This window comes from Nelumbo nucifera, chromosome 5 (genome assembly GCF_055504915.1).
Source record: "Nelumbo nucifera cultivar China Antique chromosome 5, China Antique-T2T, whole genome shotgun sequence".
NCBI classification, from domain to species: Eukaryota; Viridiplantae; Streptophyta; class Magnoliopsida; order Proteales; family Nelumbonaceae; genus Nelumbo; species Nelumbo nucifera.
In genome coordinates, this window is record NC_142653.1 from 24602774 (window position 1) to 24744141 (window position 141368).

The window sequence follows — 141368 nt, forward strand, 5'->3', positions numbered from 1 at the left end:
TGCTCAAATGATCATACAGATCCAATGATCCAGAATTTATGATCTTAGCGTGGCGTGGGGATATATGTTGAGTCCCAATATGTCCAACCGCTCTCTCTACTCTACTAGATTCCCTCTTGTTCGAGTCTGAAAGTCATCATCTCCATGGTGACATCTGATAATTTGAGGGTGCATTTCATGTCTGTGTGACCTGGACTGAAATGGAAAAGTAGTTGTCAGTTCTAAGTTCTACCTCACTTGTACAAATGTTAGAGATCTAAGGCATCAGAATATTGGGAATCCTTTTTGTTTCAATTTTTACATTATTTGAAAAAAATTATGTACAATGAAGACCACCACAAGGTGGCAATGGACGTAATCTCTTTCCCTACTCTGCAAGCCAGTCCAGAGTAAAGCATTCTTGTGCCACCTGAACCCGAAGATCTGGTAATGTTTTGACACCTTTCCACAACCAAGCAATCTCTTCATCACAGATGACACGTCGTAGAGACCGCAGTGACCCAATAGACCCGGGTAGATTTATGATCTGCGCGCACTCCCACATGTCAATCTTCTCCAACCTAATTAACCTACCAATCCTTTCAGGGAGGCTCCCCAGGTTTACACACTGAGAGATGTCAAGATAACTCAACCTTTCCAGCTCACATATCCCTGGAGGAAGCTTCATTAAGCTTGGACAAGCATATATCCTCAAAACCCGCAGAGATTTCAGCCCTCCCAGCCCAAGTGGAAGCTCTTGCAGGCTGTGGCAATTGGTGATACTCAGACTCTTGAGTGAATAGACATTACATAGGCTTGATGGCAATTCAATTAGATCGATACAATGGTCCATGGTGAGCTCAGAGAGCCGAGGGAATACTGAAGGAAGATCTACCCCATCAAGACCTTCATTAACCTTGCAGAGGACCAGGGAGATTTTGTGCAAGTTACGCAGAGGGTAGGCTATTTTGTTTAGTTGAGGGACAGTAACCTTTTCTAACCAGAGGCTTTGTAAATTTTCCAGAGAGGATAATATGGATGAATTATGAAGGACAGCATTTACAGTATCATAGTTTATTAACACTAAAGCTCGGAGCTCTGGCATCCTCTCAATAAAGGGAGGCAAGAAATACTCCTTCGCAGAGAAGTTCAGAATGAGAACCTCAGCCTTTGGGAAGTCCATATGGAACCAGTCCAGCTCTTTCATTTCACCTATATTAACACAGAAAATTCTAATCAAACTAAGCATAGAAAACTGATTATAAATACTAAGTACATTGGTAAAAATTGACCACCCTTCTGGTTGTCTGTGTGTTGCTCAATTAGGCTGCATTTGTTTTTGGTGTAAACTGTCATACATCGATGGAGTTCAATGCCAATGGGTTTAAAATGAGTGAACCATTGGAAATTTCTTAAGTGTGATAATCGATGTAAAAGTAGACTGATGTAGTATTTACATCGATTACCGATGTAAAACTCAACTGTGCATGAGGTTTACACCAATTTTCAATGTAAAACTTACACTCCAACCAAATGCATGAAAATACAGACAGGGAATGGAGTTTTACACCGGTCCGTCTTTACACTGAAAACAAAAGTAGCCTAAGGCTTTTTCAAGAAAGGGCTTTTCTGCATAGAATTTCATCAAAGAAAACAGCCATACCTGTATGGATTGAGACAATCTGGGCATCAAACGGCTGATCCACACCCCTTCTCCATTCCTTTGGAAGCCTGTCTTCTCTCCTTGGCATAATCAGTCGCTTCCTTTTGTTTAAGCTCTCAAGCACCCCCTTTTTGCTCAAGTGAAGTGCCAAGTCTCTCAACACATCATGCTGAGTAATAGATATCTCACAGGAACTACTAATGTCTCCAGTCCTAATCCAGAACAGAAACAACACAGATAACCCATTTAACTCACTTCTTATCATTATTTGCCAGCATATAGGTAAAATAGATAGTTCTAGTTTGAAGTGTTAGAGCGAACAGAGTCATATTTACATACCTTGCATCTTTCACCAGAGTCAGGAGATTTTTATTTGAAAGCTCAGTAAGTATGGCAAATGCTTCTTCCTCATCAAGGTCATGTATCTCGACCCAAATATTAATAAGAATGTCAAGAGGAATTTTTTTGTCCTCAGGAAAGCAACCCAAGTCTAGGAAGCACTCCCTAACCTTTCCTGGAAGGTACTCTATGCTAATTGCCATTCGTTCAAGTAATTTCATCTCATAAGATTCACAGATGGATTCACTTCGAGATAGCCTGTTCTTCACACTTTTCCAATACATTTCCGGTTGATCCCTTAGTGAAGCCCCAATCACTTTTAGAGCCAATGGAAGCCCTTTACACTCCTTCACAATCTGTTAAATTCAGATTCAAACATCTATAAATAGAGTTTCCAGAAAGCCAAATTTTAAAATAAACAAATGTAATTGAGCACCTACTGAAAAAATGAAATGGAATTATGTAAATAAAATATGAGACTTTTTTCAATTATACCTGCTCTACCAATTTCTCATTAACAGCAAATGGGATGCCCTTTTGTCCAAAAGCAGAATAACAGAACAGGGACATGGCTTCATCTTCTTTAAGCAGTTCAAGTTCATAAATCCTATCAATCCCTGATGTAAATTTGAACCTTGAAACCACAAGGATTTTGCATCCAGGAATTCTAGAAACTAGATGTACTAGCTGTTCGAGTACATGAGGACACCAAACATCATCCAGAACCACGAGGCTTCTTCCAGTAACTATCCAGTTATATTGAGCTTTCACTTGTGGAATCGGAACGTCGGGAACACCAGAACCAAACGTGTGGTTTCCTGTAATACCTTTCCAAAGTTTCTGCTTCAACTGCTCCAAATTTGGGGACTGCGAGACTGTTAAGAATATCATATTGTTGAAGTGACCTGAGAAGGCAACCAACAGACTTTGAGTCTGGTTCTCTGAAGCACTAATTCCAATTTCAAACATGAAAATACTCATGTTGCATTTCGTCTTTTCAAGTATGCAATTCAACTGGACATATCCTGGTCACTTAGTGGATACAGAATGAAAACTTCTCTAAAGAATGCTTCCAGAAGAAAATAGGCATATCAACTAGCAATAAAAGTAATAAAAATGAGAAAAGATGTTCAACATATTCAGGTTTCAACAGTTCAATTCACAATGACGATTACAGAGAACGATTAGAAATAATAAAAAAGGAGTTCGGTCTCCTCATGAAATAAATAGATGTTTGCTCTCTGCAATTGCGTGTACGCTTCCCAAAGCCAAGCATACCCAATCTTCAACTAAACAATTAATCTAGAAACCAAAAATACAACAGAATTATTGAGTATCCGAAAGGGCTATATAGAAGAGGGAAAAATGAAAACCCAGAACAGATGAATTCTCTAAAATCGTTTTAGAAAGAAAAGAACGGAACTAGAAAAACTTACTTCGAACTTGTTCATCATTGCAAATCTCTCTCGCCAAAGTCGTCTTACCACTCCCTCCCATCCCCCAAATCTCAACAACCCTCAAATCATCCCTTCCGATAATCATATCCTTCACCTTTTTCTTCCCCAAAACCATCGCAGCTCCAAAATTCACCGAACCATCCACATCCATCTCATCCTCTTCGACCCTCTTCACAGCTTCCTCCAACCACCGGTCGTCGCTCACCCCTATCTTTATGGCGGCGAGCCGACCTTCAAGGCGATCGAACCTCTCAGCCGACTCGAACCTCAAATGGTGGACATCGGCTAATATATGTGCCTGCATAGGACCCTTAATGAAGTTCTCCACCTTCTTCTGGAACTTCTCCATTTTCCTAGCCAGCTGCAAGTTCTTGTAGACGTGCCATCGACTGGAAGCCAATACCTTCCTACAGAGTTCCGACCCCTCATTAAGAATTTCGGAGATGCGGTCGAGTTGTGATTGCCGCACCTGGGGCAATTCGATGCCGGAGTACTTGATCTCCTGAATTACGGGCAGCAATTCCTCTACGTATGTCATCAGCTGCTCTGCATTGGTTTTGCAAAGAGTAGACCGCTTGCATATTGCTATGAGTTGTTTTATTAGCTCTGTAGCGATTTCCCCTGCAAAGAAATCGGTCACCGCCATGGACGGCGATCAAGCATCTCAGAAGCTATCCAGCGAGCGGTGGTGTATTTTGTCCGATTTCTTGGAAGGAGAACTCTCTTATGTAGTAGTGTATGCAGTCTGCAACTACGAAGGAAAACGAACTGGAGGACGTTATTTGCGAATTCGGATGAGCTGAACGCTTTCGTTGTTCAGGGGGCTGTGGAACCAATAATGAGATGCCACGTCAGTAAAAAATTCATAACTTTATTGACAAATTGTTAAAGGTGCGGGTTCGATGTATTTTATTACTGGCGTGAAACCTTATTATTGATTTTCACAATCGATTAAACAGCTAAATTTTACTCGTTATTTGCTTAATAGTTTAAGTAAATTCCAACTGCCCCTTATAATTTATGGTAGTCGGCAATTTAACCCCTTTTTTCTTTGTTATCTTTTTATCAATCCCTCTTACTTTCATATAAGTAAGCGACCAAAAAATTCTACAAGTGCTGATCAAATCTTGATACATCATTTTGTTTCAGATGGCTTAAATTAATTTTGGACCCTGAAGTAAAAAAAAAAAAAGTAAATAGATGATATGATTTTTTTTGGACTATTTTAGTAGTTGAGATGGGAAAGATAAGTAAATCAAATATTGAAATAGTAAGTTAAGAATATAGAAATGAGTGGTTTGGTTGTAATAGAGAAAATGGTGAATGAGGTAGAACTAAATGTAAAGAGGTAGTGGGGGTTGAAATATATATAGGTGCTGGAATCGATTCCAACTGGTTGATTGATCTTAATTAGAAAAAAAGGTCATTTTGATGATGGCATGGTGAAGGCAATGAATAATGAATTGATGGAATGGGAGTAATGAGCAAGTTATTGGTGGAATTGTGGAAGTAACCACCGAGAGAGAAGTAAAGATAGTAGGATGTATGGTTTAAAGTATCAGCATACTATTCATTATTTTTTTGGGATTTTTAGCTTGCACTCCACCTCAGAATTCAGATTTGAACAATAAATCTACAACAATTTAAATTTATGAATAGTTTCACCTATAATACTCATATCCGTCTATGAATTGGCATTAATTCCGAACTGGTACTTACCCCCCAACTGTACGGTAGAGCTAGGATTTCAGAGGTGGACTGAATGGTAAAAATCCCTAATTTTTATGTATTGTGAGTGGTAAAGCCTGAATACTTTCACCACTTTTTAATTTCACCTTTTAATTTATTTAAAGAGGGTATAGAACCTTTTTTTATCACATAATAATAATAATACCTCATGTTTCATGCATGTATGACCAATACATATATCAATATTTTGAAACATTTAGTAGTGATGCTTAATATTGATTAATGGAAAAGTTCATATGTTTTACCAATGTGAAAATTCTAGCACAACACTAGAATGGCCATTAATTCAATTAGAAGGGTGTACGATGGATGGTTTTGTTTTCTAAAAATGAAAACAACTAGGCCGTCAATGGGTTGGTTCTGCCCTGCCCTGAGTCGTTTTTTCATATTTTATGTTTGAAATGATAAATTTGATAAATAATATTAATTTAAAATATTTAATTTTATTCATATATAAATAATTTAATATGTTTATTATCATTTTTATTAAAATTATATTATCAAATTTTAAATTTTAAAATAAATATAATAAGTCATTGGACATATTAATTGGGATGGATGGTTATAGGTCTGTTAACCTAAATCTGATAGACCCGATTATTAACTGAGATGATTTTGGGTATGTGTGATTTTATTCTGATTTATAATCTATTCGGAATTGGGACCACCCTGTCTGGACTTAGGCCCAACCCGTTGATAATTCTAAAATAACTGTCACCAGCAAATAAATGTATTGTTTTTATTAACAAGACGATAGTTTTTTTTTTTTTTTTTTGGTTTTATAACCATTTACAATGTTTTTTCTTTGTACTCATCATTTACAGTGTTCGGCACCCCTTATTGTGACCACATTGGTGAATCATTGATGCACTTGTTTGGTATGTCTCATCAATGGCCACGATCATTTAAAATCTTGGATCACTTGGATGGATGGTTGGGATCAATATATTGACGTAAAAGCCATTATACAGTCTCCATTGAAAGTGACCACTCAAAATTTTATAGTAGAGACACGGAATTGAGGTAATTCGCCTTATCCCATTACGCGGGGCGGGTGAGACTGAAAATGTGGTACAAGGATTTCAAAATAGAAGCGTAAAAATCCTTTGAAGTCAATCGCAGGAGTACCTATTAAGTGGACCCCACCAAAAATCCAAATCAAGTGGTGCACTCTCACTTCTCGCGCTTGATCCCATTCTATTATGTTGTCGTCAGATTCATTGGATAAAGAGAGAGGTGGATATGCTGCTCTAACGCGTACACGCGCCTACGCGGCATGGGAGGGTGGGAAGTCAATTGAAGGATTACAATTTACAAAACGCCAAGGACGTGACGTGGCAATGTGAGTGTGAACGCACCATTAAAATAGTGCACGGTCAAAAGTCAAAATGGTTCAACACCTTCAACTTCAACCAAGGGTAAACGATGACGCCTGATGATGGTACGACGTACAAGTGTCCACTGTGTACTGAATGTCTGGTTGACTGACGAATTTACGGTAATGTCCTCTTAGGGATGGCAATTTTTCGAGATCGGCCTCAGTCACTGCAAGGCCCGAACAGCCTTGCATCGGGAACATCTCCGTACTTCAAGAGGGTTGTTCGAACGGGTCTTGCACTGACTGAATCCCATTTCCAATTTTTCCCATTCCGATGGAGACCCGTTTTTCCGATCCAATGGGTGAGGGAAGGAATTGTTGTGACGGAACAGGAACGGGGATGGGGTTTAATAGGAATTTTCGATTGGGGTTAGGGTCAGGGATGGGGACTGAGGTATTTGTCCTGTCTTGAAGTTTAAAATTTTTATTTATTTAAAAAAAAAATTATTATCTAAAATAATTTCAGGGAGTCGGGTCCTCACGAGGGACCCATCCCCGTCAGGGATCAGGAATGGAGGACAAAATTTATCCCCAGTGGGAATCGGGGATGGAAATGGGGTAAATTTTAGAATCGAGGGTGGGGATAGGGAATATGGTCCCCAACCCGAACCTACCATGTTGTCATTCCAAGTCCTCTCTTGAGCTACATGTAACCAATGATTTCTCCTTTTGTTTATGTGGAGAAACCCAAGTGGAAGGTAAGACTATTAAGCCCCGTTTGGTGTGTCTTTTCATGTGGGTTGTCGGTTTTTTAGAAATTCAATAGTCTACATTTTAGTCTTTCTCCATTTGGTTGGAAAATATTTAGCTAATGAAACTTGTAGCCTTGAAAAGATGTAGGAATCTTGATTTTAGCTATTTTCAAGAGGTTCTAAATAGAGTTTTTTGCTTTTTTTTTCAACTTGTTTTCATGTGGAAATACATGACTTAAACAAAGGACTTCAAACTGTTAAGATCTTGATGCAAAATCTCACATCATCTTTTGATTGTTAGAACTTCTAGAAGATATTTCAAAACAAACTTGTCAAACGACTCTAAAAAATCAACCAACCCAACTTAATTTGACTTGAGTTAGTCGATTTTCTAGTATTTTGGTCCATTTCAGTTCAAACATTATGCAAGTCAGTTTTAATTTAGCCAATCAATTAAAATGGACCTGATCCAACCATAGATATATAGTAATATTTTATATTTAAAATTTAAAATTTTTATATGAAAAAATGAAAAACTTTTATATTTCTTAATTTAAAATATTTTATAGTATAAATTTAAAATTTTTTAATTTTATTTTTCTATAATACTATTACAATTTTTAAATTTAAATCTTTTAAACCAATCAACTCCATACGTACAATCCAAACTAGCTAAAATTCATCTGAGGTGACCAATTCTAATCAGATTCATTGGATTAGTCAAACAACTTAAAATCGAACTTTAAGTAGAACCTAGTGGAAGGTCCAGAAATCCATGTAACCAGTTGACGGTCATAATTAGATGGGAATTATAATTATAGTTATTGTAGAGTAGTGGTTGAGAGTTGAGAGACAGTGAGAATCTTGGACTGTCGCTGTGGCTTGTGGAAGGAGGGAAAAAGGGGATCCGGGACTGGTAAAGGTCAAAAAGGAGAGTGACGGGACGGATATAATGCCATCATAAACCACAATCGGGGTGAAGACTTTCAAAGTCGATGCTTCTCTTCTTTATTCATTTTGTGTTTCTTTTTGTCTCCCACAATTTACAAACAATCCAACTACATCCCAAGTCAAAGTGCAAATAAATCAGTGGATTTTGCTCCAACAATTAATGCCAATATGGAACGAGTCTATGCAATTCTTTGATATTTTGCTCCATAGATAATACATATGCCAGGTGAAAGTAAAAAGAGAAAGAGAGAAAGAGAGAGAGGTTTCTCAACTTTACCATGCAAACTGGTAGACATAGGCTTACTTTACATTCATCATGATTCATGACCAAGCGTTTCAATTTTAATTCGTAATTTTGCATTGCAAAATTTCTTTTTACTGCTTCTCAGGAGGAGAGTACGGAGGTGGGAGACTTTGCCATGATAGAAGACCTTTGAGGCGGCTAGAAGCCCAGAGAGAAACGTGTCTATCCTTAGTCAAATAATAGGACAGGGGTTTTACAAGAGTCCCGATCTACTGTCCGCTGTCCTTTTCAATGAGAAATAAACACGTATCTTCCAAACGTATCATCATTTTCTTCCTTATCAACATTAGGAGAGACCTCCCTCAACTATGAATTGAGATCTGCTCCTCACAGAGGGCGGTTCACAACAATTTCATACGCACATCCCACCATGTATTAAGACTATCTTCCCTAAATAATAATATAAGTATGAGAGATATTCTCTATGCATGATGAGTCGGTGTGAGCAACAGATTCAGTCTCCACAAATGTGCACACACAAGCATGATCTATGTCCGAACATCTTATCATGAGACTGAAACAAATATCATGGTGGAATGTGAACATATCCAGACTCCACTCTCCCATTCATCACTTTCGCTTAACCCCCAATATTAGCGGTGTGAATGGATCCAAAAATCCAATTCAACATGATTGAATCTAATTCTGAAATCATATATTCATATAAGCAAGTATATCATCAATGCAGAATCAAAGTGAATTTGCATATGAATTTTAGGCTACATTTGTTAAGAGTGTAATTCCACCAATATATGACATGGATGATGAATTAATTCAACATATTCACGAGGAGGTCTCAAGGTGCATGTTGTTTGATAATAAGATTTTAATTAATGAAACTAAAGAATGGTTAAATGCAATGTTAAATTTTTGGACAAATACCCTAAAATAATAAATAGGACTAAAACATAATATATTATATGTAATTTTAATAATAGTAGAAGTGCAAATGAGGATACATCGGAGATCAAAGATAATACAGTGTGACCATTTTTCCATATTTTTAACATTGAGGGGGATGTTGCCCATAGAATTAGAATGGGATGGACAAAATGGAGGGGTGCAAATGGAGTCTTATGCAAATACCATAGGCCTCATTTGTTTTTCGATGGGTAAGTTGGTGGGTCCCATAGATAAGAAGTAAACTTGTGTTCATATCTTAGTATTAGTGGGCCCCACACAAAAAAGAATGCTTCCCGAGTAGCTCATTTACCAAGGCAAGTAATACCTTTCTAAGACTTGGATAAATCACTTACGCATTTGTGCATAAATTTACTAATACATGATGGGATAATATTTTGAGAGAATGACTATTCAACCCACCGTCAGAATTCTTAACCCCACCATACAGTTAGGGTGCGTGCCAACTTGGAATTGATGCCAATACACGGCTGGGTATTGGTGTTTAGGGTGGGGGTGTTTGACATTTTGAATTGTTGTAGGTCTATAGTGGAATTCCAAATTCTGCAATAGGATGCAGTGTACTTTTTTCATAATATTTTTCCTTAAAAAATGTCACTTTTTTGGAGAAAATGGTCATTTTACAACTTTACCTAAGAATAAAGGAACACTACTACTAGGGGTGCAAATGGATCGAATCATGATCCAATCCGATCTAAGATCTAATCCTATTTGGTCAAATTTGGATAACCCTAGTTCAAATCTTCGGATCAGATCGAAAAATAGGATTTGATCATAAATCAGATTGGATTCGAATCACCCCTATCCGATTCGACATATATGCTATATATTTATTTATATAAATATATAAAATACATATATATTCTTTATTTATAAATATGTTATTTATATTGTATTTTTGTAAATTTATTATATTATTTATTTTTTATAAAAACATGTATATGTATGATGAAAATAATTAAAAAGATACTTGTATTTTTTGTTTTTCTTTATTTAAATTGGCATATTTTATTGTTCTTTAAATAATTTATTAATTTTTAAAGAAACACAAATCGGATCAGATTAGATCCGAATATCTAACTTCCCAATCGGATTCGAATTCAAATCCATGTCTATCATATCCGATCGGATCTACAATTAACAGTGTCAAATCAGATTTAGATGTACCCTAATTCGAATATGATTCGACCCATTTGCATTCCTAACCAGTAAGTGCACTTATCCAAGTAAGCATTTCCTAAGAAACACTTACTCGGATAAATGCATTTACCAAGACAAATGACTTATTGAGATGTGAATGAGGCCTTAGATTGAAAGGAAATTTTCATAAAATAATTGCAAGGCCAACTATATATATATATATTGGTTTGAAGGAAAAGATAGGGAAAGGTAGGGAAACCCATACAAGGTTTGTAAAGGTTTCCCTACCTTTCCTTCCCTTACTTTTTCCTTCAAACCAATCATAACCTAAAGTTCCTAACCATTGTTGAAAGCTCCCTTGAACTTTCTAACATGGTTACAACTTGCAAGTAGACCCCCTTTGTTAGAATCCTCTAAAAGGTGGCATGAAAATATCCAAAATACCCCATGTAGTTATTGTTGACCAAAATGTTTGCTTTTTCTTTTTAAATTTTCTCTTCAAATGAATTGCTAGGTTAAACCCCTCCAATTGCTTTTCTCAAATTATTTTTTTTGCAAATGTGTCTTCATATCAATTTCTCAAAGGTAAAGTTGCAACTTTAAATTCTCTACTTTTTTGGTTGTTTATAAAGTTTGTATTGTTTTTTCTTGTAGAAACCAGCCTCAATAGAAATTGCATGGGTATTTTAGACATTTTCATGCCTCTTGTTAGAGGATTCTAACAAAGGAGGTCTAATTGCTTAGAAAGTTCAGGAGAGGTAATTGCAATTACCAAACTTCAAGGGAGGTTTGAGCTACAGTCATAAGCTTTATGGGAGCCTTCAACAATTTACCCTTTAATAAATGGATATGGCATTAAACAGAATGGAATGACCAAACAAGATTCATGTTGTTGACCCCATGCAGTTGGAATAAGGCTTAGATGATGAAGATGAAGATGATTTGGCAAGAGTGCAAATGTAAAACTAAAGCAAATTTACACCATGGTTCAATTTTGTAAGCATATAGTAAAAACAAAATTTTGCATTGAAAAAGAAAGAAACTTCTGATAGTTTAGCACTCAAAGTTGATCAATGTAAAATAGGTTGGTACCAGCCTTGAGATTTGTGTTTGCACACGTCACAAACAAACAAGACATTGTAAACCAAGGCTGCATTTGGTTGCAATGCAAACACAAATATGTACACTACATATTTACCTTCTTTTTGGTTCATGAATGCAAACACAATTCAGATTTTAAACCGTTTTTGCACTCATCTTGTTTGTTTGAAATCGGTGCTAAGTGTGGGCCCCATCATTAAATGCTTCAATGCCATAGGTATAAAAATGCTCTCTTTTCAGAGTACAAAAATGTCAGAAAAATATATTTTTGATATGATAATCATTACTTTTTTACATGTCAAACAAACGCTCACAAAGGCAAACTGCAGTACGTAAATATCCCAGTTCAACATTTGTATTACAAACAAACGAAGCCTAAACTACATTTGCATCCTTCCATTTAAACAAATTTGGGTTCACATCAATACATTCACTTTTTGCACTCTTATAGTTTGTTACCGAATGCAACCTAAACAAAGAAAAAGTTAATCACTTTTAGCACGTGTAAAATAAATTTATATAAATATAAAACACTAAATTTATTAATTATAATTTATATATATATTATATATATTACAAATTTTAATGAGATAGATTACAAATTTTAACCTATCCAGTCTTTTATTTTGGAAAAAAGAAATTATGATACGGGAAAGGCTTTAACATCACAACCTCCCATGAAAGGCCACCTGAGATATTACTTTTATAGTGCCGGATGATTGATTGTAGATTTTTTTTTAGTATCATGTGTTTTTAACATCACAATCGAACCCTTTATTTTGATTAAAAACTTTAAATTAACACGCTGGAAAGGTCACTCGTGCGGTATTATAGGTGTTGTGTTTTTCCCATAAAGGGGAGAAGACCAACACAGTGGAATGGGAGAGGATCATGTCTTGCTGCCGGGCTGCCAGTATGACTGGAGAATTGGTTATATTTGCATATCAGTTATTGCAATATGTTAGCGAAAGGAATGCCAATTATTGTAGTTATTTGTTTAGTCTAATGGGTTAATTGATCCTAGCTTCACCTCTATAGACTTTCAATGGAACGAATTACAGCAACGGATCCGTGGCGCAATGGTAGCGCGTCTGACTCCAGATCAGAAGGTTGCGTCTTCGTTTCACGTCGGGTTCAATTCCGATTTTTAAAGTTTTTAAATCGTATTGAGAACTTAACCAAATGAAGAAAATCCGGTTTGGAGGAAAAAGGGAACCGGTTCCCGGTTTTCCGGTCCGACTGTTCGGTCCGATTCGATTTTAAAAACCATGATTAGGGAGAGCGACGATTCAACCCAGGGTCAGAATTTTTAGGCCCAAAGTACAATTGAGTGTGTGTCAACTTAGAATTGATGCCAATTTACGAGCAAGCATTGGTGTGTAGAGTGGGAGTTTTTAACATTTTGAATGTTTATAACTCTGCAGTGAAAATCCAAAATCTGAATTGGGCCTGCCCAGAGAGAGAGAAAGATGGTTGTTGTTGCAAGCCTTGAGTCATGTTGCACCGGTCACCAATGCAAGCCTTGAATCATTGCTGCAAGACTCGTTATTCTATTGAGTTGTAGGGGTGAGCAAGAAAAACCAAAAAATCAAACCGAAATCAAACCAAAAATCTGATTAGTCGAACCAATCAGTTCAGTTTTGATTTAGTATTTAAAAAAAAAAAACCGAAAGTACTGATTTAGTTTTGGTTAATCAATATAGAAAATCGATGATTAACTGAACCAATTGGTATACATGTATTTCTATGTATTATATGTATATTTATGTGATATATTTTTTTATATATTATAAATTAATAAATATGCATTATATATAAATATATATTTATAATATATAATATATTGTCTATTATTTAAAATAAAACATTTTATATATTTCTAATTTTTTATTATATCTTTATATATTTTTATAAAATATATTGTAAATATAAAAAATCGAAAATCTAATAAACTGAACCAATGATTAACCAAACTGATCAACCGATTAATCAATCGGCTTTAGTTCAATTTTAATTACCATTTTTCCAATAATACTGGTTCGGTTCCAAACATAAGCCAACAATTCGATTAACCAAATCGTAAGCACCCCTACTGAGTTATCGCTGCTACAAGCATAAACCCAGAAACCCTCCCCTTGACCATCGCTATAAGTGGTGATTGTAAATGGCCTACATAAAAAAAGGAGCTCCAATCGACTTGAGAGTTGAGGGATGGTGTGATTGGTGTCCCATGGTAATGACATCATAGCATTGGGTAGGTTGCTTTGGTGAATTGTTTTTGAAACTGAAACGGTAAAAACCTGTAACCGAGATTGAACCAAAGTCGATTGGTTACCAGCTGACGTATTTGATTAATCTTCAGTTCGGTTTGTCAGTTTTTTAATTTTTTTATAGTTATAATATATATTATAAATATGTATTTATATATAATGCATATTTATTAATTTATAATATACAAAAAATATATAATATATAGAAATATATATATATATATATAATATAGAAATATGTATACCAATTGGTTCGATTAATCATCAGCTTTCTATATTGGTTAACCGAAATTGAATCGATCGATTCAATTAAGCGTATTTTTTAGTTCGATTTGATTCAGTTTTTCTTGCTCACCCCTAGCATTGGGACTCAATCCTTGAGACTTGAGTCTTTACTTGCTAAAGTTTAAAAAATGTAAAGTTTACACTTTAAAAAGTAGGCCCAGTTGAGATGGAATAAAGTAAAAGGAAAATTCCCGATAGGTACCCTGTACTTTAGGTTGAGTGCCAATTTAGTACCCGTACTTTAAATCGTAACAATCTAGTACCCGGACTTTCAATTTGGGACAATTTGGTACCTGACGTTAGATTTCCGTCAATTAGAGGATAAAAAGTCTTAAATACCCCCAATGCTATTTCGACTGAATAAAATAATTAAAATAACCCATCGAGCAATGCAAGTAGGAACCACTGTTCATACTTGCATTTATAGAGACGTCGAGAACCAGCTCCCTCACGCCAGTGGTGTCAGGCGAATGCACCGCCGGGAAACGGCCTAAAGTACATGATTTAAAGTACGGGTATTAGTTTCTTTATCAAGAAACTAATTGAATCTCAATAAACTGATACATCTCTTCCTGTTGTTCTTCTTCTTCCTCTACAAAAATAACTGCTTTGAATTGGAGTTCGATTAATTTTATGTTTTAATTATCTGGTCTACTTGTTTCCCCTGTAGGAGGAGCTTTGTAAACAAAGAAGAAGAGAGCATGGTGTTTTCCAATATTTTCTTTATCCTAATTATCATTTGCTTCAGTGTCGCTATCGCCGTTTCTAGCCAACATGGACTTAAGTCCAATGGTTCTTCTATTCTTGCTGGTATTGAACTCCTCGATCATCTAAGCTTCAATTCAGTCACAGCTTCGGAAAATACAAGGTGTTGTCTCACAAAAACGGAGACTTCTTCGCATAAACCAACAGAAGCAACCATTCCAGAGGAAGAAGATGGTGATGACGACAGAGATAAGATAGTAGGAGCTCCATCCAGTAAACCAACGGTGAAGCTCCACCTCAAACATGGATTGATGACTCATGGAGATGAAGCTGAGAAAAAGGAATCAGTACGTCAATCCACCCACAGAGACTTGACCAGAATCCAAACCCTTTTTAGAAGGATTACAGAGAGGATGAACTAGAACACGGTTTCAAGGTTAACAGAGAAGAAGCTGGCAGGGCTGAAGCATGTGGTTGCACCGGCAGCGGCATCGGAATCTGACACAAGTGGGTCAGCCGGAAGACTTGTGGCAACTCTAGAATCCGGTGTCAGTCTCGAGTCAAGCGAGTACTTCATGGACGTTTTTGTGGGTACTCCTCCCAAGCATTTCTTTCTGATTCTTGATACTGGTAGTGGTCTCAACTGGATACAATGTCTTCTCTTCCATGACTGCTTCGAGCAGAATGGCCCCCCATACAATTCGCAAGAATCGCCGTCCTTCCAGAATGTCACCTACTCTCCTCCCTTGATCCCCCACAACCTTGCAAGGCCGATAATCAATCCTACTGCCCCTACTTCTACTGGTACAGTGATTAGTCGAACATGACCGAAGATTTTGCCCTAGTGACCTCCATAGTGAGCTTGACATCACCAACCGGAAAATCAGAATTTCGGAAAGTTGAGAAAGTCATGTTCAGATGTGGACACTGGAACAGAGGCCTCTTCCATGGGGCTTCCGGATTGCTGGGACTGGGGAGGGGCCCCCTTTGTCGTTTCTTCAAACTTTCTTCTCTTCGTCGGCCTCTTTGTCATTCCTCCAACCTTTCTTCGCCGGCCTCTATTGTTTCTCCAACCGATTTTGAAGAGAAGGGTGGAATGGAAGTGCTAGGAATGAAGAGGAAGGTCGGCTCTCTTTTCCTCTTTCGTTCATTCAACCCAAAATGAAGACAATAGGGGATTAGGTAAAGGGAATAAAAGGGGTTTTTCATAACGGGTATTTTTGGTATTTTTGAAATTTTTAACCCGCATATGAGTTTCTAACTGACAGAAATCTAACGCCGGGTACCAAATTGTCCCAAATTGAAAGTTTGGGTACTAGATTGCCACGATTTAAAGTACAAGTACTAAATTGGCACTCGGCCTAAAGTACAAGGTACCTATCGGGAATTTACCACTCCTTAGTGAATTTTTTACCTTTTCTTTGAATTTAAAGGTGACCTACAAACTGTTGACTAGGTCAAACGGTTCAACTGTCTGGATCAACGATTTTCTAACTTTTCAACATTTTTTTTGACAAATAGCAGTTCAACACATAACTAAAGGTCCAATCCGATTTTCAAAACAGTAATCCTTGATACTGCTTAAGGATGATCCATATTTGATCCCTTTATAATTTGATCGAATATGATATAGGCCATGTGGCCCCCATTCGATTCATATATTCCAATTCCATTCACGTGTGTTCAAATCAGCCCTCCACAAAAGTGCCCCCCACAACGTCCCACAGCACATCCCCACCGTGTATTGGGAACATCTCCCGATGATGATATCATCATTTCTGCGATTATCATCGAGAGATGTTCCCAATACATGGGGGGCTGATTTGGTCTCCATTCACGTGGGGTCGAATTTTTTTTTCCAAAGTTTTTTAATCATATTCCACATACAGATAAAATGTAAAAGACAAAAGTAACTTTAACTATTTATTAAATGTTTTAAAACATGCTATTTTTTTTCTTCTCTCTCTTCCTCTTTTAGTAATTCGCCATGTCACATTAGTTTTCTTTTTCTTCTCTCTCTTCCTCTTCTAATAGGTCGCCATGTCACATTGTTTTTTAATCATATTCAATAAATTTTATCTAGTACCTACCGTTAATTAACTGTTAACCAGCCGTTAAATGGCATTTGAAAAAGAGACATTAGATTTGAGAATTTTCTCAAATCTAAAACATTTTTAATTTCAGTTAAATTTTTCCAAACGGCCTACCTAATTTGGATGCATTAATTTGGTGAACCCAGTAACATTTTTAGTTTAAGTTGAATAGGTAGTATGTTAGTGCTCCAAATAGGGGATTATGTCTTTTACTCAGAAATCCATCTTTGTCCATGGATGGCAACCGTGATAAAGAGTGTTTTAAGCAAATTTCTGGAGAATGCACAACACTTTTGGACCTTCGATGTAAAACTTTCTTATCTAAGTTCTCTGAATTACTTTCTATTGCAAAAACTATGTTGGTGAAAGGTTCCCCCAAGTTTCTTCTCTTGACGTTGATTTAAACAACCAAATATGAAATCTAGGCAACACCCAGAAACAAGAAGATAAACAGACCCTACAAACTCGTCAAGAAGACCAAGCACATTAGAGTAACAGAGAGTGTAGATATTGATGTCCCTCAAACTCGTCAGGTCTAAACATGGAGGAACATAACCTCTCTGTTTATAGTTTGTGGGGTTTTGGTTTTTCTAATAGAAGTTGGGGCAATATTGATATTATGAGATAATTTGTAGTAAGGTATTAACACTTCTTAACGTTTTACCAAAAAACAATTCTTAACGGGTGGAGTAAGTGCAGTCTACTTATCCCTAAATAATGGCGTGGCGCGAAGGTCCCTTGACTCTGTTTCATGAATATTTTGAAGAAGTAAGGAATCTTTGACTTGGATTCGTAGCAGCTGAAGAGGAAAAGCGAAAGGAAGGAAGACAAAACATTTAAAGGAAAAAAAAAAGGTAAAGCAGTGTTTCGATCTTGTTTCCTATTATTAGTTAAATAATTACTCTTTCTGTCTTTCATAAAGTAAACGCCTATATCAATCAAATTTAATCTTTGATGCAGAGAACAGCAATTTTAAGTTTTAACAGATCGATCAAAGTTTTTCTGGCATAGGGAGTGTGGTTTTCAGGGTTTGATGGCTGACTTGGTAGGGGGAAGCTTGTTAGGGGCTGTAGCGGGAGAGCTGTTAAAAGCGGTTATAGATGTGGCGAAGAAGGCCGTCCAATTCAAGGAGCAATTAGAACGTCTAAAATCTACACTCGAAAACATACTTCCTCGCATCGAAGAAGTACAACGGTTACATGGACAGATTACAGATTTGAAGACGGATACGGACATCGAAAGGATGATTCAGGAGTTAAAGGAAGGGCAAGTGCGAGTTCGGAAGTGCGAGAAGATCTCCAGCTGGAACTACTACAAGAAGTACCGCTACTCGAAGATGTTTATCAAATTGGATGAATCTTTGTGTAGGTTCTTTCAGTTGAATGTGCAGGCGGATGCCTGGCTCGATAACAAAAAGCTTTTGGTTGAATTCAAGGAAATGAGTAGGAAATTCGAAGCAGTGAGCTTTGGCGACACAGGCCCTACTTGGGGTTTCATTTCTGCGGGATCCGAGAGCATTGGATCACAGGAATTGAATTTGTGTGCGGTCCCTGAACTCCCGAGTCTGACTGTTGGACTCGATGTGCCACTGAAAGAATTGAAGATGATGTTGTTGAGGAAAGATGTGAAGGTGCTGGTACTATGTGCTCCCGGCGGATGTGGCAAGACAACATTGGCCACCATGCTTTGCCAAGACGAGCAAGTGAAAGGTATGTATGGATACCAAATACCAAGTTTTTTCTGTGTTTGGTTTTCTTCACTTTCTTTCTGTGGCAAGTGAGTGATTACTTATCCAGCTTGCGTCCCATCTAATTGCGTTTTGCACTTACTGTATCTAAAAGACGATATTCAAAAGTCAAAACACGGCATAATGAGTAACAATTAGGGATGCTCTTTTTTGTAACCGAACCGGTACTACCGGTTTTCCATTTTTTATTTTTAAAATATATATATAATAAAATATTATATTTTAAATAATAAATAATATAGCATATATTATAAATATATATAATGCATATTTATTAATTTATAATATATAATATACATAAAATATATAGAAATATATATATACCGGTCAGTTCGGTTAACCACCGGTTTTCTATATTGATTAACTGAAACAGAACCGGTACCTTTGGTTTTTTTAAAACACTGAACCGAAACCAAACCAACCAGTTCGGTTAACTGATTTTTCAGTTCAGTTTCAGTCAGTTTTTCGGTTTTTTTTTTTTTTTTTGCTCACCCCCAAGTAACAATGAACATAGAGTTGGCCAAGGACTGGAGGATACAAATGAAATTGGGACCAAAGTTATTCTGGAATGCATGGAAATCCAATGCAGGTTGATGCATAAGAAAGGGAGGGACCAAATAACCTCTTTCCAGATTCATGTAATTTTGCCTGTGAGTTCTGAATGCGCCAACTTGTCTTAACATACTGTGTTTAAATTCCACTCTCTTGGTTTCCCCCCCTTACCATTCTTAACTGGGGATTATCCTACAGGATTCCCACTTCCTAAACAAAGAGGTTATTCAAATGACATTATTAGACATTACAGACTTCTCAGTGAAGTTGTCAATGCAATTAAAGAATTTTAACAGTGCTCTCCCTTTAAAATTTTCAGGGGTACAAAATTTCTTTAAAGATAAACAAATATAAATTAATAATGATTTTGGTTAGCAATAATAGTTAAATAAAACACTCATCAATTTAGTACTCCACCTAACATGTTCAAACCACACATCGGGCCTATGGAAGTTTATCATCAGAAAAATGTGCCCCTACAGATTCCAGCCCACCTAATAGTTGTTGTGAAAATCTTGCGGTCTAAGTTTGCAGAATCATATTATAATTCTCTGAAACACGTATGGTTTCCTGTTTACATTCCTATCTTTTTCTGTTGCTCATGAACCATTTCCAGAACAAAAACATTTGATTATTTCATTTTAGGTAACTCATTTGATTCACTAAGAATTATATATTTCAACCCAAAACTGGGTCACAATTTTCTGTAAATCCCAGTGCCCAGAAATTCAATTTCATGCTTCTCTTTGCTCTTTTAAGCTCTCTTTTAAGTAACCATCATGAAGTTGTCACATGGTGCACTATTCACTTGAAGATTAATCATGTTCCCTTCCCTTCCAGTATTGCTTCCTCTATGGAAGGATGAAATATTTTCACTTCCTCTGGTGGGGAAACTAAAGCAAAGTTATGTCAGTTTGTACATGTCACTCTAGTATCCTATCCATCTGTTCCATATGTTTTTGTCAGCTTGCAAGTGGTTGATTAACAGCGTTTTTTTGTTGTTTATCAAATGATTGTGTTGTACTTTTGCTTTCTTTTCCCATGTGGCTTTTTTTGGTCCCCTTCTTTTGCATACATCAGTAGGAACATTGTGTCAGTGGCAAATGTCTTGTACTTTTCTTGTGCAGGTTTATTCAAGGAAAACATCTTCTTTTTAACTGTTTCAAGCTCCCCCAACTTGAAGGTGCTCATACAGAGATTATTTGAACAGATTAGTGGACGTTCACCACCCGAGTTCCAAAATGATGAAGATGCAATTAAGCAGCTAGGAGACTTGTTCAAGAAGAGAAAACAAGATGACATATTGTTGGTTCTAGATGATGTTTGGTCTGTATCAGTTATTGAGAAACTTGACTTCAAAAAAGAGGGATTTAAAATGCTGGTCACATCTAGAACTGAATTTAACGCATTTAGGACCACATATTTTTTGAAGATGTTGAATGACAGAGATGCCATGACTCTCTTTTGTCATGAAGCGTTCCCACAAGATGAGAATGCGAACAGTGAGAGGCCAGAAGAAGAACTTATAGAAAAGGTGCTTTATCTGTCTGCCACCTATGTGGATCATATGCACTAGCATATAACTTTTGCACTTGTCTCCCAAATACATGAATATATATGTATGTACACTCCTTTTTCCATCTATACAAGCACAGTACACAAATACATTTTCTTTTGAATTCTTACTGGATGATATTTGAAGCTAAAATTTGGGTTTCAAAACCATTACAAGAAGATCAATTCAGATTACTGATCAAGAAAAATAGGAAGACCAATTTCAGAATATACAGTTTCTGGAAAGAAGAGTAACTCTATTTACTGCATTTCTCCATTTATTTCATTTTCATGACATGGGACATAAATGCAATTAGTGGGTATTTCACTTTACACAAGACAGGGAGGTAGATTTATCTGCACCTTTACAAATCAAACAGTTTCAAGAGTCTTAAGACTTACAACTGAGGGGATCAGTGTCATGAAAACATACACACTTTTTCCTGAGAAATTTGATGAATTATTTTTGTACCCATTGTGACATTAGGGATGCAAGTTGGGTTGCCCTATTTGGAAAATTTCAACTACATTGGGTTCAGGTTTGGTTATATTGAAATTTTATCAGATTCCCAATCCAACCTGACCCAAGTTGAAGCCCTCCGTGGCATGTTGTCAACTGTTGGCCATATACGTAGGAGTATTTGTTTATAATTCAAAATGCAGGCATACAAGATCCTTGTTGAACTACATGTTTGAAATAAATAGGAGGATTTTTTTTGGTAATAAAATAAATAGGAGGAAAAGGAATTACTTTTACTCCTCCATCCCACTCCCCAAACAGGTTTAAATGCTAGATATTTCTACATTCAAATAGGACCACAAAGTAAGCTTTTTACAATATATATTGTCTTTCTTCTTAAGTTTCCCCTGAACTATAATTATTTATGCTTAATGGCATTGGATTGCAGATAGTAAGAGCATGCAAGGGATATCCCCTGACTCTTAAGGTGATTGGCCACTCATTGCGCTGGCAGAATCCAAGGAAATGGCGGCAGACAGAGAAGATACTATCAACAAGTTGCTCCATATTTAAGGATCACAGTGAAGATCTTCTGGATCGCCTCTCAACCAGCTTGTCTTTCCTGAAAGATACTGCTCGAGAATGTTTCTTGGATTTTGGTTCATTTCCTGAAGACCAAAGGATCCCTGCCTCTGCTCTTATAGATATTTGGATTGAGCTCCACAAGCTAGATGGTGAAGATGATGTATATGCTAACCTCCTTGAACTTTCCCAGAGGAATCTCATTAATCTGATTGAATGTCCAAGGTGTGTTGGATTTATTTTTATGCCTGCAGGGTGTGGTTAAAGTTCATTGCATATGTAGGCCTTTTAATTGGTATGCATGTATTTATTGTTTTTCTTTTTCACATCGTATTTTATTGATAGTGACAGCAGTTTTTTTTTCCAATTCTCATTATTAATCACAGTTATGTGCTCATTTATGTGTTCATTTATTGATATGACAGGTTTTCTTATTCAAAAATACTAATCTTAGGTTAGGCTGGTCTTGACCATAGTTGTCAAGGTGTCTAGGCGATTCTGAGCAACATTGGGGCACCTAGTTTCCTAGGCAATAAGAATTTTATAAAATAAAGAAATAACTTTTGCCTAGTTCCCTAATTTTATATACCATTCAGCATGCATATCAATAAAAAAAGCAAACTAAATAAGGCTATTAGCTTTATAATGATAAAAAGTTCAAGATGGAAAGCAAAATGGGAAAAAAATAATGATGGAGTTGTGGTTTTATTTTAATAGAGAGAGAGAGAGAGTAGAAAAAAAACAAAAAAAAAAGAAAGAAAAAGAAACCCCTCTATACTTCTTTCTTAAACCCTTTTATCTTTTAAATTTCAATAGTAAAGCATTAAAACAAAGTATATATGCAGTATATAATAGAATGCATAAAACACATCAATAAGATATTAGTAATTTAAATGATATTATGATAAGGCGCTCACCTTGTCATTTTTGTTGCCTAGGCGACACCTTGACAACTATGGTCTTCACTATTTCTGGCGTAGTCCTGGTTTAGATAAGGACCTTCACATCCTATTAATATTGGCTCCTTGTTCGGTGTGTTGGCATAGGCAGAGTCCCCTGCAATGTTTGAATTGATATATTTATAATTTGTTTAGTGCAAGCTTTTTAAGTATGAATTTGTATAGCTAGCTAATATTTAGATTGAAAAATAAATACATTTCGTGTTAAAGCTTGTGTGTTGAAATCAATAAATGGCATTTGACTGGTGTCAACTGTTACCATAATCATTTGCAATTTTCGCCTAGGAATGATGCAGGGGATCTTGATGGAACCTTCAACGGGCTATATGTTTTCCAGCATGATTTGCTCAGGGACTTGGCCATCTACCAGAGCCAGCAGCATCAGCAAGACATAAAACATAGGAAGAGACTATTAATGGAGAGGAGAGATGATGACCTTCCCAGAAGCTGGTGGGAACAAGAGCATCAGCACATCAATGCCTGCCTTGTTTCTATCCTTACAGGTTTTGTCATATTCATGTTGTATGTCATACTGCTTCTTTTCTATCAGGTCTTGTTTTGCATCATGACTTACAATTACATGGTATGTCCTACAGGTGAAATGTGTTCCTCAAGTTGGCATCATATGCAACTTCCTGAGTCTGTGGTTCTAATTCTGGATTTCTTGGGTATGAACTACTCCTTACCCCCATTCATGGAGAGTATGGGCAAGTTGAAGGTTCTCATTGTTACAAACCATGGGCACAGACATGCTAAACTTGGTAACTTGTCGGCTCTTGGTTATCTAGCTGAACTAAAGAGGATCAGGTTAGAGAAAATTTCACTTCCTTCCCTCGATAGCATCATAATGTCCTTAAAGAATTTGCATAAGATATCATTGGTTATGTGTGATGTTGGCGAAGCCTCGAGGAATTGCACTGTCAAGATCCAAAATATGTTGCCAAATCTCACTGAAATTGACATTGACTACTGCAATGATCTGGTCGAGTTGCCTCCAGGGATCTGCAGCATCCACTTGCAAAAGCTCAGCATCACCAACTGTCATAATTTATCTACAATACCTGACAATATTGGATTTATGACAGGCTTAGAGGTGCTAAGGCTGCATGCATGTACAGGAATTTTAGAATTACCGGATTCAATCAGAAGACTCCAGAAGTTAAGATTTCTTGATATATCTGATTGTTCAAACATAGAGAGGTTACCTGAAGGGATGAGTGAGCTATGCAGTTTGAAAACAGTAGACATGAGGAGGTGCTTAAGAGTAAGGGTATTGCCAAGTTCAGTATTGAACCTTCAGAATCTGAAGGATGTGATTTGTGATGAAGAGACAGCTAGCCTATGGGAACCTCTCAGGATTCATCTCACCAAACTCAAAATAAAAGTACCTGAAGACCACATCAGCTTGGATTGGCTGGGGATTGATCTCAGAAGCCACAATTTTTATTGACAGCATGCTTTTCTTTTTTTTTTTTCACTCAGAAGCAGTGCTTGTCACCTTCATGTATTTTATAACACTCCAGAAGGAGGTGAACATTCTAAACTCTTAAGGCTGTGTTTGGAATCAGTGTAAATCAAGAATGGCGTAAAAGTTTACACTGGTTTGATTTTGCCCGCGTTTGAAAAGAGAATGTAATCATGATCAACATAAAACTCCACTCCGGTTCAGTTTTGCGTATGCTTGGATGGAGTAGAGTTTTACGTCGATAATCGATGTAAAACCTATCAAACGTAAAGTTTTACATTGATTATCAATGTAAATACTACATCAATTTTATCGATATAAAACTTTACACTCTTCACCCATCACGTTTTTCAAAAAGCAACGATCACTTTCACGGTTCAGTGTAAAACGTCATCGGTGTAAAAGTACACCGATGACGTTTTACACTTGTTCCTAACGCAGCCTAAGATTTTGTTTTCATCAAAAACATAAAAAAATAAAATTGTTCTTAACATTTTGTGTTCTTCATTGCATACATTTCAATATTGGCAAGTAGAAATAAGTGTTTTTTAAGTACTAAGATACTTCTTCTGTACTAATAGTACTTCTTTAAAAAGCTAGTTTTGAACAATTTTAGTGGCCTCCTGGATTCTTCAATGGGTTTTAAAAATTTGAAATGTGGAAAGCCCTAGCCCTGGAAAAGAGTTGGGTGTAGCAGGACAATTATGTAAAAGGGAATATCCAATATTCCAATTTATGATATTAAATGTAGTTGGTGTACCCAGTAAACAGGTTTCTATTTTCTACCAGAGAGATTGTTTAGGAAGAATCTATGCAACCTATGGTATTACATGTGGTTGGTCTACTACTCAGTAAAGAGATATCTGTTGTCTGTTAGGCCAATTGCTTAGGAGAGATGCATTAAACTCATCTATGCCATTTTAGGACATGGTACACTAGTCCAGAAAGGCAGAAATCCTTTTCCTCTGAGAAAAGAAAAACTGGAGCTTTCTGTGATTCATACAACCTAATTAAATGATAAAACCAACAAGTGCCATTTAGGGGGCTTTCTTGGATTTTGAGAGGGGGGAAAGTTGGTCAATGGGATTTTGGTTCTCATTGACCAAGAATCCCATGTTGTTTTTTCATATTTATGTGAGGACCAGAGAAAGTTTATTTTCCTGTGTATACATCTCCCAGGTGGATAAATAACTTTCCCACCTAGGGGAAAAGTTGTCAACACTTGAATGGGACAAAAATGCCCTTTTTAATAATGGATTTTTATAGCTAAAATAGTCATTGCCTTATTTACATGAGAAATAAAAGAATATGGGTAAATGCACTTACCGAGTAGGAAACACTTACCTAAGTAACTGCATTTACCCAAATAAATAATTTACCGAAAAGCAAACGAGGCCTTATAGATGTATGGTTGATGTGTACCATATGGACCTGGGTTCGGCCATTTATTGTTCGCATACATGACTCATTTCCGCAAGTAGCTAAAATAGGATAGATGATCTAGAGAAGGATGCTATTGTTCGCATTTTCAGCGGTTTGGCCATTTATTGAACAATATGGACCTGGGTTTAGTTTTTTCCCCCTCTTTTGAGAAAGCCCTTAAGCAGTTTCATTCAATCAACTCAACTCATAATTAATGTCCCATACAACTGAAAAGCATAAGAAATCAGGTATAATAGATCACATTTGTTAGGCCTAATGGGTCTTGATAGGACACGTATTGCTTAACTATAACCACCGAAGAGGCGAAGAGCACCATGTTCTGCATGGAAACATAACTTATATTAAAAAATACATTAATATAAATTAAACCAGGGTTTTAGGCCAAATCAGTAATGGGAACAGAAACCTAGAATTGTGATGTACAATGTTTAGAATGATTAGGAAGAAAAATGAGAATTTTATGGATGGATTTGGTCTCTCTTTGACTTATGAGGTTAATTTGAGAAATGGATAGAAGACCTAAAGAAAGGGTAAATTTGAAATCACTTGTATGGAATAATGCAAACCCAACTAAATGACAAAAAAATAGATTAAGAATAGAAAGAGGTACAGGTGGAGTTTGCATAAAAGAAATTCCTATAACTCTGTTGTTTGATTTAGTGCAAATGCATGAGAGCATAAATTGGGAAAGTACAAATTTTGGTTCACTTTAGTTTCAAGTTTTACTATACTTGGTTTGTCTGACATGCAAATAGGGAGTGCAAATGCATGGGTGTGCAAATGACTCACCTTATATGGAAGAAAATGAAGGTGATTCAAATTTTACATTAGTTTTTAGTATGCAAAAAAAAAAAAAAAAAAATGCAGCACCAGTAAGTGCAAAGTAAGAAAGTAAAAAATTTTGTATGAAGTCGGGGTACTAACTCTACAATGAGTCCATGCAAATCTTAACCGGGTGAAAATTTTGCACCCGATTTGGATTTGCACCACTAACACACACTTTGAATGCATACAAAACAAAAAGTAGGCAGGTAAAGGGAAGAAGTCAAATCAAGAATTATTCTGGGGTTCTGATACGGATTAAAAAAAAAATGATCAGCCATTGTTTGACAAATCTTTCCCCTAAGACTCAAGTGACGACTGCTAGATGGGATTTCTGCAAAGCAACCGTGTGGACTGGAAGAAATCTGTAAACTGCTCCAAAGCAAAGCAACCGTGTGGACTTATAAGTCATGCGTGTTCAACATGCTGAGATTGGGTTTCGGCGTCTTGGGGGAGATCGGCTTCAATCAGTGCAAGACTGTTCAACATGCGTGTTCAACATGCTGAGATTGGGTTTCGGCGTTTTGGGCGGGAGATCGGTTTCAATCAGTGCAATACCCGTTCAAATACTGTTCGAACAGTTTTTACGACCTTGCCTCGGGAATATCTCCGCATTTTTATACTTTATTTTTATTTCCTGAGAGATATTCCCAATGTAAAGCTATGATGATTGTTTGAATGGATTTTGCACTGATTGAATCCCATTTCCTTGGGCGATAGGAGTAGGAGCACCCACATCACATCAGTTTGTCTGGATTTGTGAAATTGCAAATTACAGAGGCCGCCCTTTCCCCAGCCAAGCTTAACTTGAACGACTCCACGCCGAACTAGAACCAGGGATTGATCATTTGGGGTTCACCATCCCATACTAAGTGACAGAAGACTGAAGTCTATTAGAGTGTGTGAGAATTGAAAAATCGAACTGAACCGATGAAATCAAACTGAAAAATTAGGTTAACCAAATCAATCAACCAGTATATATATATATATATATATATATAACCAAAAAACCAAAAGAATCAAACAGATCAATTGATTTTCCGGTTTTCAAAAAACCAGTGGTACGGTTCCATTTGAAAAAAAAAGATAAATTACAGATAGATACCCTGTGTTCTTGGGGAATTGATAGATAGGTACACTAAACTTTCAAAAATAAACACTTGAATCTATCTACTAGTATTCTGTTGGTTAAACATTATATAATGTCAAAATACCTTTTTCATGTATTTTTTAGGTCATTCTACAAAGTAAAATCATCACCAAAGAATGCCGTCGTCAAAAAATTGAATATATGATCGTGGTGAAAAGTTTGATTAACTGAAATGATGTCAGAAATACATGAAAATAATACTTTTGACATTATGTAATATTTAACTGACGGAACAAAAAGACTTAAGTATCTATTTTTCAGAGTTTAGGGTACTCAATTGTTGTAATTAAATGTTTAAGATACTTATCTGTCACTACCTACCCCAAAGTAGAGGATACCTATTTGTAAATTTATCAGTTGACCTGTATTGTGAACATTATTATATCGAGGATGATTGCAGGAAATGATCCACAGACCACATTGTTTATTGGTGATTGATGATTGATGATTGCTTAATAAAAGTTAAAACATTACAAATGTCAATGCAGGTATATTCGTAAGCTCTTTCTTTATTGTAATTTGAAGTCTGAAGTCTGAACAGAATTAAGCCGCTTTACTTTATCCTTCAATTGTTCCAAGAGTGACAAGGAAGTAATACGGATTTACTCACAGCGAAGGTTCCCTCCTAGTTGCCGATCAATGTAGTTGGGAATGGAACAGGCAAAGCAATGGGGAGGATAAATTCCTAAAACTAAGATAATAGGCATCTCTCTGTAACTCTCGAGAAATCAGCATCAACAGAGATTGGTTGAGAAATATTGATCTGGAACAGAGCAAAGTCTCTTACTTCGAAATTAGGTGCTCTCAGGCTTCCGTTGAGCACGAAGTAAAAACTCACAGATGGCAAGTTTGGTAGGAGGGGCTGCGTTAGGAGCTTCGTTTGGGGTGGCAGCTCAACTTTTGTCGGACGCGATCAAGGAAGCCGTGAAGAGCGTCAAAAACTTCAAAAAAGATCTTCGGAGGCTCGATTCCACACTTGATAGGGTGAAACCTCGGATTGAAGAGGTGAAACTGTTGGATGAGAAGTTAAAAGATAGCTCCAAGGCCAATATAGCTTCATTGACTCAAGAGTTAAAGGAAGGGGAACAACTGGTTCGAAAGTGCGGAAAAATTGGGAAGTTGAATTGCTACAGGAAGCTACGGTACTCGTCGAAGTTGCTAAAATTGGAACAATCTCTGAATCGCTTCTTTCAGTTGAATGTGGAGTTGGAAATTTGGCGCAACAGCATACAGATTGAAGTTTATTTAGAGCAGATGGATGGTAGACTCGACAGAATGGACGGTAATTTGGACATGGTGGCGAGCAAACTGAATGGCGCACAGAGCAAACTAGACGTGGTGGGGAACAATGTCATTGTAGTGGGGAATCGGTTGGGTGTTAAACTGGAGGAAATGGGGAGTGAATTGAAGGACAAATTGGATTATGTAGCGAATGGAATCAACAGTAAATTGAATCAATTCAGAACGGATGGAGCCGAGGTTTGTGCGATTCCTGAGCCCCCAAGTCACATTGTTGGATTCGATGTGCCGCTGAGAGAACTGAAGAGGGAGTTGTTTCGGGAAGATGTGAAAGTGCTTGGACTGTGTGCTCTTGGTGGGTGCGGCAAGACAACGTTGGCAGCCAAGCTTTGCAAAGACGACGATGTAATAGGTATTGGATGTCATTCACCAAAATCCTACTTTCCTTCTTTCGGTTTTGTTTATTGTATCTAAAGAATGATCGAAGCCTCGAAGGGATGGATTATTGGCATGCAAGCCAGCAACACTAAATCTGTGTTGAAATGTCTAAATCCCCTAATACCCTAGAATAGAGATGATGCAAACAGCTGATACAAAATCTGATGATCCTCATCACCACCTCGTCTTTGAAGGGAAAACAGAGACAAGAAAAACTGCTTACAAAGTTTTGGCGTTCTTCAACTTCTAAGACTAATTAAAATTCCTTTTTCTTTAGGAAGCTTAATTTTTAATTTTTTTGGCTCCTTTTGGTAAGACTAGTTAGAGATTATTATTATTATAATGCCATAATCCTTTTTCTTTCTGGTTATTGCTTTGTTTACAAGTAGCAGTTACAACATTCTGCGAGTGGATTTGTCTGACATTGTAGTGACAGGCTTTTTCAACACAAACATCTTATTTTTGACTATTTCAAGCTCGCCCAAGTTCGAGTTGATCATACACAGATTATTCAAAAAGATATGCGGATCAGCACCCGGGTTCGTAAATGATGAAGATGCAATGAATCATCTGAGAGAACTGAAACAGTTCAAGGAGCAACTAGACCCTATGCTGTTGGTCCTGGATGATGTTTGGCCAGAGTCTGAGGTGTTCCTTGAGCGACTTAGACATGTCTTTAACACAGGAGGATGTAAAATGGTGGTCACATCAAGAAGTGCGTTACAATCCTTTGATTCCACATATACATTGAAAATGTTGAGCGACGAAAATTCCATGGTTCTCTTTAGTCACCATGCTAACCTGCAAGACAAGAATGGAAATAGCAGGAAGCCAGAGAAGGTGCTTTATCCATCTACCACTTACATGAATACATGCATACATACACTCTAGAATACAATTATAGCCTGTTTCACTTATGTCAAGCATTCATGGCTCCATGCATGGCACCACTGCCTTGAAAGAGCACTTTCGTGTAAAGCAGGTTTTCTGCACTAAATTGAGGCAAATGCTAGCATCACATAACCCTTCAAAATCACAAAAGAACAAGTAATTACACCAACCCCATCAGTCTGTAGTCTATACCCCCCCTCCCCTCCCCTTCTTCTTTGCATAAAAACCCTTGGTTTAAGGTCTTCATGGCCAACAAGACCCATGCTGGATCCTGGATGCTTAACTCATGAATTAATTAGTTTTTAACGGTATTTATGTAGGAGTTGTCTAGCTCCTCTGGACTAAGATTGTCTTTGCTCAATGGCATGGAGTTGCAGATGGTGAGAAGTATAGTGAGAGGTTGCAAAGGATCCCCCCTGGTTCTTGAGGTTATTGGCCGCTCACTGCGAGAGCAACCTCTGATGATATGGCAAGACACAGAGAGGATATTATCGTCAGAAAGTAGTTCAATTTTTGAGTCCCATGATCAGATTCTAAAATGTCTAGCACGCAGCTTAGATGTCCTAAATTACACCGCCAGACAATGTTTTCTGGACTTGGGTGCCTTTCCTGAGGATCATAGGATTCCTGCCTCAGCTCTTATTGATATTTGGATTGAACTCCATAAGCTACATGATGAAAATGGGGCATTCAGAAACCTCCATCAACTTTCCACCCATAGTCTTGTTAATCTAATTGAAGGCACAAGGTATGTTTGTTCCTTCTTTAACCCAATTAATTTCCATCCAATCGGGGAAGAATTATGAATCCTCCAAGAATAAGTGTATCTACCGTGAAAGCTCATTTGCTATTTTTTACAGGAAAGATGCAGGGGAACTTCATTGTAACTTAAACAAGCTGTTTGTAGTTCAGCATGATCTGCTCAGAGACTTGGCTATCTACAAGAGCCAGCCGCAGAACCAAGACATAACACAGAGAGAGAGACTTGTAATGGAAAGAAGAGAAAATGATCTTCCAGAAATCTGGAAGGACCAAAAGGATCAACGCCTCAGTGCCCGCCTCATCTCAATTCTTACAGGTTTATTACAATCATGACACCCCAAATGTTGCTTTGTGGTATTATCTTTCCTCTGTATCGTGGCTGACAGGCCATGGCTTGCAGGTGAAAGGTCTCCCTCAAACTGGTGTGATATGCAACTTCCAGAGGCTGTGGTTTTAATTCTGGATTTCTTGGCAATGGAATACTCAGTACCCCCCTTCTTAGAGAAAATGGGAAAGCTCAAGGTGCTGATCATGACAAGTCATGGACAAAAACCTGCCAAACTCAAAGGAGGCTTGCAGGCACTAGGTAATGTAGCCCAACTGAAGAGAATCAGGTTAGAGAAGATTTCAATTCCTTCGCTTACAGTGCCACTGAAGAATTTGCGAAAGATATCATTGGTTATGTGTGAGGTTGGCCAAGCCTTCTCTAACTGTACCATGGAGATCTCCAGCATGCTACCAAATCTCATCGAGCTGAACATTGACTACTGCAATGATCTGGTGGAATTGCCACCAGGGATCTGCCATGTCTTCCACCTGCAAAAGCTGAGCATCACCAACTGTCATAATTTATCCAAACTTCCTGAAGAGCTCGGATATATGACTAATTTAGAGGCGCTAAGGCTACATGCATGTACAGGACTGTTACAGTTGCCGGAATCGATCCGGAATCTACACGAGTTAAGGTTTCTTGATATCTCTGAATGTGTGAGCATGGAAAGCCTATCCCAAGGGTTGGGTGAGTTAAACAGTTTGGAAAAGCTCGACATGAGCAGTTGCTCAAGAGTAAAGGAATTGCCAAGCTCAGCCAGCAACCTTCGGAATCTAAAAGTGATTTATTGTGATGATGAGACAACCAGTCTGTGGAAACGCCTCCAACTTCCCGAGCTTAGCATAGAGGAGCCTGAAGAGGATATCAATTTGAGTTGGCTTGGGATTTGAGCCAAATAAGAAACCACAATCTTCTTTTGTGGAGGGCTTTGTTAGGATTAACTGATTAAGACAGAAGCAGTGAGCAGACCCCACCTTCCATCCATATGTAATGGCATTTGTATGTACCAACAAATAAATTAATACTACCTTTATATCTAGATCATGCATGTTTTCGGCAATTGTACTTGGACCCTGATTCATGCTGGATCTAGCTAGATGGTAAGGGCAGAAATTTATGGTCCAGAATTGGCCTCAGCAATTACGCCATATTTGGTTCAACTCTTATCCTTGTTTATTCTTTTCAATGATAAAATTTTAGAACAGACAAAAATAAATGTTGTTTTTTCCCTAAACAATGAATTTTTTTTGTGACAAAAATGAAAATAAATTTTGAATATATTTGGCTATAAATTTAATTTTTACAATTTTTCATCAACCAAAATAATAATATATGTATATTGTAATATACAAACAATGCCCATTAAAAGGTATATAGTGAAAAAATGTAAGACCACCCAACTGTTAGACAGTTTTATATGCCCTTAGCTTCAATCCGATTTGATGTACTTTTGACATTTAGTGTAAATAAATAAAGAGCATGTTTGATTCATGTTGTTTGATATAATTCTATGTAAGACCCTAAAACTGGACACTTGATGAGACACGTGTTAGTTTTAAATGTTCACAGCCATTGGATAAGTCTGGGGAGATTTATCTTGCCAAGGCTGATACTGGTGTGCCGCCAAGTGTTGGGATGGCCTGTCTCGGCCACCAGGGTAAGACCCAAGGCACATGCAGTATGGGATTACTCGAACCCTTGAACCGGACCAGATTTCCAGTATTGCCCTAGACCTTAGAGACAGATGGGCAAAACTAGAAAGTTACACCTGACCCCTAGACTCGATTATGATACTTCACTAGGTGTCGGATCGGGCTGTCTTTGATATGCCAATCAGTGAGATCCTTAGCGGGGGTCAAAATCTGGGCATGTTGGAGTAGTTTGAGAATTCATCTGAGTGGGTGATCATAGTGACAGGATCAGCCCCTTTGTCGAACAAAGGTAGTGATCGGGAATGCACTCTCTCTGATGGAAACCAAACTGCCGGCAGTTGATTTCAATTGTTGGAATTTTGTTTTGCAATATACGGTTTCAAAGTGTTTGCAAATGGTTTTAATTCCCGGGATCCATGTGAGTAGAGAGTGCGGCACTATTCCTTGCAGCTGAGGGAGAGGTCCTCTCTTGTCGGGCAATGCTTGATCATTAAGGGCTGAGAGGTTAAGTGTAAGACCATTTAGGATAGTACCTGATGGGCTAATCTTGCACCTGCCCACAGTCCCTGGGTTTTTATAAGATGGCTTGGCCCAGGAACCACTTAATGTAAGTGTTGGGCCCATAGGGTCCATGTGATGGGCTCAGGGGTTCACTGAGCTCTTTCAGTGAATTCGGCTGGGCCTTGTAATAAAGGCTGGGCCGAACCCATGTGGCTGGTGTGTAGATCAATGCTTGGGTCCCACGCCATACAAAGAAGTCCAACTAGGCAGCAAATTGGAAACTAGTTAAGCACTGAACACTTAATGGGCCAAAAGCCCATTTCGAGCTGAGCTGATATGATCACCCATCTATGGGGCGGATCTGAGATTAATGTTAGTAAAAAGGATTTGGCCTTTAACCTTAACCACTCTGGGAGACCAAATTCAAATCAGATTTGAATCTGGTAATCTCCTGATAAGATCAGGAGTAAGCTAACTTAATTTGCAGATAGGATTAAGATAATCCCCTATCCAAATACTGATTTGGATTGAGATAACTCCTAATTAGAAGGTTTCTTAATCAAGAAGAAAAGAGGATAAACCCTAAGTGATAGAAAGAGATTTTGAACCTAAGGGTTTTGGGAAGAAAAAAAAGCATCCTGCGAATTGAGATTAGATCTCATACAGACTCCAGAGAGAAGAGAAGCTATTCAGCCATTTTCGTCCCAGGAGTTCTCCTCCAACTGCCGCCATCCTTTCTTACGAGATTCGATCTTTGAAGAAGAAAGAAATCAAGAAACTGTTTCTTGACATCAGCTTTGCAGAAAAGACTGAAAAAGATTTGGTGCTTAGAGTTTCCAGAGGATTATTGAGAAGGATCCAGTGTGTAGGACGCACTCTGCTGGTTCCGTTCCACATACAGCTGTGTCATCTTCAGCAGGAGTGGATCTTGGTGTCCTCTTTGGGCGTGAACACCAACTTTGGGAGATACTACTTCTCTGGATCAGGTATAATTCCTCCATTTCCCTTTTGATTCAGATCTGGTTCGATTATGGTTTAAGTAGGATCCTTGAATATTGTATTCTGAATTTAGGGAATATGATTCCCAGTTGGAAAAAGGTAGGAAAATTTTTGAAATTCGCCCACCCATTCTGCAAACTTTTTGGCGTCCATTAGATGGATCCTACCATTCTTTCACCAACAAAATACAAATCAACTATGCAGGCCCCACATCAATTACACAAAATATATAAACTAAAAAAGGCAAGGAATTTGGTTGTATAGAGAGACTGTGCCAAATGGGCCCTAGTACTTGTTTATGTTTTAAGTAGCATCATGTTTACTTTTTAAGTGTTAATGGGCCTTTTTCATTATGGGCCCGTTAATTTGTTTTGTGTTTCTTTCCGCCCACTTATGGGCAAAGATGTAATTAGTCATAGTTAAGTAAGTTTAATAAAAGATTAAGAGAGAGAGAGAGAGAAGAGAAAACTATCGACATCTCTTTTCTCCTTTCTCTTCTTCTTCCTTCTTTTCAATTGGCCTTTTCGGCTTTATCCCAACAGTTGCAAAGTGTTCTGAAGGTGGTCCTTATAACTGTATTTTCCACCTACTTTTTTCATTGCTTACTACAGAGTATGTTTGAGCAAGGGTGACTTCATCCTTGGCCAAAATATTCTGCCTAATAATGTCGAACTCATGGTTGAGTCCTATAAGAAACTCAAACACCTTGTTTCACTCTACCAATTTTCTAAATGTCTCTGCATCCTTCTTGCTCTCCCATACAATTGTCTCCATAACATAAATCTCTTGCCACAATGATTTTAACATGGAGAAGTAAATTGCTACACTCTTCTCCCCCTATATCAGATTGTTCACATCACTCTTCAACTTATAGGCTCTCATAAACATTCAACTTTTGTGAATATGTTTCAGCGACACTGTCCCAAATCTCCTTGGTAGAAGTCATCTAGAGGTAATGTTAGCTTATGTGGGGCTACATAGAGTTGACTAACCACCCAATTATAATGTAGTTCTCATGCATCCATTTTTTATACGTAAGGTTCATCTTTGCAGGTTTCTCCTTATTGCCTGTGAGATACCCCAATTTACCTCTACTAGTTTAATTGTAGTCACTCCACTAGAAAAGAAATCTATTGGACCAACCCCGGATATCAGAATCTGCTTCATTTCACTTTTACATTGTTTCATTAATCAAACGAAAATAAAAAACTAGTTTTTCACTCTTTATGGACCTAATTGATGCCAACTCAATACCAAAAAGTTCAAAAACTAGGGTTTCACTACACTCAGCTCAATGGGAGAAAGAGAAAAGGAGGCCGCTCCTATCAGAGTTTCCCAACCTTCTTCAAACCTTAGCCACCCCCTTCTAGGGATTAAAAGAGACCTCCCAAGCCCTAAGTGCCACACCAAATCCTTCTCCTTATCCTGTAACTTGAAATCTCTCTAGTCGGCTAGGGTTTTGGGTAGAAAAATAACAGCTCCATTTCTTAACACTATTCGACCAAAATTTAACTCTCCAAACCCTCTACCAGCTAGGCAAACAGTCCTCTGAATGATCAGAAGCTTATCTCTCTATACACCCACTCTTCTAATCGAAGGGTATATGGGAAAAGAAAAGAAAAAAATGGAAGAGGAAAAAACTGCTCTAATACCAAGATGTAAAATTGTCCTTCAAATCTGATAATTAAACCTGATTACAACAATAAAAGAAAAAGAAAAAGAGGTTATTACAGCATAGAGAAGAAGAAGAGAAAGGAGAAGAGAGAGTTCAATAGCTTTCTCCTTCCTGTTGCATAGAGAAAAAAAAAATTGAAGGATGCAATTAGCTAGCACCTATTTAAAACTAATTAAAAGGAAATTAGTTCACTGAATTGAGTAAACAGTTGTGCAAATGAAAAGCTTGAAGCTTCCAAAATGGAATTTAAAAATTACAAGATTAAAACTAAAATTAATAACATGAAAAAATACAAAATGTATAACAACTTCCTCAAACTGATAATAGTATATTCAATAAAGATAATATATTAATAAAATTATAAAATATCATATAATCATGTCTCAAATTGTCTATTTTCATTTTTCAAAGGAGCTTTGTGTTTAAGGGTCACGAACTGCTTATTTAGGTCTCAAAAACCATCAGCATCAGTATAGATGTTTACTAGCGTATGGCCAATTGTTAATGTTTGTTAGCATAGCTTTTCACCTCAATGGTAGCCGACGGACACTTGACTACCGGTAAAAATCTATGCCGTTAGCATAGAGCTTTTTGGATGAATGAAAATGAGAAACATGGAGTTCGATTTTTTTTTTTTTTTTTTGTGCAAATTGCCTCAATTTTTGTGCCAAGAGATCCATGGTAACAATTTTATAACCAAATGCGCTTATATAATATATTTTTGCCTATTCTAATAATAAGAATTGAACATGGCACTAAACCAAACATAACCTAAAGTGTCACCTCAGATTTTTACTGGCTGAGATCGTCTTTGCTCATCAATCGCATTGAATTGAAGGTGGTGTCTAATTGAACTCCATAACCTAAAGTGTCACCTCGAACTCCATAATCTACATGATGGAAATGAAGCATTCACAAACCTTCGCCAACTTTCCACCCGAAGTCTTATTAATCTAATTGAAGGCACAAGGTATGTCTTTTCCTTCTTTAACCCAATCAATTCTAACCAATTGAGAAAGAATTCTGAATCCTCAAAGAGTAAGTACGTCTCCAGTGAAAGGCTGAAAGATCATTTGCTATTTTTACAGGAAAGATGCAGAGGAACTTGATAGTAACATGAACAAGTTGTTCGTAGTCCAGCATGATCTGCTCAGAGACTTGGCTATCTACATGAGTAAGCCGCAGAACGAAGACATAACAGAAAGACGGAGACTTATAATGGAAAGAAGAGGAGATGATCTTCCAGAAAGCTGGAGGGAAGAAATGGATCAAAGCTTCAGTGCCCGCCTAGTCTCTATCCTTACAGGTTATTATAATCAATCATGATACCCCAAATGTTGCCTTGTCATGTTATCTTTTCTCTGTATTGTGGCTCACGGGCAATGGCTTGCAGATGAAACGTACCCCTCGAACTGGAGTGATATGCAACTTCCAAAGGCTGAGGTTTTAATTCTGGATTTCTTGGCAACCGAATACTCTTTACCCCCCTTCATGGAGAAAATGGGAAAGCTCAAGGTGCAGATCATGACAAGTCATGGACAAAAACATGCCAAACTCAAAGGCGGCTTGCAGGCACTAGGTAATGTAGCCCAACTGAAGAAAATCAGGTTAGAGAAGATTTCAATTCCTCCGCTTATAGTGCCACTGAAGAATTTGCGAAAGATATCATTGGTTATGTGTGAGGTTGGCCAAGCCTTCACTAACTGCACCATGGAGATCTCCGACATGCTACCAAAACTCATCGAGATGGACATTGACTACTGTAACGATCTGATAGAACTACCACCAGGGTTATGCCATGTCTCCCACCTGCAAAAGCTGAGTATCACCAACTGTCATAATTTATCCAAACTGCTTGAAGAGCTCGGAGATATGACTAATTTAGTGGTGCTAAGGCTGCACGCATGTACAGAACTGTCACAGTTGCCAGACTCAATCCGAAATCTCCACAAGTTAAGATTTCTAGATATCTCTGAATGTGTGAGAATGGAAAGCCTACCCCAAGGGTTGGGTGAGTTAAACAGTTTGGAAAAGATCGACATGAGCAAGTGCTCGAGAGTAAAGTAATTGCCAATCTCAGCTATAAACCTTCGGAATCTAAAAGTGATTTATTGCGATGGTGAGACAACCAGTCTGTGGAAACGTCTCCAACTTCCCGAGCTTAGCATAGAGGAGCGTAAAGAAGATATCAATTTGAGTTGGCTTGGGATTTGATCCAAAAAAGAAACCACAGTCTTCTTTTGATGAGGAGGGATTTGTTACTTGTTAGGATTTAGAAGGAACCAGTGAATAATTAAAGAGTGTCTTTAATTTGCATGTATGAGTAGATCAACAAAAAAAAAAAAAAAAAAACTCCCTTTATAATAATTCATAATTTCATATACATGTTTTGGACAATTGGATTTAAACCCTGATTCATATTCTGGGTCATAAATCGTAACAATGACTATCAACATCACCTCACGACGGAGAAGAGCTTTTCAAGTGATGGCAAAGACTTTGAGGCCGAGAATCGGCGTCAGCAATTAATTGTGTGGCCTCAAGAATTGTCTAAAAAGATTAACTCAGCCCTGAAGGAAAGGAATCAAATCATCCGAGCCAAGGAACAACCGTTCAGAAATCAGAATTGTCTAAAATATTACCTCAGCCCGTGACTGCAGGGTCACCGGTGAAGAATGAAAGGTGAGCCCCATCTCTACTCCTTAACGTGCGTAGCTCTTATTTCACACCTTAATTATTATCCCAGTTTGTCTTCTTTGACCCTTGTCTCCGCTACAACCAGCAGGAGACTTTACCAGTCTAGCCAACTGGCAGCTTAGATGCTTTGTCTCGAAGTACATAATTTTCTCATTTGATCATCCATTGATCAAATTTCCTTTCATGATTCATCTGAAACGGGTAGCACCTTTTATAACTCTTTTAAGATACATCTAAACAACCCTTGCTCCAACATGAGCCGTCGAGGATAGATAGTCGAAATCAACTACTCAACCATGTAACATAGTTTATATCAGCGGTAATGTTTAGGCTAATAGGCTCATTTGGTTTTGGTTTGTGGGAGTGATGCAAATGGATCGGATCGGATTATAATCGAGATATATTTGAATCCAATCTGATAATGCAAATCTTAGATTGATTCTAAGATCTGTCAGATTTTACAAACAGTGGTTTAAATCTAAATCTATTAAGGATGTCAAATATCCGAATATGATCGAATTAGATTCAACTTTTTAAATTTTTAATAAATTATTAAAAGAAAAAAGCATACCGGTTTATATAAAAAAAAACAAAAAAAAATACAATTATTTTCATCATATATACATAATATATGTCTTTTATAAAAAGTAAATAATATAAAAAATTTACAAAAATGCAATATAAAACATATTTATAAATATATGTATATATTGGACAAGGGGTGATCCAAATACGACCCAATATTTAATCTAATCCTATTATCTGATCTGATCTAATCAAAAAATCCTCAAAATCCAACAAAATAGGATCATATTCGAATTTGGATCAGATTATGATCCAATCCATTTGCACCCGTCTGGGATGGGAAGGGCTTTTTTTATAAAGTGAATATTCTTCACTTCTCATGACATTTTACAAATCAAACATGAGAAGTGAAATGAAGTGAATACTCATGTTTGGTTTGTGAAATGTCATGGGATGGGATAAAAAAAATTGGGATTATAAATCTCAATTTTGGGGATATAGAATCCCAGCATTTTAGTGGGAAAGTAGGAAAGGGAGGGAAAACTTGTTTAACATAAAAAATAAAATAACACCTTCCTCATAGTATTTTTAAGAGTTAATGTTAAACCCATGACCCATTAATAAATTATTAATTATTTAATAAGATATTTATAAAATAATTAAATTAAAATTAGTTAATAAATAAACTAAAAGAAATAATTTATATATAATTATTAATTATTTATTACTAATAAAACATAAACTTATGAAATTAAAATATTAACTTATGTTAACAACTATTAATGTTAACTAATTAATAATTAATAAGAATGTACTAAATAATAAAAATATGATTAATTAACTAAAGAGCAATTAAATAATTATTTTAATATTAACTTAATAAATAATTAATTAAATGTAATTAATTAAGAATAGTTAACAATACAAAATAAAAATATTAATAATTAATAATAAAATATAAAACAATAATGTATTACTGATTACCTAATTAATAATTGTTATTGAGATTGATTTTGCCATTATTTTTCTTTTTGCAACCAAATAATGAAACATGAAAATTTTGCTCACCCCATCCCATCCCATCTTTTCTCATCCAACCAAAATCTTCCCTCAAATCAAACACAATCTTAGATTTTTTATTTGAAATATGAGTTCCACTAAATAGCTTGCTAGTTGCTACCAAATGTTTTTATGGGTGCAAGCAATGTTTTAAAATCCAACCCATTGGTATGGGTGCAAGCAATAGAATATAAGGATCCAGAAATTGATTGTCATGGCCAAAGCCTTTCTGGCTATCCTTTTAGAACCCATTGGTCGCGATTTGTAAAGCAGAACTTATGAAGGCCTGAATTCAAGGCTGTCACTTGTCAGAAATCAGAAACGAAAAAGAAGCAAATGAGAACACAAGTCGTCACTCGTCACATTTGCAGTAACTGGTTTTAACTGTGTAATTTAAGAGTACAAAAATATCACTTTTGAGGTGGCCCAAAAAACAAAAAACGAGGGCATATCGCTAAAATACATAAATAAATAAACAGGCAGCACCCAGTGGCAAGGGTTGGTTCCCATCCGACCTTTGAATTTTCAGAACCTGAAACCTACCCTCGCAAGCATTAAACGTAAATTCTTTTCAGACCTACAGACAGGATCAAGCTGCGTATTATGAACAAGTCATTCTGGTAGGCAGAGGGACTCTGCTAGTAAGTCAAATCAAGTTTTGACTCACTCTCCAGACCGCCCACTAGCTATATAATAGTCAACCTCCCCATCTCCCTCAAACCTTCGCATGCCATAAGACCCAGAAGAGTGTACTCAACTTGTGTGATTGTGTCATGGTCATGGAAGCAATCCATGCCACACCCAAGACAGACTGCCCAATTACATAGCATAAACTATTTCCCCGCTGCTATCAACATCAAGGTCGGGATCAGTCTCCAGGTCTTCCATGTCATCATCAAGGTCCAAGCTGCCAGTTAAATACTGGTTCAGACCACCGGTCCCAGCTGCAGGTATGGTTGCTTCAGTAATGATCTGCATGATTTCATCAATACTTTGCATGGGCTGATCAGGCTCTTCAAACTGGTTCATCGTATTCTCATCCATGAGATCTGCAGGGAGGTTCTTCAGAAACCATTCATGGTTCCTTATCTCAGGAATGGTTATTCTCTGTTGCCGATATTCAAAAACATGAGGATGGTAACAATAAAAACAATAAAACCAGTGTAGAATTATTCATGCATAAATGTAGTGTTTAAACCAGAAAAGAAACCAGAGAACCGGCCACTTCACCATGCTCTGGAATAACCATAAAGAAGAAAAATTAATCAAAGAAAAACAGACAAAGCAATAATAATGGCATTAATTGCAAGGGCATTTGTTTGATCCCACTTAATTGCAAAAGTTGGCAACTATCTACCCAAATCCTGTTCTTCTATCTACAGGGGGATATTGTTGGAACAGTCCTTAAGATCCTTTGATCTGAATTTGGTAATTTGAGGTTCAGAAGAAATCCAAAGTTTTATATATTAACAGCAAAGCCCTCAAAGACAGGATGACTTCTTCAAACATGTGGCACTAGTGGTAATTAATTAATATGTGAAAATAAGAAGAAAAAAAGGGGGGGAGCTTATGGGTTGGGGGATGGGCTACCCCTCCCTTCAAAAAAAAAAACAGAAATATATATATATATATATATATATATATATATATATATGTGTGTGTGTGTGTGTGTGTGTGTGGCTAAGCCTCTCTTAGAAAAAAGGATTAAATAACGGGGTCCCTTGATAGATCTAAAAGCGTGTTGTTTCCTAATTCAAACTTTAATTACAAATCAAATCTAATTTAGTTTTCTAGGCCAAAAATAGGGGGGAAACTGCCTAAATGGCTTCAAGACTTGCTAAATGGATGTTAGGTCCCCAAATTTAATTTCCAAGTGAAATAAAAAATGTAAAAAAAAAAAAAACAGCCGAAGGCTTAAACTTAATTTAGTTTTCCAAGTCAATTAAAGAATCTAGACCTGAGGCTTCTGACGACACTTGTGACATAGATAGTGGGTCCTAAACAAAATACATGTTTTAGATTTCCAAGTCAAATTAAAAAACCCAGTCCTAAACTAATTTAATTTCCCAAGTCAATTAAAAAAACCCAGCCCTGAGGCTCCCAATAAATAAATAAAATATTTTTCCTTTTCTTTTCAAATTGACAAATACCAACAAACACCTTTTGATTGATCAACCTGTGTGGTTCAAACCCGATAGGGTTAAAAATACCTTGGCCAACTCGAGCCAATTCAAATCTAATACATCATCACCACCGGAAATCTCTTGCCTGAGAAGGTTTCAGGCTAAATATCATCGATGTTTGCCAGTTTGGTCGATCAAACCTTTTTTTAATTTTAAAATAGGAATATGGGGTTTAATGTATCTATTTAGAAGTTGTTCGCACAATGCACATCTATTGGTTGAAAGTACAGAACCTTTTTTTCCTGTTGTTCGCACATGGCATATGCACTCTAAACTTTAATAAACTTGGCTAACGGGTTGGGATTAGCCAAGCTCCTCGCCCATCAACAACTCAAATATACACTTGACGGGAAAACATTGGCAGTTTGCACAGCCCAGGCTGTTTTATTTCTTCTACATATGGCACGTAACTTTTCTCAAACGTTCAACTAACCTTGAGCTTAAAAGCTCCATTTGATTTTTCATTTGTCAATAAAAAATAAAAGTAAAAACAATACAGATCCTATATAGAGTGATTTGGCTCCCATACGAATTTAGAAATCATAATAAAAAAACATTGTTATTAGAAGGTAGCTCATATCCTTTAATCATAAAGTAAGTCTAATTTAGTTTCCAAGTCAAAATAAACAAACCAAAAGGCATTTTAGACTAATCCATGTCAATACTAGGTCTCATAATTTAGTTTCAAGTCAAAGCAATAAGGGATCTGAGATTTGCCATGTAGATAGTGGGTCTCAAATTAAAAATTATTAAAAAAAACAACACATGTATGGTTGCCCTATCATGAGGAAAGGGCCATTTGCTAGTTAATCCCGTGATTTAAAAGGCATGCCTATGCGCACAAGCGAGGCACATTTCACCTAGGCCCAGGGATGCACCTTTTTTATGAGTTTTTTGTGTTTTCTTTAAGCATGGTGGCTGGACCAGGGACTCTGAGAACCCCCTTTTTTTCTAATATTGTTCATTCCTTCTTCTTTAATATAGGACAATTTTAAGAGGTAGGGAATTTTAATTAAAACTATAAAACCATTTTTATGTACAGGCTAATAATTTTTAAGACCTTAACATGGGCTTGCCTCAAGGGGCTTCAATACAAAGAGGCTTGTAGAACTAGACTAATGCAATTAGGAAAGAAATAAGGAGATAGGAAGCTTCACATGCATACATTGTCGAGTGCTTGAATTTGTTACATGTTATGTTTACCTTTATTTTTACATTTTTATTGTGAATACATTTTATATGTTATATTTATGTATTTTATTCTGAGCTAATATGTTTTTTAAATCATTTATTTTTAAATTTAAGTATGCATTTTAATTACTATTGTTTTTAATATTTTTTTGCAAATTTTCTGATTTTTATTTTTTGCATTTTGTACAATTTTTTGAAAATTGTGCACTTCACTTAAAAAGGCATGTGCCTTGAGTGCAAAAAGGCCCTTGCGCTTTTAAAACAGTTAATCCATAAATTCCAGGGAGAAAAAAAATGATTTCATTCCAAGGGTCACCATTTAGGGTAAGTCCCAGTTGTAGGTCTCTGATCTACTTGATAGTTATCTAAACATGACTTGATAACAATTCCCAGATTAAAAAATAAAAAACAGAAATCCTTGAATATTGAAATGTGAATAGTCTGGGTTTGAATATTTAACACTCACCGTTCCTGGGTTGGCAACAAAAATCCTTGAGATCAGGTGGCGACACTCGGGAGAAATGTGAACATAGTCTGGGATTGAATATTGAACACTCAAAATTCGCTGCACAAAACAGAAACATGACCCAATTAATTTGTTTTACAAGCCATCAGCTCTAACAAGTAGGTACAAACAAGTACCTGTATTGTCTTTCGGAAGTTCTTGGGGTCCTCAGGGTCTTCAAAAGGGTATGCACCCACAAGCATGACATAAAGTGTGACTCCACATGACCACACATCTGCAATCTGGAAATTGTAGCAGAATGTTTCAGCAGCAAGGTTTCTGAATGCAAAATTGGTTATATTTACATCTGTGTGTGAACCTAGATGGCATTCCCTAACAGTCTCCTTGTACATGAGCATATCTAACCAGCCCAAGTGCTTTATTTTGACCAAGGAAGTTTTTTTTTTTCTTTCCTTCTTTATTTGGGAGGGGGCGGGGGCAGTTGACAAGTTACAAGTTCAAACATCACAATATTAAATTAATCATTCAAAAGATGAGAGCATATATGTATGCACAGAAACATGCACATCAAATACACATGTAAGAAAGTGGACGTGCAGGAGTGTCATATATGATTATTCATGTTAAAAAGCCCCCAGGAATCACTACTACAAATAGAATATGACTATATCATGTAGTGTTTGTTTGGATTAATGAAATAGGCTTACTTTCTTGTTATTATAAAAATTCACAGGTGAATTCCAGGCCACCTTAGGTACAAACAAAAAATGACAATTGACAATCGGCTTACACCAGTAAAGTGGTTCTCAACACAAATAGCAACAAAATACAAGGTCCACCCAATTCATATGGATGAAATTGAATACAATCAATAATGATGATGCAACAAATACAGAAGTTCACGCTAAAATGAAAAGAGGAGCATGTTTCACAAAATATAATTCAAGAGGCACCTGGAAATAATGGAAAAAACATATCAGCACCTATGCTTCTCTGAGAAGTAGCATGGTAGCCACCCCCCCCCCCCCCCCCCGCCAAAAAAAAAAAGAAAAAAAAGACTTTGGAATTAGCACCTAATATCTCCTTGAAGGACTGAATACTATCAAGAAAATCTGACATCAACACCAAAACAAACAAAAAGTCAAAAAATAAAAGTTGTATTTCAAATGCTGTAACTCTCTTTTACAATAATTTAAGGCCATTACCTAATGATGGTCTTGGCTATCCAGGGTCTTGGTAGGTGTGGGTTGCATTCAGACCAAACCTTTGGCATTTTAGCACAAAGTGGCTACTCTTGTAGTACATCAGTACATGATAAAATGATTCTTCAAAAATACACTTTTGACTCGTTACAAGTTTGACATGACACTCCTTTGAATTCCTCTCTATTTAAATCCAACAAACCACTCTTATCACAATAAAGTCAATTGGAATATTGACTTCCAGATAACATTTTTCCAAAGATTCTTGCATTTCCCTTATTCACCGAAAAAGAAAAAAAAAGGCCCATGGCCCTCATCCAACAAAATAAGGTGACTAATGTCTATACAAAAAACAGTAAAACACCTCAAAAGAGTTTTTGTACATTTGAGGTCATGCTGGCTTTTTGTACAGCTTCTCATTGTACAAAGGACCTTTTCATTAATATAATTATACTTTACCTTTTGCTCAAAAAAAGTTTGTGTACATTTATGTCTGTGTGTGCATGCACGTGCATGTGTGCCAATGCACACAAAACCCAGAACCAGGCCCTAGCACATTGTTTGTATTTACTCCAAGACAAGTGAGGCAACTAAAGCATTCCATGTAAAAGTGGCAAGTCTAAAAAGACCATTCTTGCACATCCTGGAAAGAATCATTTTTTCAATTATTTTCTATTTATTTTGAAGAGAAAGGGCAATAGTTGGAAGTGAACACAATTCAACATGGTTGAAGGTGGAACATGCAAAGATAAATGAAGATATAGCATTTCTGTTAGCATGCATGTATAATATGAATTTGATATGGTTTCATACCAGAAAACTGACCACCAGAAGGCATCAAAAACAACTAGCATTGGTCTAGAAAACACCCAGAAAAATACATGCTACTATGGTAGAAGTATTGAGGTAGCAGCCTCACTTAACTGGTTCACATTCTAGAACCACTGCAATCAACATAAGAGAATTGTGTCCAAGAAACTAGTTAACAGGTATCATTTACCATGAATTGAAACACAAAAATAAATTGCAATACATTGTTTTCTACATAAAATAACCAGCGATATGTTTGTACATCCATGATAGTTAAGTCATCAGGTAGCAATCATTTCTTGAATATTACCTTCTTATATACCAAAACAAACATTAAATTACTTATACCTTGGCATATCATTTTAATATCCCCCAGAATTTTTTCACATGGATAAAGAGAAAACACTAGTAGGAAAAAAGCATTTTTTAAATGGAAAGGACAAGTTTTATATTATCAGACAAAAGCAGGCAAGCATGTATAAGTACAAGAAAACGTACAGACAGGCATGTAAAAGTCATAGTGGAAAAAACATGTTTCTTGGTATTAAAAACATGTATTGTTACTAAAATTTAGACCTATAAGGCAAATAGAATAAATCGCATGAGTAAAAATGATCTTACCTTGCCATCATACTCTTTCTTAAGTAATACTTCAGGAGCAATATATGCCGGTGTTCCAACAGTTGATTTTGGTTGTGAATGAAGAACTGATGACTGAGCAAAGGAGCTATAGTTAGAAAATGTACAGATATGGCATTATCTTGGCTAACCTTAATAAGTGAGCAAATGGTATAGTATAATATAAATGAATGATAGTGCATATGTCCTTAAGCTTAATAATGCCTTTTCTTGAATAAGGATAGGCAATATACCATAGAAAAAACAGGAATCTTTTTGGCATCCATCAATCATCTGGGTTGGACCCTCAGCCCCATCCACAGCCTTTTTTATAGGAAACAGGAACTTTCATTGATGAAGTTAAGAGTACAATTGTCACCACACAAAGGACGGTTGGTGAAACCAAAAACAATAGGTCTTACATACAAGCCCAAAACAAAGCCTCCCTATTGACTCCTTGCTTAGCTAAATCGTCAGCCATTCCATTTGCTGACCTTCTTGCCCTTGAAAAGTTGCAAAGCTTTCAGCCAATGTATAATCTTGATGGTAATGCCCTCAACAAGTGCTTCCTTGGATTCTTCTTGCCCTTGGAAAATCTTATATTTTCTCTCTTCATAAATTGACCATAGGATGGCTACTCTTGTTTTTCTCCATGTCACCCTACCTTTGTTTTGGTTGTTGGGAGAAACTAGAGTCAAAAAGGTTCAGCACACATGAGGGGGGATTCCACCTGCGACCAAAGAGAGAATAGAACCAATCCCATGAGTAATAAGTATAGGAGATTAATAGATAAGTCATTGTCTCGCCACTCCTCAAGCAAAGGCTACAAGCATGTGGGGAGAGGCACCGATCTGGCCTTTTTCTTAGAAGCAAATCCATTATTATTGATCTTTTGGAAAACCACTTCCCAACAAAAAGCTCTAAACTTTGGTGGAATAATAGTACACCACACTTCCTTAGCAGGAAAGGAGACAGGAACAACAGTAGGCTGAATTAAGGTATTTTAAAAGGAAGAGCAAGAGAAGAACCCTAAGGAGAACTTTGTTATGGGCCCGGGCATAGGATCTCGTCACGGGTCGGTCCACAGGGAAAAGCTCCTGTTTTCCCTTGTTCCTCCCCTTCCTAGCTGAACCTATCTTGGCGTCCTAGAGGGTGATTTGTCCAAGAGATCACCGAACTCTCCTTTTACTCTCTTTCTTGACTGGAAATTTGATATATCCTCATTCAATAATGGGGTTTCCTTAAATAGGAGATTACAAGAGTCCTAATCAAAGGGAGTCTCCTTGCTGAATAGGGAGACTTCCAGTTCTATCTTGCTAAGGATAAGATAAGCTAATCCTAACCTGATAAGCTACTAACAAGATAAGATAAGAGCAATAGAATAAGATAAGAACAAGCAAGATGATCTAATCTAATCTAGATAAGGCTGTTGTTGCCGAACTGGGTAGGATGAGAATCATTGAATCACTGTTGCTGTTGGCGGTGGGTCAGGTGCCTGTTGCTGCCGGTGGCGACGGTACGTCTTCCCGAGGAATGCGTCCATAACATTACTCCCCTCCTGGACTACGAGCTTGTCCTCAAGCTCGAACTCTGGATATGTGGCGTGGAACTCTGCCAATGGGAGCCATGTGGCTTCAGCCGATGGTAAATTACACCATTCTACCAAGACTTCAACAGCAGCACCAACAAAGAGCTTAGCTGACTGATGGGGAAGCTCAGTACCAGTATCATCAGGAAACAAGTTGCATAAGATGTTGTTCTGAGGTCCTTCTTGAGAGCCATCAATCCCAACACATACAACATTCAACTTCAATAAGTATTCAAACCTCAGAGTAACCAGTTTTGCAGGCTTGGTATTTGAAACCTCATCCTCATGTATATGAAGGATGATTTTAAGAGGATGAGATCGATAGATTCCTAATTGGTCAAGGTTCTCTTTTCCAGTAACCTTCTTTGGCCGCTTTCTCCTTCTTTGACCCTCCTCTTCCTCATCAGGCGCATCATCCTCCAACTTATTCATTTCTGTATTTGTAGAAACACCATTGTCCTTAATTGCTTGCTGGTGAGCAAAGGCTTGTGCATCCTTCATGCTTCCTATAATTTCCAATTCAATACTCTCCCCAAATGCCTCCTTCTGAGCCAGCAATTGTGAGTAAATCACATAGAGTGGAGGTGGCAGTAATTCTGCTAAATTATGCTGCTTTAATTTCTTTGTATGCAGAACCCCTAGTTGGTGTTGGACATGCAAGGATGCTTTCTTCAGAGATTTCGGGAGACTTGAAAGGAACTTCTTTCGGTGTGCAATGGTCTCCATAAGGCTTTTCTTGTGTTGCTCCAGTTTCTCATGAAGTTTGCAGAGTTATTTTCGCCGGAAAAGCTCAAAATTAAGTCGCCTTAGCATCAAGTCATGTGCACTGTCTTTTGATAGTACAGATCCTTTAATATCTTGAGGGGCTGAACTGAAAAACTCCTCCTCAGACACAAGTTCAATATCCGAATACTTTGACTTGAAATCTTTGCACACCTTTATGGCTTTCACAAAATGAATTTTCTCATACATCAAATCGTGGAGCTGAAATGTAGTGAAATCTACTGGTGCCTTAGCACGTTCTGTTTCTGCTTTAACACGATCCTCTTCTAGCAATATAGAACAATTTACCTTATCCCGGTCATTTGTCCGTTGATTCCGAAAAAACTGCTTGCAGCGATACAGCCAGCCTAAGGGGTCTCCGTTGCCGTTGTACGACGGGGATTCCAGCCTGCTGTACTTGGGGATGGCTACGGCTATCGGGGCGACGTCCTGTTGTTCGCCGGATGACTCCGTCAAGTCTGGTCGGCGGCTGTTTGTGGTTACGACCCCTTCTGGATTCCTCTCCTTGTTAGAGAAATACGATTCTAGCAAGCGTCGCAGCTCCCGGACATCGTCTTTGACCTCACGAACCTCCACACTGGTTTCCACGAGCCTATGCTCCAGTTCGTGAACCTTGGATGATAGCTGCTCCAGATCTCTCATGACGGTTGGCTCTGATACCAAGTTGTTATGGGCCCGGGCGTAGGATCTCGTCATGGGTCGGTCCACAGGGAAAAGCTCCTGTTTTCCCTTGTTCCTCCCCTTCCTAGCTGAACCTATCTTGGCGTCCTAGAGGGTGATTTGTCCAAGAGATCAACGAACTCTCCCTTTACTCTCTTTCTTGACTGGAAATTTGATATATCCCCATTCAATAATAGGGTCTCCTTAAATAGGAGATTACAAGAGTCCTAATCAAAGGGAGTCTCCTTGCTGAATAGGGAGACTTCCAGTTCTATCTTGCTAAGGATAAGATAAGCTAATCGTAATCTGATAAGCTACTAACAAGATAAGATAAGAGCAATAGAATAAGATAAGAACAAGCAAGATGATCTAATCTAATCTAGATAAGGTTGTTGTTGTCGAACTGGGTAGGATGAGAATCATTGAATCACTGCTGCTACTGGCGGTGGGTCAGGTGCCTGTTGCTGCGGGTGGCGACGGTATGTTTTCCCGAGGAATGCGTCCATAACAAACTTTGTCCAGATTCTATTGTCCGGGCAAGTGAGATCTAGGAAACTAAACTCAATAAAGCAAACAATTCGTCTGCACAAGCCATTTCTGAATCCTTCAACCCTCTACTCATGCCCAAATCCCAAGAACCCCTATACACATAGAAAGAGGAAATAGCCTTGAATTTATTCAAGGAAAGAAAATACATTATTGGGAATCTATCCTTATGGGGAGTGTTCCTAATCCAAATATCCTCCCAAAACAGAATTTTGTTACCAAAGCACACATCAAATCTGATGAAAAGCCGAAAGGTGGGCAAGACTCCAACAATGGCTTTCCATGGGGAGAAGTGAGAAGCCTTAGGATCGACACCAGCATTTCATTCGTTTGTTGCCATCCCATGAATACTTTCCACCACAAAGTGCCACTAACTTTCCTAGGAACTACTTCCCACTTTATTAGATGGTCACTTTTTTGAGTCTCCCGGTTCCCAAAGAAAATATTTCATAAGCTTTTCTATTTGATTCGCAACCTTGATCTGTAATTTGAAGGTAAACACGAAATACACCAAGAGGTTGGCCAAGGTGGATTTGATTAAAGTGATTCTACCCCTAGTGAAATGTAATTTCTCTTCCACCCTGCTAGCCTCTTAATGGATCTTCCCAACACCAAGTACTATAAGTTTTCCAATTTAAGATTTCCCCACAAAGGCAAGCCCAAATAAACCAAGGGCCAACCACTTACCTCACAAACCTAATGGTCCAACCACAGAGAGCACCTCTTCTTCCTGTCTATTTACTCCTGCTACACAACTCTTATTCCAATTGACTTTCAAATTGGAGACTCTCCCAAAGTGTGTCACTAACAATCTCAAGTTATCCATCTCTCTAGTTCCCCTTCACAAAAAAGTATGATACCATCTGCAAACTGTAAGTGAGTGACAATCACTTTTGCCTCCCAACTCTTCAACCTTTCATTAAATTCCTTGAGTCAACCCTGGAAATCAAGACACTCAACACATCCACTACTAAGGAGAAGAGGAAAGGTGACAAAGGGTCTCCTTGTCTAAGGCCCCTCTTAGCAGGAAAGAAATCCCTAGCTACTCCATTTACCAAGATTAAAAAGTGACAAGAAGTAACACAGTCCTTATCTCCCTCCAAAACCTATGTTCCTCAACACTTCTAGCAAGACCCAAACCACCAAATCATTTTTTTATTGGAAACGGTAACTTCATCTATACAACTTAAGCATAACTTTCCAAAGTTAATTAAGTACAGCTATCAACCCCTAAACAGGTGTTGAGCCCCCAGTAATCTTTCTTACAAAACTGCCCAAAACATTCTTTCCCTCATAGTCCCTTGTTTAGTCAATGTGTTAGCTAAACCATTAGCTGATCTCCTTGTCCATTTAAAGCACACAACAATCTCCCTTGTTGTGTTGAGGATTTCCCTTATGGGTTGTCTATAAATCCAGGCTCCCAACTTACCAGATTGTAGCCACTCAATCCAGTCCACCAAATCATATGCCTTTTCTAGATCAAATTTATAAATCAAACCCTTCTCTCCTTTTCTTTTCCTGTAATCCACACACTAATTGAACATTAAAATTTGATCAATGATTTGTCTCCCTAGCACAAAAGCCCCTTCATTCGAAGAAATTAAGGAGGGGAGGACTTTTTTGATCTCAGGGCAAGAACTTTAGAGATGATCTTATACATGCTCCCAATCAAGTTAAAAGACCTAAAGTCCTTGGGTTGACTTCCATGCACCTTCTTGGGGATCAAGGCTATAAAAGTAGCATTTGCACCCAAATTGATTTTTCCTCTTTCAAAGAACTCCAAGAATACCTCCACCAAGGCATCACCTAACATGTCCCAGGAATCTTGGTAAAATGCCATAGTGAAAGTGTGAAACCATCTAGCATGGGGCTTTTGATCTTTCTATAGAGAATAATGCATCCTTTATTTCTTGAACCTCAAAAGGCCTCTCCAAGGGGTCCAACAATTCCCTCTCTCTAACTTGCCACTCAAAATCAATTAGAGTCTCTCTCTCAATTCCCTCTTTCTATCATAAATGGATTTAAAGTGCTCCACAAAAGGCTCTTGCAATATCTTCCTCTCTTGAACATCTTGATTTTCATCTCTAGCTTATCTTTTATTTTCTAAGGATTTCCTCCAAGTCCTGTTTCAACTTCCATCTCTCTTCCTTTTCTTCTACCCTCAATCTTCTCACTGCTCAAACAACATCAGGTTCTTGAATCCTTTTAACAAAAGACTCCATTTCTTCAACTCTAGTACTCCACCAAACTCTTCTTTATTCCAAGCTTTTATCTTGGCTTTCGACTTTTGTAGCTTCTTGTAGAATATATAACCTTTCCATCTAAACACCACTTGGTCCTCTTCCCACCACTCTCACTTTCTTTCTAAAATCCAGGTGTAGCAGCCACATGTTTCAATCCTAAAAGGGCAAGGTCCTCCTAGTCTTTGCTATGACAGTCTAATTGGGCAATGATCAAAAGTAAGTGTAGGTAGGGCCCTCACCACCACACCTCTCCAAGCTTCCTCCCAGTCCAAAGAGAATAAAAACCTGTCTAACCTACAACAAAGGAGCTCTTCCTGGAAGTTAAACCAACTGACCAAGTATACTCAGTTTGAAACATCAGCAACTCCCTCAATTCAAAGGAATCCACAAAAAGGTTGAACTTCCTCATACTTGACATGACCCTATGGTTGGGGTTATTTGTTTCACTAACAAACCTAATGACATTAAAATCACCTCCCAAGCACCATGAACCCTCTCACAAAGCCCCTTATAGCTACTTATTCCTTCCATAAACATTTGTTAAAGACCATTCCAGTCCATTCTCTCTTCTCCTTAATTTAATAGTAACTATAAAGTTACCAATTAATTTTTTATACAGTCCAATTCCTTGTTTTTCCAGATTGTAAGAATTCACCCTAAGGCCCCCCAAGACTGTGCAAAAGCCCAACTTAGTCCTCTAGCTGACCAAAACACTTCTCATCCTCAACTTCTTCACCTCACTTAATTTCTTCATTCTCCTTTTAGGTGTCTCTCCTTCAAGCTTATTCTTAATTTTCTCTCAATCTATAACTCTTCCTCTGACTCTTCTTCCTACTCTTCCTCTTTGATTTTTTGGCACCTGTATCTGCCCCTTCGTCCTCCCATCCCCTTTCCCAGGTAAAAGGAATTGAAGTATTACCCTTCTCTTCCTTATCAAAATTAGCCCTTAGTTCCCCCTCTACCAAAAGTCTAAAGGTCTGCATTATTAATCCCCAAATCCTTTCCCCTTCCTCCACAGATCTATCCAAGGCAGCAAGGCATCCACATCACCTAGCATTTTTGTTACTTCCAATGATTCACTAGGATAGGCATCTTTTGGAGGAGACATGGCATCCAATGTTTTAAAATCCGACCCGGAGGTCAAGCCATTTTTGCCTTTAGGTTGCGGGTCACTGGTTCAATCGCCTGGATCAAACAGGTCAAATTGTGCCATGTCAACAATACATAAATTTATACGTGTGTGTGTAATCATGTTCTACATATACATGTATATATGTGTATAGGTACGTATAAGCATGTATCTTATCAATAAATAATGTATAATCATGTTCTACATGTAATATATGTGTAAAAAATATTAAAAATTGCAATGAGGCCAAAAGGGGGTTTTTTGTGAAAATAGCAGGCCAAGGTTATGGCCTCCGGAAGTTATGGCCTCCAGAGTGCAAAGTTATGGCCTCCAGAAGTTTGCATGCACATTTAGTGTGCAACTTGTGACCCAACAATACATAAATGTATACATATATATGTATATACATGCATATGCGTGTGTGTAGGTACATATAAACATGTATCTTATCAATAAATAATGTATAATCATGTTCTACATGTAGTATATGTGTAAAAAATATTAAAAATTGCAATTTGAGGCCCAAAAAGGGGTTTTGGCGAAAATAGCATGTCAAGGTGCCTAGGGCTCCTTAGGATGCATAGATCTCAAAAGTTACCCAAAATCCAAAAAAAATATCACCTCGATCAGACATCAGAGTGCAAAGTTAATGGCCTACCAAAGTTTGCATACACATTTAGTGTGCAACATGTGACCTAGTCAATGGGTTCAATGGGTTGAACGGGTCAACGTCCAACCATCCGGGTCAAATGGTTTTTGACCATTCTCCATCTTTTACTAAAACCGAACCCGAAATGTTGATCAAGTGACGGTTCAAACTGTTCAACTAGCCATGTCAACAGTGGGTTAAAAACACTTATGGCATCATTTGCAAGTTAAAATGGAGCAACAACTAAGGAAAGGGGTATTAGCACAAAAAAAAAAAAACTTGAGGAAATAAAGGAAAATGGCACACCATACCAAAATCACCAAGACCCAACGTATCTCCAATCCCTCCAAGTTGTGATGGAGTTGGCTAGGGGTAAACTCCTTCAAACCAATTTGTGTCACACTAACAATGGTACAAGGAAGGTTTGTTTCTTTGCCATCTGAGTTGGAAGAAGTTGTACTCGATCTACGAACACCCTAACCTTGTTCTAGACTCAAGACAGGTTCTCTTCTATCTTTGGCCAAGACGTTCACCCATAAGTACCACCTCCCATTCCCAATATCTTCCAAGGTTTTGAAGACTTCTCAATCTTAGGCAATGATTCTTCTCCAAAAAGTAGTTTTATTCCAAGTTTTGCCTTCGTGAAAGAGAATCTCTTTGAGCATCTACTTTTCACACAACCCATATTGGACTCCTCGAGAAAAACTTCATCTTCCACCTTCTCTTCTTCATAGCACTTTGAGTTGAATCCATCTTCATCTCCCTTCTGTCAACTAAACTTCGGATTTGTACGCTCCAGGGTCATGGAATAAGAAATTAGCCTCGGTTTCCAATTGAAGTTCTTCCTCATTGTTGTGTTTGAGCATCCTTCTTTGATACAGATCTCGATTTGGAAGATGATAGACCTGAATGATGGACCATTGCCTTCATCCCTCCCTTGGTCACATGACCACTTAAAAACTAGTGGGGTCTCTCACGTTCCTTCAACCCACCTTGATTTAAATAAACCCCAACCTTAGTCCCTAAATTCTCAGAGGCCCATTTAAACCCCAACCCACTTAAAAACTATTGGCCCATTCTCAAAGGCCTTAACTTGTCTGGTTCTACCGCCACGTGTTTTCTCAAAGGGTCCCCATCCCCACATAACAAACCTGGTTCAACCCTCACTAGCTTAACTGGCTCAACACTTGGCCTAACTCTATTCTAACATTCCACCACTCCACCTGTTTTTTGAATGGTTGGCTCTTTAAATGCTCCATTTGTAAAAGCTTGGGCATAGGTCCTACTTCGGCCTACATCTTTACCTTGTCTTGCACACTCAAGGCTTTCCCCTGTAACCATACCTTCGGTAATCTTCTTTTCCAGACTTTCCAAAACCGTGCATGTCTCAACCAATCCTTGATTTCCAAGCCAAGTTGAGCAAAAACAACTATTGGTAAAGACTTCAATCTTCCTTGGGACTTCTTCTGGCTCAACTCCACTCAATCTTATGGCTGCTGACCTAAGATCCATCTAACAAGAACACACCATCAAGTCGTTCCTTACGAAATGAAGAGATGGACTCAAAGACCTCTCTCTTCCACAAACGAAAAGACAAACCAGCAACCCTAATCATGACTCTACCCACCACCTCCAGGTCCTTTGAATTTGAAACAACAGAACACTTCATAACTGTAACAGTTTCCTCAGCTGAATGCATGTTCATTGCATTGACTTCTACTTCATCGTGTAACAAGTTGATCAAGGCTTTACAAAACGGAGTGATTAAGACAGGAACCTTCAACTTCAAGTTTTAATTAAATCAGCAGCTATTTTCCCCCAATCCCCAGGTTTCTTCTTCACTGCCACTACTAACTTCTTTCCCCAATCTTCCTTGTCATCTCCATAGGCTATTTTACCAACACCCAAGGCCACAGCCATTTCCTAGACCAAATTGCAAGTTTATCCTGAAATGTGATGGTAGTTGCAGAGCTATTCCTGACCATCAGGAACAGGGTAGGTGGCATTATCTTTAATTCTTTTGGTATTGTTTTGTGGGCTTACAGTGGACTCATTGATGCTGTTGATGCTAGTGAAGCTGAAGTCAGAGCTCACTCGATGGGGTTAAAGGTGGCTAAGACCATCCAAACAACCCCTATTGTTGTGGAGAATGACTCTAGAAAAATAACTGGGTGGGCCTCAAACCAGGTGGGACCTTGGAGATTAGCACATCTGCTTAATGAAATCCAAGATCTTTCAGCTTGCCTTTCTTGCTACTTCAAATGGGTTCCAAGGGAGTTGCATGTTATGGCTGATTCTTTAGCTGAAGCAGGGGTGGATAGGGCTTTCTGTTTTTGCATCCTCTTGGCTCTTTTGAACATCCTCTCACGTATACCCCCCCCCTTCTTAATGAAATTTATCTTTTCTCAAAAAGGATAAGCATTAAGCCATGGAAACTGGCCTATCTGAATGAGGTTAGAGAAAGTGAGAAACGTTGTGCATGTACCAATCCAAATTAGATGCCTTACTAGGAACTTGAACTCTTTTGCCAATGGCTTAGCAAAGATCTGTTGTGTGGAAAAAGACTGACTAGAAGTGTGAAGGATTTTTCAGAGTTCATTGCTAGGCATAATCTCTGAGATCTTCCTCTCCAAAATGGGAAATTCACATGGTCTAACTTGCAAGAAAGAGCCATTTGCAGCAGATTAGACAGATTTCTGATAACCAATGAATGGGAAGAACATATCCCAGACATAATTCAGGCTATAAACTCTCGATGCACTTCAAATCATTGGCTGGTCGTATTGCAAAATGAGGTTTTGAAAAGAGGGAAAACCCCTTTCGGAATGGAGGTGTGGATTTATCACAAGGACTTTATTCAAAAAGTGACTTCTTGGTGAGAGGAATGCAGGGTGGAAGGTTGGGCTGGATTTCACTTCTTGCAGAAATTGAAATATCTGAAGAGGAAATTGAAAATTTGGGGAAGAGAGGAATTTAAAAAGATGACAGGAGATAAAAACAAGTTAATTATGGCTTTCAATGATCTAGACTTAAAGGAGCAGAATGGGACTCTTGACATTGAAGATTTCAGGAGAAGAGAGGCACTGAAGATTGATTGGGAAAAGATAATCAAGAGAGAAGAAATTTTCTGGAGACAAAGATCCAGAATTAAATGGTTGAAGGGGACAACAACTCAAAATTTTTCCACAGCTATGCCTCAGAGAGACGCAGGAAAAATCACATCTCCAATTGAAAGGATGGACAGAGAGATGTTGAGGATCAAGAGGAGATTGCAGAGAACTTTTTGAAGCACTTTAAAGAAGTTTTTTCTAAGGTTTCTCCAAGAAATCACTTCTTGAATTCTTTGAATGGCCACACCCTATCAGAGGAGAAGAAAACCTAGTTAGAGAAGAATTTCGAGGAACAGGAGATAAAGGCGGATATTGACAGTACAGATGGGGATCGTGCTCCTGGGCTGGATGGCTTCCCCATGTTTTTCTTTCAAACTACCTGGGACATAATCAAACTGGACTTAATGGAGGTGTTTAACAATTTCCACCATTCAGCTATCATAAACAAGGGAAACAACTCAGCTTTTACAGCCTTAATTCCAAAAAAAAAGAAGGCATCTTGGAAGTAAAAGAGTTCTGTCCCAGAAGTTTGGTTTGAAGCATATACAAAATTGTGGCCAAGGTTTTGGCAAATAGGTTGAAAGAAGTCCTGGGGGATCTAATTTCCAAAAATCAATTTGCATTTGTGAAGGGGAGACAAATAATAGACAGAATTCTAGTGGCCAATGAATGCTTACAAGAAAGAAGACAAAAAATATATCCCAGGAGTTGTAGTGAAAATCGACTTAGAAAAAAGCATACGACTAAGTCGATTGGAATTGCCTCCTAGAGATTCTGCAGTTAAAAGGCTTTGGCTCTAGATGGGTACGGTGGATAAAGGTTGTATTTGTTCTGCCTGGTTTTCGGTATTGGTGAACAAAGAGCCTAAAGGCTATTTTAAGGTTAATCGGGGCCTTAGACAAGGATGTCCACTCTCTCCCCTTATTATTCACCCTGGTTGTTGGTGTATTAAGTTGTTTCTTCGAGAAGACAAAAAGTTTAAATTTGCTGAAAGGCTTTGAAGTGGGTAGAGAAGCAATTCAGGTATCCCATCTACTCTTTGTTGATGATATTCTCCTTTTCTTGGATGCTGATTTGGAGACAATAAAAAATCTGAAGCGGATTCTAACATGCTTTGAAATGGTGTCAGGACTTAAAGTGAATTTCTCAAAAAGTAGTTTAGTGGGAATAAACATAAGTGAGTCTTTGTTGGAAAACTTCAAGGAAGCTCTAGGGTGCAAAGTTGAAAATTGGCCCATTCGCTATTTGGGGATGCCCTTGGGTGGGAACCCTAGAAGTGAAAACTTCTGGGATCCGGTGATAGAAAAGTGTGAAAAAAGGCTGGCCACATGGAAGAAGAATTACCTATCAAAGGGTGGTAGGTTGACTTTAATCAAGGCTTCTTTGGCTAATCTGCCCATCTATTATCTTTCAGTGTTCTTAGTCCCAGCAAAAATTAGAAACAAAACTGAAAAACTTCAACGTGATTTTTTGTGGGAAGGAGGTGGTGATCAAAAGAATCATCTAGTTGGTTGGGATCAGGTTTGCAAACTCAAGGAAACTGGGAACCTTGGCATTGGACACATCAAGGAGAGGAATCAAGTCCTTTTAGGGAAGTGGTTATGGAGGTTCCCAGTCGAGATAGATGCTATGTGGACTTCCATCATCAGCAATAAGTACAGAAGACACGCCAATGGTTGGGATAGCAAAGTGCAGCTGAACCAGGTAAAAGCTTCAAACCCTTGGAAAGGTATCTCTTCAACCTACTCTTTCTTTTCTTTCATCAGATACAAAGTGGAAAATGGGCTGAAAATCAAATTTTGGAGTGACCTTTGGTGGGGGGGCAAATACCTTGGCAAACACTTTTCCCCGCCTGTTCAACCTATCTTTGTCCAAAGATGCCACTGTCAACTCCTGTATCCAACCCTCACCCTCTGGGTTTAATTGGAACCTAAACTTCAGAAGATCTTTAAGAAACATAGAGATTGACGAGACAGAAAACCTTTTAAATTCTCCAAGTGAGGTCTACATCTCCTCACTAAATCCAGACAAACACATTTGGAAACTTCAATCTGATGGCAAATTCTCAACTAAGTCCTTTTTTAGAGCCTTGGTTTCGGATTCCTCCATTTCTAGTTTTCCCCACAAGAGGGTCTGGTGCTCCAACATTCCCCCAAGAGTATCTTTCTTTGTTTGGGAGACCTGTCTTCACAAAATCAGCACTTGTGACTTGGTTCAAAAGAAGAACAAAGGAAGATTGTTTATCTCCCCCCATGCTTGTCCTTTATGTCTGAAAGAAGGTGAGTCAACTGATCACCTCTTTCTACACTGCCCAGAAACAAGAAAAATCTGGTTCTATTTTCTTAATCTTGCAGGCTACAGCTGGGCATTTCCTAAAAGCCTAATGGATTTTCTATGCCAATGGAGGGGCAGTGGTCTTGGAAGCAGGGGGGAAATTTACTGGTGTATACAATTGCCCAAGCAGTGTTATGGTGTATTTGGGAAGAAAGAAGCAACCGCCTCTTTGAAAACAAAACCAGATCTATTGAAGATTTACTCTCTCACATTACTTTTCAGGGCAATCTTTGGGTCTCCATTTCAGCAGAATTCAAAGGCTTATCTCTGAATGGTTTACAAAGAAATCTGGGGGAAATCCTCTTCTCTTCACCAAGACATTCTAACAGGGCAAACACTATTCCTGCAAGACTGTTATCAGAGCTAACTCTAAACTTTGATGGCAGTGCTTTGGGAAACCCTGGAGTTGCTGGAATGGGTGGAGTTTTTAGAGGATGTGAGGAGAACGTCATGTGAGCATATAGTGGCCCAATCGGGGTGGCTGATTCTTCAAAAGCAGAAACCATGGCTGCACTCACAGGTCTTCGAATTGCTAAAGAGAAGGGCTGGTCTGCTCTAACCATTAAAGGAGACTCAGCAAATACAATAAGATGGTTAGGGGAGAAAGAAGGAGGCCCTTGGAGACTAGATCATTACTTGGCTGAAGCCAGAGATATTCTGAACACTACAACTGTAAACTTAATCTGGATTCCCAGAGAATTAAATACTATAGCTGATGGTTTAGCTAAATCGGGTACCCTTAGGGAAGTCATGTACGGTGAAAGAAAACTGCCCCTGTAATTTCCTCTTGTTGGTTCAGCTGTAGTGTGTACATTTCCTCATGTACTTGTCTTCTTTTCTAATATAATCAGTTAACTTTTTCTCAAAAAGGGCTTTCTGTATAGCAAGTTAGCAACAGTGCTGTGACTTGAATTTTTGTATGAGAATACTCTTATCTTACACCCTCCAACATACACAGCTTTTTCATTAATACTTTCAGAGAGTGACAAAGATAATCAGATTAAATTTTCATTCAAAAGTAGGAATAAAATCAGAAAGTAAAATATTCCTTTTAATAGAAGCAAAGATACCTCTTCAAATGCATGTAACATTCAAAAAAACAACATCATTACTAGTTCACAAATGGAAATACCAAAATCATCTATGAACTGAAACAAATGACTTTATACATTATTACTAAAGGTCAGCAACAGAGCAAGAATAGGAAAAGTAAGAATACCTTGGAGTACCCAAAATCACATATCTTCAAGCGAGGTGCTGGACTTCCATCCAACAGCGTGTTTTCCAACTTCAAGTCTCGGTGGCATACTTGCTTCATAAAGAAGCAAAAAATAGGAGCAAAAGTTAGAAACTCATTCACATTCCCCAGGTAGAACAACAATGGAATATACAAAATTTATTTTAACTACCATTGAGTGACAATAGCTGACTCCCGAAATAAGTTGCTGGAAAAAGAAGCGAGCCTGCAGAAGGAAGAAAGAGAGTACAGAAATGTCAAATAAGCCAGAAAACACTACATGATAAAATATTCAATGGATTGGATTAAAAACCTCATCCTCGCTGAAACGGCCAGCATTGCATATGCGCTCAAACAGCTCTCCACCAGATGCATATTCCATCACAATAGCCAGATGGGTCGGTGTTAAAATGACCTAAAATAGGATACAAGCCGATGAATACCCACTTAGGCCATCATTCTCTCTCAAACAGATACTATTTTTTTTTGATAAATTCTCAAACAGATTACAAGATTAATACTGAACAGACCTCTTTGAACCTAACAATGTTAGGATGCCTAAGTGACCTGTGGTTAATGATCTCCCTTTGCACATTTTCATCTATCTGTTACACAGAGAAGCAAAATAAGAAAGCCATATATGCAGAAAATACTTCAACTTGCAATAAGATTTTGGGTTATTTCAGTTATAAAATTACAATTCCTTCACCTACTCACCCCCCAAAAAAGAAGTACTGCAAAAAGATACATGGAAAATGAACTCAACCATGCATTAAGACCATAGCGATATAATTATAAAGTTTGTTCTGATATAGAGATTGCTAACCAGACATTTCTACCACTTTAGTATTTAAAGTTAGCTTCTACATTTGCCATGGCACATTAACTGATTTGATAACAGAATCTAATATATTATACTAGCAATACCAGCTTGCTTGGCAATACATGTGAGCGTTCAGTGTTGGGCCTGCTAGTATTGCAGACCTGTTCGGGAACCCTCTTTTACCCACTAAACCAACTAAACCATTTAAGTGGTTGCATATTCAGATTAAGGAGGAAAACAATTAGTAAAAAGTAAAGCATTTCCCCCTATTATGTTCACATACATTACAGAACACAACTTTAGGAAACAAGTTAAGAGTAGAAGCAACTCAATAAGAGTTTACATAACCGATTAAATATATAAAAGCCTACTCCTATTTAGAGACTATTTATAAACAAAAGGACGTCGCAAGAACGGCAAAAACACTTGGACTATCAACTGATTTTGCAACCATTTTTTCGAACTATATAAAACTTCGTAGTTTACACCGACAATCACGGAAAATTAATCATAAGCGAGAAAACAAAAACGAATATCAAAAAACACATTAGACTTTAAACTGCAACAGTTGACACTGCAGAAATCCGGTTTGACTCATCCAATTCTGGACAAGTGTCACAACCTTCCGCATAATCTACATCCTTGTCTCAAGTCTCAACCAATAATTAAAGAAGCAAACCAGCTAGTATCCACAAACAGACAAAATATATGCTCAATAATGAAAAAAGAATCAAATTGAAGAAGCGAAAACTGGTTTTTCAGAAATTCAACTAACCTTTTCGCCTCGCTCAATATACTTTACGGCGACAAGTTCTCTGGTCTGCTTATCCCTCATTAACCTCGCGACGCCAAAATTCCCCGAACCAATATCTCTGACGAGTTCGTACCGATCACTATCGTGCATTATAGGCATGTCCATGCCGGGACCAACGGTGATCTGCGAACGATCCATCTTCACTCTCAGTTCTCCTCCGGTGAAACTTCGCTCACATTGTCGAACTAAAAGAAACAGCTAGGAAACCCTAACCACGATGGAAACAGTGCTTTGAAACGTGGCAAGGGATCGATCATCCGATGCACTCGATCGATCGAGAACCTGTTGGTTGAAGAAAGAGACTGATGAAGAGGTCAAGCCCGTGAAGCTCACTTACCTTCAACAACTTCGCCGGTTTGCTTTTTTCCCCTTTTTTTTTCTTTTTAGGTTTCGAACTGAAAAAACAGATGAGTTGCAGAGACGGTGAGAACTCGTGAACTGCTTTTACTTATCAATTATCAAAAACCCCGCCAGAGAAGGGAGGAAAGGGAGAGTGCAGATATTTTTCTGATCGGCGATCGATAAGGATTAATATCTGTGAACGGGAAGAAAATAAATCAAAACGAAAAAAAAATGACCTGCATAATTACAGAAACATCCCCCGTTTGCGTTGAAAACTACCAAGGTCTCCCCCTGCATTATACCGTAGCCCAAAAAACTCTCTTATCAAAATGACCCAACTACCCCGCACTTTGCATAAGGTTCACAAGCCACACGAGACCTTTTCCTCGTTCGTAGAGTGATTCAGATAGGACGTGCTCAACTAGGGCAGGTCTACGTCTACCAACCGCCTGATTGGAATTCAGTGGATCCACTGCAACAAAGAGTGGCCATGGATTCTAATCTGACTGTTGACAGCTCGTGCTTACGGATCCACGTAAGCAATGGAAAAGAAAAAATGTTCACAGTCGGAATTTAAGTTGATTCGCAACCTTGATCTGTCTGTAAAAGAGTCAAAATGAAAATATATAGAAAAAAAAATTATAAAAATTTATAAAAAAAAACATAATAAGAGAGACGACCGTGGGGGTGTGGACAAAGATGCCCGAATAAGAAATGCAAATGATGTCCTTCTCTCTCTTTTTTTGAGAATATGGGTCTAGCATCAAAATCGGAATGGACTACTTGGGTTCCAACTAATTGGTTGGGTGGAATCAAAATTCCATTCCCATTTTTATTGGAATGGCATTCTCTCATTTTAAGAAATTGTCATTCCCTTTTTCTCTTTTTAGAATGAAATCTTATTCCTTCTAATTCTAATTCCTATTCCCATTCTTGTTTTAACCAAACAGATTATGGGAATGGATCATTCCAATTTTATTTTTAGAGGATTTCATCGATTCCAACTATAAATCTGTTGGAGGGAGATTCAAAATTTTAATAATCTCTTTCCTCCCTCTTTTGTTTTTGTCATTTTCTCTTTCCACTCTTTAGTGCATGGGAAGACTCATTGTCCCACATTGTTTGGGAAAGGAATGGAAGTAGAGTATATTTATAGTTTTGCTCTCTCTCTATAAGGAGGGACCAATAGGAGGAGAGGACTATAAATATTCCATGCATGTTAGGGGGGCTTGGGGGTGCTTTTCACACACGCGTTCCGAGCCGAGCCTGCGTAGGCACATGTACGTGTACGTGCGTTACACCAAATCGTTTTTGCTTTTAATCGAATTAATCATTTAAATTTTAATTTTGAAATTATTTTTGAACAGTTTTCTTTTCTTGTTTGTGTCTCCTCTTTCATGTGTATCTTCGAACAAGCGCATTGTTCTGAAGAGGTCATTGTCTAAAATGACAACTTTGTGTCCATTTGGGTTTGAGACCAATCTATAGAAAGGGTGTTAGTCGACCCAGTTTTCACACAACACGTTGTTTTTCAACAATCTTATTCTTTGTCTTATTTGAAAAATTGTAAGCATAATTCTTTTGTAGTTCGTGGAGGTCTGGTAAGCGAGTGTACGCCTATTAGAGACCTGTGGGCCGTTTTATCTTGGCGACCGATTTGCGATCACCCGACTACACCGTATGGGGCAAATGCGATTTTAAGGAGACTGACCAAGTGACACGACTCATCCCTCCATCTCTCAGTTTCGCAATTTTGCAATAGCACACTCCTGCAAGTTCTAGTTTGGAAAGCGATTACCAATAAGTTTCATCTGCCTTTTTTATTATTTTATAGCAATCTTAAAACTGCATTTATGGAACCTATCTCTGGTAACCCCTTCATGAGGAACCAGATATTGTCAACAGTTCCCGATTTCTCTAAAATTGAACCTTTCAATGGAACCAACTACATGCATTGAAGATAGTGCCTACTTTTTGCCTTATAGTAGTTAGAGGTAGCATTTGCATTGACTGAACCGAACCCATCAAACATGGAGGAACCAGCCCGTTCTGTTGTTACTGAACTTTGGACTATAGCTGATCACCTCTGCACCAACCATATCCTAACTGCTTGTCAAATGAATTGTATAATGTCTATTTTTCCTACAATTATGCCTATGAAATTTGGAATGCTTTGGATAATAAGTATGCTCTAGAAAGTGTAGAAATAAGAAATATATAATTGCCAACTTTCTGCACTTCACCATGAAATAAGACATAGACGTGTCTACCCAAATAGATGAGTTCCAGGTTCTTATGGGGGAACTAGCAAAAGAAGGCATGATACTGCCAGATGAATTCGTTGCTGGTTCTCTCATAGAGAAACTGCCACATACATGAAATGATTTCAATACTAGTATGAAACATAAGAGGAATGACTTTGCATGTGCTAGAGATCCGACGAAAGTTTGTATTAGGAGCACTCCTCAACAATGTAGGATTGAAGCTCACATTTGAAGCAGACAAGGCCGTGTTAACTAAAAATAATGTTTTTATTGGAAAATGATACAATGTTGGAAGATTGTTTGTACTGAATATTTATGATATTGTTATGAACAAAAATGCTTATTGTTCTGCTTATATTTATTGAATCTTTTGATATTTGGCATGCTAGACTAGAACATCATAGTGCTCATTATTTAAAACGATTATGTAAATTAGGGGTTTTGACTGTTCTTATTAACTTTACAAATCAAAAATGCCAAGTATGTGTAGAAGCAAAATTCATTAAGAAACCACATAAAAGTATACAAAGAAAAACTGAATTATCACAACTTATACACTATGATCTACGAGACATTAAATGTCATAAAGTTAGAGGAGGAAAAATATACTATATAACATTTACAGATGACTTCTCTAGATATGCAAAAGTAGTTATACTTAAATTAAAAGATGAAGCCGATCAAACTTTTATAAATTACAAAATTGAAGTAGAAAATCAGTTATGAAGGAAAATAAAAAGACTTATAACAGATAGAGAGACTGAATATGATGGACAAACCATTAGAAAATTCTTTGAAGAAAACAGAATCATACATGAAGCCACAGCTCCCTATCAACTTGAATCTAATGGAGTTGCAGAAATACTTAACAGAACACTAAAAGAAATGATGAATGCAGTGCTGATTAGTTCATGTGCACCTCTGAATTTGTGGGGAAAAACAATCCTAACGGCTTGCCACTTATATAATAGAATACCACCCAAGAATAAATGACAAATACCTTTTGAACTTTGGCATAATAGAAAACCTAACTTAAACTATCTAAAGGTTTGGGGCTGCCTACCAAAGGTTGGAATACCTGAACCTAAAACAATAAATTATGACAAAAAACCTGTGACTGTGTGTTCATTGGATATACACAAAATAGTGCAGCTTATCAGTTTCTTGTGATTAAAACAACTAGTAATGTTGTAGAAAACAACACAATAATAGAGTATCGAGATGCAGAGTTCTTTGAACACATATTTCCTTGGAGAAAATAAACAATAAATAGGGAATTGTCCCCAATCCAAAACAGAAAACAATAACAATTAAATACTCAATGAATCAGTACTTTTCTTAGTCAAGACAACCCCAACTCTATGAATCAAGAATCAGACCTAAGGAGAAGTAAAAGACAAATGAAATATGTAGTATTTCGCAAAAGGGGAACTGGTTAAAACACCTCTTGATTGTAGTATTCACTTAAGGAAACATGTAGGAGAACATATTTCACAAAAGGAGTATGCAAGTATAATTGGATCCGTGTCTTATTTAATGAAATGTACAAGGCTAGACATAGTTATGGTTGTGGGAAAATTAAGTCAACATACATATAATCCTGAAAATGAACATTGGGAAGCTCTAGTAAAATTATTAAAATATTTAAAAGCAACTATAAATTTTGGTTTATACTATTCAGGTTTTCCTCCTGTTTTAAAAGACTTTACTAATGCAAATCGGATTTCAGATTCAAAGGATAGTACTTCAACCAGTGGATATGTGTTTACTCTAGGTAGAGGAGCAACATTGTGGAAATCGGTAAAGCAATCATACAATACAAGCTCAACAATGGATGCCAAGTTTATTGCACTAGAATTGGCAGGGTCCAAGGCAAAGTGGCTAAGGAACTTACTAACAGATATACCACTTTGGCCACGCCCAGTTCCGTCCATATATCTTCATTGTGATAGTTAAGCGGTAATATCCAGAGCCAACAACCAGGCGTACAATAGTAAAAGAAGGCATATCTACTTAAGGCATAACCTAGTAAGACAATACCTCAGCGAAGGTACAATTGCTCTGGACTTTGTAAGGTTTGAAAACAACCTTGCAAATTCGCTAACCAAACCACAGGCTTCTAAGGTGGTTTATGAGGCATTGGTAGGAATAGGGTTGAAGCCCGTTACATAAGTCGTTAATGATAGACACCCAACCTATGTGAAAAGAGATCCCTGTAATTATATTAAATAGGTAAAAACGAGTTGTTAGATAACTTGAGAAAGCACTATCATTTGTGTCCCATTTCAGATGCCGAGATAACATAGTGCTCACTGTAGTTCGAGGAGGTTGAGCATGATGCTCTTAATCAGTTAAGAATTTATTGACCAATCCAAATCTGACCTAGGCCCAAGACCAACCTAAGTGCATCAAATTACAATGTGGTCTGGACTTTAATTGAAAATATCGGACTTAGCTTCAGGCTTAGTTTGAACTCAGGTCTTAGGCCCCAATCTTATTGTTGGCCCTGGGTTGACCATAAACCCACTTCACCCCACTCACATCTCTAGCTAAATGAGGCCGTTTTTTATATACTTGTAGAAATTCAAGGGGTATCTACAACTTTTGATAGTCGTTTAGGTAGTAAAGCGGTGTGCCCCCCTAGAAGTAAATTTAAAATATCACATAAATGATATCACTTTGGTTGTTTGGGAAAAATAGCCAGGGCTGTTTTGGGAACCTCTACACATGACACCTTAGCTAATTCAAGTCCTCATTTGTCTTTTCAACTAAAAAAGTATTGATTGTAAATACTATTTTATCCACACACATTATGATATGCCATTCATAGCATGCTCCCAAAATAGCCCAGCTGTCTTTTACAAACAACAAAAGTTTTCCCACATAAAATGATTGTTATTTCAACCGATGGTGTGCCATTGGAGTGTTGCAAGGAAGCTAGTTTTACAACCTTGCCATGGGATAGCGCAAAAACAGTGCTTTTAAACCATAATTTGAAATGGAATTTTTTTCTATGTCCAAATGGATGGTCAATGGTTCAATAATTTGAGCCAAATGGCTTAAATTTTAATTTAATTAATTAAATGTTTAAAATATATCAAAAACATAAAATAAATAAAATACAACAAATATATGTATACAAAATTTAGAAAAATTAGGCATGTTTCTTATTATATTATATATTTAACACATAAAATAAAAATATAAGTGATATAAATGAGAGCTATTGCTATTAATATTGAATATGGCAAAAAAGAAAAAGAAAAGAAAAACCGTGACCACACATGACACAACCCCTCTTATATTGTCTTGTGTGCTATTTTTATGGCCCATGATCCCACGTTATGCCTTAAAAAAACACCTTCGTATGACTAACAAATCAACTTATAACCTAGTGATTGAGTCCAAGGTTTTTAAAACCAACCCAGAGAGCGAACCGGTACCGGTCACCTGACCAATTCCCGATTTTTCCTGGTCCGACCATCCGGTCCGGTTTTGAAAACCATGATTGAGTCAAAGAGTTCAGGTGTCAACCGGCTAAATCACCAAATCAACAGTTTTTGCAAATGAATCATTTGCGAGCGAAATGAACCCAAAATAGGGCCAAGTAATGAGTTAACCAGCCTGACTAAGCATCTGATCACAAGTTAGAAACACTAATCAAAGTGATGTTTAAAAGGACAATTATGCACCTTTGTACTTTTTCTATTAATAGGGTAGCTAACGCCTTTTGATAAGGGATACACCCCTTTTGATTATCGAATATTCAAACTTGAATGTGTATTAACCTCTCCAATCCCCAAAAAAAAACCTAAAATATGTTTTGCAACTATCTAGAAAGAAAAAAAAAAACATATAAATTAAGGTCAAACACTTAAACTATTCATACGGTTTAGCAAATGAACTAAAATTTAGGAAAAATTCCCGATAGGTACCATGTACTTTAGGCTGAGTGCCAATTAGAACCCGAACTTTAAAACGCGACAATCTAGTACCCGAACTTTCATTTTGCGACAATCTAGAACTTATCGTTAATAGAGTATTAGTTATGTATATCACGTGACCTCATGTGCGATTTAAGACTTTTGAAAATGTCAAAATTACCCTTGGACACTATTCATTCTAATTTTTTCAATAAAATGAAATAGAGTCCAAACACATTGTTCATCATCTTCTTTCTCAACAAGACGTTTTGACTGGTTTACCTCCGATTAGTCGCAACAGCAAATCTCTTATCGTCGGCAAGATTGGTGCTTATTATTGTGGGCGTGATAGGGAAGGTTGTAGCAGCGGCTACAACTGGAAAGTGACAAGCAAAATAATATGGTTTAATAAACCGATTTAACGGATTAAACTAAGAATAAACCTGTGGTCCAACTGACACGGATCGACTGCCATCTCGTCTTCCATGCAGCTTCCTTGCATGTACAACCACCAATCACCAGTTCACCACCACGCCCTTTCAAGCTTTCACAGGTGGTGCTCTATCGAATTCAACCTCAACCGTATACAAAAAATATCAGTCTGGACTGGCTGGACCACAACCGCACTTGAAAAAGAAGAACGAAAGAAGAAGGCAATAGAGACAAATGGGAAAATTGAAACCCACCTTTAGCTGAGCCAAAGCGAGCGGTATCTCGGTGAGGAATTTGACAACAAGAGTCATGATGGTGGAGGTGGTCTTGTATCTGACGACCAGCAGGGCCAACAAGAAATCGACAATCTCCTTCTCTACTCTCCTCTCTCCTCTTTCTCATGATCAACCGAAGTGCCTCTGCTACCTTCGTTCGAGCCTGCATATTTATATTCATTCAACAAACCCAGCAGAAATTCAAAAGAAAGGTAGAGGAACTGAGAAAAAGCCCTCAATGAGGAAAAGGTATTCATTTCTCAAGCTCTCAATCCATTCCCTATGATCGAAGCTCATCAACTGCTTTACTATTAATTCGGTGCTTCAGTAAATCCAGTTGTCGGTTCGTTTAGTCATGGTGAGCTTCAAATCGGAGCTTTGTCGATCCTCCCGCTTTTGTCGACGGTGGGGTGGGCTGGGTGTTGAATTTCAGATACGTGCTTTTTAGTCAGATTTTATGAGAATTGTTCGTGCTCTCTTCATTTTGCTTTAAAAGAATCTAAAGAATCGTAACTGTGTTTGCAACTATATATATATATTTTCGTCTTTTCATCTTTTTTTTTAAAGGATTTTGGAGGTGACAAAGCATCGGAATCTCCTGTATACTTTCTTTTCAATTATTTATTATTTATAAAAAATTATGGATAACTGTGTTCGGATTTGCTGCAGCTATGCAGCAGAAGCGAAACCGGGAATCGATATCCCCACAACAACTAGATGCAAAGAAGCCACATTCCATGCCCAATGGAATCGAATCGCCTCTGATATCTGATAAATGGTTCAAGGAAATACAAGCAGAGCTTGGTTAGTCAATCTTTATTTTCTTCTTCTCCTGGGCAATCTCTTTTTCTTTATCGCATGTGGGTTCTAAGTGGTTTAAGTCGTTTCTGCATAAGCAAGTTGGGGATTTAGAGCAATCCCTAAGTCAGTCTTCCATGCAGCGTTGTCAATCCTCCCGCTTGGATCAACGAAGGGGTGAGCTGGGTGTTGAATTGGAGGGTGAACAGAGGTGGTGGCGGTTGTCTTCTGCAAGGGGAAGATCGGAGTGGGGGTGCAATGACCATTTTGGTTCTGAAGATGGTACAACAAAAGGTGGTGGTGGTTGGGGCATGGAAGAGGTGAGATCTGGTGCTATTGGTGTAAGTTGAGGAGGGGACAACAACGATGACGAGAGCAGTGGAGGATGAGGAGACGGTGGTGCTGGCCATCGCTTTCTGATCCTCATCGTCAACGGAGTGGATGGAGAGAAAAAGTGAGGGAGAAGATGAGATGCCTGAGATCGAAGCTTATCGTCACTAGCAATTTGTCAAGTGATGTTGGGATATCGTCGGAGAAATGATTGAAGGAGAGGTTTAGAGTTCCTGAGAGAACAAGCCTCTGCAGCTGAAGGCAGGGGAGATGATAGATCGAATGGCATTTTTATCTTTTTGCATTCCACTTAACGGTTAGTTAACGTTGGGTACTATATTGTCGCAAAATGAAAGTTTGGGTTAGATTGCCGCGTTTTAAAGTTCGGGTACTAAATTGGCACTCAACCTAAAGTACAGGGTAAAATATATAAATTAGGACAAAACACTTAAACTATTCCTACATTTTAGCAAATGAACTAAAATTTATCATATACTATTTAAAAAATTATTCAAAGTATCCTTAAGTTTTTTTTTTTTTTTGACAATGAACACTCATTATGAACTGCTAACGGAAAGACAAAAAATAACTATATTACCTTTTTTTTTCAAAATTTCAAAATGGTAACATTTCTTCAATGGTTCAAGGCTTCTTCTTCTTATTGATGTTTTTTTCTCCTTCGTTGGGAACTATTAGGTTTTTGACTTTTTTATTGATTTTGAAGTATTGTTTTTAAAATGAAAAATCAAATTTCATGTAACAAAAGTCGAGTAAATTGTTTCGACACCTCCCAAAACAGATTTATGTTCAAATCCAAAAACAACTTGTAGTAAAAATGGTAGTCATTTCTTACAGGTATGTGTTGTTTAACCCAAATCAGATACATATTTTGTACCTTGTTTGATTTTGGATAAGTTTGTTTATAACCATGTTTTTGCGCTTGTACTTTATATAAAAACGTGTACTCTTTGTCTCATTTGCATATATTGGTGAAAATTTTGCATCATATAAACACCTTTCACTTAAATAAATTCATCCTCATATAAAGTGGGACTATATCATCTTAGTTCTTATCTCACTCCCAAACCAATAACCCTTCTTTTGCTTCCATTATCTTTTATATATGGTGGGAGACCATGTTATTTTACTTTTTTCACAAATAAAAGACAAACAAATATGAAACATAAGTGAACCATGATTTACACTTGTCGTATTTGCACTCCCATGCATTTATACAAGTGCAAATGAAATTCCTAGAAAAGAGGTTAAACCAAAACAACAATTTTTTTAAGGTCCTTTGAATGTATTAAAGGCCATTAACCAACCCTAATGGCAATGGAATTTGATCCAAGTCTCCCCTACATCTAGCCAGAGAACTTACAAAGTGAGCCACCATAAGTTGTTACAATCATGTGTATATGTATGCCTTATTGTTCCTTTAAGGCTTCCTTCACTTTTCGATAAGTTATTTACCCAGGTAAATGCACTTACCCGGGTAAATGTTTCATATAAAAGACTTGCCCGACTAAATGTTTTTATCCATGTTCTTTTATTTCCCATGTAGATAAGGCAATGCCATTTTAGCTATAAAAATCTATTATTAAAAAGGGTATTTTTGTCCTATTCAAGTGATACCAAGAAAATAAACTTTCCATAATCCCCACATAAATATGATAAAAGAGCATGAGTTTTTTGGTTGATGGGAATCAAAATCATGTTGACCAACTTTTCCCCTCTCAAAATCTGAAAAAATAACACCTGCTAATAGTTTTGTATATATGTGAAAATTTTCTAGTAACTGATGAGTTTATGCAACTCTTACGGACTTCACCTTGTAAATTTGGTGGGGCCCATGAAAAAAACAAACTAGAATATGAAGTTAAACATGAGTTTTCATGGATCCATCAATGTCCATGGGGTGATGAGATGCAAAATTCATTGGCTATCATTTGTCCTATATCTTTGCCACTTCTTATATCTCTTTCTTCTCAACCTTGAATAAACATTTTATTTCCCTTCAAACCTAAGGTTGTGTTTTGATCAGTGCAGACTAGGAATTAAAAAATAGACATGGGTGTGGGAGGGCAAGGCAAGGCAAGGTGCATGTAATGTCTACTTTGGAAAGCTTGTTGTTATGTAGGTTTAATCATGTGCTTGCGGTTTTGGAAGGATGCCAGGTGACAATCTCAACTACTGGGTTATCAACGTATGGAATTGAGAAGTATTTACTATTTAGATGACTATTAAGTGTGCACGTGCTTTGCACGTAGTAATTCTAGATGGCGATAATGATAGTAATAATGTATCTAACATTTTCTATAATATTTATGTATTTTTAATTTTTTGTTTTTATTATTAATCAAATGCAGATTGCAAATCCAAATCTAATTATGTAAGCACCTCATCCAAATATATGATAATCAGATCAAGTTGTGATGTTTCAAGTATCATTGATAGGCCTACTCGCTTTGATAGGTTATTATTTTTGTAATATTTAATCTTTTTGGTGTACATTTTTTGTTCATTTATAAAAAAAAATATAAGATTTAAATAGAGGGAATTAAATATGATGAAAAGTAATAGTTTAATTTACAATTTAAACTTCATAATTAAATAGGGATTAAATTAAAAAATGAGCATTTTAGTTAAAAGAAAGTTCTACAATCTTATTCATATTTTTAATTGTAGTGCAAATATAGAAATATAGATGTGCTCAATTTTTTCCATAACTTTTTTGTATTTTTGTGTGTAAAAATAATTCTAATATGGCACACTTACTTTTTGTTTAATATGATAAATATATGATATTAGACATGTGCCTAAATGTTTTTTTGTTTGCAAAATTTATGTATTTTTTCCATCTTTTCTTTTTTATATTTTATTAACTTATTATTATTTATTTATAACATTAAAGGTTAACATATTTGACCCAAAACTTTAAATATTGATTTTTGTCAAACAGTAAAATAATTTCATTTTTGGTTTTTTCTAAATTATGTATTTCATTTTCATTACCAATAAAAATAATTATTATTCATTACACTTTTTAATTTTATTAGTAAAATATCGTGGACTTGTCTAATTTTTTCTACATTTTTTATAAGTTTCTATATTTATTTATATTTTAAAAATTTATTACCTAACTATGACTTCTTAGGTTGATCAATTTGATTTGGATGGTTGAATTGCTTAGCTACCACTTGGATTAAAAATGATTTTGTTTTTGAGTCAGTCTTAAAATCTACGGGTTTATATTGTTCAAAATATTGACAGAAATCTAATTTAATAAGAAAAAATGGGAGTTAATAATTTAAATATAAGAATTATGAGAGGGGATTAAATGAGGTGGGACGTAATAATTGAAGTTACACTTTCAACTTTACCATTAGAGATGAACTAAATACACAATTACGGGCATTTTAGTAGCCATTAAAGATGACATTAAAGCTATAATAAAATATATTTTATACCCTTTCTCAAACAAAGAAGTAGAGGGTAATTTTAGTCTAAAAAATGTTTCACATTGCATTCACACTTTTAACCCAAAAGTTCACTTCAGAAGGAAGGACACCTAAAATAAGATTTTATTAATCACAATCAAAGGATGGAAGTAGCCTTCATTGCCCTAGGCCATACAAAATCTACTCAAAGTGCTTTTAATTTGGAAGTAGTAGATGGAATTTCTTTCCAAGAGTGCTCTCTAAATAAAACAATACTATTTTTCAATATTAATCATTTTTATGAATCTTCTTAATCTTATTTATTTATTATTTTTAAATATTTTATAATTTCTCAATATTTATCTTTTTTATGATTTTACAAATTTTTATATATATCGTTAATATTATAATCATTTCCATTATAATTTGAGGTAGGGATGTTCATGGGTCGAGTTGGGTCGATTTATTGGGGTTTTCCCAACTGACCCGACCTGGTCGGGTTACTTGAGATGGAAACCGAAACCGACCCAGTGTTAAGCAAAACTGACCTGGTCGGTTTGAGTCAGGTTGGGTTGGTTTGGGTCAGTTTCGGTTTTGCTCCTGTACAAAAAGGACATAGAAGCCTAGAAGGAAATATCTATTCTGAAAACTGAAAACTGAAGTTTTTAAGATATTTTATGGAAATATATTTAAAACTGAAATATGTATTTTAGAAATATATATATATATATATATATATATATATATATATACATACAAATATATTGGAATATATATTTTATAGAAATATATATCTCACATATTTCAGAATATATACTTTTTAGATATAGATTTTTTCAGATATTTCACTTTTTATGCAAAACCGAAATATCTTTATTTAACAGTTTTATATATAAAATATATTTAAATTAAAACCAAAATATATATTTAAATAGATTAGCTTTTTCATACAAAACTAAAAATTGAAGTTTTTAAGATATTTTCTGGAAATATATTTAAAACTGAAATATGTATTTTATAAATATATATATATATATATATATATATATATATATATATATATAAACAAAAATATACATACAAATATATTGGAATATATATTTTCTGGAAATATATATCTCACATATTTCAGAATATATATTTTTTAGATATAGCTTTTTCAGATATTTCAGTTTTTATGTAAAACTAGAATATCTTTATTTAACAGTTTTAAATATAAAATATATTTAAATTAAAACCAAAATATATATTTAAATAGATTAGGTTTTTCATACAAAACTGAAGTTTTTTGTGCAAATATATCATCATTAACCGGATTTTTTTCAAAGCTTAAACTTAAACAAAACACAAATAAAATATATCAACTTGTAACATGCATTAAATTAAAAAAATTAAATAAAAAAATACTAACCTTTGAATGACTGAAGTTGAGACTTTGATAATGAGACTTGAGCTTGAGTTGAGAGAATGAGAACTTTGAGAAGATGGGAGTTGGGAGAGCCAAGTTCAAATGATGTCTTGAAGTTGAGACTTGAGAACTTGAAATTTTAAATTTTTTATTCTTGAGTTGAGAGTCAAATTGTATTAGATAATAGAGATTGTGTTTGAGTTGAGGGGCTAAGGGGGGCGGACCAAATTAGAATTAGAATAGAAGATAAAAGTTATCAAGAAAATAGAAAGTCAAACTATCTTATAGAAAGAATGCTGAAATTTGTATATTTCAATAAACTTTCTAAGTTCTAATCTAAGTAAAAAAGGACACATAATTCTAATTGCAATTGCCTAATTGGTTGCATATTTGGTGTAAAAGACTATATAAACTATGATAGAGACAACTTAGTTAAGTAGGAACTAGAAGATTAGGTTAGGTTGTAATTAGGAATTAGGATAGAGGTAACTTAGCTAAGTAGGAATTAAGTTGGTTCAGTTTGGGTCGGTTTTGGTTTTCTCACAAGAAAACCGAAACCGACTCGAACCATCGGTTTATGAATTTGTACAACCTGAAACCGACCGGTGTTTATGAAGACCCGGCCAACTCGGGTTGGGTTGGTCCGGGTTGGGGCTTCTTATGAACAGCCCTAATTTAAGGGATAGATTTATAAAATGCACATTTTTCATATGCCACAACATTCATATTATTGAATATTCTATTACATTTATTTATCTTCAAAATCATAAAAGCAAAATTTCCATGACCTTTAGAGCTTTATGATAGTTTTTTTTCCCTTTTCAAATTCCATACACCAGATTTACCAAATGCCACTTAAGGCTTTATTTGTTTCAATGCAAGGTGGTTGATATTTTTTTTTAACACTGAAATATTTAAGTTGTACGTGTTCATTGCCACATGTATAAAAGGATGAAAACAAGTACAACAATGAGGAATTACATTTTCAAAAGAAATGGGTGAGTCACCTGTTGGTGAATGGTGATAACCCTTAGATCCAGCCACACATCGAGAATATCTTTCGTACATGTGTTAAAGTTAAAGTCATGTTCGGAATGTGTGATTGGATGCCCTCGTGCTCATACTTGCATAGTGTTTACACAGGCTTTTTGCTTATGCCATTTTTAAAAATTCAGGCCAATTATTTTGTGCATCCTCAGAAATTGCAATTCTTCTTTTTTTTTTTTTTTGCAAAATCTCTCTAGACGAAAACTATTGGATAACACACGGCTTGCAAGATTTTTTGATTTTCTTAAAAATAGGGAAATGGAATATTTGGGATTGAGTTTGAGCCGAACTGTTGCAATGTCCCACGTGGCAACAGTTTTGACCACGTTGGACCATGGAGGACTCACCCGAGGTTGACGCTTTCATTTTGGTATTATTTTATTAGGGGTCCCATGGTAATTTAGCTGAAGACACATTACTGTTACAAGTGTACGCCTGTTCCGGTATGGTACAAGGGCATATCCGTCAAGCACAGGAAAATAGTTGTCGGGACTCGAGAGTTTACTTTCACGCTAACGAGGAACAAATGAACCTTTTTCTATATTACCAGAAATGTCCCTTCACTTCATCCTCGCCTCCTTAAATTCGTCCTTTCCTCTTTGGCTCACCTGAGCCCAGAATCGCCACATTCGAAAGAAAGAAAAATCAAAGTTTGACAAAAACATTATCGAACTCAGGAAAAAAAAGAAAAGAAAAGAGGGAAAAAGAAAGAGAAAATGGTTTCGGACTCGGAGCTCGTCGAAAGGCTGCGGGAATTTCTTCAAACGTCGGACCTGAACACGACCACCACCGCTATTGTCCGCCGTAAACTCGAAGAAGACTTTGGAGTGGATTTATCAGACAAGAAGGCGTTCATAAGAGAGCAAGTCGACCTTTTTCTTCAAAGCCAGTTCGAGAAGGCCGAAGAAGAGCAAGAAGACGACGAAGAAGAAGGTAAGCACAAAACAAATTCGGAAGACAACAATGGCTCCGATTCTGAAGAAGATGAGGACGGGGATGAAGAGGAAGAAGAGGGAAGCAACGGGAGGGGCAGACGGAAAAGATCGTAAGTGTTTCTTCCTTTTTTTTTTTTTATTTCGTTATCTTAATTTGTAGTTTCATTTCGATGGTTTCCTGTTTGTTGTGAATTGGAAGTTAGTTAATTGAAGCAGTTATAATTGGTGGTTTGTTGGCTAAAGTTAATGCATTTGTGCTTGGTATATTCTTATGACAATTCGATTCCTTGCATTTCTAAATGGGAACTGTGGTATCTAATTGAAGCAATAAGATGGGGCATTGTCCATAATCTGATACTGCATTTGCCTCTTCTTTTATTGCATGCATCAAGCATTGTTTTTTCATGCAAAATGTGCTTGTACTCTTTCATTATGTAAATACATGCGATAGTTTATTTATTTTGACAGCATCATGTAATTAGAATCACAATATCTCACCATTATTTTCCGAAGACAAGAAAGTTTGTGAAAATGTTGCTTAGTGCTTTTCTTTCTTTCCTTCTATTTCCTCCACTTCTAGTTAAAATACTTTCTCAGAATGCCAAGCTTGAATTTGAAATACCAAGTTGCCCCAAACATGCGGTGTGTGCCCGTTGGAAATGCACAAAGCCACTTTTATGGTAAACACCATGCACTAAGTGATTTTGGTCATATGCATAGAAGAGAATCTACACCACCAATGAGCAGAAGTGATCTCTTACAATTTGAAGTGGGTATAGGGCACACCCAAAAAGACATGAGTTGAAGTAGTGAGAAATAATTCAAGATATCATAATTTAACAATGGATATGGCATTGATGGCAGAACAAGATTCATGTAGCCAACCCTGTAGTTGGGATGGAACATAGTTGAGTTGAATACTAAGCATTGATGATTTAAGTTCCAGTCACCCCCAATAAAAAAAAAGAACTAAAATGAAGAGGCAATTACTGTTTAAGTGACTCGATGATAGAAGAATTGAGTTTATAATATGACCGTATCCAACTATCTTTTTGTAAGTACATGGAATTTGACATTGCATCACCTGCAATGAATGACCTACAGTTAGCCTACACAAGCGACTGATGCATAAGTAATAGCAGTGCACTAAAGCATTAAAGTGGTCTACTGCCTTTCAGGTAGATATTCCCGGAAACCACTGCCACCGCCATCTACTGCCTTTCAGGTAGATATTCCCAGTGCCCTACAGCTTAGACCTACACTTGTAATTTTTAACTATTCCCTGTTATTACTTCCACTTGTTTTGTTGGACATCACAGATTTACCCAAAATCTTCTTTGATACTGTCACTGTCAAAGATTAATCTTCTAGATGCACATGTACTAGAAGAATGAAAGAATAACATGAAAACAATATTTTTAAGCTGAATATCTGTAGCAAGAAGACCACCTAACATCACAGAAAGATTTAAATTCAATAGACATTGTATAAAGAGTAAACCCTCAGATTAAGATCCCATACTATCCAAAAGAAAAAAAAAAGATTTAAAAGTGCTGATGTGCTTGCTTGGCATGGAGGATTGTCAGACTAGAATCACTTTGTCTCAACTACATGGTGTTTGGTAGCATTGGAATTTCGTCTATTTGTATTTGAAGGTAGAAGCAGGAACAGAGAAACATTTTGGCACAAAATCTGGAGGACAATATTTTGTTGGACATTTCAAACGCATAGGCACCACTCGATGTCACATAGGACGGGTGAGGCAGGAATGCCTTCCTGATCCAACAAATGCCATTTTAACATTTCTTCCAGTGCCCTCTGTGTGTGAAACCTGATGCAAGCTGTGATGTTCCTGTTTCAAGTTGAATTCACTCTACCAAACATGATTTTTGAATGTTAAAGTTGAATCATCTATATGGTGCTGATGTGACAGCAATTTAACCTGAAATTGGAACATTTTTTTTTGAGTGAAGGTAAAGTATCATTGTATTGATGTATTGGAACATTACCAAAAACCCTCCTAATGAGCCAGAAAAGTTTCATTTCTTTTTAACTTGGGTGTATTGATTACTCAAATGGTTTCATCCATAACTTTGATTATGCTATTCTTTACCAGCCTCTGGAGTTTTCAAGTCTTTTTTTGACCACCTTTTTTGCTTCCCTACAAGGTGAGGATGGATCCTGTGTTAGAGTTCTTGGGCTTTTTTCCATGGATTATTTGGGGGAAGGATCACTAAGCTGTTCACTGGCTGTGTGGGGATTTCTGAGTCTGGCATCATAAGCCTGGTTACTACTAGTGGTGTATTGGATTATGACAAGAGATGAGTTCAAAGATTTTTTGGTTGACTCTCTGGTTATCTGTTTTTTTTTTTTTTTTAATGTGTTTTTTGCTACCTAATCCCTTATCTTTTCTTAACAGGTAGATATTAGGTAATAAAGGATGTACCCTAGTAGGACTTGGTTGGACTTTCTTTTGGCTTATTATTAGATTTACATTTTCAACTTGGTCTGGAGTTTATACACTGATCTTGATGTCTATTTTCTTCATTCTTCTTCCTACTATTCTGTTATCATTCTCTTCTTCATCTCTTTTATGGGCCAATTACTAGTTTGCCATTGAGAACACAAATTTATCTATGTAGATAGGGCCATTGCCCAATGTTGGACCTGACCATCCAGGTGCATGAGGAATATGAGGAACTGTTGGAGATAATATGAGCAATATCTAACTCAACCTTTTAGGAACAGCAGGGAATGGCAATTCCTTAAGGGCTAAATCTGTTGTGGATGCATTCGTTGGGAAGAATACCACCGCAGGCAGCAGCAACAGCAGTGGCGAGGTGTTCACGTAGGAGTCCACGTAGGATTAGGCTGCAGCTTACTTTATCTTATCTTTCACAGTTATCTTATTTGTTTTTCTCATTTATCTAGTACAATAAGGTTTAGTAGGGAGTCTTATAGTAGGAGTTTGATTTATCTAGGGAGTCTTATCCTTCTCAAGATAGGGATCTTATCTGTAAGAAGTCAAATCCAATAAGGAGTATCCCTACCTCTTGTAATCTCCTATTTAAGGAGATGATATTATTCAATAAACATATCGAAGAATTTCAGTCAAGAAAAGAGTTGAGGAGAGTTCGGGTGGTCTCTTGGACAAATCACCCTCTAGGACGCCAAGATAGGTTCGGTTAGGAAGGGGAGGAACAAGGGAAAACAGGAGCTTTTCCCCGTGGACCGACCCGTGACGCGATCCTACGCCCGGGCCCATAACAAAATCATTGCCTCTCGTTCATGGTTTAAAGCTGGCTGCCATGAACAGTTGTATAAGTTTGATTGTGGAGAGGGACTGCCAAATAGCTATTCCTTGGTTGAGATCAGAGGAAGAGACACCTTGGGCATACTGATTTCTGGTTAGAGAAGCAAGAGCAATAGGAAGTAACCTGAATTGCTCATTCAAGTGGGTCCCAAGGTATGCCACTTGCTTGGCTGGTACTCTAGCAAAAGGTGGGTTACAAGGCAGTATTTTTTTTGAAGTTTCTGGTCTTGGGAGTGAATTGTAAAGATTTTACCAGATCTAAGAGTTAGTTTGGTCTTGGGAGTGAATTATGGATAGTAAGGAATTTTCTTTTGATGAATACAATCAAATTCTGTTGACTATAAGAACATGTTGGAACACAGGTTTGAGTGTGAGAACATGGGTTGTAACGGTAAAATTTTAGGTATTTGTAAAAAAAAATAGGTAAATTCTTGGGCTGACAAGCATAAGAAAGCTGGTTTGAGTCCAAGGGTGGCCATTCTGTGAAGAAATGCCAAAGGTTAGTCCATATCCAATCTACCCCTCCCAAGACCCCAGATATCATCATTGGGTAATGACATTTTATAGAAAAATTGTTGGACCTGGCTATGTTGGATCTTGGGAGTGGTGGACTAGATGTGGACTTTTTGGATTTTTCTTGATTGAAGTGTCCACTCTCAGGCTCGAATATCCATCCTCATGCTTGTCAACCTGAGATGACCATTGGACCAACCAATGGCCCCTTCTACTAAGTATACCTGGGAAATTTTTAGGCCTACGAGTCCAAATTTCAGAAGGCTGTTGCTTCAAAGAGAAATTGATGATTGTTCAAAAGAGTTATTTGGATACTAGGAATCATGGTTTATAGGTGTGGTTAAAAGACCCCAAAGGTATGTTTACGGTGTGCTTCTTTTATGACAAATTGATTAGAGGGTTTGCTGAAACATCTATTGTTGGATGAATTTGCAGAACTTAGTACAACAAAGAGTTGAAGCTTTTGTATGGCACTATAGCTACTTGTTTGATGGTGGATCAGTTAAGGGAGAATGGAATTTGAATTGATTGACAGGCTTGTGAAGAGTAGCAGCCATTTGTTTCTACTCTGTCACATTGGTAGAGATGCTTGGAGTTTCTTTCAGGTCTTCCTTTGAGTGGATTTAATTTGCCCTTCTAGGCCCCCGAGGTGATTCAGCTTGGTCCTCCATTTGGTTTGGCTCTTGATATTGTATCCTGTGGATTTTTATTTTTATTTTTTTTTCCTTTTGTGAACATGGGGGAATTTAGAAGGAACAAAATGGAGGGGTTTTGACAGAGCTTCTCATCCACTTCTGGGATTTTTACTGGTGTATATGCTTTATCATCTTAGATTTGACTTTTCATATTAGAGAATTCCAAGTTGTGAGGATATTTAATTTTGATAGAGAGTGGGAGGGGTTTATGGAAATCTAAAACATGCATCTAGTTAGATTGATCTTTTGATATTTATGATGGCTTATCCTCCTTTATTTGTAAAATCTAAACTTTCATCTATGTATTAGGGAATGAGAAACGGATGAGGATAAGATATGCTTGGATTGTTGACATAAGATTGAAATGTAATATTTGAGTTGGTATAGGATAGAAGAGTTTGAGTCAGTTTGGGATTTATCCATCCCAGTCTATAAATTGATTTAATTTCTCATAGTTAAAAAAATGCAAGTTTTATACCTTTCTCTGGTATTTACATGTTATCAGAGATGAAGGTTGAATCTAGAGGCTCTTCAACTTCTTCCCATGTTTCTGGTGGGTGGCTGGTCTGGTATAATAGCCACCTGCTGGGTCTGCTATTTGATTTATTTTTTATCCTTCAGAAAGTGTTTCTGCCAGTGTATAGGAAACCAGACTGGCTGGTTGGACCAGTTGAACTGTGACTTAGGGGTCTGGCTGGTTCAGTGACACCCCAAGAACTGGAATTGTTAAAACCCAGTGAAAACTGGCTGGCTGGTTTGATTGGAAAACCGGTGAACTGGTCCCGGTTTCATGAAATTGCCGGGTCATTAAATAATTGAAATTTCAAAACATGCGTGACAAGACTTGAACCCTTGACCCCTTATTTTCAAGTATTGCTTGATTACCAGTAATCCACTTCTTTATTTGTATTAACTAATGACTATTTATTGTATATAATATTTTATTAGGCACGCATTTTAAAGAAAATATGAATTAAGAGGCTTGAACCCTAGTCATTTGCTTTAAAAAGTAAGGAACTTTCCATCCATTCACCATATTTAAGTATGATAAAAGTTGTAAAATATATTAAATATAATATTTATATGACCTGTAGTATTTATATGTATATGCCACGCCGTCATGGTTCAACCTCCAGTTTGATCCCGATTGAACCTCTGACCTGTGAACCTCTCCCTTTTCCGGTTCTCTGAACATTGGTTTCTACTTCTTTTATCTTTAATTTTGCAATTTAGTTTTTGGACTCCCAATTTTCTTTTCTCTTGTCACCAGTTATTGCTTGATATCAAGTATCCCTCTCTCAGCTTTTAAATCCCCCAAGTACAGGAACATCTACAAATATAGTCTGTTTCTGAAGTCTGAACGTCAAGGCCATCTACATCTATAGCATTTGAACAAGGTTTGGACTTTCAGTCAAATAACTTCATCAGAGAGCGACATCAACAGAGGAACAAATCAACTTTGTTACTGTCTTGGTGATCACCCCTTCGTCACCTCCAAAGCTCCTGATAATTGGACCTGCAGCGTTGATATACGAAAGGCATGGTTAACGCCATTCCAGCATTGGCAGGGCATCAACCTTATTATAGACGTCTGTTGAATCATGAAAATAGGAAGACTGTGTCTGTCTCCTTCATTTGTATCTCAATAACTGAAGAATATTTTATCCTCATCCGTCTCTCATTCCCTAACAATGTACATAAATTATATCTATATCTATATGTATGTATGTAATGTATACAGGCATAAAAGTTATTTTTATTTTTATTTTTTATCGGTAATGAAACCATCCTTGTGCTTTACAGGCTTCTAAAGTTCTATATTGGAGTTTTTTTTTTTTTTGTGCTACATACTATGAACACAAGCAACAGTTTTGACCAACCCTGCTGCACTGCCTTCTTTCTACTTTCATCCATTTACATCTTTTTTTTTGATCAATAACAGAAACTTTATTAAGAATTATGAAGCTTTAGGTACAAAAAAGGGGGAGATAAAGAGTCTTATCTCCCCATCAGAAAATTACAATGAAAGAAGATTAAAAAATAGCCTCCCTATTCACCCCTTGCTTGGCCAACCCATCTGCAAAAGAATTAGCAGTCCTTTTCACCCAGCTGTATTGTATCTCAATGCTTCTACATAGCCATAATAATTTTTTCTTTTCATTATTGTAACTCCACAAGCCACTGTCCTCTTTCTTCAACCAGCTAATCACCACCTTTGAATCACCTTCCAAAATCAGCCGACTGATATTTAGTTCCCTTGCTCTTTGAACCCCTTCCAAAGCTGCAAGGATCTCAGCCCTAATAGAGTCTCCTTCTCCAATAGGGCTTGAGAATAGAACAATAACAATCCCTTCCTCATTCCTGAAAACTCCCCCAATCCCAGAGGGCCCTGGATTCCTTATGCTATTGCCATCAAAATTCACTTTTATAAATCCGGAGGGAGGAGGGGACCACAAGGGACTAAGAGTCCTCTTACACAGAGTAGAGGTTGCTATCTCTTTCCAGTTTCTTAACAGGTCAGCAATAGTTCTTCCAGGGATCTTTCCTTTTCTGAAAATATTCGAGAGTTTCTTTCCTCCCATAGTGACCAACACACGGCTGCCCTAATACTCCTCCACATCATCTTCCCTCGCTTCTTAGGCCATCTGAAAAACGAAGGGGAGAACAAACCTTGGACACTCCAAGTACACCCAAAGCGAGAAAGTACCCACTCCCAAACAGTTTTAGTAACCTTACAAGAGACCAAAAGGTGGTAACCGGATTCCCCATCATCTTTACAGAGAGAGCATCTATTAGGAAGTAGACAAGAATTGGGTCTCTTTTTCTGAAGTAGATCATTTGTATTTATTCTTTCCAGGAAAATTTCCCAACAAAAAAAACCAACCCGAGGAGGAATGGGCTTGCTCCAAAATTCCTTAATCGGAAAGGACACACCAGAAGGGACAGATGACTGAGTTAAGGTTTCAAAAAATGAAGCACAAGAGAAGGTTCCTGAAGTAGAAGGGATCCAAATTCTGGTGTCTTCCCTATTAGAATCAAGGAAGATATTCTCATGGATGGCTAATAAAGGTAAGAGGCTGTCCAAGTCTGTATCCCTAATTGCCCTTCGCAGGTCGAGGTTCCACCCAAAACTAGAAGTGGAGTCTGAAGGAACTAAAAAAGAAGAGATAGGTTCATTTTTCAAATTTGACGGAGCATACAAGGAAGGAAACTGGTCATTCAGAGGTGAAACCCCAACCCAAAGATGTTCCCAAAATTTTATTCGATTGCCAGAGTTAACATCGTACCTGATCCAATGGGAGAAAACTAGAAGCATGGATGGATTTCCACGGAGAAGCAGCTGTAGCCCTTGCCACAATTCCAGAATCCCAGCCGTTGTCTTCCAGCCCAAAAGTGTGTTTTCAAGATTGCTAAGATGATTGTTATGCCATTTCTATCATGGTAACATGACTAGTCGAATAAAAATTTTGATTTTATTTGAAGTATGCTTGTTATATTTTAATCCTAAACAAATGGAATACTTATTTGGGGAAAACTTGTGCTTTCTCTTTGTTGGCATGTAAGATAATTTTGAGATGATCATATGCCAGATTGCAGGTTGTCGATTTCACTAAATAAGTAGCTGTTCTATCTTATTACACAGGTCAAACAAGCTGAACAAAGATGTCAGAAAAAGAGGTGGATTCACCAAATTATGTAAACTTTCTCCTCTTCTTCAAAAATTTGTTGGAGTGCCTGAAATGGCCAGAACTGAGGTACATAAAGAAATTTCCAAAAAAATTGTTTTCATCATTAACTGATTTGTGAGAAAAAGGAGCTTTCATATCATAGTTTTTCTTGCTCTTCTACACTTTGATTCTAGGTTGTCAAGCAGCTGTGGGCATATATTCGGGAGAACAATTTGCAAGATCCAAACAACAAAAGAAATATAATATGTGATGAAACATTGCGCTCCCTTTTTCGTGTTGATTCCATCAACATGTTTCAAATGAATAAAGCTCTATCGAAGCATATTTGGCCATTGGATACAGAAGATGGTATTGTATTTAAAATTCTACTGGTGTCTATTCATATAGCGAGACATATTTCTAAATGTGAACTTTGTTATGGATCTTCTATTCATTTACTCTAAACATAATTTTTACAGTTAGATCTTCCTGGCTTGTTGAACTGAAGAAATTAGTATTCTCTTGTCAAGTTTGCTCTACCTATCAACTCAAATATTGCCCAAAATGAGTAGGGTTTATTTTGTGTAAGATGTTTTATTTAAACAGACTAGATGTGTACACCTAACACATCTGAGATGTACACCTCAGAAGCTTCTACACTTCCAGAGTGCGCCTTGCCTTGAGGAGCACCTCCAGGCATACACCTCAAACACCTTTTAAAACATTGGCTTGCACATGATGTTTGATTTAGTATAACCGTCTTGGTTATGACATGACCACAATTGTCACTGTTTTTTTTTCCTGTTTTTTTGACAATTGTCACTATTGTCACTGTTTCATTACCTCCATGTGCTATGGCTCATATTATACTTCCCATACTTAAGGATATATGTTTCTTCCTCTCATAATAATATGCTTCTTTTTTTTTTTTTTTTTTTTTTTTGCATTTTCACTAGGGCTGCAACTTGGGTTGGACATTTGTTATATTTTGAAAGGGTCCAGCCTGAGGGCCTGAGCCCAATGCAATGTAAAACTAGCGAGGGGCGCCCATGCTTAATACCAAGTAAATGGGACAGTGAACTATAAGGAAGAATAATAAAAGTTGTGACAGTGGGATTCAAATCCTAGTCTTTGCTGGAATGAACCAACTAATATATGAAAGATATATATAGCATACAAATAAAAGAAATACAAATTTTAAATGTAGAAGAATAGACCCATCTTACAAAGTCATTAAGCATATATTTCCCCAAAACACATGCTATTCATCTTGTGAACCAACCAATTCTTTGTGGAACAATGTCTTCAACAACTGAAACTATCCTCAAGGGAACACTTGTCAAATGTGTTCCCATAACTCCTAAAAAGAGCATTTGGACCAGCCCCACTACCTAACTCATTATATGTTTCTTCATTACATATTTAGAAACAATCACAGAAAGAGAAATTACCAAAAAAAATTGCTTTCTCTGCACTCCTTGTCAACTCAATGCATCAGCAAAGCTACTTGTTGATATCTGCACTTGGACAAAATCTATTCTTACTTGCATAGCCAAATGCTTCACCTCCCTTATTATGAATCTGTAATGACATGTGCTTTAGCTATCAATTTGAAACCGGTCTACTACCATTCTGAGATTGCCTTCCATCTCAATATTCCTATAGTTGAATGAATGCTTCGTGTATGTGTGTGAATTTTATTCTCTTTCTTTTCATCTTCTATAGCCAATATATTTTTGTGAAGAAAAAACATGTAGAAAAAAGTAACTTTTCCAATAAATGGAAAATATATGTAGGGAACGTATTGGCAAGCATAACTCATATTGAGCCTAGTAAGATTCAACAAATTTTCTGTAGTTCTCCACTGCACTAGGAGGAACTGTATGGAAAATGTTTTCCTACAAAGAGAAAAGCTCAATTTATAATGGTCCACATGCAGCCACCATATAATAGCAAACAGGCAGAAGGAAGAAAATGTAGAATACACACAAATAGAGAGATGCTCCTCTATCAGACAATGCTCTTATCATTCTGATATACTGTCTTAGTGAACAGGGGCCATCAACTCCCTCCCCTATCCATAATCCATGCAACAACATTCTGAGCATTAATCTATAGCAGAAAAAACCATAAGAACATCAACAAAGGACCCTCTAGAACAGCAAGGGTCAACCATAGGTTTTACCATTACACGAAGCCATGACCCCTAATTAACCAACTATACAAATAGGATAAAAATTTAAAACTGGCACCCAACACAATAAAAAGGAACGAGAACAAAACTGAATTTGCTCTCAGGAAAATGAAAATGAAAAGGAGATAAACCGAGAGCAAATGAAAGATATGAGAAAGAGATCGGCCAGAGGGGCTACTGTTCACCTTCCTCTTCAACCTCAGCCGAGAAGAGCAGCGGCAGCAGCCTTCCTCCCATTTCTTCTCCCCTATCTCTTTTTCTCGTTTTCCCATATTTCTTTATTCTTTTCCATTATCATATTCCCCCTCTTCCATGATGAGTACTTTGTGTGTAGAATCCCCCAAACTAATAATAGACGATAATTTTCAATTTGTTAAAAGAACTCACCTCATAAATCACAGAAGCCCCTTTCTGTGTCCCATCTCCCCCAATTATGTACACCTGAAATATGGCAAAGCATATGAAAACCAAGAAAGAGACAAAGGATGCTGAGGATTGTGACCATAGTTATCATACATATGAAATAAGACAAACTTATGCTTTGTATACCTGATTTATACCCCGGTCCTGAATGCTGTCAACTATCTTAGAGGTATCATGTCCTCCTTGTGATGTACCAAGAATAGTACCACCACACTTATGAATGTCGTTTACAACCTTGGGTGTTAAAGAAACGGTATTTCGAGCATAGAAACCCTTGTATCCTCCCTACAATTGCCACCATCCTCATTAGTAGAAGAAACCATGCATCAAAAATGCAAAAGATGCTTTCCAGTTTGAACCTACAAAGTCCCTGCATCAATCCTTAGCAAATAGTGCATGTGTAACCATCATTTATTTGTGAACCAAGTCATGTTTTACAAGATAATGAAAATTAAACTCAGGGAGCTTGCAAATGATGGGTAAGAGACCAATTTTGAAAGCAACACAAGGACCTAATATTATTTCAAAGGTCAAACAATTACCATTAACCAACAAAGCATGTTTAATGACATAGCTACTGAACTGAAACAAAAATCTTGAATATGTGAACTCTAATGACATGGCTACTCACCTCTATTCCCAAGGATCCTATTAATGCCATACATGTAATTAAGGCCACCCAATATTTCCCTAATAACTGTGTTAAGCCCAGGGCATAGACCACCACACGTTACAATACATGCATGCACTTCATCAGACTCAAAATAAACCTGAGCAAGATAAAAGGAAGTCTTGTTAACATATGCTCCCTGCATTTTTTTTTTTTGGAATGAAGAATACTACAGAAAAGTATACCTTTTGACATGGTCCAGCGCGTCTAAAATGGATCCCTCTTGGACTAGTCTTGTGAACCACAATCTACAAAACCAACAGATCATACAGTAAACCATGGTCATGGCTGTTTAAGCATTTGAAAAATGGTCTCACCTACTATCTCTAATTTGTCAAAGACAAACCTTTTGAGGCACCTTGTGCCCTTGAACAAGGTTCATAGTAAGTCAGACCATAAACCTATAATCCAGAAGATTCGTTCTCCGATAAGTAACAAGTAAAACAAGTAAATAGGATGAGCTAAGGAAAATGGATCAGACATTAAAACAACAACTACCTTTTGGGTAACAGTATCGTCCATGTCCACGAAATACTGCCTGGAAAAAAAGAATTGTTTTGATCAATCATCAATTTTAACCAAGATCATTCAAAAGAATGTTAAAATTGCTGAATGATTTGTGGCAGTACTCTCTTTCATTCCCTTCCCTATCCCTCACAGTCCTCTTTGGTCAGCAAAGTACTCGACCAACTCAGAAATCCCTCACTCAGATCCCAGATCCTTAACAGCAGAAATCCATGAGAAATGAAACAAGAAAAAAAAAGAGAAAGAAAAAGTAGAAAGAGAAAACAAACTACACACAGAGAGAAGGATGATCGACGCTGCAAAGCAGGTGAATCGGAAGTCTGTTTTGTTCTGAGGTAATTTGCAGAAAGAGAGGATGACCTGCTTCGATGGTGATCTAGCAATCCATAGGAGTAAACTGAACTCCCAGATTAGGTTCTTCTACCCGGGGGCACCTTCTCGGCAGTTCGCTGGTTTCCTCGTCTGAACGGCGAAGCTGCAAGATCTTGGTTTGACAACGTCGATGAACAGAGGAGGTGCGGCTTTGGCCTCAGGTTTCTGGCATTCAAATGATGACAACTCCCGTGGATTGAGACGCCGCCGCTCCTGCTATCGTCGAAAGAGATGATGAACAGGGGAGAAAATGCAAGAGGAAGAAGGGGGAAGGGAACGGAAGAGAGAGAAAGAGAGAGTGAGAGAGAAATAGAGAGACTAAGGGGAAAAATTAAAAGAAAGATCGCCACTGCAACTGTTAGCAGCAGGATGAGAGAAGGTGAGAGAGGTTCTAAAATCTTCAAATGAGGTACCCAAGTTGCACGACTAATTTTTACTTCTGGAACTTCTTCATAGTGGATTCCTTGCTTGCCTTCCTCTTTTTAAGCACATGGGTTTTAAACATCCTGCAATGTTATCAAAGAATTCCTTTTGTTTCTTATTTCTCGTTTTAAGTTGTTGCTCACCACACACAAATAGTTGGAGGACGAAGTAAAGAAGAAAGAAAAACTGTTTAATTTGATACTCTATTCTTGCCTTCCTCTCTGTTAATTTTGAAAGTCTGTTTGTATCTCCCAAAGGTTTTCTGGTTTGATCCTATTATTGTATCTCCTTTGTACAGCCTTTGGTTGTACTTTTCTCTTGAATGAATTGATACTTTACTTCTTATCAAAAAAAAAAAAAAAAGAAGAAGAAGAAGAAGAAAGAAAAACTACATGTTCTCCTTCTGTTATGCAGAAAGTAGGATAGAAGTAAAGGGCAACATTGACTAACCTTATTAATGAACATGGATTAATATAGTGTGGATATGGAATTTACAGTGAAATTGATTTACTCAAATACTGATAAAGATTCCATTTGAAATATCAGTTAATGTATCCCCTAAAGTTGTCCAAATGGTGACCCCTTTTTTATGACCACAAATATGCCCTATTTGATCTTCTTTTATCTCTTTCAAATACTTAAATTCTCTTTCTGAAACCTCTTCTGACTGTTTTTTTTTTTGATGAATAATAGAAGATTTCATTGAAGAAAATTAGGGATACAATGGGAGGAAATAACCTCTCTTATCTCCCCCAACAAGAAACAAATAAAGCAGAAAAATTACAATCGAGCCCAAAACAAAGCACCCCTGTTTATTCCTTGTTTTGCTAACCCATCAGCAAAGGAGTTTGCACATCTCTTAACCCAATTTACTTTTACTTCCATGTATTTTGTCAGCCACTTGAATTTTTTCATTGCTGTACGTCCACAGCCCATTTTTGTCTCCTTTCAACCAGCCCACTACCAGCTTGGAGTCTCCTTTGATGATCAGCTTCCTTATATTTATCTCCTTAGCTCTCTGTACACCTTCCAATGCCGCCAAGATCTCAGCCCTAAGGGAGTCACCTGCTTCAATTGGTCCTGAGAACAAGGCAATTATTTTCCCTTTCTCATCCCTTAATACACCCCCAATACCCGAAGGCCCCAGGTTACCAATACTGCTTCCATCGAAATTCATCTTGTAAAAGCCACTTGGAGGGGGGGGGGGACCAAACTGGAACTGAGACCTCCTGACCTGGTGCTAGCTTATCGTCTTGTTTCTTCCTACCTCATCTTTTCTAGACGCATTTCATTGGGAACAGCAATCTTTCCTAATACTGACCTAGAGGTCAAATGAAGTTTCTTCTGGAGCTGGCTCTTCAAAGCCCCAAATATCTTGAGGAACATTGAAATGGTGGTCACTAAAGAAGGAAGCATTTCATGCTCTAAGCTAGAACACCCTTGCATGCGCTACCTATTCATACCCCACTCCTAGTTGCAGTTGACATTAAGAGATCCGAAATTACAGTTATATTCTCTACCAATTACTAAATACAGGGCACAAATCACCTTTGGTTGGGCACCTAACTTCATGAGTTACATTAAAAATATGTCTATCTAGGAGACAAAATGCCTGTTTAGGTGACAAGTAACAAGGTGGTGAGCTGCTTATTATAATGTTATTAATAGGGTTTCATCTTATTAGCATGTCTGTTTTTTTTTTTTTTCAATAAATGATGAAATTTTATTAAATCATAAAAGGTTTGAGAATGAAAGCTCATACAACCCTTGGGGAGGCATGAGTTGCAGCCTCCCCCAATAAATTACAAGGAAATTACAACACAGATCACTATTGAGCCCAGAATTGGTCTTCCCTATTTGCCCCTTGCTTGGCTAACACATCTGCCAAAGTATTTGCTGATCTCCCCACCCACTGTATAGAAGTAGACATATTCCTTGTTAGCCATTTGAATTTCTTGGTTTCATTTTTGTAGCACCAAGCAGCATTCTGAGGGTTATTCAGCCAGCCCACCACTACCTTAGAGTCCCCTTCAATAATCAAATGCTCCACCCCCATCTGGTTTGCAAAAAGAACCCCTTGTACAGCGGCTAGTAATTCTGCCCTAAGCATTAGCATGTCTGTTTTTACATCCTATCATATTACCATTTATATTACTTTTCTACCCAACATTCTCTCTTTGTTTTTTTGTGGTGACTAAGTGTCCCACTGTCACCTAGAATGAAATTGCTAATTTAGAGCTTTTCTTCCTTGAGCAGAAATGAAGAGATACAAGGTATTCCCAGATTCTTAGTCTTCTTTCCCCATCATTCCCACTGGTGCACATTAGTATAGACTGAAAGCCCTCCCACAATAAAGGGCGTAAGGACTTATCACTGTAAACCCCAACAAAAAAAATGTAACATCATCAAATTGAAAATTCAGCTGAATCAGCTCTCTATTATCCATCTAATTTGAATCATGGTACCAAAATCTCATATACAAGATGGGCCAAGCACTACAGTTCCCACACACTTCAATGCCATCTAATGACATTTGTTGAGTCCCCTTCAGCAATAGCTAAGGATCTTGCTTGATGAGGTGAGTAGACACAGTTCCACATCTGTGGAATTGGTATCACCCATGGGATCTTGGGGGCCTGAACTTGTCCCATCCCAGTCCTGGTCCATTTTCAACTAGGGCTGGGCCTGGGCCCAGTGTTAATTTTGGATGGGATCAGGTTGGCTTGGGCATGTGCTGAAGTATATATGTGGTATAATTCTACATTTCTACCACATAATATATTCTTGTACATATTATATTGCAATTAAATTGTATATTGCAAGTTAACAATCAAACCGATCTGGGCTGTTGGTTCATTAACCAATCCAATGGTTTTATAGCCCTGTTTGGGTAGACTTTTATAAAGTACTTTCGTACTTTTGAAAGTATAAAAGTACAAAAAACACGACATAGCGTTTGTATGTACTTTATACTTTTTTCTTTCATACTTTTAAAAGTATGAAAAACCCCAAAAGCACGAAGTCAACATTTTATAATTTTGTGCTTTTGGCGAAATTGTGCTTTCGTTTTCGTGCGAACGGGTGGTCACGTGTGTGACCACCACTCTTCGGTAAAACTCTCAACCCTACCTCCGCTCATCGCTGCTAGAGTCGGACTGCCATCACCGGTCTCAGACCACGAAACCACCAGAAACCGTCACCAGAAGTACAAAAGCATGTGCTTTTGCCAAACAGAAAATGGTACTTCTGTTTTGGAAAGCATACTTTTCAAATTTTTTTTACCCAAACGGTTTTCAAAGAAAAAATACCTAAGTAAAAGTATTTTATGTACTTTATACTTTGATATTTTTAAAAGTACAAAAGTAGAAGTCTATCCAAACAGCCCCAAAGAAGTAAAACCTAACTGTGTCTTCACTAAACTGGAAGCCTAAGCCTAGGGGGCCTTGTTATGTTGTATTTCTCTTTATAATTTTGCGCTGGGTTCAAGCTAATCACCTTGGGAAACTTTGGGCCTTGGTCATGTTCCTGTGCCATGGAAGATGCCCAGTTGTTCATCAATGAGGTTTTTGAAAGTTTTTCTCAGTTGTCTTTCTTTTCTTTTCTTTTCCTTTTTTGGGTTCTTTTGAGCTATATGGTTCATTTAGTAGGTTGCTACAATTTGTGCAGTCCAAATTACATTTGACCATTTTGTAGCGTGAACTGTAGGTGAATGGTCATGATGCTTTAAGGGATATCATATATTTCCTCATTTATAAACCTACAAAAAGCGACGATTCTTATTCCAATGTTCATTTTTTCTACTCTCTTCTCCACAATTTTAGTCCATTTTCTACAATTATACCTGTTTCTCTCTCTCTCTCTCTTGTCTCTTTTCTTTTGATTATTTCATCTTAATGTTTGAACCTCATGATCGGTCTCTTCATACATATCTGTTGCCAAGTCAACCTGCTTGAGTAATGTTTAGGTGATAACATGAATGCATTATGTGTGCAGTTGGATCTTTTTTTTTTTTTTTCATTTATACAAGTAATACTTTTTATGGATGCCTTTATTATAGGTATATTTGACTACTGTTAGTCCTACCATCAACTGCATAGAAATGGTAGGCATGGGCTAACCTCTCTATCCCACTGCTTATTTGTCTGTCATCCATTGCATGTCTCTCCTTGCACTAGATCTTGCCATATTTGCTTCTGATAGAATGAAAACCTCTAATGTATTCGGACTATATGTACCAACAGCTGTATGACAGCCCATAGGGGTTTGGATGGAATAATGCTAGATGAAGGGCTCTTTCTCTGGATGCTTTTTACTTTTAGGTTGAGCTTGAGCAATGATTATGGTGGCCTCAGGGGTTTCAGAAAAAAAAAAAGAGGGTAAAGTGTGAATAGAAATTCCAGTTCAATTTTGCATTTCTTCTATATTTCTTAATTGATAGTGCTATATATAAATTAGGTTGGAATTAGTTTCATAAAGATCAGGGCAGTCTGTACAGAGTGCCAGAGATTCCTTTGTTTTCCAGCCACTGCATCTTTTCTTGAACATTGGCCCTCAGCCCCTGACAAAATTCTAATATTTGTCCCATGATGCTTAGATGATCTTTAGGCTCTGTTTGTTTGCATTGTAATTTGTCCCTGATTCAGTTTTGCAGTCATCTGTTTGCAGTGCAAATCTGAACTGATTACAAGGTTTGTTCCCAATTCTGTTTGTTTGCAGTGTAAAACTCCCAGATTCGAAGTACAAAGGAACAAGAGATTAATAAATGGAAGAGGGGCTTTTCATTACCTTGCATAAGAAACACACATGAGGAGAGAGGCAAGAAAAAGGCCTTCTTTTCTGCAGCATATCACTGTATTTACCTTACCAAGGAAAATTTCCCAGCAGAAAGCTTGAATTTTTGGTGGGATAGGCTTACTCCAAATTTCTTTCACCGGGAAGTCCACCCATTGGGAGTTAGGCGAGGCAAGATGTTTAAAAAATGAATAACAAGTAAAGAGACCATATGTGGAAACAGTCCAAATTCTGGAGTCATCCAGGTTTCGGTCCAGAGCAACTGTCTCTGGAATATCAAGCAAGCAGATCAAGGAGGCATGCTATTTTTCCCTTAGGCCTCTTCTAAACTCAAGATACCAGTTGACACCGGAAGGAGAAGGTGTTCCCATTCTAGAGATAGTTTCACCCTCAAGGTTGAAGAGGAGAAAAAGTTCAGGAAGAACCTTTCAATTGTTTCAATGAGACCATCATATTTGTCAATTAATGTCTTTACTTTGTGCTGCATCCACCACATCCCAAGCCACTGCTTGATATCCACAACAGTGGAACCTTTCCTCAATTTTTGTTCCTTTTATTTTGATAGGCTTGGAGGCATAACATATTGACAATTCCTAATGTTTTACAGTAGGCAGATTATATATGGTCCTCCTTACCCATTTATGGATTGCTATCAAGAAGTTTATTAAAATAGTTCTCTTCTTTACCTCTAGATTTTCTCCTCTTTTGGATGGCTGTAATCTACCATCTTAAATTGATGTTTTGAAGTACCACTCGTTCAAATCAGCATATTGTTTGTATTTGAACTGTCCGAGGTGACACTATTCTCTTCATATTCAACTGTAGTTATTGGGACCTGATGAATCAATTTTTTGTGCTAAGTACCTCGTCATTCGGTCTGCTTCCAAGTGGTCGATGACTTAGAGGCCGAAGTGGAGAATTTTGCTGGGTGAGGACCTGGATGCCGAGATGACCAGAGGGCCGAGTTGCATATTAGGCGCCGAGCTGACCAGAGGGCCGAGCTACATATAAGGTGTCGAGCTGCATATTAGGCGCCGAGCTGACTGGTGACGAGATGGATTGATTGTTGAGATTCGTAATTCTTTAGAGACCTGCAAGGAATCAATATTTGAGGACCCGGAGTGGCTAACCTGGCGAGGTCGCTCCGATGCTTAAGTCAGTACTCTCATAGTAGACTGCGAGCTAAAAATCATAAAGTATGAGAACTAGAATATGCTTACTTGCCCCCCCTATGCCATTGGGGTTGGTGCCTTTATATAGGTATTGTTTGGCGTGGGCTTCACGCACCGCATCCGAGATTTCCGTGAGGTCGTCTAAGTGTTTTGAGATTCCCGGAGGCAACTGCCATGAATGTTGACCACCCTCCGAAACGTTCGGTACGTGGGCCAACTTCCAAGGATCGTGGGAGTGTTGGGATATGCATGCCGAATTTGTCGGCGAGCACGTCTCCCAGGTTGCCACCTGGACCTCAATCAGGCCGGCATGCCCTCGAGGGAGGCCGCTCCTTGCATCGAGGTCACTTTGGCAATTGATGAGGTACTGTAGGTCGGCCCTAGACGAGGTGCTTCTAGCCGACCTGAATTATGGTCGAGATCGCCAGTTCAGCGCTTGTGCCAGGTCGCCAGTTCGGCGCCTGTGCCAGTTCGCCAGGTCGGCGCCTGTGCCAGGTCGCCAGATTGGTGCCTGTGCAAGGTCGCCAGGTCGGCGCCTATGCCAGGTCGCCAGTTCGACGCCTGTGCCAGGTCGACAGTTCGGCGCCTGTGCCAGGTTGCCAGGTCGCCAGGTTGCCAGGTCGCCAGGTTGCCAGGTCGGCGCTGTGCCAGGTTGCCAGGTCGGCCCTGTGCCAGGTTGCCAGGTCGGCGCTTGTGCCAAGTCGCCAGGTCGACGCTTGTGCTAGGTCGCCAGTTCGGGACACCATCATCTTGGCTAAGTTGTTGCCTAAGTGGTTTTGGGTGTCACCCATTTGTTCCGAGATGCCACGTGTCACAATGTCATTGGAGGGCCAAATCCACCCTCATCAATTGCCCCCCACTTCCGAGCTGAAAGTAACTCGGCAAAGGGAGTAGATTGCTCCTTTTGGCTTGGAATGACTAATTCGATGAGCTCGTAAGCGTTGATCCAATTTGCTTCTCAAGTTGGAAGAGTCCAAGTGTTTGCAGCCTTGTGCAGGACCTCGCCATCTTTATTTTCGGGGCCCGAGAGCAAATTCATCTGCTTGAGGAGAGGTGGAGCAGGTACCCCGAGGACATCTACCTTATTAGGGATGTGACCATCAAGAGGTTCTGCGATCCGGCTAAGTACCTCAAGAGTGAAGCTCATCATGCCGTCCTTAAGAGGGGGGGTCTGTGTGACTGCTCTATCAGGTCGCTCCACCTAGGTAGACTTCGACGCAGTGTCCTTCGAGTTGGTCCCAGCCAGTGAGTTTGATGCGGAGCCTGCAACCGAGGTGGAGGTCGGCTATGAAGAAATCAAGTTTGTGTCCATCATGGTGCTGAGAGCGAACTAGTATTTCCTTTGTTTTCTCGTGCTGAATGCGAACTACTTTATATTTCGTCCACGTAAAAGAGGTGACTGGGTCTCACGTGGTGCCGAGGTCTTTTGTTAGCTCGGTACCTTAGCTCTTAGGCTCTGGGAGCGACTTGCAGTCCACTCTCCTTACCCTTGATTTTGCCCATGCCGAAGAGGCGACTGGGTCTTATGTGGTGCCGAGGTCTTTTATCAGTTCGGCACTTTAGAGTTACGGCTGCACTACATCAGCCTCGTTAGTAACGCCGGTCACCCACTCCTACAAAAAGCTACTGGGAGCTCGACCTACAGGGGCTACACTACTGACTTTAGGTCACCAGCTCGCGCAGGAGCCCTTGAAGGCTCGATCGGCAAGAGCGTCCATGCAGTCCGTTGGCTGCCAACTCCCGCGGAAGCCACGAAGAGCTCATCTTGTAGAGGGTACCTTGCGAAGAGGAGTGATGAGGCTTTATCCGAGTTGAAATAAAGTTGGCAGAACTGCTATGTTTGTTGGCCATCAACTTCCTGCTTAGTCTTTGAGTTCATAAAAAGTGAAAATTAGAAAGTGAGAGCTTTAGTTTCTAAAAGGTGAGAACTTAGTTTTCTGGAAGAAGAGGACTTAGCCTTTCAGAAGACTCAGAGGCCGAAGTGGAGAATTTTGCTAGGTGAGGATCTGGATGCCGAGCTGACCAGGCTGAGCTGGGAGTGGACGAGGTGCTGAGCTGACCAGAGGGCCAAGCTGCATGTAAGGTGTCGAGCTGACCAGAGGGCCAAGCTGCATGTAAGGTGCCGAGTTGACCAGAGGGCCGAGCTGCATATAAGGTGCCGAGCTGACCAGAGGGCCGAGTTGCATATTAGGCGCCGAGCTGATTGGTGGCGAGCTGGATTGATTGTTGAGCTTCGTAATTCTTTAGAGACCTGCAAGGAATCAATGTCAGAGGACCCGGGGTGGCTAACCCGGCGAGGTCGCTCCGATGCTTAAGTCAGTACTCTCATAGTAGACTGCGAGCTAAAAATCATATAGTATGAGAGGTAGAATATGCTTACTTGCCCCCCCTATGCCATTGGGGTTGGTGCCTTTATATAGGCATTGTTTGGCGTGGGCTTCACGTACCGCATCCGAGATTTCCGCAAGGTCGTCTAAGTGGTTCGAGATTCTTGGAGGCAACCGCCATGCACGTTGACCACCCTCCGAAACGTTTGGTACATGGGCCAACTTCCAAGGATCGTGAGAGTGTTGGGATATGCATGCCGAATTTGTCGGTGAGCACGTCTCGCAGGTCGCCACTTGGACCTCAATCAGGCCGGCACGCCCTCGAGGGAGGTCGCTCCTTGCGTCGAGGTCACTTCGGCTATTGATGAGGTGCTGCAGGTCGGCCCTGGACGAGGTGCTTCTAGCTGTCCTGAATTGTGGTCGAGGTCGCTAGTTCAGCGCCTGTGCCAGGTCGCCAGTTCGGGACACCGTCATCTTGGCTAAGTTGTTGCCTAAGTGGTTCCGGGTGTCACCAGTTGTTCCGAGATGCTACGTGTCACAATGTCATTGGAGGGCCAAATCTGCCCTCATCAGGACCATCATTTGACATGGACATTTTCTGGTTTCTTTAATTGTTAGCACTTATATTTTCCTTGAGAAGGTTTTCTTAGAACTGACATTTGAAAGGTGAGTACTTTTCTCTACCAAATGATATCTATTTTTGTAGAAGCTTCATCAGTAATAAATATATAACTATTTAGGCTGGATAGCGTATATGATGCCTCTGGTATGACTTGCTGGGTGGTTAGTGAGTTCTATGCATAGCTAAATTTTATCCTCCTGACTTGTATTGATGCAATTACTATTTGGAACGTGCTGCTTATCTACTGGTGTTAAATTTGTTCATTTAGTATGACTTTTATTATTATCTTGTTAGCTCTTATTTTTGTTGATACTCACGTATTGTTGTTTTAGATGTTATGGATATAATTCATTTGTCTTTCACATGATCTTGCAGCTCCAGTCAAGTCAACACAAAAGGAAAAACAACAAAAACAAGAGAGGAAAGAAGGTGAGAAAAGTTAAGGTTTAAGGTTTTCTTGATGTGATAAATATATGCTAGGGATATACTTTCAATATTTTCCTCCTTGTCAGATCCAAATGAGCCAAAACAGAAAGAGAAACGACAGAAGGGAGGCAATTCTGGCTTTCTTGCTCCCCTTCCACTTTCAGATGCTTTGGTTAAGTTCCTTGGTACGGGTGAGAGTTCACTATCACGGGCTGGTGTTGTAAAGAGAATGTGGGAATACATAAAACAAAACAACTTGCAGGTATTTTATTGCTTCTTTTGGTCAAATCCATTAACTTCAGTTATACTTCACAAGTGTGAAACCCTGCCAATTTTCTATAAGTAGTATGATCTCTGCATTATGATTATCCCATTACACATAATTGATACTCTACCACATGTCATAATCAATATGTTACCTTCAATAGTGCCAAAATTGGTCAGTTTTGAGAATGAAAGCTCTGAAGCAGTGCAATGAAGTTAAGCATTACAGATTGGAACATGTAAACAATTTAAGGCCAATCTGGAAGTCATTTATTTGCTTCTCCTTCACTTGGTTTTCTACCTATTCCCTTCAGTTGTCTCAAATTTTGCACTGGCCTCTAAGAGTGACATGCTTGATGCTCTGCCATCTTACTAGTGATTGATATATCGGTAATGAGGAGCATCTCAGTAAGTCAATTTTAAGATGTGAATTAAGAATGTGTTGAAACACTTGGGTATGCTGAAAAAGGAATAGATATGCATAGAAGTACCAAAGAAAAGTAAGCAAATCATACTCGCACACACACATATACACTGGGAATAACTTTAATGCTTAAATAACCATGGATGGGGTATAATAGTATAAAACTATAAATGCATCTATTTTTCCTACCTTTGGTTATGAAAGAACTAGAAAGTGTTTATTGAACAATGTGAGGTTATAATATCTTTTTTCTTTTGCAAATTAAATAATATATTGATAAATGTGATTTTGTTAAAAAGTTGAAAAAAAATAAAAACGTAAGCTGTAAATTTTTTGCATGCATATCATAAATTTTCTCATATATGTGCTATTAAATAATAAATAGCAAAGCAGGATTCATGTAGCTGACCCCATATAGTTGGGACAAGGCTTAGATGATGATGATGGTATGCTATGAAATAGTCAAATCTTTTGATAGGTAAAGCAATGTTTGTATTAATGTAAAATCTATTTGGGTGGATGGTGCTGAAACCACCATATGGGAATGATGCTGTTCAAATTTTTACAGGAACTATTGAAATGCAATTATATTATCATGAGTAGTTATAATTGAAAGGATTTTTTTCTTAAGATATCATGGGTCTATAGAAATATCAGCCACTTAATCTTTAGAGTTTTGTATTACCATACACCTTTTGATCTAAGGCGTGGTGCTGCATCAAATCGTTTCCTAATTATGATAAACAAAACATGGTTATGAAGTATGAATTGAGGGATCTCGTATATCCTCCATATCAGTTTGTTGGAACTTACGACATGATATGGCCAATATGGACTAGTGCACAATACCATATCTAAGATGGGGCAGGAAGAATTTGTTTCTAGGTCTTTTCCTAATTTTATGGTCTTTGGTCTAATTAATGCTAGAAAAGTGAAAAGAAAAAAAAAGACGGATTCTTGGTATATTGCCTGTAGGTATGTCATGGGCCTGTTTCTTAGACTTCGTAATAGTTGGCCTTTTATGGTAGATTTTGACTTTTAATGGTTGGCCTGTTATTGTAAGGAATTATTGATACTTTACAGTAGTTACTAGGGTATTGTAATATTTGTAAGATCCTAAAAGTGGTACAGACTTTCTTGGATCATCAGTCTTTTGGTCATTTGTTGGGGTATCATCTAAAGAACAAACCTAATTGTAGTCACATTGTAGTACTAACTGATGAGGTTTTGTTAGTTTGGTCTGCTAAAACTACACCTGCAGTTGAAGTGGTACATGCAATACCTATTATTTTTTCAGCCTATAGATGGTTTCAATGAATTTTTAGTTACTCCTTTATATGTATCACTGGTAGTAGATAGAAGGTATCATTTTTTTTTTTGATTAGTTAATGAAATTTTATTAATCAAGAAAGTTAATCAGTATAAGCATCCCTAAGGGAAGCACAGCAAATTAAAATTGAGCCCAATACCATTGATCCCTATTCTCCTTGCTTAGTTAGAGTACAGCAAAAGGATTGGCTAACCTCACCCATTGTATTCTCCATGTCATATTTCTTGTTAGCCATTTAAATTTCTTCATTTCATTCCTGAGAAGGTATAATCTTGTTTTTTCTACCATGTTTTCTAGTAATCTTCCCATTTCTTGTCGTCCTCACTTTTCTGCACTTGTCTCTGAAGGATCCATCTGATAAGAGGAGAATAATATGTGATGAGAAGCTGAAGGAACTCTTTGAGGTTGACTCTTTCCATGGCTTCACTGTTCCAAAGCTACTGGCAACTCATTTCATCAAGACAGAACAGTGAGTTGATCCTGGTTTTTTACGTTAAATCCAAGGGATGGGCAATTTTGCTTCTGAATGTAACTTTGGATTCTAACTGTTGCTCTGTTGTCATCTATAAGCTATCCTTTTTCACAGTTATGGAAAAAGAGCAATAGAAAATTGAAAAAGAAATCAGTGGTTTCTCTAGCCTTTTCAATGACATTCTTATATGTGGTTTCACATTTGGAATGCTATATCCAGATTTCACAAGATGTCATTGTCTGAAGTTGTTGATTTTCTTAAAAAATGGAAAATGGAGTCTTAAATGATCCAGCTTCTCCATACGTCCAATATCCCATATAATTACAGATGGACCTCAAAGTGGAAATTTATTCTTGAATCACAAGAAAGCAAGTCAGCTAATGCATAGGAGTCATGTGGGATCCAAGAGGTCAGAGACAATATAAACCTTTGTCTGATTCTTTAACTAGGGATTTATAACTGATATGGATATCATGTAGCTTTTTAATTTTCTTACACATCGTAATGTGATATACAATTTCCCTTCAAAGAAGCAGTAATGATTCGAACTATCAGAGATGCTTAAATCCAATCACAGCATTGTGACAATGCACCTATCTCCTCCAGGATGCTTTGTACCGGGAGTTTTTTAGCAATTGCATGAAGAGGAATTTTATTGCACTTGTAGCGTATGGTTGAGAATTCTGGGTATATTTGTGATATGGGAACAAATATTACTGGCAATCAACTTACAGAGCATTTTTTTGGCAAGTGAAAGGATCCCTATTTTTATCAGTAGCAAAATCAAAGCATTTATTTGAAAGGTAAATTTCTACATGAGCACTTCTTAGTCTAGTGCCAAGGGAACAAACCAAAACCCAAAACAGAAAAGCAGCAGAAAGGCCGACTTGGAACATTTTCTGGACATGCTACACTGTTAAGTCCATCCCCCGATACAAAGAGTTGTACAAGTTACAACCACACCCTAAAGGAGCAATTTGCTAATGAGTTGGCTCATAGGAATCCAGCTGAACAAGAAGTTCGTCCTGATAGCCAGTGTTGTGCCTCCCTGAAGTGCCCAGGTATCATTAGATAATTTTCTCATCCACCCTATAACCACTAGGAGAAGTCTCCTTCAACCTCTACCCTCTACTCCATCTATATTCCTAGGGAATAATTGATTCTTGGTCCCAGTGACAGGGATAATATCTCTGCCCAGAGTAGGCTCTAATCATACCCCTAAGAGCACTAAAATGCCTGAGGTTTCCTGGTTTCTTAAAGAGCAAGAATAGTTGTCAGGGATTCTAGGCAATTCTAGGCAACAGTGGGGCACTTATTGCCTAGGCGATGAGAATTTTATAAAACAAAGAACTAACTTTTGGCTAGTTTCCTAATTTTAAATATATTAATTTCAATATTTTAAAAAATAATACTAATATAATGAATATTTAGTAGAGCAATTTCATATCAATTAGCAACTAAAGAAGGTATAACTTTATATGATAAAAACTTAAAATAGGAAGAGAAAAAGAGCAAGGATGGAGCTACTGTCTTATTATATATATATATGCAGACACACAATAGAATGCATTAACACACATATTAGTAAAGATGTAGCATATGAATGATATTACAACTAGGTGCCCATCTTGTCATTTTTTGTTGCCTAGGTGGGCACCTTGTTGCTACAAGTCAAGGTGTTTAGGTGAGGTGCCCGGCCAACAGTTTCTCAAATCTCAGGCCACTTGAATTATGCCATCTCATAAAAGAAAGTCCAAATTCTTCTTCTGTAGGCTCTTGTTCCCACATCAACGAGTTTTTTGAAAATTGATCATTCCAAGTCGGACCAATTTGGAAGTTTGCATGCTACAGGAATCCAAGTTGGAGTAAGTTTGCATGCTAGACGGAAGCATTCAGGAAGTTTCAAAAAAACAACAAAAGTTGAGCTTTTAGAAGTTCTAACTAATGCAATGAACAAAGTGACAAATGAAAATGTTATTTTCTTGTTATTTTTGGTTGAATTCTTGTACAGATTTTGATGAGACCTTTAGACCATGCAACAGGTAGAAGAGCTTAAGACATTAGTACTTATAACTATAAGACTCTTGGAACATGTTGAAGTTTTGATTTCCTTATAATGTGAGCATGGAAGCTGATATAGATGAAGTATTTGGTCTACATTAATTTCTGCTAATAAAAGCAGTAGCCAGATGTAACAAACTACATCAAATTCTGCTAATGAAAGCAGTATTTGGTCTACATTAATATTTAAGTGTTCATTTATATTTTATGGGTTTTGCACTTAAGAACATATGGGAATCATCAGCAGGTGGTCTGATGATTTTAATACGAGTACTATGCTCTATTAGATTTTAACTGAACAAAAAGGTCACTACCCGAGGTGGTAAACTGAATGAGGATCTAACTTCAGCATTTTTTAGCACTAAGTGGCTGTGCTCTTGATCTCAAACTTCAACTTGCATTTAGGGGTGTCAATTGGACTGGATTTGGTCCAATCCGATCCAGTCCAATACAAATGGACCTGGTCCAATCCAGTCCAGTGTTTTGGACCATTTTGGACCGGTCCAGTTCAATGTCTGAACCATCTAATCTATTCAAATTTATGTTAATTTAGATTGGTTCCGAATCAAACCTGGTCCGTTGACACCTTTGTTCTTATCTTTTATCAATGGACCAGATATTGGCTCAATCCAATATAAATTTATTATGGACGGACCAAGTCCAATCCAATATGTCTTATTGGTCCATCCAATCTGTCCAAATGCAATGTCTTATTAGTTCATCCAATCTGTCCAAATTGATTTTGATTTGGACAGAGTCCAACCCAAAACCAGTACATTGACACCCTTTTGCATTCTCATGCTTGTTAGCCCAATGTGTTACTATTGCACCAAGCAATGGCCCCTAGATTTGGGGCTGAATGTCATTATTTTTTTTAAAGAACTTTGATATAAAGGTTTAAGCATTAAACCAGCATTATCAATGTCAAGTTCAGAAAAGCAGAAAGAAGCACCAAGCAACCATGTCAAGAATTAGGCAGTTGGGAAGATTTTGTAATTAAGTAGTAATACGATAGCAGCAGTTTTTAAGATGGGTTAATGGACAAGACTGAATAAAATTTTTGATACCATGGTTTAAGCGGAGTATTTTATTTTTATTTTTTTTTTCTTTTCATTGTAATTGGAAGCCCTTACCTGGTGAATAGAAAAAAAAATCTTGTACTCTACGACTCGACGAGAAAAGAAACACAAAAGTCTAGCATTTTTGTTTTTGCTTTTGTAGTGCTTCTCTTGTCCCTTTTCCCCAAAAGTGCCGGTTGCAGGATTTGATTCCGAGTAACACTGGAATAAACCAGTTAACACATCAACGAGCCAGCACTCGATTGGTGCTTCTCTTGTCACATTTTCTCATATCCTTTTCCAGAAGCTGCTTCTATTATTATCCTACTGCCACAGAATCCTTTACAACTCCAGTTACATTTTGATATTAAGAGTGCTTATCAAAGGTGTTAATTGTAAGTTGATTAATGTATTATATTCTTGAAGCTTGGAGGGTTGGTTTGAACAACTTTACATTCCGTCCTCGATCCATTTTGTTAGTTGTCTCAGCTGTAAGTTTGGTCTTTATGATTGATGATGGATGTCACCCAAGAAATTATGGACTCCAGCATTTGAAGACGTCTCATTTTGGCAGGAAAGGAGATCCATTGATATTTAGTCTTTTGTCCTTTCTTCTAAGATCCATCAACCATACACTAAATAGTAGTTGACATTACAATTTATTCATACACTTTATTGGAGTCTTCAAACTTCACTCCAGTCACCTCAAGTTTTATTTGCAAAAAGCATAATTGGTCAAGTCTGTAGAGAATTTGTCTAGAAGACGAGAATTAAATGCCGAGAACACTAGTTGGAATTGGTTTTGGAACAAGAACGATTCTCTAATCTCTACTTGGGAGAGAATTAAATGAATTAAATGCCGAATTTGCAAAGGCATCAGCAATTCAGCATCGTCGGTCAAGTCAGTAGAGAATCGTTCTTCCCTCGTCTCCCTCTGGCTGATGTTGACGGATCTTTAGTGTTACATCTTCTCTGGACGTATTTTTGTCCGCCGTGGTAGTTTTGTGACGCAGACAGATGAGCTTAACTTTGACCTAGCTATAAGAGAAGAGATTTGAGTGTCCGGAACTTGGATGGATAGGATAGAACGTCTCAGAGTTCTGGTTTGTCGTTCTACAGGTTTTGGGCCTAAATGAACCCATCATCTTTGTTCTTCTTGACTTCCACCGAGTTTGGACGTTTTCTGAGAGAGAGATTCTTTCTAGTTTAAACTTTAAACCCTCTAGTGTGGTGGGGACGACGATGGGACTAAACCTATGACCTCAGAATGGAGACTGGTTATGTGGGGTGGTGGCCTGGCCAACAAACACGCCTCGACTACGTGGCTGAGTGCTAGTTGGGCGATAACAGTCGGATTCCCTGGATTTCTTTTGTTTATGTTTCAGTTTCACAGTATTGCGAAGAAAGGAATCTGACTTTTGAAGGACAGCTACACGGTTGAAGAAAATGATCCTAGGTTCAGAGTTCAGACTCATCTGGGTGGGTCCCATCCCCCATCTTTCTTATCTCGAAATGGATTAATATTTAAGATACATGATCCAAATGGATGGTTGAAGATGGTGATGCAGCGACATTGAGAATTAAATTTTGGGTGGAATTTCTGCCACAATGACCCAAATGAATACAGGCTATAGTGATTTGTGAAAGAGACCTTTTCGGAAGAGAATCCAAAAGAAAAGCTATGGAAGAGAAAAAGGAGATACCTTCCTTTACTAGCCAGTAGGCAGTAGCCAGCCATCCATCAATTATCATGGATTCCAACAAGAGATCCAGCTTTTTGGCACTAGAGGTATTGGAATAGGCCGAGTTACAATTGAGTGAAAACATGAAATGAGTTCATGGATATCTTTAACTTTTAATATCTCGATTGTACAGTAGTAACAGTACTACTCTACTAACGGTGGGTACAAGCATTTGAACACCATGTGATTGTGATTGGGACAGGAAGTATCAAGTACCGACGGCCACATTGAATCATGTTTTAGCATGGTTTTCAAAACCGGACCGGATGGTCAGACCGAACAAACCGGGAACCAGTCAGGTGATCAGTTTCGATTTTCCTCAATCGGAAATTTGCCCAAAATCATTGATTTTGGTCAGCAAACCACTGACTTAGGCGGTTAACTGTTCGAACCATTCAAACCCCTGACCCGGTAACCAAACCCCCTGATCGGTTCGGTCTCCGGGTTGTTTTTAAAAACCATGTGTTTTAGTATTTTAGGGTCTGTTTAATTTGTGAGAATAGGGGTTTAGAATTAGAATAGGAATGTCCAACTGTTTGGTGAACAGTTGGACAGAATTGGAATCCCTTTCCCATTCCTGGTGGAATAACATTTCCCCATTTGAGGCTGTGTTTGGTTGCAGTGCAAATTTATTTACATTAGTATAAATGATGGGAGTGCAAATGTAAAAAATGCAATTTCTTGTTTAATTTTGTTTTGGATTTTACTTTATTCTGCTTTATGTCTTAATTTACTTCATTTATACTGCAATCAAACAAAATAAGCTAAACTTTGAAAGAAAAATATACAAGTCAGAATTTACACTCAAATCATTTGCACTGTTATGGTTTTGCATCAGTGCAAATTTATTTGCATTGCAACCAAACACATTCTTAAGGGAATGACCTCCTCCATTGGGAATGAAATTCAATTTGTGCTGATTCTAATTCTTATTTCCATTCATGTCTGAACCAAAAAGGTTATGAGAATAGACCATTCCGATTTTAATTATGAAAGATTTCAATTCCGGTTTCAACTGCAAATCAAACAGATCCTTAAACTTTCATTAAAATCAAGGTTCAAAATATTATTATGTATTAACTCGTATCAACCGATATGTATCATATCAGAGCTTCCCGATACACCGCTACAATCCGATACGCCCTCCCGATATTTAGAACCTTGATTAAAATATGTCTGTATTTTAAGAATGAATAACATAAGCGTGTGCTTGTGAACTTCCCAATTCCCCTAGCTCATGCATTTGTGTTTCATCTTTCAAGAATTGGTTGTTACTGTTACAGCACTCGTGATGCTGCACGACCTGCAAAACGGACAAAAAATTACGTGCAAATAACACTGCTTGTATATTAAAAAATATTTGTTTCAGTATGACCTGGGTATGTCGTTCTTTGTTTCTTTTCTTCTCTCTGTTAATAAAGTTTTCTTTACAAAAAAAATATCAGATTCGTCAGGGCTATGCCAGGTATGAAGGTTTCCCTACCTTTTCCTTCAAATCAAACATAGCCTTGAAAGTCGTTTAGTTGCATCCGATCCGGGCCACATGGGTCTGGGCTCCTGGCCACGTCTGATTGCTTTGGGTCCTGATATCCATTGACAGACCAGGGGGGACCCAGGGGAGTCATGGCCTCCTCTACGATTCAGAAAATCTTTACAATAACATAATTTTTTATATAAATTTTTTCCTCTCCCACTCTCTACTTCAATGGTTGGCCCCCTATAGAAGTTTTCTAGCTCCGCCTTTATCTGTACAAGTGGACCTTCCTAATAGGCTCATACGCTAGTATTTTCATTATTGATCAAATATCAGGTCTGATTATTGAGAGATTTGTGATTAAATTGTTTGGGCTTGGGTAGCTAAGGAGGGAATCCGTCCTAAGATGGGTCATGGTTGATTTGGTGGAAACTGGGAAGAAAAGATTCTCTGCCCATGAAAAAATATAAGAGATAAAAACAAAAATAAAAGAAGGAAAGAAATTATTAGAGACAAAATGCCGAATTAAAAGATTGCAACAAATACAAAGTAACTATTTCCATATCTCATCAATGTATGTACATCGGCATCTTTTCAAGTTTTTAAAGATACTTTAGCTATTGTACTTCCCAATATCAAAAGTGGGACTTGGAGGGATCATCCTTGTAGGGTTGTAGTACGAGTTAGTAACGGTGCGGTTGGGGTACCCTTTTTCTTCTCGATTCAAGACCAAAATGATTAGCTGGTCCCTGGTAACCCGGTTCCACAACCTGCTTGATTTGAGAATTTGAGATTGCTGAGGACCGTTTCTTAATTTCCTCATGACCCTTAGTCTTCAAGCAATTTATGTTCCTCCATTCTCGAATAATTTATGTTTGAACTACAAATAGGTAGAGGTGTAAAAAACGGGCCATGTTAGGCTAGACATGATCTCCGTGCCGCCTGCGCAAAGTGTGGGCCATGCCTTTTTTTTCCTGTGATATTTTGGGGGGTTGGCACGGCATGGCCCATAGACCGAACCCGTGTGAGTCTGTGTTGGGCCGGGTCAGGCTGGTTCATGGGCCGAGCCTTGGGCAAGGCCAGGCTGTGGACTGAAACCCCAAGCCTAACACGACCCATTGGGCCATACAATCCTATTGGGCTGCGGCACGACCCATAAACCATCGGGCCGGGCTGGGCCGATTCAAAATCATGCCAAGTCACAAATAACACGGTCCGATTTACACCTCTAAAAATAGTACTCCGACAAACTTGTAAATGAAGGTAAAGGTCACTAATGTCCAGTAAACCAAGGAATCTAATGCACTTCTACTCATTACCTTTATAAGACATTTGAGCCCTTATAAGGTACAAACTACACAACAATCCCTTTATCACTGACCAAGCTATGTCATTGCTTTATATATTATCCTTTTTTTTTCTAGAAAAATTCATCCTTGGAATCTTTGAAACTTATCTCGACCAGTTGGGGACTTGGGGTAGATCATTTGCATTCTATTCAGAGTATTTGTACTTGATAATTTATTTGTTAACAAGCATATGTGTATCTCAATCTTTTGTACTACTTCTTGTCTTCCTTTATTGCTTGGAACCTATAAACTTTGCACAAAATCACTTTTTTTTTTGGGTTTTTTTTCTCCATGATGCTGTTGCCCATCCATTTCAACATCATCCTTCCAGTTCTATCTATTCCTGTTTTGTGGTCAGTTTATGTACCTTAAATACTGCTTCATTTCCCAACTCATAAAGCACTTGTTCCCTAAATCTGTAAATCATCCTTTTTTTTATTCAGTTGGATGATTTGATCTGTATGCATTGGTGGCATAATATTCTGAAATCAAATCTCTACTTCACTCATAGAATTCTAATTCTATGAACAATATCTTCTTCTATTAAATATTTAAAAAAAATATCTACATTATAAAGGCATTCACCTTTACACCAATTGAAGGATAATAACCAATGTTTGCAAGAGATATTTTAATAACAATATTATCAAAAAGAACAGGAAAAAGAAAAAAAGAAGTTTCATGTTAGACTGAGCAACTGGGGTAAAGATTAAACGAGCTGAATGAGAGAATTGAGAATAACAACAACAACAACATTGAAGTGCCACGTTAAACTGCTACATGTTTACTTACAAAGATCCAGTGGTTTCACTTTCAACAATAATTGGACCAAACCAGTACAGCCAAGATTGTGTTTGGTATCAGAGTTGTTCCTACCAGACTCCAAGACATTTTTCGTTATGTTAGTGATATGTGGGTGTTTTTTATTTATTTTTTTTCTCTCTTTTTTTTTTATTTGCTTGGATGTTTTTAAGTATTTTCAAGCAATACTGGAGTGTTTTGGATTTTATGAGATTAAATTTCGAAATTATCATTTTTTACATCTGTTGTAATGAAAATAACATTCACACTATTGCAGGAGTGGAGTAAAAAAATTTTTATAAAGAAGGTCAAAACCTAAATAAAATATAGATGGATCCATAAGGGAACCAACCATTGAGGTTGGACAGTGGGGAGGGGAAAATTTTACATAAAAAACTGTATTACTAAAAAGATTTTCTAAACTATAGGGGGCGATGGCTCCCCTGGCTCCGCCCCTGCCTAATGGCACTTGGTATCGAATAATATAAATATGTAGAGAACCGGGAATTAAAACCAAACATCATATCACTCGAATGAGTCAACAAGTCAACAACCTTGGGTGTTTCGTAATTATGAGGAAAAGTGAGTGGTTTTTCGGGCATAAGATGACAGAAGTATGACATGACTTGTTTTGTAAGATGTAACACAAGGGAGTAGATTAATAGAATACGATTCTTTCTCTCCCTCTCTTTTTGATAAAAAAAGTGGGTCCCAGGGTTGGGGGGGGGGGGGGGAACGTCTCTCTTGGTCAGTTCAGACTTCAGAGTGAAAGAGGAGTGCGAGTATCGACGACGCGGTCTGGGTGTGGGTGGGACCCACCACATTCTGAGACTGACATTAAAAGATCAATAAGAAAGGCGCCAGCAAATGCGTAAAGCGTACTCTTCGCTTCCTTGCTTGTGTAGTTGTATGGATGGAGGAATGTTTGTATGCGGCGAGTCGAGTCGCATTACTGCTGTGTAAGTGTTAGTGGCCACGTCACGCCCAATGTGCCAATGGATGCCAAGTTGCCAACACCCACCTCCCACATCTGATGATGGAGATTGGAGAGAGCTTCTCACAAAATTGCCTCCCACAACGTTCCACAGCACATTCCCGCTGTGTATTAATAACATCATCTCCCAATGATAATATTATCATTGGGAGATATTCCCAATACAAGTAAGGCAGAGATGTGCTATGGGACATTGTGGGGGGCTGATTTGAATTCCTTCTCCGATTCCTTTTCTCTCTCTCGACTATTTTTCGTTCCGTTTTTCGGTTGCCGCATCCGAATCTCTTTCTTTCTTCTTCACCCACCTTTCCAGCAAAAAACACTGGAATAGAGAGAGACAGAGAGATCGAGACTCGAGAGGAAAAGAAATTAATGAATGAACGAGCGGAGCGTTGTTGGTTGAGAGAGAGTGTGTGTGTCTGTGTGAAATCTTTTCTTTTACTGAACCCACTATTAATTTTGCACAAAATAACAAAACCTCTATGTTGATTGTTGAAAATTAACCAAATCAACCCTAACAAGCAGCATCCATTCTACATGTGTGTTTTCAAGTCAAAACTTGGTTAAATAATGTAATTTGTGCTTGCTTAATTATTAATTCTTATCTGTTATTCTTCTTCCTTGGTTTTCATTTTATGTGAAAGAGGATGAAATAAATATTTGAAATCTGAACGACCGCATACATCTAAGCAACCACACTACTCCCAGTTGCAGCTTGACACGCCCAGTTCAGTTTTTCAAAGCAATGGACAAGTACAGGTCTGGTCCTTTCCATTCCAAATGTTACGAAGCTTCCTTCGTGAGGAAGAGGAAAAAAAAAAGCCCATGTGATGGAATTTCTATTAATTATTAACAGAACCTGCGTTGACAATTGGGCGTGCCGTAGCATTTGCAGCAAAGAGTGGGGATGACTCCGCTACCCTGCGCAGAGTCCATTATCAGCCAGTCAAAATGCGCAACACCTTTTTACCAGCCAATAGTGAAACTCTACCTACCTACATACACTCACTGATATACAGTCTTTCATCCCCTCCATTATTGCACAAGTGCTGTTCTTGTATGTAAGGATCTCAACTCCTACTTTCCCAAATGTATCAACAAGATGAGGCCATCTCTGATTGTAAAATGTTTCAATTTTAGTAAGAATCATCTAAGAGCTAGCTAGCTAGCACTACTGCCCAGTAAGGTCCCCCCTCGCTCTCAAGAAAGATAGACACATGGACCCTGGTTGGATGGTAGGTAGGGTGTCTTCTTTCGTTGTTTACCCAATTCACAGAGGAGGATGGGCATGTCTCATTCTTGGTCATCAGAGAAAGAGAGAGAGAGAGAGAGAGGGAGAGAGGAATGTCTCTGTAAATGCCCAGGTCACCCAGATTTCTCAGAAGGGTGAAAGGGCTTCTACCTCCCTCATTAATTATCTAACTAACTTCCTTACTCACACAAATATCTCGAATCTCTTCTCTTCACACTTGTCCAGGTGAAGAAATAGTCTCTATTGGTGGTGCAAACTGCAAATGCTGGGGTATACGACCCATTCTGCTCAAGGCTTAGGAGGAGATGATGATCAGGGGTCTTTCAATACACTGTCCTGCACAATCCTTGGACCCTTGTAGCTAGTTTGTGGGTCAGCACTTGGGTGTCTCTATTCCAGGGAACCTGCCAATCTCGATAATATACCAGCTACAAAGTGTATGTAATACTGCTATTCTTGCCTGAATCCTATTTCTGGGTGTTACTCCGTCAAGGTCAAGACTACATACACCTCCTGAGTCCTGACTCTGACTCTTCTGTGGCATTCACCTTCATATGAATGCATAATACCCACCCTCTGGACTCTTCACTCTTCAGGCTGGAGGTCAGATTTTCTATCAAGCTGCGTTTGGCTTGTTAGAAACTTAGAATTATAGAAAATAAGAGAGAGGAAGTTGAGATAAAGTAGTCACTAGATTTCACCTCTACATATGGGGTCCGGGTTGTCCCAGACCTAAATCCTAGACCAACCCAAAGTTGGATTAGTACTTTTCAACTCTGGCCCTACTTGACCCGACCTCTTTGGGGTAACTCGACCCAAAATGCACTATGGGTGCAACTCGGTGGGTTTCAAACCTCGGGTTGTGGCCTGGCCCAACCTGAGATTAAGCTCAAGTTTATCAACCCAGGTCCAATCCGAGTTTAATCTAACACAATTTGGGTTCAGCCTGATCGGGTTATTTGGACTTCGGTGGATTGGTTGAGTTTGAAAGAATTTATGTATATATTTTTATATGGTTTTTAAAATCGGATCGGACTGGATGGTCGGACCAGAAAAACTGGGAACCAGTCAGGTGACCAGTTCCGTTTTATCCCAAAACTGTTGATTTGGTCAGCAAACCGCTGACTCGAGTGGTCGAACCGTTCAATGGTTCAGACTTTTTTTTTTTTTAATTTTTGTCAGAATGGGCCATCCATTTGACTTGAACAGTCAGATCGTTCGACCTGAAAACTGGGCCCCTCACTGGTTTGTTGTTCAAATCAGTTTTAAAAACCTTATATTTTTATGTATTCATTTTTTATTGGACTTTATGACACATTTAATATTATAATTAATTAAAAATAAATATTAATTTTCATTTACAAATGTCCTTGTACATATATTATACATATACACATATATACATAACTACATAAAAAATGTTCTTGTATAAATAAAATACCCATATGTATATATTTTTTTCAGATGGGCTCAGGGTCAATTAGGTTCGGGCTATCCGAGGTCTCGATCCAAGTCCAATCCAAATTTAAGTTAGACCCGACTTTTTTCTGACCCAGACCCAGCCCAAAAATTTAGGCCCAACTCAGACAAAAACTCGGGTTGGACCCGCCCAATTTGCATCCCCTATTGACAAGTTCAACCAGATTATTTGGCAAATCTATCCGAGTGGAAAACTAGACGTAGCTAGTAAACTCTCAAGTTTCGACTGTTGATATGGACTTTGCTATAACAAAATTCCGAATTTAGCCTTACCACAATTACCATTGACTGCATTTGTCATTGTTGTTCAAGATTCCGAATCCAGTAAGAAAAAAAATCCAGGAAATTAACTCCATTTGTAGACAAATTGGAAAATGACAAAAAAAAAAAAAAATCCTTACAAAACCCCAACACAAGTTCATGAACCGGTACGGTACACCGCGTCAGGTTTCTAAGGATACCAATCGCCGAGCATCTTCTCGGGTCCTCGGATTCAATCATCTTGTTTCGTCCGTCTTCTGATGCCAAAACAAAAGCCAGAACCAATCCAAGAGGCCCGCTCCGTCACATCCACGGTTGTTGGGATTCTCTTTTGTTTCTTTCACGCATGGTTGCTGGATTTGGGGGACCAAGAAGGATTTTCCCTTCTATTTCACTGACAATTCTTGTTCTTGTTTAGCCTTGTCCTGTAGCATTAAATTTACATGAGGGTCGACCCGAACTTGTATTTTCTCATATTCCAAATCGAATTGGATTTCATGCATTGGATTCGGATAAAAAGTTTATACCGGATATGTTTTACAAATGACTGAAGATATAGTATAAATGAATAAACTGACTTGAAATTAACCTCTACAGTCTACAATAGGAAATAATCATATTTTTTGTTTCATTTGCATTCATCGGTAGTAATGCAAAATTGGCATCCAAAAACTGATGTGAAATTTACATCACTTTTTCCCACCTTGATTTTTTTTTTGTTCTCATGCAAGTAGTGGATACCACCTTGTTTACTTTATATTTCTCCCACACAGACAACCATTTTTCTGTTTCCATTCTCTTTCATTTAAAGTGGGGATCAAATCATTATGCTCACCATTTTACACACAAACGCATAAAACAGAGTCAAACTTAGTGCAAAAGTAAACTAGAATTTACACTCAATTCATTTGCACTCCCATGCATTCGACTATTATAAATTTCATTTGTATTGCAATCAACCAGAGCGATGAGCTTTGGACATTTAACTGATAACCTCCATTTGGTTTAAAAAAAAATAAACAAAATTAGGCCTCGTTTGATTCACAAGAATAGAGGTCTGGAATCAAAATGAGCTATTCTGATTCTAACTATATGGTTGAGCGCAATCGAAATCTTATTTCCATTCTTACTGGAATGGCATTCCCCCATTTGAGGGAATGACCATTCCCTACCCCTTGAGAATGAAATCCTATTCGTGCTAATTTCAATTCCAATTCTCATTGCTGTTTGAATCAAACAGACTATAGGAATAGACCACTCTGATTCCAATTCCGACTGCGAACCAAATAGATCCTTAATGATTTCCTGAAATGGTGTTTTATTACATGTAAAATGTTTATATGCAAAGGCCTGTAAACAGTTTTGGATTTCCTACCCACAAAAATCCTATTCACACCTACACACGCCTCAGTACTGCTGTACATTGAGAACATCTCCTGTATTTACATGTTATCATTCATGAGATATTCTCAATGTTGTCATATGAGTAAGTATGGGTAGGAGATCTGAATTACCCTGTGAAAATAGGGTTTAATACTTTAATGTTCCTTGTTTAATATAGCTGTACAAGTGAAAAAATAGATTTGCTACTCATCGGACACGGCTCACACCAAACTCACACAGCCCATAACAACGGTGAATTAAAAACATATTTATATCTATAAATGATAACATAAAACATTGCAGCGTTTTGAAATTGACGTACGACGCATTCTATGAGGAGCACATCCGGATTGACTTCTAACATTGAATTTCCCTTTATTATTTCTTCCACCTTCAAGGGTAAAAATAGCAAATCCAGCCTTCCAGTAGCTTGTCATGACAACTCGAATAACAATTAGATTTGCTAGTTATCATTTTTTCCTTCTTCGAGACATTCAGCTTGAGCTGAAATATCTAAATTATTTGTTAAAGTTTGCTATAAGCTGTTAATAACAAATAAACTTAGAGGACTTATAGGGCTTGGCAGATAGATATAGAGTAAGTAGTAGGGGGTTATTTATATGATCCTCGAAATCCGATTGATTTAATTGAATTAATTGGCTAGTGGACGCTCAAAACTTGAGAATTGACATAGAACGTGAGCCAAGTGGCATGGGTTAGGCTGGTGGTATCATTAATTTATGTGGTCTTATTCAAACTAAAGTATTGAAAATGAAACGATACATGACCAGAATTAGGTTCATCATAAATACGTGACGAAGACTATCTATCAGGTATTTGATAAAATTTCTCAAAGAAATTAAAGAAAGAATCATATTTCCGAATAAGTTCTGAAAACAAAAAGAGGATAGAAATGTGTATACGCTCCATGACCAAACCCTTTTTTTATTTTTGTGTGTCAAATCCAGCTCACCGGCCTCACCTCCTTATTCCCATTGCCACTAGGCAGCAAGGCATGTGGCTTTCTTGTCATCCCAGATACGCTCTCCGGATGGAGAAACCTCATATCTTGATCTTGGCCCACGGATAAGTAGCTGGGGGTTGGAATACTTTGGATCCCAAATGCAAGCCTCTCTGGTCTCTATATTGTTATTGTGAGTCAGTCAACAAACCCAATCGAGTGAGCTCTAGGACCAGTCAGTCAGTCCATCAATTAATACTTTCCTAGTTTCCTTTTTCCAGTAGTCTCCATTTTCAGCAATCTTTCAATTTATGTTATGGGGAATACAGGAATTGGGATGTTAATGGTTCAACCTGGCATTGAACCAAATTGGTCGGACGAGGCTCTTCTTACATGGACCATGGTCTACTCTTGACAGCCTAAGAATTCTGCTGTATATTTGTTTTTCTCCTTTTTACCCTTAGTGAAGTAGCACTGTAGTGGGTAAAGCCCAAGGGGTAGTGTCGCCAAATTGATAATTTTGGGGAGAAGATCTACAGATTGTAAGTGTACGAGAAGAGAAGACCCATGAGGCCATGAGACATCGACATGTGTGGGAGACATCGAGAAGAATAAATATGACCAACTACGCTACGCACCAATACATTATTTATTTATCTAATTAAAAAAATAAGAAATTAGTGGAGGGAGGGAGAGATACGGGAACGGGGAGGTATGTGGAATCTGATGGCTGTAAAAGCTTGTCATTTTTTTTCACGAAAAGAAAAAGGCATCTCTTTCTCTGTCCGTTTATCGAAAATCTTGGGTGGATTTCAGAATCTGGGACCCACCCCCGCCCTCCTGACTCCTCCAGAATCCTTATCACCAGAGTTTACAAACTCAGAATAGATTTTTCATTTTTGAATTTTGATCGACGACACACGACAGATATCTCAAAAGCAGCTCTTCTTTTTATTTTCTCTTCAAAGTAAAACGGTGAAACCTTTTCCTCTCTCTTTCTCGTTCAGTCGTCCTCCCCCACACGGGAAACTCCTGGATACCTTTTGCCACGTGGTGCACGGCGGAATCTATTGCAGTTATTTTTGTGAATACTTGCAAATCCTTGCTTTACGTTTGCCACAATTACAAGAATTGGGGCCTCAAAACCTCTGAAATTACACTTAAGATTTCATGCCAAGTGGCAAAACCGTAAATGCCTAGCTTCCTACCTATCATTTTCAATCTTCGGTGGTTGTGGTTTATTATGTATGATATACGGGTGACCAATTGTAGCCTTGCAAAGATTCCTTACGACAAACATGCTACCTCAGACACGTAGCAAGCAAAACGAGAAAGGATCCACTTCAACATGATGTCTCTGCCGTCCATTTCATTCTGAGTGGGTCTCACATGCAATATTCTAAACGTACGGTTTAAGATGGATTTAATAAAACAATACAAGACTAGCATTTATTAGTATTATTTTTAGGGTATTTGTCCCCACTTCCCACGTCTAGAAATTGAATTAAAAGAGAGGGAAGCCGGGGTGGGACCGTCGGAGTACATACTCAATAGTCTATAAATTATAATGGGGTCTTATCGGTTACAAGGGCCCACGTGGCTACAAGTCCTGATGCCGTGGACCCACGGTGGGGCACCTGCCAGATGTGATGGGTGATGGGTCCTCGTTTGTTCCTCTTTTAGCCACTCTATCAATAGTAGGTCCCGTTACATAACATCATAAGTTAGTCAAGTCATATCGCCAACGGTGTTTTTCCGTAGAAGATTCTGTGGATGGAAAATTGCCATAATAACTGATAACGTTTACAAATCAGCGATGGCAATTGGCAATTGGCAGAGCCAAGAGCTAAGAGACCACAGTAACAATATCAGAATTCAAAAGGGGCACAAGTGTTATTTTAGAAACGTTGGGGAGGGGGTGTCTTTCAACTATGCTTTGGTCTTTCAAAACTATTACCGTGACAGTTGACACCATCCTTCCGTTTTTACCTACGTGGATAAGTAGAGCTGTAGCGGGTGTTTGGCAACATACCGTTTCACAATTGTTCCTTGATTTACAAGTGCTTTGTTTCACTTTTTCTTCGAAAGCACAAAAAATTGTATTTGGCAGTCAATTATTTGTTTTTTCAAATTTTAATGTGCCACATAACCTTAGTGATTCAAGAATCGGTAATTTAATGATTCAAAAAATCTCTCATTTGTCGATTCGGAATTAATTATTACAAAAACTTTTTTTTTTTTGAAAAACAAATTGCCAAATGTATTGTTTTTTACTGATTCTGTTTAATTGCTGATGTGAAATGAATATCAACAAAAATGGAACGCTTGTAAAATGCTCAAGTGCCAAAGGCCTATTAGGATAAATTAGTTTCTAACATTCCTGTACGCTATCGATTATTCGGGTAAAAAGAGAAAGAGAAAAAGAAAAAAAATCACTTATTGGCTTCAACAATAAGCAGGCAGATAAATTGTTTATCCACATTGCTGCATTGCTGCTGCAGGTGCAGGAGGGTATCGGTCATCTTTCAGGTATCCTGAATTACCGAGGAAGGAATTAATGCAGGAGTTGAGAGAGAGAGAGAAACAGTGGAAAAGGACGAGAGAATCTTAATTACCACCTTGGCAAGAGATGCAGTGACAGGTGTTGGAATCGGGACGGGATGGGACATTCCTCTTCCGTGGAGGCGAGCACTGGAGTGGGAGCCCCCCTAGAAAACAAGGCCCACACCAGCACTTATGACCTATATCCTTCCTCAATTATTTCACAACCCCATTGCATTGCATTCAGTCATACATCTTCTCATAGAAGAGATTCACAACAAAACGACCTTCTTTCATTCAATTTACAATAATGCCCCGGATTCTGTGATTCTTTGATTTCTTTCCCCCCCCCCCCCCCCCCCCCCCAAAAAAAAAAAAATAGAGCATGCAGCAGACCACATTTGCCATTAACATTATCACTTCAATCACTTAATTAAATACCCAAGAAAAAAAAGCTGCTTCCAAGTTCCAACAAATAAAATAAAACAATTTGTGAGACAAATTTAGTGGATTTGGAATGGCATTCGGAAGTAGGATTGAGACAGATCCAGGATGGAGTGAGATAAGAGAATGTTGGGCTCATGTTAGGGTTGGGCCCCATTTTCTGGCTTTGGCTAATCTGGAGTCAAATGGCAACTGGCAAGTGATGCCCCATCCAATGCTATCTCATTTATTTATTTTATTGTGGGAGAAGTGGGATTAGAGGAGTTCCAATTCCAAATGAACCCCTATGATGCTTTATAGATTAAACAAATATCACAATGGAAGCTTTAGTTTGTAATTAGATTGGAAAATGAACTAATTTATCAAATAATTCTGATGAAGCAGAAAACAATAAGCAACCCCATGAATTTGTTATTGAGCTGGGATTCTTCACACAGTTGCAAATCATCACTTGTTCTTTTAAGGGGGGAAGGGGACCAGTACCACGATGATATATTGGATAACTTGTACAATCACTTGTTTATGTATGTATGAATGTACCAAATTCAGCTTTTGACCTAGCTACCACCACTATGTACAATGGAGCTATCCACTGTCCAATATATCATCATGACCAATTACATTCATGTTACAAACATGTGATATATGAAACTGTGGGTGGCCATCTTTGCTCATCATCATTTTCTTCTCCTTCTTCTCCACTCATTTGAATTGGCCGGCCACACAAGTCCTCCATGTGGTGATATTTCAATCTGAGATCGAGGTATAGGGCTGATGTATTCATCCACGTGGAAAAAAAAAAGATAATAGAAAGTTTCATGCAGAAATGAAAAAAGGTAAAAGTTAAAACTAATACTGTTCAATCTGAGGTAGTGCACGAACTGAGGAGAGCAACCAGATAATCCTTGTTGATTAGGTGGTGATGAGCTTACAAGGACGGTGCCGCACTATGTAACCTGTGATCAAGAGAAGAAGTTAGAGGCCCGAGGAGTTGTCCCCAAGTAGGCACTCCGACGCTCAAATCAGTGAGAGGGTGGTGGATGGTCGGGCTAAGCAATGAGGGTGCTGGTTCGAGCAAAATAACGGTATGGGTGCTAGAAGTTGGGCTCCCTTACCTCGAGCATGGAGTACCTTTTTATAGCCGGGGGGTCCGTCTCCTGGTAGGATTAGGGTTCCGGGATAATTGAGATAGAGCTCTCCGCCGAGGTTACCGGGGTAGAGTCCTACTCCTCGGCGGAGTTGTCTTCCCACCCTTACCCGTAGTCGGGCTTATCCGCGTGGCGTGTAGCTGACGTGACTGGAGGGATAACGTGAGGGACCACAGTAGTAATATAGCTCGGCTGGGCTATGCTGACATGGCCGAGCTGAGCCGACGTGGCCAAGATGAGCTGACGTGGCCGAGCTACGCCGATGTGGCCAAGATGAGCTGACGTGGCCGAGCTACGCCGACGTGGTTGGGCTATGACTGGGTGGCCACGTGTCTCTTTGGGCCAGCTCAGCCATGACCCCAACACCACTTCCCTAGTTCCGAAGTCGAGGGACGAGGTTCTCTTGGTTCGTTTCTCGGTTAAGGAACTTTCGGGCGTGCGTATTGTTCGCGTAGCGTTGGTCGTTGCCGAGGGACTTTCGAGCTATTGCCTTGTCTGCGCTGTGTTAGTCGTTGTCAAGGAGTCCTCCGATCGTCGGCTGTAGAGCTTAAATAAGAACCAAAGTTTCGGTTCCCGAACCACTCCCCTAGTTCTGTTGTCGAGGAGAGGGAATGCTCGGCCGGACTGTTGCGCGGCCATGTAGCCTTGTCTAGCGTCGGAGTTCGGTTGAGATCAGTATTGGGCATTCCGGTTGGGCCGATGTCCTTGAGCAGCCCAGCCGAGGATCCGCGTCGGTGGTTGGACCGGCACTAAGGGTCAAACTTGTGCAATTAATGGTCATAACCGCTGCCTATCGGGGGTGCCACTTCAGTTTCTGATGCTATGCGCATGCGTTATTGGTCGCATCGATTGGTCTTCCGAGGTGTTGTTAGAGGTGCTTCATTTGTACCGTTGATCTCTCCTCGGTCTGTGCTCGTGGTGGCTATAAAAGAAAAGGGGGGGACCTTCTCCTCTGTGTCATTTGCAAGAAGGTGGCTGGTATTGTTCGGCGGTAATTACTCGGTAGGTTGCACAGGAGATTGCTTGGTAAGTTGTTCAGCAAATAGCTCGGCAAATTACTCGATGGTTTTCATTCCACAGCTCTGTAGATTGCCCTGTATGTCTCTTTCATCTCGTCGGTCCTCTTCCTCTTCCGAGTCTTCCAGTAGTAATGGTTCCAACTCTTGTCATGGCTAGAACTATGAGCTTGAACTGAGAGATTTTATGGCTGTTGAAGTCGAGGAGGTTGAGGCTGGTCCTCCGGGACAGAGGCGGAGCTTCCTTCACGGGCAGGTCGTCGGTTTGGCACCATGCCCTACGTCTTTGTCGCCCGGGGATATGGCTCGGATCCGAGCTACGTACGTCATCCCCGCAGAATACCAAATGAAGTGTCCGCTACCTGGCAAGCTATGCGTTTATGAGCATAGCTTGGAGGCCGGGCTGAGGTTCCCATTGAGCGGGGGGTCGCGAGGTATTGGGCTGGTACAGGGTGCTGCCGATGCATTGATGCCAAACTCCTTCAGGTTCTTGCTCGGCCTCATGTCCTACTGCATGGTCCGTGATATTGAATTAACCCTGGGGATGGTGAGCTTTATGCTCTAGCTGAAGCACCACCAACAGGGGTACTACTATTTCTCTAGTAGGCGGAATGTCCGGTCGCTAGTCAAGAATCCTTCCATGAAGCACTGGAAGGAGACATTCTTCTTTGTGCGCATTCTTGGGGGTCTCCCCTTTCGTGCCGAGCTACAGGAGCCGAGGACAAACATGTCGGAGCCCCAATTGATAGTGCTCACTTGGGAGGAGAGGTCGGCCCTGAGCATGATCGGTGAAATAGATGTGATCGCGTATACATACTCGGAGATGCTGATGCTCGCTGGGTTGATGGAGATGGTGGCTGGTCTGTTTCTTTTACTATTTGTTTGCTGAATCACTATTCCCTTGTTTGCTTTCTACTTATCTCGGACATTCTGTGTTGCAGGTATAAGGATGGCCAGCGAAGAAGAGATTGTTCGTCAAATGAGGGCACTTCAGTAGAGGCAGGGGCGGGCTAGTACACAGTTGGAGGCTCAGCCTGAGACAGCGGACCAGCCACGATCCGCGGATAGGGTGGCTCGTCGGCAAAGGAGAGTTTGGCAGCGGGAGGCCGAGGAAGATGATGTTGTCGTGGTTGACCCTGAAGGGGTTCGTCGTCTTGTGGGTGCGTCGGGGATTGAAGCGGGCGGTAGCAACTCGGGTATGTACATGTCGCGGTGGTCGGTTTGTGTCGACATTAACTTGGAGACGCCTGGGGTTCCCGAGTAGTTGCTACGAGAGATCATGACCATGTTGATGGCTTTTGAGTCGGTCGGGGTCGGCAACGGAGCCTTAGAGTGTGCGCTTCTGCGGTCTACTGCCCAGGTGAGTTCCTTCCTTTCTTATCTCTTATCTCTTGTGTTTTTGTTTTGTTTTGTTTTGTTTTTTATTTGTGCATATACTCACATTCTCTTCTGTAGAATGCTTGTGCGGCGGTCGTGTTGGTCGATCGTCTCCGAAACCTCCGATCAACATATGAATGGGAACACTTTGAGTATCTGCGGCAGAAGGCCCAGCTGACCGAGCTTCAGGCTGCCGGGGAGCGGTCGGCCGTGCTAGAGAGGGAGGTGGCCGAGCTGAAGGCGCTACTAGTCGAGCAGGCCAACATTGTCCAGGGGCTGAAGTAAGAGATCGCTGAGCTTAAGGCGAAGCGAGAGAGGTTAATGCAGGAGGCTACCGAGGAGACAACTGACCGGTACAAGGCATCGGAGGAGATGAAGTTGCACATGGATGAGTACACTGAGACTTCCTTTGCAACTGGATTCAACGTCTTCCGACAAAGGAACCTTTGCCGCCATCCGGACCTGGCCGAGGAGTCATAGGGCTGGGGAGCTTGTGATCCAGATACTTGGCAGGGTTCCGCCGTGGAAGCCGATATAGAGACTAAGGATGAGGCTGAAGCTATTGACAGGGCTGCTGATTCTGTCGCCGAGAATTGAGCGACTATCTCTTCCATTCTTTTTCTGTTTTTGTTGTGCTCTTTTTTTTTGTATTGGCTTGGTATGTCGAGTCTTAAATGATGTAATGGACCATCTTAAGTTGAATATCAGCTCTTCTTTGTGATGCGTGCCAAGGCTTCGACTTCTACCCACTTGGTGAAGTAGTCTACTACTACAAGAAGGAATTTCTTCTACGCAACCGCAGTGGGAAAGGGGCCGAAGATGTCCATTCCTCATTGGGCGAACGGCCACGAGCTAGTGATCGGCTTCAGGGAGGCTACAGGCTGGTGATGGAGATTGGAGTGTCGCTGGCATCTGTTGCACTTTCGAACTAATTGGGCGGTGTCTTGCTTCATCGTCGGCCAGAAGTAGCCCTATCGAAGTGCCTTATGGGGCAATGTGTACGCGCTGGGGTGATCTCCGCAAATGCCCTCATGTATCTCACTAAGCACGTAGTCTGCTTCAGCTGGGGGAGACACTTCAGGTATGGGACAGTGTGGGAGCGGTGGTAGAGTTGGCCATGTATTAGGAAGTATTGAGTTGCTCTGTGTTGGAGCTTCTTCGCTTCTGTTCGGTCTTCTTGGAGATACTCGGTTATGGGGTCCATCCAAGATGGGATGTGCTGTACTGGGAGGACGAGAAGGGTCGTTGGTGTGATGCTCGGTTGGGCTAGTGTCTCTAGTCGGACAGTTGAGTCAAGGTTGGTTTGTGGCGAGCTAGCTAACTTCGATAGGGCGTTGGATCGGGTGTTCTCGGCTCGCGGGATCTGTTGAATATTGAAGTGCTCAAGTTGCTAAATGAGTTCCTGCACTTTTTGTAGATAACTCGCCATAGAGGGGGTCCGAGCCTCAAATTGGCTGTAGATTTGGTTGACCACTAGCTACGAGTCATTGAAGGTCTTGATTCTTCGGGCCCTAAGGGCCAAGGCAAGGCGGAGCCTAGCAATCAGCGCCTTGAACTCAAACCTGAGGGCATGTTCCAATATTGCGTCGTCTGGGCTGAGGAGGATGAGGCCGGCGCCGCTGCCCTGCTGGTTTGACGAGCCATCCAAGTACAGAGTCCATATTGGGGGCAGTGGGGCCAGTTTCTCAGTGGTGAATGTACATTCTACGATGAAATCTTCCAGGGACTGGGCTTTGATCGCTGGTCGGGGTGCGTACTAGATGTCGAATTCACTTAGTTCCATACTCCACTTGACTAGACGACCATATACTTTTGGCCTTTGTAGTATCTGCTTGAGGGGTTGGCTGGTAAGTACTCGGATGCTATGGGCCTAGAAGTAGGTTTTGAGCTTTCTAGCGGCTGTGACGAGGGCTAAGACTAACTTTCCTAGGTTGGAGTACGGGGTCTCTGCGCCATTGAGGACTTTGCTGGTGTAGTTGATCGGCCTCTATACCCGGTCTTCTTCCTTAATCAACATCGAGTTGACAACCTCGTCTCCAGCCGAGAGGTAGAGCAATAGATCATCCCCTGGGTTCGGCTTAGTTAGGAGGGGCGGCAAGCTCAGGTACTGCTTCAGCTCTTGGAAAGACTACTCACATTTATTCGGTCCAATTGAAATCTTTTGGTCGCTTAAGGGCTTTGAAGAAAGGGAGGCACCTATCCGCAGATTTGGACATATACCTGCTAAGGGCGGCTATTCTCCTGGTGAGTCGTTGCATCTCTTTATGAGTCCGGGGAGATGGCATGTCAATGATGGCCTTTATCTTCTCTGGATTTGCTTCAATCCCTCTCTGTGTTACCAAGAACCCCAGGAACTTGCCGGAGCCAACCCCGAATGCGCACTTGGTTGGGCTTAGCTTCATCTTATATTTTCTGAGGGTGTCAAAGACTTCGTGAAGGTCGGCCAAGTGATGCTCGGCCTTCTCGCTCTTCACAAGCACATCGTCGACATACGCCTCTACATTCCGGCCGAGCTGTTCTTTGAATACCTCATTCACCAGCCGCTGATAAGTGGCGCCAACGTTTTTGTGTTTGAAGGACATTACGTTGTAGCAATACAGGCCGCGGTCGGTGATAAAAGCTGTCTACTCCTGGTCATCCGGATTTGGTTGTAACCCGAGAAGGCATCGATGAAGCTCAGCAGCTCATGCCCCACCGTTGCATCGATGAATTGGTCGATCCTCAACAGGGGGAAGCTATCTTTGGGGCGGCCTTATTTAGGTTGGTGAAGTCGATGTAGATTCTCCACTTTCCGTTGGCCTTTTCACCATCACTATGTTGGCCAACCAATCGGGGTACTTAACTTCCCGAATGAAGTCAGCGTCGAGCAGATTCTATACTTCATCGGCGATCACTTGCCACCGCTCTGTGGCAAAGTTCCTCTTTTTCTACTTTACAGGTCAGTAGCAGGGGTCGACATTCAACTGATGTATGATAACTTCAAGTCGATCTGGGGGCATGTCCGTAGCCGACCAATCGAATATGTTGGTGTTGTTCCTTAGTAGTTGCACAAGTTCTTCTCAGAGGTGGTCATCTAGTAGGGAGCTGACTTGGACTGTTTTCTCGGGATCTTCAAAGAGGGGGACCTAGATGAGGTCTTCCACGGGTTGGCCACACTGTGCCTTTACCTCGTCGCGTAAGTCATAGGCCTCCGCCATCAGTGTCTCAGCGGTTGGATGTGTCCCTTGACAGGAGAGCTGATAGCAATGTTGCACTATTCTCTGGTCTCTGCGTGTCACCCCTATGCCGTACTTGGTTGGAAATTTCATGGCGAGGTAGTATGTCAAGACTGTGGCCTACAGGGCGTTGAGGGTTGGCCTGCCGAGGATTACATTGTAAGAGGAGGGGCAACACACCATGATGAAGTCTACCATGGCTGTCGATGTGACGTCGCCATCTCCGTTCATGAGAGGAATGGTTATTCTCATAGTGGGCAGAAGGGACTCCCTGTGTCGCTCTCTATCAATGCCAAGCTCCCTAATAGTCCCATCAAGGGAGTGTTGACCAGTGTGAGCCGCTCTCTGTTGATGCCGAGCTTCTCGAATGCATATTTGAACAATACGTCGACAGAGCTCCCTGTGTCGACTAAGATCCGCCGCAGCTCGAAGTTAGCCACCTTGGTCGTGATGACCAAGGCGTCGTCATGTGGTGTATGGACCCCTCGGAGGTCGTCACCGGTGAAGGTGATAGATGTGTTGCGTTTCTTCCTGTGCCCTTGGTTGTCGATCTCGCACAGCCAAGCATATCTCTTCTGACCTGAGCTGCTCTCCCCTCTGGCGACAGTTCTCCCTGATATGACGTGGACAATGTCGGCTAGGGGGCCTTGGGGCGACGGTTGTTGATCTTCATCTGTTCTCCACTTTTCTTTGGCTAGCTTCTCACTTCTGTCAATAAAGCTGCTGAGGTAACCACGCCTGATCAGATCTTCAATATGGTTGCGTAGGTCGAAACAATTTTCTAGATCATGGACGTGGTCCTTATGGAACTCGCAGTATGTCTCGGTTCCTCTTGTTACTTTGCGTCTTCATCTTCTTGGGCCACCTGACGTAGTTGCGGTCACGGATTTGCATCAGAATTTCAGACCGTGGAATATTGAGCGGTGTGAAATTCCGGTAGGTTGATGGAGGGGTCCGAGGTCTGTGGTCTAGTCGGCAATCTTGTCTCTTGTGATCTTTGTCCTAACTCTCGAACTTCCGCTCGTCGGTATCTCTCCTCTTCTTGTCGAGCTTCTCATCTTCGTCTCTGAGTTGTGCCTTAGCCTCTTCGGCGTTGATATACTTTTGCGCGCGACTAGTGTTTGGGGAGGATTTTTGGAGATGGAGAACTTGAACGGCGAAGGGCGGAGCCCGTGCTGTACGGCCGTAATTACAACTGATTGGTTCAAGTCTCTGACCTGGAGTGCTTCCTTATTGAAACTCTCCAGAAACTAGGTTTGGCCGAAGTTTTCCAGTGCTTTTGGCTAGCGGTGAACTGCACCAGAAATTGGGTCTCCAATTGGTCCCATGATGTTATGGAGCATGGTGGCAGGGAGGAGTACCATGCCAGAGCTGGGCCTTGTAGGGTGGCTACAAGGGCTTTGCACATCAGTCCTTCTGACGCGCTGTGCAACATCATCTGGGCTTTGAGTGCCGCGACATGGTCGAAAGCGTCAGAGTTTTCGTCATACTTGTCAAACTAGGGGGATCACCATCCAACAGGGAGTATCTCATCCATGATGTCCTGAACGAGGGGCGGCTCCTTGGTGATATGTGCAGTAGCCCGCGCGGGTTGGTCCATGGCGGGTGTCATGCTCTTGTGAGTCTGAGTGCGTTCTAGTTCTTCTAAACATTGCTGGAGCTCTTTGATCTCGGCATCTCTGTCGTCCGGGGCTCCAGTGTGTGTGGCCTTCTCCTTCTTAGGTCGCATAGGGTGATCCATTTACTAAGCTTGACTCGGCAACGGAGACCACAAAGGGCGGCGTCCTCTTGCCGAGCCTTTCTCTGGTGATGATTCGAGTTGACTGGCGTGTCTGGCTGCGGTGATCCTGCTCACTGGAGCGAGCAGAAAAGGCGGGCCTTCGGGTCATGTTCTGTCTCTCTCGCTCGGACCGCGCACCCCTCGCATCAAATCGACGTACTTTGGGGTCCTCGGTCCGAGGATCTTCCTTCGTGTGCATCGACGAGTGAGGGGGGACGACCCTGTTGGGCGGCGCTGCAAACCCTAGTGCCTACATGAACTCGAAGATCCCGTCAACCTTCTCTTGCATAGCTCGGAACTGCGCTAGGTCCACGGCAGTCGAAGGATGTGGGGCTTCCTGATGCAAGGAGCTGTGATCGTTCGGATTGGTTTTTAGGCATCCTGATCCGTTTTGGAGCTGCGCGGCAAAAGATTTTTCGGGAAGACTTTTTGTGTGTTCCCACAGACGATGCCAATCTGATGCTGCTCAATCGGCGGTAGTGCATGAACTGAGAGCAACCAGATTCTTGCTGATTGGGCGGTGCCGAGCTTACAAGGACGATGCCGCGCTATGTAGCATGCGATCAAGGGAAGGAGTCAGAGTCCTGGGGTGTTATCCCCAGGTAGGCGCTCCGATGCTTAAGTCAATGAGAGGGTGGTGGATGGTCAGGCCAAGCAATGACGGTGCTGGTCCGAGCAAAGTAATGGTATGGGTGCTAGAAGTTGGGCTCCCTTACCTCGAGCATGGAGTACTTTTTATAGGCAGGGGGTCCGTCTCCTGGTCGGATTAGGGTTCCGAGATAATTGGGATAGAGCTCTCCACTGAGGTTACCGGAGTAGAGTCCTACTCCTCGGCGGAGTTGTCTTCCCAACCTTATCCGTGTGACGTGTAGCTGACGTGGCTAGAGGGATAAGGCGGGGGAAGCACGATAGTAACATAACTCGACTGGGCTATGCCGACATGACCAAGCTAAGCCAACATGACCGAGCTGAGCTAACATAGCCGAGCTATGCGGATGTGATTGGGCGATGACTGAGCGGCCACGTATCTCTCTGGGCCAGCTCAGCCATGACCTCAACAAAAACTACGAACCGTAATTGTAGTAGACTAGTAGTAATAAAAAGGAAAAGGGGGGGGGGGGGGGTTGAGTGCGGAGGGAAAAGAGAAGTGAGAAGAGAAAAAGGAAAGAAAGGAGACGTATGATCAGCACAACCCCAGTGATACGGTGGTGATACCTTTCAGCTTACCTACTCCGAAGAATCTTACCGAGCCGAGCCAGAAACAAAGCAACAAATGAAAAAACAATTGAGTATAGGACATAGAAGTAAAATTTATATTCTGTCGCGAGTACGGTCGTCGACTCGTCGGAGATTCCCACTCGGCTGAGCTGGGAGGCTGGGACAAGTGGTTCCCCCGGTGACTCGTTTGAAAACCGCGTTTACCCAGTGAGGAATCGGATACGCGACGACCCGAGGGTGAGCTTTGTGCTGTCTAAAACCGGCGTTGCAACAGAATCTTCGTGTTCTTTAACTCTATATTCTGGTTTTCCAAAACCACCTCTTTTTGTTATCCCCGGATTCCGGTTTTTTGGCATCTATCACTGTGTATAAATCCTTCTCTCTCCATCCATTTTTTTTTGCTCGTGTTATCTGGACTCGGTTCTGGAGAAACAGAGAGATCTGAGAAAAGCGAGAGAAACCAAATGGGTTCCACTTCGCCGGAATTGAGCTTGGATTTCAAGCCGTGGCAGGCTCCCAAAACTATTTGTTGCTTTCTGAGAGAGCTCTCGGCAATCGAAGATATTCCCGAGCGGTTGTCGAAGCTCGACGAGTACATCAAGAAGCTAGAAGAAGAAATGAAGAAGATTGATGCTTTTAAACGAGAGCTTCCTCTCTGCATGCTTCTTTTGGACGATGGTGGGTTTTTCTTTTCACTCTTTAATGTTGTCTCTGTTTTTAGTTTTCGATGATTATATTTAATGGTTTCCTTTCTTATTTAATTTTCGCTGCAGCTATCATAACATTGAAGGAGCATGCAATGCAGTGTACAACATCTGATGTTCGACCTGTAATGGAAGAATTCATCCCGCTAAAGAGAAATTCCGACGAAGATGGAGCTCCCAAAAAGGAAAATGATTGCAGAGACAAGAAAAACTGGATGAGCACTGCACAGCTCTGGAGCAGCAACGGTTATTCTAACAAGGATAACTGTTACGATAGGAATAAAAAATCAACAGTAGACAGAAAAGAGGTGATAATGAAAATTTTAATTGAAAGAAAATCCATTCTTTCATTTAAATATACATAGGAAGCTTAGTTCAGATGGGTTCTTCTTATTTAATGACAGGTGGGTGAAGATGATCACTCTGTACCTGAGAATGCATTCCAACCATGTAAATACAGGAGCAGGGGAGGGGCGTTTATGCCATTCAAGGGGTATTCTTGCTTCCCTGCAACGGTGGTGAAGGAAGATAAAGATGTCTTACCAATATCTGCGCTTTCGCTCTTAACTCCTGGAATCAGAACTCATAGTATTGAAGCCAGTCCCGGTTATTTGAATTCAAAGAGCATCATTAGTAGCAGAGTGATTAATTCCTCGTCTACCAAACATCATACTCAATCGAATTTACAAAACACGTTGCAGCAGCAGCAATCTTCGAGGAAGCAAAGGAGATGTTGGTCGCCCGAGTTACATCGTCGTTTCGTCAATGCCCTGCAACAGCTTGGAGGATCTCAAGGTTATAATTCAGTACTGAAACAACAGAAGTGCTTTGTATATTGTTGAATTTGTGAAAATGGAAAGTTAGTGACAGTAACGCTGTGATCTTTTTCCTTGTTTCTTCGTTTATGAAAATTCTAAACGAAAATTAATAGGTATCTCTGAACCGGTTACTTCTTTTCCTCTTTTTCTTTCATCTGATTACTCTTTTTATTTTTTATTTGCAGTGGCTACTCCGAAGCAAATCCGAGAATTGATGAAGGTGGATGGACTCACCAACGACGAAGTGAAAAGCCATTTGCAAGTAGGTCTTCTTCTGTTTCTGTTTTTTTTCTTTCTATTTTTTCTGGGTTTAATTGCCCTTTCCGGGTGATGAATTTGCAAATATCATGGTGTTTCAGAAATACAGGCTTCATACCAGAAGACTTCCGGCTGTTTCACCCCCTGCAAATCAACCTGTGGTTGTTTTGGGAGGACTGTGGATGCCCCAAGATCAGTATGGGCCTTCCCCCAAGCCGAGCACTTCCCAATCTGGCTCTCCCCAGGGCCCTCTTCAGCTAGCAGGGGCTGCTGGAGGTCTCTCAACTACAGGTGGTGACAGCATGGAAGATGACGATGATGGGAGATCAGAGAGCTACAGTTGGAAAGGCCACCATCAGAAGTCAGGCGAAGATGATGTATAGGGACATCCACCATGAATTTGGAGATTAACTACCATGAATTGGTAACTAGATCATGAACAAGAACAAATAATACAGCATACAGAATGAAAGACCCTTTGAAAGGATACAGTGAGTGAGTGAGAGAGAGAGAGAGAGAGAGGCAGGGAGGGAGGGAGGTTATGAAATTTTGCAGGTTTCACAAACAGAAATTTTGAAATTTTGTTTTAATTTAGTTTTGGTCGGTATAAGGAGGTCCATTGTAATATCCATTCTGCCTGAACAAAACAGGACAAACTTTTTTTCTAGAACATAAAGATCACTATTTTCTGGAATTTTCAGTTCTTTTTTGTGGAAATGAGGAAATCGTTCGGCTGGAAGAATTCTGGATGTATTATTGCATTTTATAGAAAGAAATATTCCTTTATCTTTTTTCTTTCTTCGCCGGGAAAACTCTGCATGCCTCTCAGCTTCGGTACCCATTTTTGGTCTGAACTGAAGACCCTGAACTCGCCCTCGATTCTAATTCCCAATTCATGATAAATGTCTTTCTTTTCTTCCCATTTGATCACTTAAGTCTTGATATTGCCACTTTTTTGGGGTGGAGGGGAGGGGGGACACATTTAGGTTTCATTTTTCTTTTCAAGTTACGACAAAGATAAACCAGTTTTTTGGATTGCTGGACAATTGTTTTATCATATTTTCTCCCTGTTTCTTAGAATTCATCTACTTTATTTATAAGGGTCAATAGAAAGAAGGTACTTAATCCTTTATATAAGCCAAAAACAGTATGCATCTATCATTTCATGGTTCACTGAAGGTGTATAGCTCTATGTCTCTGTAACTTACAATCTCTTCTTCTGTGACCAACTTTTGAAGCTCCTAACAAAAACTCTGGGCGACAAGACTGGACAAAAACCAAATATTGGTTATTTACAGGAGAAGAATAAAGACAATGCCTCTTTTCTCATGTTGGATATTGATGGTCCTCCTTATATTCATGCTTATTCTCTAATCCAATTCAAGTCAAATTACAACTTGGTGATGGATAAAAACAAAGTGGGAATCATTAAAGAACACCCCAACTTTATAGTTGCTTGTCCCAACTAGCAAGCTGAGAGAAGCTAAGACCATTACTAGCTCATATCCTCTCTCCATTTCCTTGCTAGCAGATGAATTCCAATCCTATGTGCATCTATTGTTCCCCGACAATGTCATGTGGAACCAAATGCTACGGAATCTTACCGGATTCCTTGTTGCTTCTTCCTGGAATTTCCCTTTATTCGGTTGTTGATGCTGAGTTCATCAAATTAGTCAATCTCTCCAGTAAATTTCAGCACAAGCTTGACTCGTTGGAATGATTAGTTAGAAGCAACCTTTGCTTGAGGAAAACTTGAATTTTCCATGGAGAGTGACAGAGAACAACACTCTTTTAACCTCTGAGAGCAGTTCCATTTCAAATCCAACATGGGTTTGGTTAGGATATCAGATTATCCATGACTGTTAAGGAGTATAATACTCTAAAGTTGCCTTTGCATGGCATCACTGACAAGTCGAGATTTGGGCGAGAACTGATGAAACACAACAGAAAGGACTGTGGGATGAAGCTTTGTCATGCCATAACAGTGTTACCTGTTTCAGAAGGCACTCTTCAACTAACAAACTCACTAACATAATTCCAAATCCACAACTATAATTACCTTAAGAACAAAGCAATGCATTTTCCAAGAATTACTCAAAATTTACAATCTGGAGCGATATGACTATATACACTGTACAGTAACAGAATACAGATAATATGGATAGGAAGAAGGGGGGATTTAGAGTTGGACAGAACAGTCACTTTCATGAAAAAAAAGGACTAAAGTTGAATCTCTTGGACAAGATATGGTGAGCCCACATAGATATTGTGATTCTAGAATCAAACTGTTATAGTGCATTTGAGTGAAAATGATGGGAACCTCTAAATTTCTTTGGATCCCAAAATTTAAATAATTATATTATATATAATCTGGTCTGTATCTCTCTCTAGTACTTCTACTAGTATCAGTAATGGTAGCTGGCATATGATGGATTATTTACAGGACGCACAGAAACAAGCCATATTATTGGCCACAAAGAACAAATACACCCATAAAAATTCCATCCATCAATGCTTATTTTTATTTAACAACTGAGCAGAGGCATTGGCAGCAAAAGAGGCTCTTCACATGGCAATGAAACTGGGAGGGCATAGAGACTTGAATAGGAGACTCAAGAAACAAGAAGTGTAATTGACACTATCAATGGAGTTGTGCTCTCCTTGTTTACTGTGAACATTATTCAAACATCTAGAGAACCCTCCCACAAGCCTCTTTGAAACTACATAGACATCAATATGTCATTGATGGGGTGAGCTGTAGCCTCTAGCCTGTAGGGGAAATATCAAATATGGGTTGGATAGTCTCGTTGCATTAGATCCGGTTCTGATGGTAACAAGGAAGCCTCAAGAGCAACCAAACTAATTTTTTCAAGATCATGACGATCTGATCTACAGTTGGGCCAGCACTGATACGTGATTCCTTTGTTGGTAGGTCCCAAAATCATGAGAGAGTGGGAATGTAGGATGAGTTTAACCATTTGATTCGGCTGATTCATCTTGCACGGTGAAAAAAGAAGATGGCCCACCTACATGTAAATGTAAAACGATTCCGAACCCCCTCTACGGTAACCGGATGATACAAACCAGCCCAATTTCCATAAAGCAGGAACCTAATGTGGTGTAGATATTTCGAGTAGAACAGGAGAGATGGTCCTACCTTTTCCGTTCAACCACTAAATAATTACGTATCACATTAACACATTTCTCCTTCTTCCTTTTTCTCAACCGGGTAGGGGAGTAGGAGTAGGAGTTGGGAGTAAAATTGATGAATGCAAATGGGAGAGACTGGAGAGGCTTTCCTCTTATCCGTTGGAGCGTAGTCAATGAATGTACTTGATCATAAAGTATAAAGTGGGGGTGGTGGTACTTACAGGATGGGGCCCCGACCCGACAGCCTGGGTGGCAATCTCTCAAGCCTCTCTCAACATGGGTATGATGACTACGAGCACTTGTTATAGACAAGATCCCGAAGCATGAAATGGGTCGGGTCAAATAAATTTCCAGGTAATTTTAGTCGTCATTTGAAAGCCTCAATTTTGTCATGTTAATAAATTCCAGGAAAAAATGCTTAGTTTGGCCAGGTGGCAAGTATGGGCTATTGGGTCGAGAGTCTAGACATATGCATCAAAGAGGATAGAGAGTTTGGGCCACCAATCATGCTGCCACATGTATATTCTCTCTCTTAATTTTTTCTGTATACAACTCAAAAACAAGTGTTTAAAACGAGTGCTTATTTGAATAATATATATTTGTATTTGGCACCTGACTTTTTTATGTATTTATTTGAATAAACACTTATTTGATATTGGGCATTTGATAGTCTTTTTCTCTGATAAATATTTATTCATTTAAAAAGATAACTTTAACCCTTGTTTTAAGAGTGGCATATCTAATGACTTTAACTTGGACACAGCTTGATTTGAGTTTAGAAAATCCAACATTTAGGAAGAAGATAAACTGGTATTCACAGAAACAAAAAAAAAAAAAAAAGGATTAGGGCTGGACGCATGTAATGGCTGATCAGTTGAAGATGAGAAAACATTTGGAAAAAAAAAAAACGAGAAGAGAAGAAACTTTCACCAACCTGAACACAAGAGCCTCTAGTCCGAACTAGGAGTAGTTCCGCCGTTGGTAGAGTCTGAGGGAAGAACGGAAAAGAAACCTTCACCAAACAGAACCAAATCCTATGTTACTTGATCAAAGGGCAATATTGGCATTTTGAAATATAACCATGGATTATTTTGGAAGTAAATTGTTGAATAAGTGATTATTGTATAAGTACTTAAAAATAAGATGGAATTTTGAGCTTCTTGAATAAACACATATTCTCAGAATAAATACTTATTTTTAAACACTCCCAAACTTGGCCTAAAAATCTCGAGTCTACATATATGAACCATAACGCATTTTGGTCGTATATGTGGACAACATGCTCTCATTCTCTTGAACCCCTTTGGTCTATAATCAAACCTCTTCATAATTCAGAATCATGATAAAGATGGAATCTATAAAAAGAGGGTAAATTTATCAACAGGAACCAATGGAAACACTGAACCTCAAGTACAGCCACTGCTTCAAGTCTTCATTTTGGATGACAAAACAGGGATGGTCCGTCGCATTCTCCCTCACCAATCCTTGAATCGATCAATCCTTTTTTACTTTTATGTTTTTCAGGTCTAAAAAATAAACAGCTTTAGAGATAAGGTTCACTTGCCAAGGGATTATGGTTGTGGGGTTCACCTGCCAATATTGATACAAATCAATATATTTATCATCATAATATAAAAGCATATAGAATTACAAGTTTTAGATTCAGTTTGCGTGAGGGCTTATATTGGGAGGTCAAAAGGAGTTGCGATCTGCTCCTAATAAAAAGCCATCCCAATATATTATAACATGATCTATGTCTGTACATCTCAGACGTGATGGGATCTGTTTCTCAGAAATGGGCGCCTCACAGACACATCTACCGTGCATTGAGAACATCTCCCATGAATAAGTACAAAAATATTTCGAATACATGATAAGATGTGCATGTGAGGCGTTGGATTTTAATCTCATAAGAGATTAAATCCAATGGGTTTGATTGGTCAATTACATGAGAAATTGCACCTACACTTGATTGAAAATCAGTTTTCTCTTACAAAACCCAATTTTGAACTTGTCCCACATTGGAAAATTATAAGTTTTGTTTTCAGCATTTCAATAGGAGCTGATTTACACTCTTTAGAATTAGTAGAGGAGAGTATGGGGATTCAATACCGCGCAACGCGCGTGCGCGCGTGTGTGCGGTGTTCAATGTGCCTTTTCTAAACCAACACCTACCTTTTCTTCATACCTCTTCACAAATTATTTAAAGAGCATGAATCAGACTCCAAATCATACAATTTTGAAATTCACTCACACTCTCTCTCTCTCTCAGTCCGGTCTGCTACAGTATCACAGAAGGTTTCTTTAGAGATTCTTCAACTTTGTTGGTTGTAGATTCTCGCCCAAGGCTCTGTTGTATCTTGTGAACGAATTTGCTTATAACCCAATAGCAAACTCAGTAAAACTGAGTGAGGGGCAAATAACATTCTAAAGACAGTGTCTTTAGACGTGCTTCAAAACTTCTCCTCCAAAGTTACAGTAACCCATCTAATCCAACACATGTGAGGCGCCAGGTGTAAGGAGGAGATCATGTCTCATCTCAGACATGATGTTGATGGAACCCAATAGTGAGATGGGAGGCCACGGATCATGCTGGAACAGTTTTACGTTGGGAGCAGTCAAATGTGGAGTCCTTAGCGTCATTATTTTTTCTGCCCAATATGCTATCTTGATACCATTCATATGCCTCCGGATCTGTTACCACCATAATTTCCAATATGCATGATCTGTAATTTCACATCTGACATGTATCCGGATCTGCTATCAACATGGCTTCCAAACATGATAAATAGCCACACATCATGTTCATAAGCAAATATGCACAAATAGACGTATCAGGTGTTTTGATATTTAGGCTGTGTTTGGTTATAGTGTAATTTTATTTGCATTAGTTCAAATGTATGAGAGTGTAAATGTAAAAAATATAAATTTTAGTTTAATTTTGTTTTAGATTTTACTTTATTCTGTTTTACATCTTAATTTATTTTATTTGTACTGCAATCAAACAAAATAAGCTAAAATTTAAAACAAAAATGTCAAAATTTGCACTGCCATGATTTTGCATCAGTATAAATTTATTTGCATTGCAATCAAACACAGTCTTAATAACTTCTTTTTTTAGTTTTTTTTTCAAAATTATTTTAGAGGTTTTAGGCTTGCCTGCCCCCTGAAACAGCCCAAATTCCGAAACACCCCTTATTTGGGGCTTCGGGAAGCTATCAGTATGACAGGGTGTATCTTATCAAAATTTTGAACCTTGTTTATAAGTTGTATTAATGGCATCTTGTTGGTAGTTGATTCGGACTTCTTTTATATGAAAGTATATAATGTAGGTGTATTATTACACTATTAACTTATGCTGGAAACAAAAATGTTCCTGCTAATTGGTAAGGTCTTTAGCTGGTTGTAGAAGACACAAGATTGAATTTCGTCTGCAATTGGGCAATTATGGGTTTGGGGATGGGCTACCCCATTGTATAGCCACATGGACAAAAAAAGGGGGATTTTACTGTTCAATCCACCCAACAAATCTTATCTCCATCCTACAATTGGAGTTGGTGCCAGCTTGGAATTGATGCTAATGTACGAGTGGGTATTGATGAGGGTAGATTTGGCCCTCCAATGATATTGTAACACATGGCACCTTGGAACAATTAGGTGACACCCGGAACCACTTAGGCAACAACTTTCCTTAGCCAAGTTGATGGTGTCCCACCTAGCGGCCTGGCACGGGCGCAAATTGGTAGCCTGACCCAAGCGCAACCTGGCAGCTTGGCCCTGGCGCGAACTGGCATCCCGGCACAGGCGCGAATTGGCGGCCTAGCACAGGCATGAACTGGCGGCCTGGCACAGGCGCCGACCTGGTGGCCTGGCATAGGTGCTGACCTGGCGACCTACGAGACGTGATCGCCAACAAATTCGGCATGCATATCCAAACGTGCTCGCCGACAAATTCAGCATGCATATCCCAACACTCCCACGATCATTGGAAGTTGGTCCACGTGCCGAACGATCCGGAGGGTGGTCAATGTGCATGGCGCTTACCTCAGGGATTCTCGGACCACTTAAACAACTTCTCAGGAATCTCGGATGCGGTGCGTGAAGCCCACGCCAAACTATGCCTATATAAAGGCACCAACCCCAATGGCATGGGGGGCAAGTAAGCATATTCTAGCACTCATACTTTGTGATTTTTAGCTCGCAGTCTACTATGAGAGTACTGACTTAAGCATCGGAGCGACCTTGCTGGGTTAGCCACCTCGGGTCCTCTAACATTGATTCCTTGTAGGTCTCTAAAGAACGACGGAGCTCAACAATCAATCCAGATCGCCACCAGGCAGTTCGACCCACTGGTAAGCTTGGTACCTAATAGGCAGCTCAGCCCTCTGGTCAACTCGTCACCTAATAGGCAGCTCGGCACTCTAGTTAGTTCGGCACCTAATAGGCAGCTCGACACACTGGTCAGCTCAGCACCTAATAGGCAGCTCGACACTCTGGTAAGCTCATCACCTGACCTGCCTAGCTTGGCCCAGTCAGCTCGTCACCTAACATGCCTAGCTTGGCCGATTCAGTTCGACACCTAACCTACCCAGCTCGGCCCAATTAACTCGGCACCTAATTTGCCCCCAGATCGGCCTGGTCAGCTCGGCATCCAGGTTCTCATCCAGCAGAAGTTCACTTCGGCTTTTGAGTCATCAGCCACTTGGAAGTAGACCAAATGACGAGGTACTTAGCACAAAAAATTGATACATCACCAAAAATTAATTCATCAATTGGTGCCGTCTGTGGGAAACGCTACAAAAAGCTAAGTTCTCATCCTCCGAAAGGCTAAGTCCTCTTCTTCCAGAAAGCTAAGTTCTTACCTTTTAGAAACTAAAAGCTCTCACATTTTAGTTTCCATTTTTTATGAAATCAAAGACTATGCAGGAAGTTGATGGCCAACCGACTAAGCAACTCTACCAACTTTATTTCAACTCGGATAAAGCCTCATCAGTCCTCTTTGCGAGGTACCCTCTACAAAGATGAGCTCTTCGTGGCTTCCGCAGGAGTAGGCGGCCAATAGACTGCATGGACGCCCCTGCCAGTTGAGCCTTCCAAGGCTCGCGTGCGCGTTGGTGACCTAAAGTCAGTAGTGCTACCCCCGTAGGTCGAGCTCCTAGTAGCTTCTTGTAGGAGTGGGTAACCGACGTCACTAACGAGGCTGATGCAGCGCAGTCGTAGCTCTAAGGCGCCGACCTGATAAAAGACCTCGACACCACATAAGACCTAGTTGCCTCTTCGGCATGGGCAAAATCAAAGATCAAGGAGAGTGGACTACGAGTTTCTCCCAGAGCCTAAGGGCTAAAGTGCCAAACTGGCAAAGACTTCGGCACCACATAAGACCCAGTCGCCTTTTCGGCATGGGCAAAATCAAGGGTAAGGAGAGTGGACTGCGATTCGCTCCCAGAGCCTAAGGGATTGAATCGACGCTTATGAGCTCATCGAATTAGTCATTTCATGCCAAAAGGAGCAATCTACTCCCTTTGCCGAGTTGCTTTCAGCTTAGGAGTGGGAGGCAAATGATGAGGGCGGATTTGGCCCTCCAATGATATTGTGACACATGGCACCTCGGAACAAGTAGGTGACACCCGAAACCACTTAGGCAACAACTTGCTTTAGCCAAGTCGATGGTGTCCCACCTGGCGGCCTGGCACGGGCGCGACCTGGTGGCCTGGCCTTGGCGCAAACTGGCGGCCTGGCACAGGCGTAAATTGGCGGCCTGGCACAGGCGCGACCTGGCGGCTTGGCCTAGGCGTCGACTTGGCAACCTAGCACAGGTGCCAACCTGGCGACCCGCGAGACGTGCTCGCCAACAAATTCGGCATGCATATCCCAACACTCCCACGATCCTTGGAAGTTGGCCCACGTCCCGAACGATCCGGAAGGTGGTCAACGTGCATGGCGGTTACCTCAGGGAATCACGAACCACTTAGACGACTTCTCAAAAATCTCAAATGCGGTGTGTGAAGCCAACGCCAAACTATACCTATATAAAGGCACCAACCCCAATGGCATGGGGGCAAGTAAGCATATTCTAGCTCTCATACTTTGTGATTTTTAGCTCGCAATCTATTATGAGAGTACTGACTTAAGAATCAGAGCGATCTCGTC

The 141368-nt window shown here is 39.0% G+C and overlaps 7 protein-coding genes, 1 non-coding gene and 2 pseudogenes across 9 annotated transcripts; 7 read left to right on the forward strand and 3 right to left on the reverse strand.

Annotated features, from left to right (window-relative positions):
• Positions 1-248: 248 nt before the first annotated feature.
• Positions 249-4315, reverse strand: LOC104595876 (putative disease resistance protein At4g33300). The gene is made up of 5 exons (XM_010256822.3): positions 3418-4315; positions 2477-2886; positions 1982-2337; positions 1643-1854; positions 249-1191 (listed from the first exon to the last, which is right to left on the reverse strand). Exons 1-5 carry the CDS (start codon positions 4082-4084, stop codon positions 368-370), a joined length of 2469 nt encoding a protein of 822 aa, XP_010255124.1. The 5' UTR covers positions 4085-4315; the 3' UTR covers positions 249-367.
• Positions 4316-12739: 8424 nt separating this feature from the next.
• On the forward strand, positions 12740-12811 carry TRNAW-CCA (transfer RNA tryptophan (anticodon CCA)). Its single transcript has one exon. It is a non-coding gene; the product is annotated as a tRNA-Trp (tRNA).
• A 2119-nt stretch (positions 12812-14930) lies between these two features.
• LOC104595969 (uncharacterized) lies at positions 14931-16139 on the forward strand (annotated as a pseudogene).
• Positions 16140-17716: 1577 nt separating this feature from the next.
• LOC104595877 (putative disease resistance protein At5g66900) lies at positions 17717-24488 on the forward strand. The gene is made up of 6 exons (XM_010256823.3): positions 17717-17881; positions 17988-18736; positions 20454-20860; positions 21789-22147; positions 23167-23384; positions 23478-24488. The coding sequence occupies exons 2-6, from the start codon at positions 18061-18063 to the stop codon at positions 24329-24331; spliced, it is 2514 nt and encodes an 837-aa protein (XP_010255125.1). The 5' UTR covers positions 17717-17881; positions 17988-18060; the 3' UTR covers positions 24332-24488.
• A 3647-nt stretch (positions 24489-28135) lies between these two features.
• On the forward strand, positions 28136-32461 carry LOC104595878 (putative disease resistance protein At5g47280). 2 transcript variants are annotated; one of them, XM_010256825.3, is made up of 5 exons: positions 28136-29412; positions 29875-30278; positions 30650-31077; positions 31190-31407; positions 31492-32461. In XM_010256825.3, exons 1-5 carry the CDS (start codon positions 28602-28604, stop codon positions 32310-32312), a joined length of 2682 nt encoding a protein of 893 aa, XP_010255127.1. In that variant the 5' UTR covers positions 28136-28601; the 3' UTR covers positions 32313-32461. The 2 variants fall into 2 exon arrangements, with proteins under 2 accessions (XP_010255127.1, XP_019053000.1); XM_019197455.2 differs by having other exon boundaries at positions 28138-29412; positions 30707-31077.
• Positions 32462-37098: 4637 nt separating this feature from the next.
• On the forward strand, positions 37099-38443 carry LOC104595970 (Leucine-rich repeat (LRR) family protein). Its single transcript, XM_010256916.2, has 3 exons — positions 37099-37219; positions 37338-37555; positions 37643-38443. Exons 2-3 carry the CDS (start codon positions 37366-37368, stop codon positions 38314-38316), a joined length of 864 nt encoding a protein of 287 aa, XP_010255218.1. The 5' UTR covers positions 37099-37219; positions 37338-37365; the 3' UTR covers positions 38317-38443.
• A 2451-nt stretch (positions 38444-40894) lies between these two features.
• Positions 40895-63496, reverse strand: LOC104595879 (serine/threonine-protein kinase SAPK10). The gene is made up of 9 exons (XM_010256828.3): positions 62878-63496; positions 61810-61884; positions 61593-61694; positions 61452-61505; positions 61262-61354; positions 47004-47096; positions 44547-44651; positions 44371-44469; positions 40895-41637 (listed from the first exon to the last, which is right to left on the reverse strand). Exons 1-9 carry the CDS (start codon positions 63052-63054, stop codon positions 41350-41352), a joined length of 1086 nt encoding a protein of 361 aa, XP_010255130.1. The 5' UTR covers positions 63055-63496; the 3' UTR covers positions 40895-41349.
• LOC148791302 (THO complex subunit 5B pseudogene) lies at positions 48319-50217 on the reverse strand (annotated as a pseudogene).
• Positions 63497-77774: 14278 nt separating the features above from the next.
• LOC104595881 (uncharacterized) lies at positions 77775-102913 on the forward strand. The gene is made up of 6 exons (XM_010256829.3): positions 77775-78220; positions 86275-86386; positions 86494-86668; positions 100194-100247; positions 100331-100506; positions 102610-102913. Exons 1-6 carry the CDS (start codon positions 77892-77894, stop codon positions 102733-102735), a joined length of 972 nt encoding a protein of 323 aa, XP_010255131.1. The 5' UTR covers positions 77775-77891; the 3' UTR covers positions 102736-102913.
• A 27728-nt stretch (positions 102914-130641) lies between these two features.
• Positions 130642-132872, forward strand: LOC104595882 (transcription factor HHO5-like). The gene is made up of 5 exons (XM_010256830.3): positions 130642-130966; positions 131062-131300; positions 131397-131787; positions 131996-132072; positions 132170-132872. Exons 1-5 carry the CDS (start codon positions 130753-130755, stop codon positions 132449-132451), a joined length of 1203 nt encoding a protein of 400 aa, XP_010255132.1. The 5' UTR covers positions 130642-130752; the 3' UTR covers positions 132452-132872.
• The last annotated feature ends 8496 nt before the right edge of the window (positions 132873-141368 follow it).

Excerpts from the sequence above, each read along its gene's own strand:
- LOC104595882 (XM_010256830.3), top strand. The coding sequence starts at position 130,753 with ATGGGTTCCACTTCGCCGGAATTGAGCTTGGATTTCAAGCCGTGGCAG. Across the intron at positions 131,301-131,396 it reads CAACAGTAGACAGAAAAGAG|GTGGGTGAAGATGATCACTC; the intron begins GTGATAATGAAA and ends ATTTAATGACAG. Across the intron at positions 131,788-131,995 it reads ACAGCTTGGAGGATCTCAAG|TGGCTACTCCGAAGCAAATC; the intron begins GTTATAATTCAG and ends TTTTATTTGCAG.
- LOC104595970 (XM_010256916.2), top strand. The coding sequence starts at position 37,366 with ATGAACAAGTTGTTCGTAGTCCAGCATGATCTGCTCAGAGACTTGGCT. Across the intron at positions 37,556-37,642 it reads CCTAGTCTCTATCCTTACAG|ATGAAACGTACCCCTCGAAC; the intron begins GTTATTATAATC and ends AATGGCTTGCAG.
- LOC104595879 (XM_010256828.3), bottom strand. The coding sequence starts at position 63,054 with ATGGATCGTTCGCAGATCACCGTTGGTCCCGGCATGGACATGCCTATA. Across the intron at positions 61,885-62,877 it reads ATATTGAGCGAGGCGAAAAG|ATAGATGAAAATGTGCAAAG; the intron begins GTTAGTTGAATT and ends TCTGTGTAACAG. Across the intron at positions 44,470-44,546 it reads ACTTCCGAAAGACAATACAG|CGAATTTTGAGTGTTCAATA; the intron begins GTACTTGTTTGT and ends TGTTTTGTGCAG.
- LOC104595878 (XM_010256825.3), top strand. The coding sequence starts at position 28,602 with ATGGCAAGTTTGGTAGGAGGGGCTGCGTTAGGAGCTTCGTTTGGGGTG. Across the intron at positions 31,078-31,189 it reads AATCTAATTGAAGGCACAAG|GAAAGATGCAGGGGAACTTC; the intron begins GTATGTTTGTTC and ends TATTTTTTACAG. Across the intron at positions 31,408-31,491 it reads CCTCATCTCAATTCTTACAG|GTGAAAGGTCTCCCTCAAAC; the intron begins GTTTATTACAAT and ends CATGGCTTGCAG.
- LOC104595881 (XM_010256829.3), top strand. The coding sequence starts at position 77,892 with ATGGTTTCGGACTCGGAGCTCGTCGAAAGGCTGCGGGAATTTCTTCAA. Across the intron at positions 100,248-100,330 it reads AAAACAAGAGAGGAAAGAAG|ATCCAAATGAGCCAAAACAG; the intron begins GTGAGAAAAGTT and ends CCTCCTTGTCAG. Across the intron at positions 100,507-102,609 it reads TAAAACAAAACAACTTGCAG|GATCCATCTGATAAGAGGAG; the intron begins GTATTTTATTGC and ends TTGTCTCTGAAG.
- LOC104595876 (XM_010256822.3), bottom strand. The coding sequence starts at position 4,084 with ATGGCGGTGACCGATTTCTTTGCAGGGGAAATCGCTACAGAGCTAATA. Across the intron at positions 2,338-2,476 it reads ATGAGAAATTGGTAGAGCAG|ATTGTGAAGGAGTGTAAAGG; the intron begins GTATAATTGAAA and ends TGAATTTAACAG. Across the intron at positions 1,192-1,642 it reads GATTGTCTCAATCCATACAG|GTGAAATGAAAGAGCTGGAC; the intron begins GTATGGCTGTTT and ends GTGTTAATATAG.
- LOC104595877 (XM_010256823.3), top strand. The coding sequence starts at position 18,061 with ATGGCTGACTTGGTAGGGGGAAGCTTGTTAGGGGCTGTAGCGGGAGAG. Across the intron at positions 18,737-20,453 it reads CCAAGACGAGCAAGTGAAAG|GTTTATTCAAGGAAAACATC; the intron begins GTATGTATGGAT and ends TTTCTTGTGCAG. Across the intron at positions 20,861-21,788 it reads AAGAAGAACTTATAGAAAAG|ATAGTAAGAGCATGCAAGGG; the intron begins GTGCTTTATCTG and ends ATTGGATTGCAG.